We start from the raw sequence: 122,523 nt of genomic DNA on the forward strand, positions 1-122,523 counted from the left end.
TTTACTGTGTATGATGCTCTCTTGGTCCATCCACATCTCTACAAGATTTCATTTCTTTTTATGGCTGAGTAATATTCCATTATATATATATGTACCACATCTTCTTTATCCATTCATCTGCTGATGGACATTTAGGTTGCTTCCATGTCCTGGCTATTGTAAATAATGCTGCAGTGAACATAGGGGAGAAGGTATCTTTTCAAATTATAGTCTTGTCTGGATATATGCCTGGAAGTGGGATTGCTGGATCATATGGTAGCTCTGTTTTTAGTGTTTTGAGGAACCTCCATACTGTTTTCCACAGTGGCTGCACCAATTTACGTTCCCACCAACAGTGTAGGAGGGTTCCCTTTTCTCCACACCAACATTTGCTAGTTGTAGACTCTTTTCTTATTTATTTATTTTTGGCTGTGTTGGGGTCTTTGTTGCTGCACACGGGCTTTCTCTAGTTGCGGCATGCAGGGGCTACTCTTTGTTGCAGTGTGGGCTTCTCATTGTGGTGGCTTCTCTTGTTGTGGAGCACGGGCTCTAGGCGCACAGGCTTCAGTAGTTGTGGCACATGGGCTTAGTTACTCTGCGGCATGTGGGATCTTCCCAGACCAGGGCTCGAACCTGTGCCCCCTGCATTGGCAGGCAGATTCTTAACCATTGTGCCACCAGAGAATTCCCTGTAGAATTTTTAATGATGGCCATTCTGACCAGTATGAGGTGGTACCTCATTGTAGCTTTGATTTGCATTTCTCGAATAATTAGAGATGCTGAGCATCTTTTCATATGCCTATTGGCCATCTGTATGTTTTCTTTGGAGAAATGTCTATTTAGGTCTTCTGCCCATTTTTTCAATTGGGTTGTTGGGTTTTTTTGTTATTGAATTGTATGAGCTGTTTGTATATTTTGGAAATTAGCCCTTGTCGGTCGCATCATTTGCAAATATTTTTTCCCAGTCTGTACGTTGTCTTTTCATTTTTTTTATGGTTTCTTTTGCTGTGCAAAAGCTTATATGTTTGATTAGGTCCCATTTGTTTATTTTTGCTTTCATTTCTATTGCCTTGGGAGACTGACCTAAGAAAACATTGGTTTGATTTACATCAGAAAATGTTATGCCTATGTTCTCCTGTAGGAATTTTATCGTGTCATGTCTTATATTTAAGTCTTTAAACCATTTTGAGTTGATTTTTGTGTGTGGTGTGAGGGAGGTGTCTAACTTCATTGATTTGCATGCGGCTGTCCAACTTTCCCAAAACCACTTGTTGAAGAGACTGTCCTTTCCCCATTGTATGTTCTTGCCTCCTTTGCTGCAGATTAATTGACCATAGGTGTGTGGGTTTATTTCTGGACTCTCTGTTCTGTTCCATTGATCCATATGTCTGTTTTTGTGCCAATATCATGCTGTTTTGATTACTGTATCTTTTTAGTATTGTCTGAAGTCTGGAGCATTAGTCCTCCTGCTTTGTTCTTTTTCCTCAGGATTGTTTTGGCAATTCTGGTTCCTTTATGGTTCCATATAAATTTTAGGATTATTTGTTCTAGTTCTGTGAAATATGTCATGGTAATTTGAGAGGGATCACATTAAATCTGTAGATTGCTTTGGGTAGTATGGACATTTTAACAACATTAATTCTTCCAATCCATGAGCATGGGATATCTTTCCATTTCTTTGAATCATCTTCAGTTCCCTTTATTAATGTTTTTTAATTCTCAGTATATAAGCTTTTCACCTCCTTGGTGAGGTTTATTCCTAAGTAAATATTTTATTTTTTTGATGTAATTTTAAAGGGGATTATTTGTTTACATTCCCTTTCTGGTATTTTATTGTTAGTGTAAAGAAATGCAGCTGATTTTTGTATGTTAATCTTGTATCCTGCTACCTTACTGAATTTGTTTATCAGTTCTAGTAGTTTTTGTGTGGAGTCTTTAGGTTTTTCTTTATATAGTATCATGTCATCTGCATATAATGACAGTTGTACCTTTTGTAAGATCATTTGAAAATTGGGATTAAATCATTCTTAGTGTGGAATGTTGTTGGAAGAATATGATTTAGTAAGAGACATCCTACTACCCCACTGATGATTTTAAACACATGAAAGATTGAGACCTACCCTCCTAGAATGGTAGTGGGATCACACATGTGTTACTTGGGTTCACATTTATCTGGTGGCTTCAGAATGGCAAATGATACTGGTTATTTCCCATTCATGCTCTTTCCTGCAAGGCCAGAAATTTTAAAATCCCATTGAACATCGAACTTAGCAGTAAATAAAGGGTCAGAGAGAGGAAATTCTCTCCATGCAAGTGAGAAGGGGGCTCATATCAGAAAAAAAGGAAGTTGGTAACTTTTGTATCTTGTCTGGAAGTAAATGCCAATGGTCTGTTTGAAATAAAGGAGACATGGTGTTTTGTTCAGAGCGATGAGAAAATATTAGGAATAAGAATGGAAAAAGTAGAAGGAAGGGATGTTTATCCTAGGTTATTTTTTGTAGTGGAAGTGAGCTCTATCTTGGTAGTGTGTGACCTCTAATCCCGTGCTTAGTACTTCATGGCTGGGTCAACAGGATCTTGGTAGGAGTGGTAAAATTTTGTGGCAGAGAACATAGTAGACAAACATGCGTGGGTGGGTTCTCTGGAGTAAGACACACTGTGAATGTTCTAGATAAATTTTCCATGTGACATTGAACTTACTGATTAAACAGTTGCCAAAGGGACTGTTACCACTAATGTTTTGGGCCCCTCTGCTTGAGACTTGTCTAGAACACCATGTTCTTATCACTAGACAGACCAAGAAAGTCAGTGTGATGGTCACTGTTCAGCATTTCTTCTTTTCTGATTTAAAGCTAACCTAAAGAAATGATTAAGATTTAGCTTTTCAAATCTGCCACATATATGTGTTTAAATTTTACTGCTCCCGGGCTTCCCTGGTGGCGCAGTGGTTGGGCGTCCGCCTGCCGATGCAGGGAACACAGGTTTGTGCCCCGGTCCGGAAAGATCCCACATGCCGCGGAGCGGCTGGGCCCGTGAGCCATGGCCGCTGAGCCTGTGCGTCCGGAGCCTGTGCTCTGCAATGGGAGAGGCCACGACAGTGAGAGGCCCGCGTACTGAAAAAAAAAAATTTTTTTTTTACTGCTCTGGAGTACTGTTAATCCCCTTTCCAATATTCCTGCATTTAACTCTCCTATTCCACAAGATTCTACAGCATACTATCTACACAGGGGAGAAAATGCTAAAATTCAGCTGTCTGCACCTAACTATGATAAAGCTCTTTGAGGACCATATTTGGCTACACTCAGATACAAAGCAGATGGTTGTCCTACCCCACCTTCAAACCCATGAGCTTATTCAAACCCATGAGCTTAGTGCACTGTCTCTCCTTTATTCATGTAACATATGATTAAAAATCAGTAAGAAACAATGTTGTAGATCATATTAAAGAACTCTATCATTATGCAATTATGTTAATTTCTGCTCTGTGAGGGTCCCCTCATGTTTGCTCAGTAGATACTTTGTGAGGGAAACTTTTTTTAAACAGTTCCAAATGGCAAGCAGTACAAACTGCTTTTGGCTTACTCCTCAATGTATCTGAATTTACATCTTCTTATTTCTTACTTCTCTGTTACAGGTATCAGAGTGACATTAGCCATGAATTTCCCTTTTGCTTTTCCTATTCTTCCTCTGGAAAGACTCTCCATTTCATTCCTGGGTAGAATGGAATGTCCCTTATTCACATTCAGAGTTCTCTCTATCTAAAGCTTATAAAAGGGGGTGTGGGGGAAAGACAATGTAGATTGAAACCATACAAGTTTTGTTTTTAATATGTGGATAAACAAGCTTAAAGAGTAAATACTTTTCTCTGGAAAAATTTTCTCAAGATTATTGTGTCTCCTGAAAATCCCATAATGATAAGTGAATATTAACACTGCTTTTCTTTGTATTCCTGATATAACAGTTTTAATCCTCCTCAAGACATTAAATAGGGAGAAGACCATATACAAAGAAGCCAGAAAGAAAGTAATTTTTTAAATTGTCATTAAATATGTCTATATTTTCATGTCTATGTCTATTTATCTGCCTCTGCCTTCTTGCCTTTAGTAAATTGGCTTTATTTTTTAACATTTGCTTCAGAAATAATTGTATTCTCTCATTCTAAGGTTCTCCTCTCCTTGCCTGTAGGAGATCCTTGTGGATCACTACTGGTATCCAGCTGTTTATGGATATTACTTCTTTTACCTTCGTCTAGCTCACGCCCTCTCTAAGTTCACTATTTCCTCTTATCGACCCCTTTTATCCCTTTGGCATATTTGGATCTCCAATCTTTTAATCCTATTTCTTTTCTCTTCTATATACTTCCATCCCCTAATTGAAACCTGGCTCCCTAGTTCATTGACAAGCATTTACAGAACACCAGTTATGTACAATCTTCTTTTTTTGGCACCTTGTATTTCACCAATCCATTGAATTTTCACTGCCCTAAGAGAGCCTGAATTTTTCATCCCAAGTTGGTCGAGTGATTCAGATTCTGAGAGGCTCTCATTTCTAGGCTGAAGAGATGCTGCTTCTGTCGACTGAAAAAAAAAAGCACAACCTAAAAGTTGATAATTATGTTTTATTCAGTGTACATTCTTGAGCCTGGGAGACAGGCTCTCAGATAACTCTGAGGGACTGTTCTGAAGAGGTAAGGGAGGAACCAGGATATTTAGGAGTTTTTGCAACAAAAACCAGGTAGTCAGAACATCAAAAAAAATGCTGTTAATTAAAGAAAAACAGGACATTTGAAGTTAGCACTTTTCTATGTATGGAAAATGCAAAGTCTGGGCTCATTGAAATCATTCTTTTCATATGCACCTTAAATGTCTAGGGTCAGTATCCTGTTTTCTCCATCATGAATCCCCTCAGGGTGCACCTTTGGGATGGATTTGCAGCTGCATTGGCTGATGGCTTAATGACCACGACATCCTTTGTTTACTGATATTGCAGGTGACATTCTTTGTCCCCACTTCCCTTTGTGTACCAAGCACAGGGTCCAGCACAGTATTAGTTTGGATTTAATTTTTTCAGCAATAGAGAATCATTACAAATTTTTGAGTGAAAGGAGAGCAATGATTGCCCATGATATTCTAGGATGATATTTGTGGGAGTAACATGCAGGATTGCTTGTGGTTTGAAGTATGTGTGTCCATTAATACATTACTACAATAAAACTGAGAGAGGGAGTAAATAGAGAGACCAAAAAAGAAAGAACTAAATGACTTCTGACTGATTCAATAGAAGGTGAAGGAGCCCTTTGTTAGATGATAAAAGAAGAGTTGTAAGCAAATAAGAAAGAGAACAATTGGCTGAAGAAGAAGATGAGGAACTAAAATAATGTAATTTTATGGAAGTCAATGTGAAAGAGGGGAGTCAAGTGCCATTGACTGGGCCCTTTCATATGCATGAAACATGTAGCAAATATTTTTCTACTGAGGTTGAATACTGTACTAGAGAGGCAGTTCAGAGCAGTGGTGGAGGTAGAAAGTCTTTGGAGGAAACCGAAGAGGAAATGAGTAGTTTTCACACAGGAGTCATTATCAGGTAACTGTGCATGGGAGAACCATGACTATGACACACTTTTCTTTAGGTTGGATCTGACTACCAGATGTGCTGAAAATTCCTCTTAAGAACTGAGCTCTACATGTTAATTCATGTGACTTACAGGAGTGGGAGGCCTCAGGACTTCCATTTTTTAAAATCTTTCTGTTACCCACAGGGAGGCCTGCCTCTGCTACTATCCAGGCATCCTGTACTCCCAGGACTCCTTTGCCAGAGTAGGAATGAGGCTTGCAGAGCTCCAGGCTTCCTGACACTCCCTGATCTGCTTGACTATACTTATTTTTTTAAATTGGGGGAATTATAACATTTTAAATATTCCTAGATTTTAAAGCAATCATTTTCTCCTTAGTTGTTATGATAAAAAAAGATCTTCCTGAAGTTCTCTTTGCTCTAATGGAATACCAACCAGCTTAAAAGAGGGTTAGAAAATCAACTGTCAGCAAAGACCAGGCAGGTATAACACAAACATATGAATTAGGCTAGGTATAAGACTATTGGGAGTGATGTTCCTGTAGTAAACTAGATAAGGTGTGCTCCACCCAATGGCATACAAATTGAAATGCCTTTTAAAAGCTCTTTACTGCAGGATAAGCAACGTGAGTATATATCATTTGAACAACATGTTTTGAGAATGCTTCTGTTAGATTGAGGTATAGAGAGAAGGATCTCCCACTGAGTTTCTGCTCCTGTCACATTATGGGCTAGTCACACAACTTGCCCTATATCAAATGGATGCATAGGCTGAACTTCAGATTTCATATATTATCTTTGCTCATGATTGAGTTAAAAGTTTAGGAAATGAAAAGGCAATAAGAGTAGTTCACTGAATTGTCACTATGATTGGCCACAGTGTCATTGTAGGGCTTGGATTGGATGATTTTTGCATTGATAGTACTTGAACATATTCTAACCTCTACCAACTTCTAGCCTAGTCTGAAGCAGTAGAAAAATCTAGACAAAAAGCAAAAGCCAATGTGTTTAAAACCTCAATAAAAGAAAAATAAATGAATACTGTCAGAGTTTAACACAGCTGTTTATTTTCTGTTTGGTATTTTTATTCTGAGGTGTAGTAATTACATACCAATAATATTATTAATATTCTGAACATTTTTTTCACTGTTTGTGGGAAATTAATTTCATTTATTTAATTAAATAATTTAAACTTTCTTTGCTAAAGAATTAAATGTAGCTTTAGTTTACCATGGGGCTATACTTTTTCCTCTAAAAATATGCCTATGATATTTTCGTGAAACTCAACAGAAAAATAGAATTACACTACCAGCAATTTGCTTAGAAACACCTCTGTATTTGAATAAAGGATATTGTAAAGCAAAAAGAATGAAGTTTTATAATATCTATGATATAATAAGATCCTTTAAGGTTAAATTCAAACAGGTGTAACTCCAGATCATATAGGACCATTCTCTTGAAAAATAAAAAAGGAAGGCAAAGATTTTTTTCATATAGAGTGTAGGTAAGAGAAAAGATAGAAAATTTGAGTATTTTTGCAGCTTGGGGACTATTCCATTTGATTTGTACTATTCCATTCAATTCCTTACCAGGGCGATTTTCCATTTGTAAGGGACAACACTCATTAAACAGCATGTGTGTATGTCCAAGGGTTTGTTTAACTTAAAGAGATACAGTATCTTCAAGTTTTCCAAACAAAAATAGCCAGTTCAAAGTTCTATGACCAGCAGCATGTAAACTGAAGCAATCAGTGCAAGCCTGGTGATGCTCTGTTAAAATTTCAAAGGTTACCATGCGTGGGCTTTAGAATTTGTTTAGAGAGACGCAGTGATAACCTTGACTCTCTTTCAGTGGAAGCAAGAGTTTATTAATCTGAGACCCATCATCCACATTTTAATCATTAATGTTTATCTCAAGATTCAGGCAATCATATTCCACTATAGATTACTTGGTTCTACAGATGGGTGACTATATTTTATGTTTGCTTTTTCCCATGCCCCGCAATTTTAAATTGTTCTTTTTGGAGTTTAATTTTAATTCAGTTTATTCAACTCAATGTCAGGTGGCCTAACACAGTTATTAGGGGTCTTCAAAGGTCTCTGTGAAGGTCTCTCAAACAACAGAATTAGGCTTGCAACTTGATTGCTAAACTCAACTTTAGACTTTATCCTGTTTAGTGTCTTAGTTGCTGAAGTGGAAATATCTATAAATCAGATATCTTGCTTTTAATTGAAGAGATCTTTTATGCATTGGCTAACAATGACTGCTCTTTCAATGAGACCATATAAACAATCATTGGTTGAGATTGAACTTCATGAAAACTCATTTAATAGATGCTTAGTGTGCAAGCACATTAACTTAGTAAGTACCTCCTAAAGCTCATTCAGGTTCCCCTTTCCCAGTTTTATTGTGATAGATTCTCAGTTTTCTTTTAAAGTTTCTAAAAGAACAGACTTGCCTTTCTACTTTACAATGCATAACCAAACCATAGTTGTTATTGTTATTTTCTGATTTTATTCTTTCACCTGCCACAAAAATACAACAATAAAACATGTTTTTTTGTTTGTTTGTTTTCATTGTTTGTTTTCTTTGGGTAAATGTTTCTCTGAAAATATTTTTTTTGACATATGTATTTCTTAGATGTTTGGGTAGTAGTTGGTAAATCTTTCTATTCTTTCATTGATTATCTATTTTAGGTATTTTAAATGAGGACTAGGATAATGGAAAGCTACTAGACCTCAACTTAGAAGAACGAGGCTTTATGTCTTGCTACCACTTACTCGAATTTGAACCTTAGACATGTTTGTTCTTCTCTCTATACTATTTTCATTTCATTTCAATAGCTCTCCCAGAGCTATTGAAATAGTTATGTTTAACATTATACAAGAAATTATGTTGCATTGATATATAGCATTATTACAACTATTATAAAGTCCTGGAATAAAAGACTAGTGCCTGTTCAATTAAGTTGTGTGGATCATATTTCGAACTAAAAATAAATACTCATGGTCTAACAAGCAATTTTTTTAATTTGTGAGTTTAAATGGCAAGGCTTAAAGTATATAAAATTAAACCATATTCAGTTATGCTTCTAACTAAAGACAATATTGAATGGAATTAATAGCAAATGTCATTATAATGTTGAGTGGAACTTCAGGGTTATAATATGTTTTTTCAAGGATAGGTTACTTTTAACCACTGTTAAATTAAATTTGCAACATCAGGAATTTTGAGTCACATTTCCTTCCAGAGCTCCTACAACACACATGTGGTCAGCCCTGTCCCCTGACCTTAGTTAATGTATAGGGAATCTGGAAGAATTCTGTGAGTCTGAAATAATCAGTGTTAAGTATATGGATAAAGTCTGTGGGCTCTGTGAGTCTCAGGCATGCAGCAGAGTGAGTGGCAAAGAGCACTGATTCTGAAGTCAAAATGCCTGGGTTTGCGTCCCGACCCGACTACTTACTAGCTGTGCACTCTGGAACAAGATGAACTACTTAACCTGATGCTCCATGCTCCTTACCTGTTAACTGGGCATAAAAATAATACCTTCTTCAGTTGTGAGGATTAAATGAGCGCTTATATGTAAAATGATCGGAGCAAGGTCCATCATAAGTGCTATTTAAGTGTTTCTTTTTGGGAGTAAACACTCATTTCCCCTGCCTGATGCTACACAGACTTACTCTTAGGGACTTGTTCCTTTTTAGACATAGAGAGAAAAATCTGCACTTTATAGTGGTTTCAGAGGAATTGAAGTTGTAGAAGGAACTTTATAAATCATCCAGCCCCATCCCTCCATTTTATAGATGAGGAAACTGAGACCCAAAGAAGTTGAATTACTTGTCCAACATCACTTTAAATAAACTCCTATTAGGCAGGTAAACCCATTACAGCTTTGTTACTGATGGGTATACTCTCATCTAGCTGGGATCATGAAATATCCAGATTGCTTGTGTCCCTTGGATTACAAAGACCCACCCAGTTGAACTGAGATCTAAGAGCTTCAACTGAACCAAGGTGAACATCTTAATAGACATTTCTCCAAAGAAGACAAACAGATGGCCAGTAGGCACATGAAAAGATGCTCAACATCACTAATTATTAGAGAAACGCAAATCAAAACTACAATGAGGTATCACCTCACACCAGAGAGAATGGCCATCATTAAAAAGTCTATTATTTAAATAAATGCTGGAGAGGGGGTAGAGAAAAGGGAACCCTCTTACACTGTTGGTGGGAATGTAAGTTGGTACAGACACTATGGAAAACAGTATGGAGTTTCCTCAGAAAACTAAAAATAGAATTACCCTATGATCCAGCAATCCCACTCCTGGGAATACACTCAGACAAAACTATAATTCAAAAAGACACATGCACCCCTATGTTCATGTATAGCAGCACTATTCACAATAGCCAAAACATGGAAACAACCTAAATGTCCCTCGACAGATGAATGGATAAAGAAGATGTAGTACATACATGCAATGAAATACTACTCAACCATAAAAAATAATGAAATAATGCCATTTGCAGCAACATAGATGCAACTAGAGATTATCATACTAAGCAAAGTAAGTCAGAAAGAGAAAGACAAATACCATATCATATCGCTGTATGTGGACTCTAAAATATGGCACAAATGAACCTATCTACAAAACAGAAACAGACTCATAGACATAGAGAACAGACTTGTGGTTGCCAAAGTGGAGGGGGGAAGGGAGAGGGATAGAGTGGGAGTTTGGGGTTGGTAGATGCAAACTATTATATTTACAATGGATGAACAACAAGGTCCTAATGTATAGCACAGGGAACTATATTCAATACCCTGTGATAAACCATAATGGAAAAGAATATAAAAAAAGAATGTCTATATGTGTATAAATGAGTCACTTTACTGTATAGCAGAGATTGCCACAACATTGTAAATCAACTATACTTCAATTACAAAAAATAAAAATAAAGGAAAAAAAAAAAACCTAAGTAAACCTCGAGTTCCCTGATTTGCATTTGTTGTCTTTCTCTGATTCAAGGTGCTCTATTTTTATGCATTTAGATTTTTATGTATGCAGAAAATCTTATTAATGTGCAGTTTCAAAATTCCAGATTTCAAAGCCTCTAGCTTTGTGATGCTGCCTTAGGCTTACTTTGAATTTTGCTTTCTGGTATTGTATGTGGGTTGTCTGAGCGCCAAAATGAGAATTCTTGTTAAGAGGGAGAACAGTGTAAAGCTACAGATGCTTAAGATGGATCCAACTAAATGAAATATTTCTACCCTCTTTGACAAAAAGAAAAGAAAAAAAGATTGGTGGATTATGGAAAACACAGAATGCTGAGGATAGAACAGTAGCAGTCCAAGGCATTTTGCAACAGGAATACATGTTATCAAAGTCTCAATGTGTAGCAATATCTATAAAAGAGAATATTCTCACTCTGTTAGATAAAACACTAGAAAAAGTAATTTTATTGCAATGCTTGCTTCACCATGAAAACTTCTAAGTGTGTAAATTAACTAATTCAATATAATTCAATTTACCATGCAAAATCTTGTGTGCCACACTGGGGGATAGGCAGCAACGGTTGTGTTGTATTAAGGGAGAGCTATTACTTATAAGGAGCATTTCTATAAAAGTATTTTTTTCCCTGAGATTTTGATTTATGTTAGTTCTTTTTTGGAGCCAATTGAGTCTCTTGTTGACCCTCAGATAATGAATTTACTGTTATGTCGACTTAAAACATAATGCACAACTTAAAGTTTAGAGTTATATTTTATTTGGTGGACAAATCTGAGGTATTAAGCCTGGGACACAGCATCTCAGATAACTCTGAGAGACTGCTCCGAAGAGACAAGGGGGGAGCCAGGATAAATAGGAGCTTTTGCAACAAGGACCAGGTAGGTGGAACATCAAAATATTACTGTTAATAAAAGAAAACCAGGTATCTCGAGTTAAAGAATTTAGTGCTTTTCTATGTATGGGAAGATGCAAGAGACTCAGCTCATTGAAATAATTCCTTTGATAGGCACCTCAGCTATCTGGGCCAGTATCCTGAGTTTCCTCAGGTGCATCATTGGTGGTGGCTCTAGCAGCTGACTGCTAGATTGGCTTGGCAGTGGACAGCCCTGTTTGTCTCCATCCTGAGTTCCTTCAGGGCTCACCCCCAGGAGGCTGTAATATAGTGGCTTGATGGCTGCAACATCCTTTGTTTACTGATTTGGCAGGCAATATTTTAGTTCTCAGTTATGTCACTCCTAAATTTAATACATATCTGTAATGATAGATATTTAGAAATTGCAGATTTAACATTCACAGTTTTGATTACTTTCAAACAACTCTGAAGGTCCTTTGTATGTACAAGTTTATACTTGTGCTGAGACGTACATTTTAATTGAGGGTGTTGGGATGTTGAGTGAGTCACTCACTTATTCTCTTATTCACTGAATAAGTCAAATATTTGTTGTGCATTTACCATATGCCATCCTATCACCTAAAATGTCTAGCCAGCCCCATATTTATTTCAATATTGCTTTTTGGGTTTCTAGTTTCTTTGTCCAGTAACTCATTACTGTGATATTAGCAAATTCAGAGTTAAGACAGTTTTAAGGATCTACTGTATGTTCTCTCATATAATTTTGATCTTTAAAAAAGGATATTTAACATGGAAGGGTCATTGTGACTAGGTTTGATGAATCAGGTCTGATATACTTTTCTACTTTGATTGATTCTCTAATTATTTGACTGATATCACATACCTCTTGGTTTATTTTCCCCAGCACCCAGAATACCATCTTTTGTGTTAACTTGAATAAAATAAAATTAAATTCTGTTTAAACGTGTGAATTCATTAGCTCTGTAATTTCTCTGTTGGTGTAGCAAACTTGGTATCGTATGTGCTTATAAACATAAAATTTGCTACAATTTTTTATAAAAATTTCTTAAATTTTAGAAATCTGAGACCAGAACATCAAATACTACAATGATCTATGAATTTGATGTATATTCAGAATTGGTAAGAGTGTATGAGGAGGTATGTGTGACCTCTTAGGTATTAAAATCAGCTGACCAACTCTGATAGCAATTCATAGGTTCAAATGAAGCAGTGACACTTCCTGTATTGTTAGATATTTCCTTGACAAAATTTGTCTATTAATTTTCAAGGAACAGTCCATTTAAATTCGTATTCTGCACTCTGAGTAGTACAAAAAATCCTGTTGAATGGAAATAAGATTCTAACTTCAAAAATGGCCTTTAAGGGCTTCCCTCGTGGCGCAGTGGTTGAGAGTCCGCCTGCCGATGCAGGGGGCACGGGTTCGTGCCCCGGTCCGGGAAGATCCCACATGCCGCGGAGCAGCTAGGCCCGTGAGCCATGGCCGCTGAGCCTGCGTGTCCGGAGCCTGTGCTCCGCAAAGGGAGAGGCCACAGCACTGAGAGGCCCGGTACCGCAAAAAAAAAAAAAAAAAAAAAAAAAAAAAAAAAAAAAAAGAAAAGAAAGAAAAAAAAAGCCTTTAAAATACCTTAGTTTCCTAATCTAAGATGATTACTAGTTTTATTGTTGTAACATATCTAAAATTAGGGAGCATCTTTGAACTGATATATGTGTGTTTTTTTTTTAGCATCTTTATTGAAGTGTAATTGCTTTACTTAATTTGTGTGTGTTAATTTCTGCTTTATAACAAAGTGAATCAGCTATACATATACATATATCCCCATATCTCCTCCCTCTTGCGTCTCCCTCCCACCCTTCCTATCCCACCCCTCTAGGTTTTCACAAAGCACCGAGCTGATCTCCCTGTGCTATGTGGCTGCTTCCCACTAGCTATGTATTTTACATTTAGTAGCGTATGATATGTTTTTTAATGGTGCTTTCTTTTTTTCTTCTTTCCTCTCCTCTGAAAAGTTATTACTAAATTGTTGTCATGTCTATAAATAGTAGCGTATTAAAATGGATGAATAATGTAAATCAAATGGAATACGAGAGGATCAGTTTTTGTTTCAATTTCATGTAAGATATGTAATTGAAAAGGTAAATTAGGCAGCTATTCCTACAGATTCTTCAAATTAATGAAATTTCACTAACATTTCTAATTTCCCAAGATTTTTGTAAACTGCAGAATTCTAGTAGTGTAATAATGTCACTAGTCTCCACTCACACTGGATTTTATGGAAACGTGTTAAAAACTACATGTTGAAAATATTTATTACCGACTTTATTCAACAGTGGTGTATTGGGAACAAGAAGCTTTGTTTATACCTTAGCATAATTCCTGGTACTCTGCAGGCATGCAGTAAATATTTGTGGAATGACTGACTAAAACAACGAATGCTTAATATATTTCAAAATTAGCTAAAGATTTCTCTAAAAATCCCTACTAGGGTATATGACTAAATTCTATGAATATATTGATACTTAACAGTGACATAAAAACAGAAAGACATGTAGCAAATCCAGGTCATCAGATTGAATCAGAAATCTGACTCCCATTGTTTAAAGAAAATAACTAGTAGAAACTATTGAAAAATTGTATGTGTAGATATTGAATATGTGCAATTATATGCCATATTGTCACTATATATTGAAAAATGTGTATTTAGAGATATTGATAATTTAACCAAAATGAATGACCTTTTGAACGTGGCACTTACACCCAGTTTCTTCTGAAAATCTTTGTAATATAACTTATTGTCATAAAATTACATGATTTATAAATAATAGCAAAAATGAACCTGAATAATTAATCTATTTAAGTGATTTTTAAAATTATACATGTTACTTTAGGTTCTTAGGTGTATAATGCATTTGTGATACCCCTGACATTCACTAAAAATTTGGGGGGATATAGATCAATTTTCAAAGAAAAATTAGTCTTAATTTACTTAAATACAAGTGTGCATTTGTAAGTAAAGCAGCTGTGTAAGAATGTAACTTTCCTTAATTTTTTCGAAGTCAAATTTATTTCAATTTTGAACCTGCTCAAGTGGAGTACTTTTAATCTCCATCACTTCAGGGTTGCTTAAGACACTTCCCAGAGTTATGTCCTCTCTGGGGTCTTACTCCCTCCCAAACCCTTCCTGAATAAAATACAGGGTCTGTCTTTCTCTCAAGATATTAATTTTTCTATAACTTTCCTATACTCTTGGAGAAAAAGAGAGCCTTTAAGACAAGCCTTTCTCTCTGACTTTGAGGGACCATATTCTTTTTTTTCTTTTTTAATTGAAGTATAGCTGATTTACAATGTTGTGTTAGCTTCTGGTGTACAGCAAAGTGATTCCGTGATATATGTACATATATATGCATATATATATTCCTTTTCATATTCTTCTCCATTATGGTTTATTATAGGATATTGAATATAGTTTCCTGTGCTATACAGTAGGACCTTGCTGGTTATCTATTTTATACCTAGTAGTTTGTATCTGTTAATCCCAAACTCTTAATTTATCCCCTCTCCCCTTCCCCTTTGATAACCATAAATTTGTTTTCTATGTTTGTGAGCCTGTTTCTGTTTTGTGAATAACTTCATTTGTATCATATTTTAGGTTCCACATATAAGTGATATCATATGATATTTGCCAGGGACCATATTCTTATTACTTCCCTCCACGTCTGTCTCCTCTCCCCAGCCTGATAGATTATTTCTTGTCTCTTCTCATGTCCTTTGCTCTTTCCCAAGTAGTTCCCCCAAACATTTTGTCTACTTCAGTAATACTTTCAGCTCCTCTAAGAGCTTAAGTTTTAGAAGCCAACATTAAAGAGAACTCTTTGTCCATGCTTTTCATCCTTTTACATCCCTCTTCTAAAGCATTTAGCACAGAATATCCTAACTACTTATGACAAAAATGAACATTTTCTGAAAAAAGGAGGAGAATTTACTAGATCAAATGCTATCCCACCACATAGGTACTGACATTTTATGGGGACACGTCATCTTCAGTTTGTGAATATTTGGTAAATATCCAGTGATAGTAGTGTCGACCCCCCAAATTTTTGGAATTTTCATATAAAATAAGGTCATCCTGAGGCATTTTTTGTTTGTTTGTTTGTCAAATTAAGATAGAAGGTAAGGATCTTTAGAGAAATCTCTCCTGTGATGTTTTGGAGAATGATAAAGTAGGACTATTTAATAGTGAGTTAATTCATTAAAAATTTTTTTAAATGGGAAGTTTTTAAGTGCTGAAGACCAGAGGAAACTTATGAATAATACATAGTAACTATTATCTCTTGCATTTGTAGCTGAAAAATTGAGACAGGAAAGTAATTCATTTCACGGTCACAGCCTGTTAGTGGCAGAGTTCAGAACTGACTCTGACTCTGACTCTGACTCTGACTTTAACACTCATCTTACATCAGGATTCTGCTAGGTGCCTGGTACTATTCTAGGCATATAAGATGCATACCTAAAATGAAATAAAATAAACATTTTCTAGCGGCTTTTTATTTTTTTCCCCTTAGGGATTCCAGATTAATCTTGGCCGCTTTTAACTATATTAAGACTTTGAAACAGGGAAAATGTAAAGGTTATTTACAAGGATTGTGTAGGTTAGCCTTATTTCCAAATATTTCCTAGAATCACCTCGGCAGACATCAGTAATGAATAAGATATACGTGAGTAGCTGTGTGTATTCTTTCTCTCTCTCCACCTAAAGCATATCCTGTTTGCTAAATATCTTGGACTCTTCACTCCCATTTGTTTGCTTGTTTTTTTTTTTTGGACACCATAATTTCCACATATACATGTACTTGTGTATTTATAACATATAATAGCGATAATAAAAGCTATAGTAATAATAGCCAATATTTATTGAGCACTTGCTATGTGCCTGGTACTTTCTAGGCACTTTACATGTATTAAATCACTGAATCCTTTAAAACAAATTCGCATCCCCAATTTATAGTTGAGGAAATTGAGGCATAAAGAAGTAACTTGTCCAATGGCAAAAACTAGTAAATGGCAGAGGGATGATCACACCCAGGCAGTCTGTGGGCTTAGTCGCTTCTCTCTGAACATAGGAGTGTCATATAAGAGTCGTGTGTTCTCCTTGTACATCATGAGGTTTTGACAGCAGGTCAGAGGGAGAAAGAACTTCTACAAACTAAGTTTAATGTCTCTGGGATCATTTCACTAATTTGTGTGTAGTATGGCACCTACTGCCATATTTTTAAGACTTTTCATATTGGAAGAGGTAAAGTGATGTGAAGTATTGTAGAAAACTGATATTATAATCCCTAGTTTTACCTCATCATGTTGTCCCTTACATATGCCTCTCCATTGATGTGTTAAGGGGGCTTGGCAGAACATGTGAGACATAACAAATATTTTAAAATATTTCCCCAAATTAGATCACTGTCACATCTAAGTTAGTGATTGTTTTATTGTATTTACCATTGGAACTTTTCAGAGCTGTTAGCTGTCACCCACATTATAGAATGATGGGACATGTTTGTTGAATCTCTACCAGGTAAGATTTCCCTGATTGATAAGACAGATGCTGGACTCAGCATTTCTCCTTCTCCCCAAAGCTAGGCTACTCCCTGGAGGTCATTCCTTTGTGTGGACTTTCTGTAATTCATTTGCCCAGAGTATACTTTTCAATGGACATAGTTCACTCTTTGTTGATCAGAGTTGTAAAGTATTTGCTGTCTGCCTGGGTTTTGCAAATTATCTGTGGCAAAGGATTAAAGTATAAACATCAGGTCGTTGGCCTTCAACGTGATGAATGGCCTGATGTTAGAGATGATTCTAAAGTTTAAGGGGTCGGATAGTTCTATATATTAAAATTTTAAAGTACTATGAATGAAGAGAAGTGCTTTTTGTTTGTATCTTTATTTAGCACTCATGGCTGAATGCCTTATATTATAGTTTTTTTTGGCTTGCCTTGGCTTTTTAGTTTGTAAAATCCTTGGGAGAAATTACTGTGCATATTGATATTTTTGTGCATATCATAAAGCACCAATATTGTTTCTAATGCAATGTATATTCTCAAGAAAGATTTTGAATTAATTATTTGTCCAAATTAAATACAACGATAAATCTATCTCATTATTTGCACAAGAATATTCAAATTGTAGGGTCAAGATATATAGGTATGGTCACCAACGTAGATATTGCATAATTAAATCAGAGAGTGTATGTGACTCTCTCAACCAATAATTGTTCATGAGAATAACCAAGTGATATTGTGCAGAAATATCCATTTGCAACTCAGTGGGACTGCAGATAAGTAAAAGTAGAAATTTATTATCTTTTCTATCAAGGTAAACCTGGTTTTGATTGTCACATATATGTATAATCTATCAACAATTAATGAATTCTCACCATATATTTAGCTCTATTAAGTACTGTTGGTGACATTTCTACCAGGATGTCTAACAGATATTTCAAACCTAACAAGGCCAAACAGAACTAGCAATTACTTTCCTTAAACTTGTATGTCTTCTCCCACCTTCTTCTCCCCCATCTGTCCCCCAAACCCTCCCCATCCCCAAAAATGGCTCCAGCATTCTTCAGTTCTTGAGGTCAAAACCTACGAGTCATTGGGTCTTTTTTCCCTCTCACACCTCACATCCAATTTATCAGTAAGAACTGGTAGCTCTACTCCCCAAATGTATTCAGAATCTGACCACTGGTCACCATTTCCTTTGCTATAATCTTAACCTAAACCGCCATCATCTCTTGCTGGGCTACTGTCAAGCCTGCTGGTTTCCCTACCTCCACTCTTGCCCAGTGTGGTCTATTACATCTAGACAGCAATCTTTCTAAAGCTTAGATTAGATCTTGTCATGCTGCTGCTTAAGAATTGACCTATGACTTTGAACAACCACCAGAATAAAGTTCAGGCTCCTTACTGAGGTCTAGAGTGTCAACTTCTGCCTCTTTCTGGACCTCATCTCCTCCTACTCTCTCCTTGTTCACTGCACTATAGCTATCCTGGCCTACTTTTTGTCCCCTCTTAGAGCTTTTTCACTTACAGTGTCTTTTACTTTGAATGCCCCTTGCCCCCAGCCCTAATCTCACCATGCCCATCTCATTGTCATCATTCAGATCTCAACTGAAATGTCACCTCCTCAGACAGGTCTTCTCTGACATCCTTTGGAAAAATCATAGCCCTTCACTAATTACATTCTCTCTCAGTACCTGATTTTATTATCTTCAACTTATCAGTACATAAAATTAGCTATTTATTTATTTACTTGTTTACTTGCTGTCTTTTCTACTGGAATGTAAGCTCCTTGAGGTCAAGGAATATGTATGTTTTGCTCAATGGTGAATCACCAGCACCTAGAGTAGAGGCTGGCACATAGTAGGTCATCAACAAATTTGTTGATGAGCTGGCTAACTGGCCTTTATGTTCTTTTCTGTAAAACAAAAGACATGGAACCAATTATCTCTAAGGACTTTTCTAGTCCTAAGATTTTGCTTTAGTCTCTTAAAACTGTATTGGTCTGAATAATGAGGATAGCAAAATGTCCAGGTTGAACACATACTCTAAGACCTAGATTAAGTCACACCTCTGACCACCCTGCCCTACAGAACTTTCTGCGACCTTCCCTATGTGGACAATTTCAGTCTCTAAAGGCCAGTCTACAGTTAGCCATATGCTGTTTTGCCTTCTTAGCTAAAGTGCTCTTGCATGTATGTCTATAGGTGCAATTTCATTTGAACATGATCAAGGTAAGAGCCTGTGCTGGTTCCAACCTGCTTTTCCTAAAATTCACTGAGTGCCAATATGTGCCAGGAACTCTTTACACTTGACATGCATTAACTAATTTAATCCTCATAGTGACCCCATGAATTAACATTACCCCAATTTGGAGGAGAAAAAATCAAGGCACAGAGAGTTGGAGTAACTTGTCCAATTCCACATAGCCAGCAGTGGGGCTGGCATTTAAACTTGGGAAGTCTGTTCCCAAGTCTGCTCTTAATCAACACATGATAATGCCTCATACAGTACCTGGCATAGACACTAGAAATATGTGGGAAATATAGCAGACACTAGATATTCATTCGAATGAACTGAATAACAAAGAGAAAAAAATGTGCAATAACAGTTCTATGCAGTGGCTGTATTATCTCATCCAGAAAACTCCCAAATAATTATTATTGAAAGGATGTGCATTACCATGAATACCTTTTTTTTTCTCGTTGCCACCTTTACATGGCTTGCATTTGTATTTATCGTTCCAGTCCACCCTACCTCTGCTTAATCCAGCAGTTTTGTGTCTGAGCACCCATTTGTCTCCAAACAAATTCCACAGATGTCTTATCTAACCTACTGGGCTTGAAAGGCAATCGTTAGTACAACTAAACTGAAAACAACCTCAAATCTAATCTTCCTAGGATGAGCAAGACTTTGTGGCTTAGAAGGACTTTGCTTTCAGAGTTATGAAAGAGTATTCTTTCTACAGGTCTTCTAGAAGTGGAAAAGCAATGATTGAAAAGAATATGAATTAAAATATTTTAAGATAAAGATTTGTATGCCTGTTTTTAACATAGTAAAGTAAAATAATATGAAAGAGTAGATTCTAGCTTTAATTTATTGTCAGATTATCTGAAATTTGAAATATTCATGGATACTTTACTGTCTAATTTCTAATGTGGTTGCCAGTGTCTGTTTTCCTCTTTATCTTGCACTGCCACCTCTACCAACTGTATATCTTGCTGCTGCAGCCACTGGGATTGTTACAGGAAAGGTAAAAAACAAGGCCTCTGTGACAGAGACCTTATTTTAGGAGAACAAAGAATAAAGCATAAAACACAAAGGGTAGACCCTCATGTCAGCTTCTGCAGCTCAAACTCAAGGAAAAATATTTCTACTGCCAATGGCAATGGATGTAGTTTTGCATATATAATGAAAGCTTTTAGGGACTATCAGTGGAGAACAACTGCTCTAATTTTTTGAAAGGCATCATCGATTAGATCTATACATAGATTAGATCTATACCCTCCTGACCCCATGCTGCATGAGTTTATAATTCTTGCTCTGTTGCTCACTAACTGTTGACCTTGGGCAAGTTACTTAACCTCAGTTACTTTAACTCAATCTCAGTTTCTTCAGTTGTAAAATAGAGATAATAACAGTGTTGCCCTTACAGGGTTCTTCTGAGGAGGGAATGAGCTAATCTGAGCACTGCTGCAATGTTGGCACATTGTAGGCACTTTATAAATGTTTGTTAAATAAACTGCTGCATTTTTCTCCTGACACACTCAGCAGTGCTTTGCTACAGTTGATATACCTCTAATCTAATGTAAAGGCACTTGAGATTTTAGTTAGTATTTGCAGTCTCATCGTGAGTAAACACAAAATTTCTATTATTATTATTTGCAATATTGACAATAAGCCCATGGACTTTCATTATGCTTTCATGGATATCAACGAGTTTATGGACACTAGACTAGAAACTGTTTATCTGTTTTTTTACTCATTCATTCACTCAACAAACATTTGTGAATGAATACTCATAAATACTACATCCCAGGAATGTATGTGATTACTTGTGTGTCTCTTAAATTTGCTAGAGATGGATATTTAATAACATTCCTTAGTTTTTTTCCACAATACAATCATTTTGCACATTTTTACTAATTAAATGTAATTAATGGTTTTAACAACTCTCTACTAGGTGTCTAGTACTGGACCAAGATTTTGTGGAGAATACAATAAATAGGACAAATCTTTACTCTTATAAAATAATTACAATTTAGTAAAACCATAAAATTCAAGAGGTATGACTAAGAACTAATAAAAGTAATAGAAATTATCAGAAGAGAGTGAGAAGACTGTAAGACTGGGGGAGAGAAAGTTCTGAGGTGTGCTCTGAAGAGGAGGATTTATATAAACAGAAAGCAGAGGAAAGTCATCATGGTGGGAGACTGCCTGATAAACAGAGACCTGGTCTGGAAATAAGCTTGGTATGCTGGGTAAGATGAAGATGACCTTGCAGAACCTTGCACAGTCTTCTCACCCATTATGGTGTTATATATTTTATAGGGTTGCCAAAAATGTTACACTGAATATTACTGTCTTAATAGGGGAACTTATATGTGCAAGAGAAATAAAAGATTATGCTACAGAGATCCTTCTTTTATTTGTTCACTCACTTACTCATCCATTTAACAAATATTATTGAACACATGTTATATGCCAATCATGTGCTATCTACTAGGGATACTGCAGTGATGGAGAAAGATAAAGCCTTTGCTTTCATGGATGTTATAAACTAGTGGAATCAGATTCCTGAATATCTTGAATACCAGGGTTAGGAGCCTGGAATTAATTAAAATGTAATGTAATGCAAAAAGACTTTAAGGAGAGAAAAGTTTTAGGATTAATCAGAGCATATAAGGACTCCAGGTACGAACATTAATTAAGAGTTTATTATAGGGCCTCCCTGGTGGCGCAAGTGGTTGAGAGTCCGCCTGCCGATGCAGGGGATACGGGTTCGTGCCCCGGTCTGGGAGGATCCCATATGCCGCGGAGCGGCTGGGCCCGTGGGCCATGGCCGCTGAGCCTGCGCGTCCGGAGCCTGCGCGTCCGGAGCCTGTGCTCCGCAAGGGGGGAGGCCACAGCAGTGAGAGGCCCGCATATCGCAAAAAAAAAAAAAAAAAAAAAAAAAAGAGTTTATTATAATAACTCTGGCATGATTTGGTGAAAGCCTCAACCAGAGTTGTGTCAGTGTTTGGGGGGATAAGGATAAATGTGAGATTTTTTTATTTTTTTTTTGCGATACACGGGCCTCTCACTGTTGTGGCATCTCCCGTTGCAGAGCACAGGCTTCGGACGTGCAGGCTCAGAGGCCATGGCTCACAGGCCCAGCCGCTCTGCGGCATGTGGGATCTTCCCGGACCGGGGCACGAACCCATGTCCTCTGCATCGGCAGGCAGACTCTCAACCACTGCGCCACCAGAGAAGCCCTAAATGTGAGATTTTAAAGAATGGATCAGAACTATTTAGGGACAGATTGGATACTTGAGTTTAAGGAGAAGGAGGCATTAAAATTACTATAAGGTTATAAAAATGAGTGACATGGAGAATTAGGGAATAATAAGTCAAATGGGTAAATTTGGAAGAAAATTAAATGAGGGTTGTGGTGGGAAGATGACAGATTGATTTTGAACATACTCACATACTGAGCTTATGTCAAGTGGATTTTTTTTTTTTTTTTTTCTGTATGCGGGCCTCTCACTGTTGTGGCCTCTCCCGTTGCGGAGCACAGGCTCCGGACGCGCAGGCCCAGCGGCCATGGCCCACGGGCCCAGCCGCTCCGCGGCATGTGGGATCCTCCCGAACCGGGGCACGAACCCGTGTCCCCTGCATCGGCAGGCGGACTCTCAACCACTGCGCCACCAGGGAAGCCCTGTCAAGTGGATTTTAAGGGGAGGAATATATCTTCAAGTGTTTTTACAGTGACTGTAGTAAGAAATGCATTTTACATAATGAACTAATGACATATATCGCAAACATTTCACAAAATGATATTTATTCTACTATATATAATGCACTCTGATAATTTCTGTTCATTTTATTTTACTAAAAATATTGGTCATGGCACGAAATTTATTTTGTGACCCTGTTTGAAAAACTGTTCTAAAGATAGTTGAAAATAAGTATCTTATATTAGTTGATGGGTTGTAGAGACTTTTGGCAATAAGGAGCAAGCTACTATAGATTTTGGATTGTGCCATCAGGCATTAGGAAATAATTTCAAGTTCACAGGGTATAGAAATCCTTCTTAGATGATCATGACTACAGATGGAGAGACTCCAACGTATGCACAAGTTGGTTAGATGTACCCCAGTGTGTGGATAGCAGAAATAGCATGCAATCTAATCATTTTTTTGCTATAAAAACATTTTTTAATTAAAGAAAAGGAGATCTGTATTAATGTCTGACAACACCAGATTTTTCCTACTGAGTAAAGGAATATTACTCATACCTTCTTCTCCTCATCCTTGCAGACACAATCCATATTTGATATTTCCCAGAAATGTGGTCACAATTTTAAGGATAGTCAAAATGAACCAAAGAACAACCTCTGAATGGACTGATTTAGGTTATTGTAGCTATCAGTTTAATATGGCTAATGAAGAAGCAATAGCACCAGTGTAGTAAGTCACCTTGAGCAAGTTCTCTACAGATGGTCTTGCGTAACAGGGTGGTTGAATCATTGGAAAGAGTTTCATATTTGAACTTTTCTAGCACCCCTTTTGTTTACTCACCTAAACTGCATACAAAAGATTATAAATGGGAATTAGTATTGGCTTGGGACTTGGATTTGGGTGGGGAGTGCAAAGAAGTGTCAGTCATATGGCAACAGGTTAAAAATTGAGCAACACTCTGGACAGTGAATGTGGCTGCTGGACCAATGGGATATATCATCAGGCTATGTAAATACATCTCCATATGCCTAATGGCAAGAATGTGTTAGCTTTTTTAGTTGGCCAGGATTGAAGTAAGTCAACATCTGCTAACATGTTTGCCTCCATTTTATCCCTGTAACCAAACTAATTCCCAGATTGCATTCCAATGAGAAACACAAAATGTGGGAGGACATACGGTATCAATATCAAGTTGCTCATGGCCTCTTACCACAGGAGTGCAATTGACTCTTCCTCAGTCAAGTTAAACTGACAGTCAGTGAAAGTTTTGAATGGCTTCCATATCCAAAGTATGCACTGGATCAGGTGTTAGATATAGTGAACATAATAACACATGGGGTATCCCTTCAAAGGCCTTATTATATATTATACTGGGCATGTAGGATATAAATTGCAGCATTTCAATTGTAAGGAAACACTGATCTAACAAGCTTAATGATCCAAAAAAGAAAAAGAGAAAAATAAGTTTCTGAACAACCAAATAGATATTCCAAAGTTCAAGCACCAAAGTTCAGGCCTTACAGGTTATTTACAAGGGTCAATTAACCCCTGTCCTAGTGGGACAGGACCTACATGGTGAGAGCTGAAGAACCATGGAACCTCTGCCTCAGGTTCTGCTCTTGGTTTCCTATCTGAGATTCCACTCAGGAATTAACCAACAGAACAGCAGTACTTCTAAAATGCCTTTGTTTCAAAGAAGTTTAGGTGTGGTTTTGTGGAGGAAATAGAGTGCTGAGGAAATTGGGAGCATGGGGTTGAGATAAAGGAGAGACGTCTAGATTTTGTGGAATTATAGTTTACTAAGATTGTTGATCTTTAACACCCACCTGAATTTGCCTACAAATTCAGAAATGATAGTTTTGGCAAAGGGTGTCCATTAGAGAGAAGGCACACAGAGTAGAGGTAGGGTGCCAGTGGTGGGCTTAGTGAACCTAAGAGAACAGTAATGCTGGGGTGCATCTAAGACATGCATTTGAGGTGTGCAGAGGGCAGTGGAATGGGAGAGAGGGCTTGTCATGAGCCCTAGTGAGGGGTTGCAGAGGGAGATGAGTGCCACAAATACACTTTCTTACTTTTCAATTTAGCCCCAGGTAATACATCTCTCTGTTTAGTGCATGCCCTCTTTTTTTTATGAATACTTCAACTTTCTCAATTTCCTTCAAATATTCAATTCCAAGAGATTCTTTTTTTTTTTTTTTTTCGTTACGTGGGCCTCTCACTGTTTTGGCCTCTCCCGTTGCGGAGCACAGGCTCCGGACGCTCAGGCTCAGGGGCCATGGCTCACGGGCCCAGCTGCTCCACGGCATGTGGGATCCTCCAGGACCGGGGCACGAACCCATGTCCCCTGAATCGGCAGGCAGACTCTCAACCACTGCGCCACCAGGGAAGCCCTCCAAGCCATTCATTCTTAGCAATCCCTTCCTTACAGAGTAAATAAAAGCCACAATCAGTAAAACCCTTGTCATTGGCTTCTAAATGCTCATCAGTGAAAATTTTCTTTCACCCTCAACCTTCTCCAATTGGCCCCCTTCACATCCAGATTTCTTGGAAGAGTTATCTATACTGTAGTTATTTATTCCTCTCCTCCTATCTACTTTTCCAGCCACTCCAGTGTGGTTTCTGGGCTCATCATTCCATCAAACAGCTCTATTAAGGATGTTGGTAATGCTCTTGCAATAGATATTATTTCAATTCTTGTTTACTATCCCTGTCAGTAACATTTGTAACTCTTTAGTAAACATTCTCTTCCCTTACATTCCCTGGAATAACAATGCCTTGACTTGTTTCCTCTTCTCTGGCCACCTGTTATTTGATCTTTGATCTTTCCACTCCATAATGGGCCTCTCCTTGTCTCATGTTACTCTCTTCCCAGCCTATCTCAATCTTGTACTGCTTTGTGACTCACAAATAATATTCCAAGCTTAGGCCTTGCCTCTGCCCTCTAAACTCTATAACTATCTTGCTTGACATCTCTCTTTTTTTGCAGTGTTCTTTTAATTTTTAATATTTTTTATTTATTGAGGTATAGTTGATTTACAATATTATACAAGTTTCAGGTGTACAACATAGAGATTCACAGTTTTAAAAAGTTGTACTCCATTTATAGTTACTATAAAATATTGACTATATTCCCTGTGTTGTACAATATGTCCTTATAGCTTATTTATTTTATTACATAGTAGTTTGTACCTCTTAATTCCCTATCCCTATCTTGTCCCTCCTCTCTTCCCTTCTGCCACTGGTAACCATTAGTTTGCTCTCTATATCTGTCAGTTTCTTTTCTTGTTATATTCACTAGTTTGTTTTATTTTTTAGATTACACATATAAGTGATAGCATACAGTATTTGTCTTTCTCTGTCTGACTTATTTCACTAAGTATAATACCCTCCAGGTCTATTCATGTTGCTTCAAATGGCAAATTTTTTTTTTATGGCTGAGTAATATTACATTGTATATGTATACCATATCTTCTTTATTAATTCATCTGTTGATGGACTCTTAGGTTGCTTCCATATCTTGGCAATTGTAAATAATGCTGCTATGAACATTGGGGTGCATGTACCTTTTCACATTAGCTTTTTTTAAAAATTTTTTTATTGGATATACACACAGGAGTGGAATTGCTGGATCATGGTAGTTCTATTTTTAGTTTTTTGAAAAACTTCCATACTGTTTTCCAGGAGCTGCACCCAACGATGTGTAGCCAACAATGTACAAGTATTCCCTTTTCTCCACATTCTTGCCAACATTTGTTTTTTGTGGTCTTTTTGATGACAGCTATTCTGACAGGTGTGAGGTAATATCTCACTGTGGTTTTGATTTGCATTCCCCTGATGATTGGTGATGTTGAGCATCTTTTCATGTGCCTATTGCCAATCTGTATGTATTCTTTGGAAAAATGTCTATTCCGATATTCTGCCCATTTTTTAATTGGGTTTTTTTTTTGATATTGAGTTGTATGAGCTATTTATATACTTTGGATATTAATCCCTCATTGGTCATATCATTTGCAAGTATTTTCTCCCACTCAGTAGTTTGTTTTTCTATTTTGTTGATAGTTTCCTTTGCTGTGCAAAAGCTTTTAAGCTTAATTAGACCCCACTTCTTTATTTTTGCTTCTGTTTTCTTTGCCTTAGGAGACAGATTCAAAAAAATATTGCTAAAATTTATGTCAAAGGGTGTTCTGCCTATGTTTTCTTCTAAGAGTTTTATAGTATCTGGTCTTACATTTAGGTTTTAATCAATTTTGAGTTTATTTTTGTATATGATGTTAGATGATGTTCTTATTTCATTCTTTTACATGCAGCTGTTCAGTTTTCCCAGTACCACTTATTGAAGAGACTGTCTTTTCTCCACTGCATATTCTTGCCTCCTTTGTCATAGATTAATTGACCATGAGTGCATGGGTTTATTCCTGGGCTCTCTACTCTGTTTCATTGATCTGTGTGTCTGTTTTTGTGCCAGTACCATAGTGTAGCTTTGTAGTATAGTCTGAAGTCTAGGAGTGTGATTCCTCCAGCTCTGTTCTTCTTTCTCAAGATTGTTTTGGCTATTCGGGGTCTTTTGTGGTTCCATACGAATTTTAAAATTATTTGTTCTAGTTTTGTGAAAAATGTCATTGGTATTTTGGTAAGGATTGCATTGTCTGTAGATTGCGTTGAGTAATATGATCATTTTAACAATATTAAGTCTTCCAATCCATGAACATGGTATATCTTTCCATCTGTTTGTGTCATCTTCAATTTCTTTCATCAGTGTCTTATAGTTTTCCAAGCACAGGTCTTTCACCTCCTTAGGTAAGTTTATTCCTAGGTATTTTATTCTTTTTGATGCAATTGTAAATGTGATTGTTTCCTTAATTTCTCTTTCTGGTAGTTCATTGTTAGTGTCTAGAAATGCAACCAATTCCTGTATATTAATCTTGTATTCTGCAACTTTACCAAATTGATTGTTGAGCTCTAGTAGTTTTTTTGGTAGCATTTTAAGGATTTTCTATGTATAGTATGCTGTTGTCTGCAAACCATGACAGTTTTACTTCTTCTTTTCCAATTTGGATTCCTTATATTTCTTTTTCTTGTCTCTGAAATCTCTTCTTAGATGTCTCAAACATGCCTGAAATCAAACATGTCCAAATCATACTAATGATATTCCTACATAGCTCTGGTCTTTGTCCAGTGCTCCTTAGACCTGTGAGTCATGCCACAAACATTGAACTGTACAAGGCAGAAAGCTAGAAATCATCATGACACTTCTACTTTTCTTACCAACCGTTTTCAATCCAACCAGTCCTGCTGATTTTTTCTCCTTGGAGTTTTGTGCTGGAGAGAACCAACCCCCACCCCTGGCCCACCTCTCTTTTCTGCCTATCCCTGGTTTTATCCTGTACTATGAAGGGATGTCATTTATGTACATGTGGAAAGTCCACTTATTATATCCAAGCTTATTATATACCACCTTCAAAAGCTGCCTCTTGGCCACTTCTCAGACCTAGGAGTAAATATGTCAGTAATATGGTCTGCCCATTGAAAGATATACTCATGTAAGGGAACTCTCTGGCCCTAGAAGAGGTTCAGAGCTGTTTGGACTGGGAGTTCCAGGGTTAGGGTGCCTGAATCATGGTCTAGAAGAGGAGGAAGACATACCCTCGGTTTTGTGAGCAGAGCATAGCTGGAAGCAGAATATAGCTGGGGCAGAACATAGCTGGAAGAAGCTGGAGGAGGCCTTCTAAAGCATGGATTTTGTAGAAGGGGGTCTCTTTTTTGGGTCCAAGACCAGTACTGCTCCTAAATATCTCTTCAATCTGTCCATTTCTCCCCATTTCTATACCACTGATATAGGTCAAGATCTCACCATCTGTTGCTGGGACTATTGCATTAATCCCCTGACTAGTCTTCCTAGATATACTCTTGCCTTCTCTAGTCTCTTCCCTACACTGCAACCAGAGTAATTTTCTGAAGCATAAATCAGATTATATCATTGGGCTAATAAAATCATTCAACTTCTCATTGCTTTTAGAATGAAAACCAAATATACTACTGTAGATAAGATGACATACAAACCATCTACTCTCATATCTCATTTCACGTTGTGCTTCCCCTCAACTCTAGCCTTTCTCAGTTTCTTTCATGCTCTTTCTTTTCTCAAGCATTTCCATATTTTGTCCCCTGTGCCTGGAAGGCTATTTTCTTTCATCTTTCTTTATACCCATTTAAAAAATTCTCAGTTTAAAACTCACATCCCTGGGAAAGCCCTCTCAGACTTCCAGGCACATGGTATTATTAAATAAATATGGCTTGAATCAAGAGCACTGTTTTATCACTAAATATTTGGGTGGTCTACTGATTTTGTCAGTCACCTTAGATGAACTATTTCCCCATAGAAGTTTTGTAGCTTTCTACCAGAACAATACATTTCTTTGGGGTTTATAATATTAAAATGACCAATCTCATCCTTAGCTTTGCCTGCAAATCCAAATAATTGAAAATTCTGCTTTTCTTTTTTCTGATTGCCACCCTGCCTTTCTTTTCTTTCTTACTCCTACAGGAAATATCATTGTCTTTTAAATTCAGGTCTAACTCTTTGCCTTCTGCATTTTGGTATTTTATCAAACATTTAGAAATTACACATATTCTTACCCTCCTTACTTCCCTCAGCCCTCTACCTACTCATTCCATTTCTTCAGGCAAAGTTCCTTCATAGACGAAAATGAACCCAGAGAGTGCAAATTTGAAGCTTTACAGTCTGTTGAGTTGCATCATTACCTGAAGAGGTTAGAGCCCACATATCTTATTTATGGACAAGATTGCCCTTGAATTTAGAGCTTCTCCTCTGATACTTCTTTATCACCTCAGGAGTACCTTGTGTTCTACATGCACAACACTTTACAATGTTGCAGTGTAATTATCTTTCTATGGTTCTATCTTCCCTATTAAACTGTGGGCTTCAAGACCTAGGGAGATCTTCAAGAACTGTAAAGTCAGGGACTGTATTTTATTAATCTTTTGTATCCTCATAGCCTAGGAAATTCATGGCATTTAGTGAGCATTCAATACATTTTGAGCATATAGTGAGCATTTGATACATTTCTTTCACATGAATGAAAGACTAGGTGGTACTGCTTAAAATAATAAGTAATAAAATAAGTCTGAAACATTATTTTTAGAATTGTGCCCTGTCAGCAAGAACACTGATGTTCCTAAATAAATAATGGGTTTGTTGATGCTAGGACAATGTTTGCTTTTAGATACCATGCTTCTCGATGTGCAATTTTTGCCAATTTTCCATGTAATAACAAAGAGAAATTTGAACTCATCAATAACAGCGTTTGCCTTCAAGACACTAAATGCTGAGAGACCAATTTATATAATTTTAATGAATGAATGAATATCTAATGTAAATGTAAAAATTAAAATTGAAATAGTAACTTATATATTTCATCTAATAATTTAAACTACATGTAATAAATATACTGCATATCTCACAACTGTGAATCAAAAGTATTTTGGAAAGAAATTGCCATTGTCAACATCATACATTACTGAAATTACTTCTTTATGCTATTTGAATGCATATTTTTATAGCAACATATAATTATCAAATAGCTATTTTTGCAAACAGAAACTTCAAACCTATAAATACTATTTAATAAAAGAATTTTTTTCTTTCTAATGTTTACATCATGAAAAACTAATTTTGAACAATTCATTGCTTATATGTGCAATAATTATATTTAAAATCATTTAAAAATATTTACATTGTATAGTTTATTATAATTAGGTTAGAGATGAATTTCTGTTTAAAAAAGATTAGGCCAATTATTTATTTGATATGTTTCTTAAAAGTTACAAATTTTTTTGGATCAAATAATTCATTTCTTGATGTTAACCCATATATGGATGCTTAAAAAGGTGACGAGAATTTCAAGACTTAAATTTCATGGCTCAGTCGGGTGGCCAACCAGAGAAGTTTCAGCTAAAGTCCAGCACTGTAAGATTACAAAACATTTGATTACTTTTAAGCTTTAGAAGACATGAGGAGAAAACAATTTTTATCCTTTAATGAAAACTTCCTAAATTTGATCCACTAATGTTTTAACATAAGAATATTTTAGCTACACAACCTTTGTTGCTTTACAAGAGGTTAAAAATAGTTCCATTTTGTACCTTTAAACTAATCTCCTTTTTAGGTAGTAAGTCTCTTGAATTATATTTGAAAAAAAATATAGAATATGAAGAGACTAAGCACTATTAAACTCTCAGCAGTGTATTAATTTCTGTTTGATGTCCATCTGTAGCTACTATTATGAGATAGGAGTTACTAGTATTAATTTCAATTTCTATGTTTATAGACCATTTGTTGTTAACTTATACAAAGAATGGATAAACATGGATTTCAGGCATTAGCTATATTTTTCTTGGATTGGAAAAATGCTAGAAAGATATGAGAAAGTGTCATTTTATTTCCATAATTTAGACAAGTTAAATGATCTTTTCATTTCTTAAAAATGTTAACCTGAATTGGATAGAGAGTAATGCCTGATGAGCCACTGGGCAGCTTAGCAATGAACCAATTCTCAGATTTGTATCCCAATTTCCTAACTTGTTATATTCATTCTAACAGTCAGACCCTTTTCTCATGCTGTGACTGTTTCATTGGGAATATGAAATCACAGAATGTTCAAGGTAGAAGGGTGCTTAAAGATGATTTTTTTTTTTTTTTTTTTTTGCGGTATGCGGGCCTCTCACTGTTGTGGCCTCTCCCGTTGCGGAGCACAGGCTCCGGACGCGCAGGCTCAGCGGCCATGGCTCACAGGCCCAGCCACTCTGCGGCATGTGGGTTCTTCCCGGACCGGGGCACGAACCCGCGTCCCCTGCATCAGCAGGCGGACTCTCAACCACTGCGCCACCAGGGAAGCCCCCTTAAAGATGAGTTAATTCAACTTGACCCATAGAGCATAAAGATATAACTAGATCTGCGTGTTCAAGTTTGGAGCTAGAAATTGACACTGAGCTGAATTAAACTGCATAGTCAAGAGTTGAGAAGTTTGAAGTAAATGGTTAGGAAATCTGAGAGAAGGTACATGTAATTTCTAGAAGCCCAGAGTAATATGAGGAAAGGTGGAAAAGGGACCCTCCCGCCATGGGAGGTTTGGAGAGAGAAGGACTTAAGAGATAGGACAAGCCAACAATGGTGATCTAGTGTGGTTTTCATAATGTGAACTTTCTTTTCTTTGTTTCCTATGAAATTTTCAGCAAAGACTTTTCTCACTAATGCAACTGTTTATGGAGGAACATGAGGGGACAATTGATATTTGGATTACATTACAATTTTTTGTTTGCATTAGATGCCTATATAAGTTCATACAATTTGGACAATTTATTTTCTTATTTATTAATGGGAAATATATCTTCACAAGTGAACAAGAAATTTAATTGCTTGCCATGTTTCAATTAGTTAGTTTGATGCTTAATGGCCTTTTACTTTTCTACCCTTCATATTTTTTAGAAAGCAGTCCAGAGCCTTCATGATAGGTAGGATCTACCCTACCTGTCCACACATATGTCCATAGTATAGTAGGAAAAATGCTTAGAAGAGATTTTTTGTTCTTGAATTTCTCTCCAAAAAGACCCAAATTTCCCTTATTTTGGAATGACTTTGGGTTAAATATTTCTAGAAAGTCTCTATTAAAATACTGAGGCTATTATCCAACATTGTTGCCATATTTTAATGCATATGTTTCACTTTTTTCCTAAGAGAAGACAACCCAGATGTAATAATCTATCACAGAAGGAGATGGCATAAGTGCTGGACCAAGAAGATGGACAGTTGGAAGGAAAGCTGGTTTGGATGACTTGGTGAGAAACTTCAGGAATTCAGAGTGTGGTAGGAGGCTGTAGGTTTAAAGTTATGATTAGCAGGGCAAGGAAGTAGAGGGCTGGTCTCAAGAGAGATTTCATTTGCTTCAAAACTGTGCCTTTTCTATCCTGTCAAAATGAATGCAAAAATAAAGGACAAAAGGGATAAAGGCTCAGGTTTAATTCCCAGTTATATTTCAACTGAGGTATTTTTTTTCTCTTCTAAATGATCAGTACATTGTTAATCTTTGCATATGAAGTAATCATCTTAACCACTCTCTCTTTAAACTTTTTCCATAAAAAGAAACTAGAATCTGTAAGACATATTGTTAACTCTTGGTTTAAATATTTGCATTTACTCCCATGCCAGACTCCTTTGATGACTAACTAAATATGACTTTAAAAGCTTGAAGAACAGAATATTTAGAAATAACCAACAATTATGTAGTTTCATTTTTCTTTCAGTTTATAATGTACATGCAGAATTATTTGAAGAAAACTGTAGGTATCCTTACTTTGGGAACCCACAAAATGCAAATATTCAAGGGATACTTATTAATTAAGATAAATTTTAAACAAATAGTGTTAAGAATTAAATATTTTAATTTCTCAACCATCTGCTAGTCTTTAAAAAGGATACACATATGGAAAATGCATTACTGATACTCTTAGTAAGATTCTTTCAGGTGTTTCAGTTTTACATTTGAAAATTATGCAATCTTCATTAAATATAGGAATATCAATTTTAGGTTTCTAGAATCATAATGAATTTGATTTTCTTTTGGTTTTCTATATTACTATTATAGTACTGTATAATATTAGAGTGCAAAGTAGGTGGAAAAACTAATATTATTATTCTCTTCATTTGTTAAATAAAAAAATATGCACAAAGTATATGTGTGAATGCTAAAGGCCTGATTTTGTGAATTAGTCATACAATTAAGTCCAATGATAAGGATTGTGTGTTTGATCAAGCCCAGAAGACTCATTTTAAGGAAAAGGCCAGGGTTGAATACTGACTTCAAATAAAAGTGCCTACTTTTTCTTGGAGGCTAAAAGAAAAGTTGACTTCATTTACCCAAAAAGGAATTATTTTTTTATTTAGAAAATCAGCATAGTTTCCTTCTTTCTTTTACAGTATACAATTTCAGGCTTCAAAGAAATGGTTTTCTCCAATGGAAATAATTCCATAGGCAGATATTCATTTACTTCTGTTCAGCTATGGCTGGAAAGACAAGTCTGGCTCCCTTATTTGGACTCCCTTGAGCCATTAAAAAAACTCTTATCAGCTCTAGCTAGCTAGCTATCATCTGAATGTATATTACCCATCTCTGTCACCTATCTAAAAATCTATCACCTGTTTTTCTATTATCTCCTCTTCTGTGCTTGATTATTTAATTAGTACCCTGAAAATGAAATAAAATAAAATAAGATCATAGAAAGTGTATTTCTTTCACCATATGACTGAATAGGAAAAATAATTCTTCTCTTGAGTATTTACTAGTCTCTGAGTCTATATGTGCCATATGGCAAAATGACTGTCAGTTTTAATTGACTCGGTTATTTAATTGAATGAAATGACTGACTTGGTACTAATTATTGTTCTGTAGTATCAGAGAGGGTCAATTTTCCCACTGATTGAAATGCATAGTTCATCTTTTAGAGCAAAAGGGCAGAGAGAGAATAGTCATTCAGAGGTAGAGATCAGAATCTTGGGTGGGGAGATTAAGAAAGGAAGTTTGAAAAAACATTTTTAAAAAATTATCTTTGTTTTGCTTTGTTTTTAGACATGAAGTTAAATTTATTTTAAAACTTAAAATAACATTAAAAAAGAGCATGTGACTTCTCTTTTTATTAAAAGAGAGAAAGGAAAAAAGCGTGAAATAGGGATGGAAAGAATATGATGCCTGGTAAAGAAGATCTAGTATTCTTATAACCACTAAAGGTGTAATCAGGCTCAGCCTGTCCTGTGTATATTATGATGGCAAAGATCATCATTACTGCCATTGTGTCCATTTTCTTCCCCATGTCTACTTCATGAGAGATACCCACATTGCCTCTAAGTACTTTGCTCTAGGGCCTGAACCACATGTGGGCCAGAGCTGAGATGAAAATGTAGGACTTTTGAATATCCATTTCAGTCATTATTGTTGCTATGGCTTTTCCTTAGTTCTCAAATGTGTGTGTATGTGTACATTTTTCATTATTTATCAATAAAAGTACAGTTTGAATTAGTAATAGATACAATTCAGAGCTTAGCTCTTTCAGTATATGTTATTTCCAAGCTAAGTTATTGGTTTGGTTAAATTTTTGAAAATACTGAAAACTCAAATGTTCAAATGGTAAATCACAGAGAACATGGTAATTGTACAAATTGTTTAAACTCTTATGTAAAATTTGATAAGGTGTTTTACATAACTAATGAATTGACAAGGTCTCGTGGAGAAAACAGTTCCAGATCGCAAACATACGCAACAGATTTAGTCAAACAATTTTTTTTGGCAAGAATACTATGACTTTTGTAATCAGTTGTGAGCCAATGAAATACAAAGATGAGTCTAGTTAATAATCTACAATTATTGGCTAAAGAAGTATATTAGTGCTGATCTCCCTCTATTCATCCTACATTTTCTCTTCTATCAACCCCACAAGGCTTTGGCACAATGAAGTGGGTGACTTTTATTTCCCTTATCTTTCTCTTCAGCTCTGCTTATTCCAGGGGTGTGTTTCGTCGAGATACACGTAAGAATTCTATTTTTCTACTGTTCAACTTTTATTTTCCTAATAAAAGAAGGTTTCAGTAAACCTTGAATCTTTAATGAAGTAAGTTTTCCTTTAGCATTTATTTTCTAGACTGTTATGATATTTTGTATTTGTGAACCCTTAAGAAGTTATCTTATATTTCTAATATCCTAGGTGAAATAAGTAGTGAGAATTGTTTAGTAACTGTTATTTGCTATTGCACATGAGGGAACTTAGGCAGAGTGAATTAAACTTCACAGAATATAGTTGAAGATAGAATTCAAAACTCCAGATTCCCAAAGGTCTATCCACTGTACCTTAATTTATATAAAAAAATATAAAATCTGTGTTTTTAATCTTATAAATAGAACTTTTAATATATATATATATTTATATATTTTTTCATATATATATATATATATATTTTATGTATTTATATTTTTCACTTCAGACTGTCCTCTCAGTGGCTGTTAATAGACACTGCAAAGGCATTAGGTCTTATCCAGGTTTGAATATAAAGCTATAAATATTTAATGATTTTTCAAATAGTATCATTTGAGATTAAATAACTCTTCTCCTTAAATGCAGAAGAAATAGTTCACCATCATCCTAAGATTTTCTGTTGGGAGTCAGAGCTCATATCTTGGAGCAAATGAATACCTAAGTCAAATGGAGAGAAACATAAAAAATAATATCTTAACCAGTTGTTTCTTTAGAATTTAAAGCAAATCTTTTTTTTTTCCCTTTTTTTTCCCCCCAGACAAGAGTGAGATTGCTCATAGGTTTAATGATTTGGGAGAAGACAATTTCAAAGGCCTGTAAGTTAAAATATTTAAAAATGAAAATTTAACGTTTCTAATAGTATTGGTTATAATTTTGAAGTCCTTATATTCCACTGTCATCAAAGATTCTAGAACAGTACTGTCCAATAGGATTTTCTGCATTGATGCAAATATTCTGTATCAGTGTAGTCCAATATAGTTGCCATTGGCCACATGTGGCTATTGAGTACTTTAAATATGACAAGTGCAGCTGTGGGTCAAAAATTTAAACAGGGGCTTTCCTGGTGGCACAGTGGTTGAGAGTCTGCCTGCCGATGCAGGGGACACGGGTTCGTGCCCCGGTCCGGGAGGATCCCACATGTCGTGGAGCAGCTGGGCCCGTGAGCCATGGCCACTGAGCCTGAGCATCCGAAGCCTGTGCTCCGCAACGGGAGATGCCACAACAGTGAGAGGCCTGCGTACCACAAAAAAATAAAATAAAATAAAATAAACAGTATTTAATTTTAATTAATTTAAATATATAGTCACTTATGGCTAATGGCAACTGTTTGGACAGTGTAGCCCTGGAACTCTTATATAACCTGCATGGTGGAAAGTTCCTTTCACAACTAGCTTACTAAATTCTTTTACCTAGCAAATAGTTCTGTGGTTTCTTGAGATGATTTTAATATTTTTTAATCTAGTAAAAGTTGAGAAAATAGTTTATTTTTCAAAGTCTATCTCATTCTACAGCCTAATTAAATAAGATATGTGTGTGGTTTTTATTTTTTGTTTTAAATAGTCAAAAGGCCTATGTAATGCCCCAGTCTTAACAATTAGGTCTACTTAGAATACATTTTGCTTGCTTGCTCTATGTGTATGCATCTACTGACATGCACACACATATTTTTATACGTGGTGGAAATATAATCATCTTTGCTTAGAAAGCCACACATACCCGCTTAGGCCTCAGATAATAGCTGATGTGAACAGGCTTTCTGGATAATAGTAAGCAAGATGTGTAAAATATAGAACATATACAGACACACTATTTGTTTTCTAGCATAGCAACCTACTGTATATTAAAATTTTATTATGCTACATTTTTCTATGTCCTTCGTTTCAGGGTGCTGATTGCCTTTTCTCAGTATCTTCAGCAGAGCCCGTTTGATGAGCATGTAAAATTAGTGAATGAATTAACTGAGTTTGCAAAAACATGCGTTGCTGATGAGTCAGCTGCAAATTGTGACAAGTCACTTGTAAGTATATTCTGATTTTGAATAGTATTTCTTCTTCCTTTATGTAATCTTCAATGTTTAAAAAGGAAACAAATACCAGTTTAGTTTTCTCAATTATTACTAAATGACCGTATTTGTAAGCAACGCTCAAAAGTGGGTATAGCCACTGTTTCTTCAATGATAGATATATTCTAGTATACCCACAATTTTAAAAACATTTCTTTGTTGAAACCACACACAAGAGTCATAGTGTTTTTAAATGGAAATTTTTTATTTGTAGAAGTTTCTTTTTAAAATTTGAAGTTAGGTTTCTTTTCATAGAGGCTAATAATGATAATATAGTTTTTATCTTCAGAAAGTACTCACCTGATCTCTGTGCTAACTTTGTTACCCGGGTAAAATAATAGTACAGCTATGTATTCCTCATTTTAGGGATATTCATATTTTTACATACAATAAAAAAATCAGAACTTTGAACTTGTGATATTTTCAGATTGGTCTTTAATATAAGGATAGCATTATGTTTCTCTCACCACTTAATCTATATATACCTTTCTGGGGACAGGCAGTTTTTTATTTATCACTAAAGCCTTTCTTCCTCTTATTTTTCTCTATATGTACTTCTGCCTCAAGGCAGAATCAGTTCTTTAGCTACACACAATAATATTGCTCTAAATATGAATTTTAAAAATGTGTCTTTTTAAAAAAATTAATAAATTCTGTCTTGAACAGCATATTTTCCCTAAAGTTATAATTAATTTCATAATAAAAATTAATGGGGACAGAAAGGATTCATTTAATGGAATATGCATTGAGGCAAATATTTCTAGAACAAAAGAAATCTATATTTTAATACAATAACAACTAATGCATGGTAGATTATGTTACTCTTCAATTTTGAATGGTATCTACTAAAAAGTTGAACCTCTCAAAAAGGAGCAGATCAAATGAGAAACTATATGAACACTTCCTTCCCTAATGTGAATTCACTTGCTACTTAGAGGATATTTTTCCTTGAGTTTTTTTTTTTTTGCGGTATGCGGGCCTCTCACTGTTGTGGCCTCCCCCGTTGCGGAGCACAGGCTCCGGACGCGCAGGCTCCGGACGCGCAGGCTCCGGACGCGCAGGCTCAGCGGCCATGGCTCACGGGCCCAGCCGCTCCGCGGCATATGGGATCCTCCCAGACCGGGGCACGAACCCGTATCCCCTGCATCGGCAGGCGGACTCTCAACCACTTGCGCCACCAGGGAGGCCCTGAGTTTTTATTATAATGATTGTTCTCCTAGCCTTTAGCCTCAGGTGGAAATAGGAGTTATGCTCATTCATTAAAGTCATTGTCTTTTTGTCCTTCTGTTTTATCCACTATAAGTGATAGTGTGACAGTTAATTCTTATGGAAATCACACATAGATGGTCAAATCAAGGGAAGGTCTCTAAATCTGAGAAAAATGTGGATTTTTATATGATTTACTAACCAAGGCTTACCAAGATATTAATTCCTTATACTATTCTTTGGGTATAAGGAAAACAAAATTCTGCCCAGCAATTTGACACCTGCTCTCTTTCACTTAGCACACTCTCTTTGGAGATAAACTGTGTGCAGTTGCATCCCTTCGTGAAACCTATGGTGAAATGGCCGACTGCTGTGCGAAACAAGAGCCTGAGAGAAATGAATGCTTACTGAAACACAAAGATGATAATCCAGACCTCCCTAAGTTGAAACCAGACCCTGATACTTTGTGTGCCGAGTTTAAGGAAAACGAACAGAAGTTTTGGGGAAAGTAAGTAATCAGATTTTTAAGCTTCAAAATTAAAAATTATGGAATAGGTCAAGACTCATTATAACAATTACTTTTAGGAAAAATATTGTCAACATTAAGACTTGAAGCTTCTGTTCTAATGACAATTTTCAAAGAAATAATATATGATACTACAAAATTCTACACGATGAAAAAGTCGATCAAAGATCTTTTGGAGTTCATCAAAACAGGATATGATCTGTATGAAAATATTTGAAGTTGACATGTATTAAAATATCATAAAGATATATATATTTAGTATTCTCAGAATTTATTTCATTTTAATCAATAACATATCACTGATATTTAACTAATTTATGCATGTGTGTATATTTATATGTATATATATGTATGAGTTTAACATTTTCACTGACTCAAAGAGTGACAAAGACAAGTTCATTATGTGCAAATTGAGCTTAACTGGTCAATTAGATGTCTTTAGATTTTGGAGGTTCTGGGGAGAATGTAGATTACAAGTGTTCTTGCAATACTGTCTGCTATAGAAAAATGGCTGTCTGTTTTTTGTTTAAAAATTTAGATACCTATATGAAATTGCCAGAAGACACCCCTACTTTTATGCCCCAGAACTCCTTTACTATGCTCATCAATATAAAGGAGTTTTTGCAGAATGCTGCCAAGCTGCTGATAAAGGTGCCTGCCTGATACCAAAGGTATTCCCCAGAAGAAGAATAGAAGAACCAATTCATAACCAAATCTCAGTTTGGGGACATCTTATGGTTAGATTTAGGAAACCTAAGCCTCCAATAGAAACTTCTTTATGTGGTCAAAAACACCTTCCTCCGTCTTTTTTTTTTTAATTTTTTTTATTAGTTTCTGCTTTATAACAAAGTGAATCAGTCATACATATACATCTGTTCCCACATCCCTTCCCTCTTGCATCTCCCTCCCTCCCACCCTCCCTATCCCACCCCTCCAGGCGGTCACAAAGCACCCATCTGATCTCCCTGTGCTATGCGGCTGCTTCCCACTAGCTAGCTACCTTACATTTGGTAGTGTCTATATGTCCATGCCTCTCTTTTGCTTTGTCACAGCTTACCCTTCCCCCTCCCCATATCCTCAAGTCCATTCTCAAGTAGGTCTGTGTCTTTATTCCCGTTTTACCCCTAGGTTCTTCATGACATTTTTTCCCTTAAATTCCATATATATGTGTTAGCATACGGTATTTGTCTTTCTCTTTCTGACTTACTTCACTCTGTATGACAGACTCTAGGTCTATCCACCTCATTACAAATAGCCCAGTTTCATTTCTTTTTATGGCTGAGTAATATTCCATGGTATATATGTGCCACATCTTCTTTATCCATTCATCCGATGATGGACACTTAGGTTGTTTCCATCTCCGGGCTATTGTGAATAGAGCTGCAATGAACATTTTGGTACATGTCTCTTTTTGAATTATGGTTTTCTCAGGGTATATGCCTAGTAGTGGGATTGCTGGGTCATATGGTAGTTCTATTTTTAGTTTTTAAAGGAACCTCCATACTGTTCTCCATAGTGGCTGGACCAATTCACATTCCCACCATCAGTGCAAGAGTGTTCCCTTTTCTCCACACCCTCTCCAGCATTTATTGTTTCTAGATTTCTTGATGATGACCATTCTGACTGGTGTGAGATGATATCTCATTGTAGTTTTGATTTGCATTTCTCTAATGATTAATGATGTTGAGCATTCTTTCATGTGTTTGTTGGCAGTCTGTATATCTTCTTTGGAGAAATGCCTATTTAAGTCTTCTGCCCATTTTTGGATTGGGTTGTTTGTTTTTTTGCTATTGAGCTGCATGAGCTGCTTATAAATTTTGGAGATTAATCCTTTGTCAGTTGCTTCATTTGCAAATATTTTCTCCCATTCTGAGGGTTTCCTCCGTCTTTTCCCCCACAAAGATCTTTCACATTTTTTGAAGGCCTATGTCTTCCACCTTCCTCCTTCTAGGATTTGCCTAAGTGGATTTGGTAGAGGGAATCGCTGTGTATGTGTCTAAATATCCTGCCTCTTTTAATAGTGCAAGTTGCTATAGTGAAATACGGAAACTCATGTTTAAAATTACACAGCAACGCAACACAGTTTTTGTTTCTCTTTTCATGAGACTTTTTTAATCGGAAGGGAATTTAAAGTAGGGGAGAATTTAACTGCATCTAGAAGCCTGGGTTTATTCATTCATTCCATAAATATTTACACTGCATTCTCTTTTACAGGGAGTTTATTGATGTTATGAGAGTTGGTGGAGGAGGCATTGAAAGGGGTTATATGCAAAATTAAGAAGTCAACAAAGTTCTGTTACCTGGGATATTAGTGTACTCTGTCCTTCCACTTTTCCTTTCCGTTCCCTTTTCCCTAGCAATGCCTCCATGCTGGTTCTTAACTACCTGGAGGTTTCCACTAGGAGCAGACTGACTTTTCCTCTTCCTACAGAACAAAATAGTTATTTGCCAATAGTGATACTTGGGAATTTAGGGGTAAATTCTCTCTTTAAAATTCAATTTGCCATAGTCTCATCTGAGCTTATGAAGGGGTGGTCTGTGTAAAATTTTTCTTTTCTAATTTTTCCAAAATTGTTTCTTTTTACAGATTGAGACCATGAGAGAAGGAGTACTGGCTTCATCTGCCAGACAGAGACTCAGGTGTACCAGTATCCAAAAATTTGGAGAAAGAGCTCTAAAAGCATGGTATTTTAAACTTAGTTTGCATTTTTATAATGATGTAAATGATGATGGTTCAGTTGACAAAACTGTACACTTGCATGTCATTTTACGCAGTGCTTTCACATATATCTTTTTGGTTGTCTAAAAGGTAGAAATTTGACAGAGGTGAAAACCAGAGCATCAGTAACAATTTGTCATTATATTTTTATCATATCTTTTCTAAGTAGCCAAAGAATCTAGAGGACTTTTTAGTTCTTCTAGGACAGGTGTTTAAACTCCCATGTATTTATAATGATTGTGATCTTAGTATAATGGTCTACTGTTTTTATAAAGCTGTAGTCAGGGTCTTTTATTTAATTTTATCTCCCCTCCACCCAATTATCTGAAGTGTCTGCTTGTCTTTTTATGTTCTGATAATTAATTTCATCCATTAGGTTTTCTCCTCATTTTCTTGTAGCACCAGTTCTGCACTTAATGTCTTGTTTTTGCCTGGGCCTCTGTTTTTATATTATTAGCTAGCTCTAGAAGCACCATCCTTCAGTATCTGAGCCAAGGAACTCCCCTTCTCCATCTCCCACACCACCGCCACCAATCCCTCCCTTCTAGTCAACACGAACAGGAAATAAAATGAAAATAGATATTTTGCAAACTCTCTAGAAACTAGCACTTGAGCTATCTTTGCCTGTCATCCCTACCATCTATACCACCAAAAGCAACCAAATCAATAAACGAAACAACCTTGACACGAAATGATACATAGTTAAACAGGCTATGATTGGTTTGGGGGAAGAAGTGTCTTTTGTCAGATTTAGGCAACTCCGAAATGATTTGGGAAAGCTTGTGGATGTTAGCCTTTTACATCTTGTCAGTGAGCTGAGAGATTATGCTGAATCAATTTCATGGTAAAAATATGCTGAATCAAAACTCTCTAATTTTGTAGAAGCTATGAAATTTCTTTTCTCAGAGACCTTTGGAAGTCAGGAAGAATGTGTTTTAGTTAATAAAAAAAAGGATAACTGGAATTTGTATGGCACTTCCCAGTTCATAAAATGCTTTCATATGTATTATCTAATTTAATCCTCACAACAGTCCTTTGGCTTAGCATGTTGTTGTGACTCTGTAGAGACTGAAGCTCAGAGAGGCTAAGTAACTTGCCTAGGGTCACACTGTTAATAAGCTATAAAGCCAGATCTGGAAGTCAGCTCTGGGCTCCAAACCTGATGCCTCTCAGCCTGTTGCCTTTTTTAGAATCACTCTTTGATTTCTGCTTTCATGAATTGCTGGACTTCTAACAACAATACACACTCCTACAATGGATAATTAGGCCCTACGGAAACATTTTGCCCCAAGATAAAAATTTGGTTCAGAATTAGCATTAAAATAAGAACTAATAAATCTTACAAATTATTTCTCTATGTTATTTTATCCTAAATTTTCTTGTTATACGTAGTATTTTCCTAGTGCTTTCATATAAAATGTTGCCTGTTAATAATATTCTGATGGGAGAATTTTCTTCTTTAGGTCAGTAGCTCGCCTGAGCCAGAAATTTCCCAAGGCTGATTTTGCAGAGGTTTCCAAGATAGTGACAGATCTTACGAAAGTCCACAAGGAATGCTGCCACGGTGACCTGCTTGAATGTGCAGATGACAGGGTAAAGAATCCTCAGTATACTTTTTGGTAACTTACTTGCTTAAGTTGGTAGAATCAATTTGTTTAGCATCAGAACAACAGAGAATGGTTTGAGATAGTTTTCTATGCTCTAATCTGCTCAATACTTGCCTTGCCTTGCGGTTCTTTCCTTCTTTCTTTCTCTCTTCCTTCCTTCCTTTCTTTCTTTCTTTCTTTCTTTCTTTCTTTCTTTCTTTCTTTCTTCCTCCCTCCCTCCCTCCCTCCCTCGCTCGCTTTCTTTCTTTCTCCTACTCAGTAAGTGATCTGATAAGCTCATTCAGTAATTTGTAATCCCTTTCATTCATATTCTGAGAACAAAAGCTTAAAACTGAAGTAAGACAGTTACAAAGATAGATTTGTAAGAAGATTTTTTAATGAGGTGGGAGGAGTTGGAGAAAGGCTAGAATCTGAAGAGACCTTTGGAAATTATGTAATTTTTGCTCTATATTCTCTCAACTGTCTGTGTTAAAAATACAAATATTTAGCATATCTCTTTTTCTCAAACTGAAAATATGACCAAATACCAGAATCCTAATCTCTTAGGACACTTTCTAGAAAATTTAAGGCAGATATTTTACATGTGTAAGTAAGGTCTGTGACTATGATCTTGACTAATTTTTCAAAAATCTGTAACATTTATTTAGTTTTTTGGTTTCAAGATGCCTGCACTTAATTTGTGGGGAATATTTGGAAAAACAGTACTGAATTTTAGTTTAAAATTTAAATGCTTTAACAGTAGAAATATAAAATTAATAAATAACTGATATGAGACCTTATTACTGACTAGTTTTTTTCAAATCAAGTGGAAATGTTTTAGTAGTTCTATCAGTGTCTCTAGACTTAGCAGCACAGACTGAAAATATGCACAGACTGAAAATATTCACGGAAGGCAGGTTGGTATATGTATGGTCTTAGAATAAAATGAACTTGTTCTGCCAACATAGTAAAAGTCTAGGGAGGCAGCACAGCAATGTCAATTTACGTTGAAAACTTTCCATCAACTTGCTTGTAGGCGGATCTTGCCAAGTATATATGTGAAAATCAAGCTGCAATCTCCACTAAACTGACGAAGTGCTGTGATAAGTCTCTGTTGGAAAAATCCCACTGCATTGCTGAGGTGGAAAAAGATGAGTTGCCTGAAAACCTGTCCCCATTAGCTGCTGATTTTGCTGAAGATAAGGAAGTTTGCAAAAACTATAATGAAGCAAAAGATGTCTTCCTGGGCACGTAAGTGGATAAGGAATGATCTTTCATAGTTTTATGTGGTCTCAGGATTTAGGAAATTATTCTAGGCTCTCCTTTGGAATTGCTACAATCTTCATGTTGCCTACAATGTTTCTTTATTCTTTCCTCTCCCAGTCTTTAAACATTTTTGGAAAAAATTAATTTTAAAAATTGTCGTAAAATTATACATGCATATAGCAGATGCTCAATTAATAGAGAAGAGTACAAAGTAATAATAAAAGTTCATTTTTACACCCCCATTTCAGTCCTTACTCCTTAGGAATATTTCTGGAAATACCTATAGAAATATTTTGTGTATACATAAATTATATACATATTATTCATTCATGCATTCATTCAAAGAGTATTTCTTGAACTTACATATCTGTGAATATATGTGATACATCTTTATGTCTCTATATCTATCTATCTATCTATCTATCTATTGATATATCTGATGTCAGCAAAGAACTATAAAGAGAAGTAGAATGTTACCAGGTGCTTTATATTTGGTTAAAAAGACCAGAAGTCTGGTAGCATGGCAAGGCAGCATTAAATGACAGCAATTGAATGACAAAATTGATGATTATATAAAGTCAGTAAGTGTAGTGATAAACTTTGCATTTTTATTGCTCAATTATAATAGTATTCTGTGCACTAAATAATATTTCATAAAATTATGTACCCATCAAGAATTTACTCATACAGAGAGGAAAAAAATTAAGAATATATCTCTATTTATCTATCAGAACCTTTTTGAGGTGTAGTCAGAATCAAACAAATTATACCCAATAGTAACAGGTGTCATTCCTCAGACATTTAATATGTGCCAGAGCGCATGTGTTTCGCCTAGATTACATCATGTACTTCCCACAGTTCACCTTATGAGATAGGTACTATTATTATCCCCATTCCACAGAGGAGGAAACAAAGTCTTGATAGTTTTAATAAGTTGCCTAAGGTGATATAATAAAATAAGTGGCAGAGCCAGGATTTGATAGCTTTAACTCTGAACTTCCAAGTCCTTAGCCACTAAGCTTTACTGCATGGGGTTTAGTCAAATTCAGACCTTTAGGATATGAGTTATTTTTGTGGTTAATTATGGGTTTTTTTTTGATGTTTTATTTACTTATTTATTTGTCTGCACCGGCTCTTAGTTGCAGCATGCATGTGGGATCTAGTTCCCTGACCAGGGATTGAACCCGGGCCCCCTGCATTGGGAGTGCAGAGACTTAGCCACTGGGCCACCAAGGAAGTCCCAATTAAGTAGTTTTTCTTGCTCATTTGTCCAACTAAATCTATTTTATTGTCATCTTAATTAGGTTTTTGTATGAATATGCAAGAAGGCATCCTGAGTACTCTGTCTCATTGCTGTTGAGAATTGCCAAGGCATATGAAGCCACACTGGAGGATTGCTGTGCCAAAGATGATCCTCCTGCATGCTATGCCACAGTGGTAGGAAAAAAAATATAGCTCTTTAACTGATGATTCTAATAACAGGAAAGAAAAATAATGCAAGAATGTTACATAGTGCAATTTAGAATTTTTCTTAAGATGGTTTCAACTCTGTGCTTTTAAACATTATAGGAATAATAGCCTTAAATAGAAAGATCAAAGAGAGCAATCTCTAATTTCACAAAATCTTTTTTTTTTTTTTTCGGTACATGAGCCTCTCACTGTCGTGGCCTCTCCCGTTGCGGAGCACAGGCTCTGGATGCGCAGGCTCAGCGGCCATGGCTCACAGGCCCAGCTGCTCCATGGCATGTGGGATCTTCCCGGACTGGGGCACGAACCTGTGTCCCCTGCATCGGCAGGCAGACTCTCAACCACTGCACCACCAGGGAAGCCCTAATTTCACAAAATCTTGACCATGCTTTTTCTCCTTTTTACACTCCTGAGAACAAAATAAAGTAAATTTAAATGTTAAGAGATTTAACTTAGATATAAAGAAAGTTAACCTGATTCCAAGTTTTATTAAGTATCAAGAATTAGTATCATAAGAAAGATTGTGAAATCTAGTACTTTAGAATATTTTCAAATCCTTTTTTGAGACAGTTTAGGAATGGTTTTACAAGAAATTAAGTGTGGAGAGGAAATCTGTTTTGAGAATATTTAGCATATTTAGCTATGCTAAAATAGAATTTTATCATGTTTGAGATATTTAGTACTCCTAGCACATATAGTGGTGTGCAAACTTAAGAATCAGAGGAAAGTCATTTTTTCCTCTACCAAGAAACTGGTTATATGCCAAGTGCCACACAGGAACTGATGACCAAGGTAAAATCTCTTATCTCAGAAAGCTCAGGATCCAACTGGAGAGATGGCTTAATAATGATGATACTTACAATCATAGCCATCATTTATTGAGTTTTTACTATATTCCAGGCTATGTTTAAATTTCACTAGCTCAGGTAGTCTACAGAGCAGTTCTCTGAGGTGAGTACCATGTTCTTCATCTTAGAAATGAGGGTTCTAAAGCTTTGAGATGGGAAGTAAAGTTGCACAACTAGAACATAAGTCAGGTTGGCCTGGCTCAAACATCAGCAGTTGCACTCCAGAGTCTGAATGTTCTTAATCACTTATCTCATATGGTCTCATTAAATAAACAGTTTGGACATATTATAATAGATTTGACATTAAAAATCTATTTACATGGCTTTGGGCAGAAAGGAGGAAGGATCTCATTCTGCCTAGAAGGATGAAAAACAACCTGCATCTGGTCCTCAGGGAGAATGTTGTAAACACAATTCTTTTATTTTTCAGTTTGAGAAACTTCAGCCTCTTGTGGAGGAGCCTCAGAATTTAATTAAACAAAACTGTGAACTTTTTGAAAAACTTGGAGAATATCAATTCCAAAATGCGTAAGTATTTTTGCTTATTGACTAAATTTTTCATGTTCACTTAGTAAATATTTAAGCCAATTTATAGACCACCTATCAGAACTTTTTTTAAATAAATTTATTTATTTTATTTATTTATTTTTGGCTGCCTTGGGTCTTCCTTGCTGCACACGGGCTTTCTCTAGTTGTGGAGAGCAGGGGCTACTCTTCGTTGCGGTGCACGGGCTTCTCATTGTGGTGGCTTCTCTTGTTGCAGAGCACGGACTCTAGGCATGCGGGCTTCAGTAGTTGTGGCTTGCAGGCTCTAGAGCGCAGGCTCAGTAGCTGTGGTGCATGGGCTTAGTTGTTCCGCGGTGTGTGGGATCTCCCAGACCAGGGCTTGAACACATGTCCCCTGCATTGGCAGGCGGATTCTTAACCACTGCACCACCAGGAAAGCCCTATCATAGAACTTTTAATCTTGAAAATAAAGTATCATTTCTAATCACTCTCCATCAAAAAAACCCAGAGAAAATGAAATAAAATAGTTGATGGGATGAAGAGGCCTATATTTGAGTGCAGTTTAAAAAATTGGGCTCTTAAGTCTAGGAGGAAAAATATCAAATCTTGGGATATAGGAACTGAGGATGCCATTTGAAAGTTAAGAAATAGTTTATGAGCAAACAAAATATAGCAATACTTCACAGAGCAGAAAATAGTATGTCTTCAGTAGCAGTAGCTCAATAAGATGATGGATTAATGTCCCGATTAAATAGAGCCTTATCTGTGGAAGTTAAGACAGGAAGGGATACATCATTTAGTTATTTATTGTTCAGCTTACACATGTTAGCACTCTTCTACCTATAGGTGCTAGGAATAACAACAATAAACAAGACATAGTCTCTTCCCTTGAGTAGATTATGGTCATACATTGGCTTTCAATGGTGATTAGCATTTTTAGTAAATGATTATTACATGCTAGATACCACATCAGGTTGATTGCATACTTGGTTCCTTTTAATTTAATCCTTGCACCATCCCTTTTGAGTCAGGTATATTTCTTCCATTTCATGGGTTAGAAATTTCATCCATCTTTCAAATTAAGTACAGTGCTGATGTTTGTTAAGCTCTCAGTAGGTTTTATTGAAAGAAAGAAGCAATTAATAAATATTTTAATGTCACTGAATTACAATAAGGTAAGCCACTTAGATTATACAGCACAGGTGGATTCAAAGCTAGGCTTAATTAGTTGCTCAGGACAAGGTCTTCTCCCACATTACCCTGCCGACCTGGAAATGATAATTTTATGAATGGAAAACCATCTTAGTGGATTTGGCCAAGTGATCTCTGCTTGACCTGATGTGTTAGAAAAGACAGTTTCTTGCCTGGCTGAAAACACATGGATTATGTTGTTATAGGCTCATAGTTCGTTACACCAAGAAAGTACCCCAAGTGTCAACTCCAACTCTCGTGGAGGTCTCAAGAAACCTAGGAAGAGTGGGCTCTAAGTGTTGTAAGAATCCTGAATCAGAAAGAATGTCCTGTGCTGAAGACTATGTGAGTCTTTTAGAATATGATAAAGTTAATAATGATGAATTTTTGCTTTTAGATATTGACAAAGCTAACTTTCAGAAGCAAGGGTGGGCTAATGTGTGTGTGTTTGTGTGTGTGTGTGTGTGTGTGTGTTTTGTGTATATGGTAATGGCAGCCAGGATTTGGTCACCTGTATTATCCTGACCATCAGAAAGAGGTTTTAGATAAGATTCCAAAAATGATAAATTGTTTTGGAAAAATTCTGTGAATTTTTAATGTTCCATCCTGGGATTTTCTAAATTTTTACTTTCTTTGGATCTTTAATGTATCAGTATAAGACTATTTCTTCCTTACTCCAAGACATAGATCAGGATCCACCTCAAATTATTTAATCAATTATTTTCTCAATATATTATTCTTAAAATGTAGACATATTTAATTAAAAGAGAAGACTTCAAAGTCCCTTATTATTTGTAGTTCTAAAAATAAGCAAATCGTTGCCTCAAATCAACCTAGGATTCAATGTTGCTAGTTAAAATGTAACATTTGTTTTAGTCCTTTGGAAGGTAGGAGTTCATGCAAAACTTTTCATTATGCTTCCTTTGAACTTCTGCTCTCCTGCCTGATTTTAGCTGTCCTTGGTCCTGAACCGGTTGTGCGTGTTGCACGAGAAGACACCAGTGAGCGAAAGAGTTACCAAATGCTGCACGGAGTCCTTGGTGAACAGACGGCCATGCTTTTCTGCTCTGACAGTCGATGAAACATATGAACCCAAAGCCTTTGATGAGAAAACATTCACCTTCCATGCAGATTTATGTACACTTCCCGAGAATGAGAAACAAATCAAGAAACAAATGTGAGGAGTACTTCATTACTGCATGTGTTTGTAGTCTTGATAGGGAGAATTGTAAATTAAAATGAGCAACTTTTCCTTAAGTAGTGATTATATACCTTAAATACTTAAGTATTGACCTTATTAAGCAGATAAAAGTGTCAAGAATAAAATGGATAGCATTTTGTTTTCTTAGCAAAAGAAAAAAAAATAGTACCATTCAGAATAATCTTGTGGATAAAAGCTGCAGTAGAATAACAGCTTAGGCTAGGTCCAGTAGAAAAAACTGAACTGATGCATTTTTGCAGATAGCAAATTAGTTAGTAGAAATCATATGAAAATTTAATTCTAGGCATGAATGGTTATTTTCAGTTTGTTCTATGGCAACGCACAGACAAGGCAACCCCTCAAGATCTGACTTTTGAGAATGGAACTTGGATTAAAAATATCTGGGATTTCGAGTTCTGAGGCATGACTCCCTATTGCTGTCGCAAGGGGTTATAATTGCATGAAATTTAGCAACATAAATTTGCTATTATCTCTGGTGGATTCTGATCATGTACATAGACTTAAAAGTAATATTTCAAAACCTGTCATGCCCATATGACTCTTTCTCCAGCACTATTGTCTCTGTAGATGTAAATGAAAGAGAACCACCCACTCCCATGAATTGGATAGTTTTATTTCCTATGGCTGTTCCATTATTAACTTTGAATGGGGCAAATTACAAAAACCAAATATAAAGATTCTCAGATTAGAAACTTTTAAAATGGAGCCCAAGATAAGTAAGTTTTTCAGGATCATTTTTAACTCCTAAATTTTTAAACTTCCATATGGCATAACTTCCAAAATCTGAATAACATATAAATGCAATGACATCACCCTTTCCAGTGATTTACTGAAGAATGATTTGTTGAGATTTACTGACACTACAAATATTGAGCAATTTACATTGATTACCTAATTTGATCCTTCCACTGACCCTGCAAAGGTGGATTTTATTATCCTCATTATGCAGATGAGACTATTGAAGCTTATAATGGTAAGCCTGGGCCTCAGGTCCAGAGTTGTCTGGCTTTAAGAATTAGCATCTTAAGTAGCAGCGCTACCATTTTTACCATCTCCATTTTTCTGTAGTGAGTAAACTTTTTTTCTGTTTTTTTGTTTGTTTGTTTGTTTTTTGTTTTCATTCAAATGCAGTGCACTTGTTGAGCTGGTAAAACACAAACCCAAGGTAACAGAGGAACAACTGAAAACTGTTATGGGGAATTTTGCAGCTTTTGTAGAGAAGTGCTGTGCAGCTGATGAGAAAGAGGCCTGCTTTGCTGTGGAGGTACTGGAGTTGTTTGTCTTCATTTTCATATGTCTAATTTCCTTTGCTGTTGCATTTGATCAAGCTAGGGGTTAGTGGTTGAAGTATCTGAAAGACATTATGTACATGTAGAACAGGAATCTTATTCTTCATACAATTGTCTTACCAAATGACTGAAATAGCTCTTTTTTCTTTTAAATCTCCTGCTGCACTGTAGTTTATTACTAAGTGTTTGTAATGTTTGTTCCGTTTCTAAAGTTGTGATGTTTATGAATATAGATAGAAATATTTCTAAAGCCTGAGATATTTTGATAGAGACATCATCAAACCAAAACATTAATTTACTTAAACATTTTCTTGAAAATGCTGGTTTGTGATTTGGTTGAATCTGAATGTTTATTTTACAGGTTAGCGTGGAAATTTATATTTAGATGTCTGAATCATTTAATATTCCCCCTATGACTTGACAGTAATTTTTTATTCCTTTGGGGGCAATGTTGCTGGTGAGCTTCCTTCTAGAGATTCTAGTACTAAACTGTTATTAAGGGATGTGATGTACATAAAATTACTTTGTAATCACCAATGGCTGTATAAATGTTACTTTATGTATACTTTATGTATAATACATAATACTTTATGTATTATATATACTAATGTATATCCTAATAGTGGTGCTAATGTTTTCCCCACATCTGTCATTTCTTTGTATTTAGGGTCCAAAACTTGTTGTTTCAACTCGAGAAGCCATAGCCTAAAAAGAACACAACCACAAGCATCTCAGGTAACTACACTTTAGATTTTGTTAAAAAACTAATTTTAGTAGTATTGTTAAAATAGCAAAGATCAACTGACCAGTGCTAACCACTGTTCTAAACTGATTATATATATTAACTTCTTTACTTCTCAAAATAGTTGCCTGAGTTGAGTACCATTATTATTCCCATTTTGCAGATGAGAAAATGAAGGCATAGATCAAGAAATAGGTTAAATAATTTACCCAAGGACTACCCAACCAGTGAGAGGCAGAGCTAAAATTAAAAATTCAAACCAGGGCTTGAGAGTTAACCACTGGCCTGTTCTGACCCAATGTGACACAGAAGACAGAGTCATTCTACTACGTACTGGCTCAGGAGTGGGAAACTTTAGGCAATAGGCTGGCCCATATGAAAGTGAATTCTTGTATGTACGAAAACAGTTCAATATCAATGATTTCACATGGTTCAACCATATGGCTCAAGAACAAATTAATTGGAGAATATGATAAGTCTACCTTATGTGAACTTTTATTACAAGTAAATAATTTGCTACTAAGTTTCCAATGTGTCAACATGCTGAGCTTTAAGAGAATTTCTCTTCTTATGACAAAAAGGCCCACTTTAAAATTTAGATGTTTAAACATAAACATGTTTTACCCATTTTGGTATAGTATGTTGGGGGAAATTATAATAAAAAATAGAATGAACTTCCTTTTTGAAACAATTTGTCCAACTATTTTTTAGCATGAATTATTTTCATATTTTTTAAACTCTGATGTTTATTCCACTATTAGATTTTAACTTGCTCTTTGCCTATATGGTAATACCTTCATATTGTGCATTCAGGAAAGGAACCAACTTCATATCTTTGCAAATGTGGGCATTTCAATATGTGATTTGTTTTAGTCCTAAATGGCAAGATTTTCTTCCTAGAGGTCTAACGTTGAGAAGACAACTTTTTTGTTTGTAATTAACTTAGGCAAGAAGTAGGTGTTGGGAATTCCCTGGCAGTCCAGGGTTACGACTCCACGCTTCCACTGCAGGGGACACGAGTTTGATTCCTGGTCTGGGAACTAAGATCCCACAAGCTGCACTGCGTGTTGTGGCAAAAAAAAAAAAAAAAAAAAAAAAAAAAAAGTAGGAGTTAAGTAAATGACCCTGAGAGCTAATGATGAAAAGCCTGTGTGACGAAGAGAGGACTTTACAATCCTTATTGCTGTGCCCTCTCCCCTAGCCCAACAGAAGAATTCAGCTGACATGAGTCTAGGACAGGCTTGAAATGTTTTCATTGGTGGAAATTGCAGAAAGGCAATCTAAGCAATTTGGCATTCATTTGAAGAGATTTGAAAAAACACATGCCATTTTATAAACTGTAATTATATTTATCTTTTTGTTTTTCAGCCCACCCTGAGAGTAAGAGGAAAAAAAGAGAAATGAAAACTCAGAGCTTATTCATCTGTTCTTCTTTTCTGTTGGTGTTAACCAACACCCTGTCTTAAGAACACAAATTTCTTTATTTTGCCTCTTTTCTCTGTGCTACAATTAATAAAAAAATGAAAAGAATCTAACATAATTGTCCATGACTGTTATTTTTCAAAGATGTGTTGCCATCCTGAAAATTTTGTAGGTGCTATGAAAGTTCCACTGTTCTCTCCCCATTTCAGTGGAGGATTTCTAGTTCCTTATGGGTTAATTATGTAAAAGAAACATTAATACTGCTCTGAGTTATGGATTATAAGCATTCAATGTAATATTTTAACATTATGATAATTCTGGATAAAACAATAGAAAATGTGGTATAGGTAAGGCATACAAAACATGGCTTCTTTTTACAACTAAGACTCAATAATAAAGGTGGGGGACCAAAAAGATAGAGAGGATTGTAAGGATATAGTAGTCCTCCCTTATCTGCAGGATATAAGTCCCAAGACTCCCAGTGGATGCCTGAAACTGCAGAGAGTACCAAATCTTATATATACTATGTTTTTTTTTCCTGTACATACCTACCTATGATAAAGCTTAATTTATAAATTAGGCACAATAAGAGATTAACAACAGCTGATAATAAGATAGAACAATGATTACAATATACTGTAATAAAAGTTATGTGAATGTGGTGTCACTCTCTCAAAATACCTTATCGTACAATTTTAATGCTTTTTCCATCTTAACTAAGCACTTACCACGCACTGTGGCCATAACTTTTGCAGTTTGCAGTGTGAGAGCAAGACTAGCATGAATATCTTTTTCCTTCTTCACAATTTCACAGATAAAAGATATGTCCTTTACATAGGTCTTAACAACCTCGGTATACAATTCTTTTTCTTTCCATGTTAAGTTGAGAATTTTCACCTTTTCACTTAAAAGGAGCACTTTATGGCTTCTCTTTGGCAGATGTGAATTGCCAGCATCACTACCCTTGTACTTTGGGGCGATTATTAAGTAAAATAAGGGCGACTTGAACACAAGCACTGTGATCCCATGACAGTTGACCTGATAACTGAGAGGGTTACTAAGTGACTAACAGGTGGGATATGCTGGACAAAGAGATAATTCATGTCCAGGGCAGACAGCACGAGATCCCATCATGCTATTTGGAACAGTGTGCAATTTAAAACTTATGAATTAGTTATTTCTGGAATTTTCTATTTAATGTTTTTGGACCATGTTGACCTGAGTAACTGAAATGGCAGAAAGTGAAGCCATGGATAAGGAGGACTAGGGTAGTTAACTGAATTAGAAAACAAAATGATCCTAGAAGAAATTTAAGACAGTTTAGGATGACAATACAAGAAGAATGTAAGAAGTTTAACAAGTTTGGAGAAGCATTATTGGAAGAGAGAATTAAGAGGTCTGGACAAATGTACACTAATGAATAATTAAGATATCTTGAACTGAGGAAGTGCAACAGTTAGAAGGTGAAATTTTCTTATAAATAAAAAATTAAGATGTTATACTCAATACTGAGCCTATTTTCCCTGTTCCTAGAGGTTGCCACTGATATTAGATCATTGTCTATCAATTACATACTTAAAAATCATTTATAACCTTATTGGTTTGTGTATTTTTAAAATTTTTTAAAAAGTTGGTTTTATACTGTACATACTATTCACAACTTGCTTATTTTGTCCCTAATAATAATGCTTTACAATTTTAAGTATGATGCTTACAAAGATTTTTGTACCAAGTTAAAAAAGGCTCCACACTCCCTCCCTATTGACCCTCAACCCCTGTTTTGACCTGATGTTGACTGTATCAAATGCTTTTCCACATTTGTTGCTATCATCAAAAAGCTCAAAGAGAGCCTTTAAGGGGAGAAATGGAGATGGTGGGCTCATGGAAAGTCCTGGAGTCAGACCTAGAAAATTTTGATTAAGACATTTCCACAGAACTGGATCCACATGGGACCAGGATCTACATGCCCGGTGTGGATGGCATTGCAGCCCAGGCACTGAAAGGGGACTTGAAAATTTTGGAGAAAGACTCTCCAGAATGCAGAACTCCAAGAGCCTGGCTTCCCTGCTGCACACAGTGTCAATCAGATTCCTGAGGGGAATTCAGACACTTGAGTCTAAGAGTGATCCAGGAGCCCAAGGCCCTCTCTGGTTCTGAGAGGTTGACCTGGCAAGCACAATTTCCAGTCAAAATATCATTTGCCAACGTTACTTGGGTCAACTCCATTCCCCCTCTACCCACTTAAGTAAGGTTATGACTGATGAGATTTGTGTGACTCACATTGGACAAAAGAGGAGTTTGGGGTCTGGGCTGTTAACTGACCCTTAGGCTTGAGCTGCATGTGTGATCCCATCCAGCAGCTCTTTGTTGTTTGTGTCCCGATAGGGCAGCCTCTGTTTACAGTACACAAAGATGGCAGGGGTCTGGCAGGTGTCCTTTATTCAATGTGCTCCCTGATGCTGGCACCCAGGGTGGTCACTCCAATTCCTCCACAACCTCCACATAAAGCCTCTGATAGTCTTTAGGGGTGGATATATCTATCTCTTCCAAGGGCTTTGGAGATCATTCCTCCATAATGCCCCTGGACCCTGCCAGTCAACATCCTCTCCTGCCTTCATCACCGTGGTTACATTGTGCTCCCCTGGGTTGGTCTTGAGCCCTGCCAAACACCCCTTGCAAGAATAGGGTCACTCTTCTTGCTTCACCCCAGTTCTCTCACCCATCCTCCCAGTTGGTGGTTGTGTGTGGAATCCAGGAGTGCAGTTAACATGGAAAGAGATCACATTCTAAAAATGTAGTGATTATGATCTAAGAGTTCAGGAGAAAACATGGTTGGAAGATGTGTTGATCTATATGTATGCTAAGAAAGTTGTAATGGTGAGTTTAAGATAACCAGAGACTTGCATTTGTGGTTATCGTCAGTGAAGCACAATAATAACATTTAAGAGAGTCATTGGAAGCCAGAATTCATGGTGATATGCTGGATGCTAAATCATCATGAATAATGATGTAACCAGATTAAATTAAAGAAATGAACTGAGAACTATAGTGGCAAGAGGATTTATTTGTTTCAATGCAAATAAGCTCCAAGGAGCCATCACATCATGAGAAATAACAACATTTTTACCTTTTTTGTTGAGATGGTAGGTATAAAATTAGCCAGGAAGGAGATGCATTTGACAATACAGAAGATAGTACCAAAACAGAGGTGGTACCTGGACCTGAACAGGAAGATATGGTGCCAGGACATTAGGAAGAATCTTCATGTTCATTGAGCAGACAATGAGGAAGTATGTAAGTATCACTTCTCTACTCATTATTCTAAATCTTAATTGATAAATTAGTATACTTCACATAGGCCCATGCTGGTGCTGCATAAATCCAGAGGACATCATTACTGTAGAATAAAATGTGAAGGGTGCCTTCCAGAGTTGAACAACAGGAGCTCAGTTATTTTTATTACTATTGTTAACATTTTAGAGATTTGGTTTATGAAGGGGCAGCTGAGAGTGTGATAAGACTGCTGTTTTATAACTGATGTGTTGGATATATGGGAATTACACATGAATCACATCATTTCTACCTTACCGTCTCATCTAACAACTCTCTTTGTTCCTCTTAGTCACTATATTAAGTGACTCACTGTAGTTTCAATATTTTTTTCACCTTTCCTTTGATACTCTAATCAGTTTCCACTTCATACTATTCATGAACACACCATGCTTTTTCATGCATGCTTTTCCCTTCTACCTGGTATGTCTTTCTCTCTCTTGTTTATCCGCTTAATTCAACTCAAAGGTCACCTTCTTTGAGGAAATTTCACTGCATAGAGTTAGTTATTTCCTTCTCTGATGCCCCATTCATTCTTTGAACTTGACTTATTACAAGATTTATATTTTATTATAATTATGGTAGATCTTATATCCATTTTAAATATGTGAAATCTGAGTCCTAGAGCTGGAATTTAAACACACATGGTTCTGACTCCTGGGAGCAGGTCCATTTAATAGTATCAGTTCATTTATATATCTCTCTCTTCAACTAGATATTGTTTCTCACCAGAGGGGACCATGAATTAGAAGTCTGTGCATCTCCCTTGGCACTAAGCATAACCTGATATATAATGGATATTCAATAAAAATTACATGAATAAATTGACATGCTATGGGGTGTAAATATTCTAAACTACAAATCACAGAATCCTGACTTACAGCAATTTCCTGGGCTTCCAAAATAGTAGGTATAGTAAATTGAACTTTATGTTAATTTGAATCATGAAAGTTTATGTTTTAATATACTAATAGTGATACATTTTATTTGTAAAATGTTAAATAATGAAAATTCCCTCAAATTAAAATAATCAAGAACTGCATATTTAAAACTGATAGACCTAGTAATGTTCCATATGATGGTGTCACTTTTGCATCAGTCCAACTAATCCAAAAGTATCCAAATTTTCTCTCCTATGTGAGTAACTGATGAATAAATACATGAATATTTGCATGACACCAAAGAAAGTGCTTTAGCACTTTGAGATCTATCTTTTGGGAAGGGTAAGTTTCTGACTAATGAAAAATTTTATATCCATAAAATGTTACATATGATGGTTGATATATATGTGGATTAATAACCATTTTTTCCATTTTATTTAATTTGTGTGAAACATGTATAATTTCTTCAGCACTAGACTATAAGCAATTACTTGGACAATTTCTGAAAAATGCTGCATCAAATGAACAGATCACTTTTAGAATATTTATTCTTTTATCTCCTCTCAGGTTTTACTCAGTTCAGTTTGTTGCAAATTTCTTCATTCAGTCAGTTGATACCTGGATTATAGGAACTGGTTCCTTAAAAAAGCTGAACTTAAGAATCTCAAGAGAAGAATTGAATTAAGGAGCACTATGACTGGAGAATAAGGAGTAGGACCACTGAGGGTGTTGTAAGTGACAGAGAGAGGAAGCCCATCCTCTTTGGGTGGGCTGAATCCTCACCCACCTCAGATGGAATAATTCGGTTGGTGATTTGAGAAGCCACACAGTTGAGTATCAGGAGTCACAAACATCTTCCAGTGATGGAAGGGGCATCAACAAGGCAGATGAACACCCTAAAGTTTCAGATAAGTTTAGCCCATGTCATTGGGCTCAACTCTAGGGCACTGAAGCAGAAGTTGTAAGGGAGCAGAGTGCAGAGTTAGCTCCAGCAGCTGGTAAGAAGAATGTGTGCCCGAACTAAGAACGCCTCTGCACTGTGGGAAAGATGCTCCCTTGATTTCTTTTTTATTGTAAATTGCAACAAGGAAAAAAATGTAGAACTCCGCAGCCGTATTCAGATATTCACTCCACTGCTTCTTCCCAGTGCTGAAGGATCGGCTCTTCTACATTCAGAACCGTCTTGGATGAGAGAGCTGGCCTCCCTAACTTTGTGATGGGGTGAACAACAGATGCATTGCTTGAGGTAAAACTGATTCAGTGCAAGAACGATTATGAGGTATTGAGGATGGGAATGGAGATGTGCTCTGACCCATTTTATTACCTTTCTCATGACAGAAATTGTGAGGCCACAGCACAATCCACTCACAAGATTTCTTTCCTCCCACAGAATACTGGAGAGCACATATGTTCTCATTCTTTTTCAGGAACATCAAAAGTAAGCTACATTTTTCTAAATACACAGAACCTGTTTAGAATGAGGTAGTTTATGTTCTGGGGTGCAGTGTGATTGGCTTAAGGAACAATAGATAATAATTCTATTTTTTATTCTATATATTTCTCATGAAAATAATGCATGTTTACAGGTGTACGAGTGTGTGTGTGTGCTTTAGTCAGCTTGGGCTGCCATAAAAAAAATACCATAGACAAGGTGGCTTAAACAACAGAAATTTATTTTTCTCATAGCTCTGGATGCTGGAAAGTCCAAGATAAGTATCTAGTAGGGTTCAGTTTCAGGTGAGTGTTCACTAGGTGGCTTGCAGATGGCCACCTTCTCACTGTGTCCTCACAGGTGGAAGAGAGAGAGAGAGAACACAAACGCAAGAGTGCTCTCTGGTGTCTCTTCTTATAAGGACACTAATTCCATCCTGGGGCCTGTTGCTCATGACCTCATCTATGGCTAATTACTTGCCAAAGGCCCAGTCTCCAAATACCATCTCACTGGGGGTTAGGCCTTCAACAGATGAGTTTTGAAAGGACACAAACATTCAGTCCATAAGAGTATGTGAAACCTCTGGACCATGTAAGGGATTTTTCTGAATCTCCTATGAGGATCAGCCATCTCTCCACCTTGCTAAGGAAAGGGAGTGTCTGGCAGTTATGCTGATGATGGCATAAGGCCAGAGAACCCTTTTTGTTATTTCTCATATTCTGCCTTGGCTATAGCAGCTGGGAAGAGGGGAGTCGTGTTAAGTATTTCCTCATCAGAGAAAGTATATGTCATTACAACAAAGTATTTAGAAAGTGCTATTTTTTTCTGTGTAATTTATTGTTCTAGGACTTTTGGGAGATGCTCTCAAAGTATGTTTCACTGAAATAGTTTATAATCTATTTGGGTATATGGACCAGTTCTGCTGTTTTAAGGATAGCAGGAGCAGTCCACCCATATAAGGAGAGATGATGTAAACAGAACATAGATTTTTGTGACATTAATTTATGATTGGCCCCTGACTTACTTTGCTGTATCTCTGCTTGACTTATATTGATGTTTTACTTCACCTTGTCAACTTTGAGGCACTCTGTCCTTTCAAGTTTGGCAGGCAGATTGTTGTCTTCTCTGACTCTGATCCCTCTCTTTCTGTTCCTGGTGTGGATGAGAGGAAAAAATGCCTCCCCCCGCCCAAAGAGGCAAAATCCCTTTGATGAAGGAAAACTGTTCCCTTTCTCTTTCTCTCTCTTCCTCTTCCTTCCTCCCTGCCTCCCTCCCTTCCTTCCTTCTTTCCTTCTTTCCGTCCTTCCTTCCTTTGCAAAACACGACGATAACTTTTGGAGGCCAGCAAATGTGAAAAGTGGCTTCTGCCCTGGAGTATGATTTAGATAGGCTCACATTAAACAAAGGGAGAGATGGTTTTCTCTGCCTGAAGACAGTAATAGGAAGAGGAGTGGAGGGGCTGAGGCCAGCCGAGAAAAGATAAGAAAGGAGTAGGGAAGAGAAACCAGGAAAGGAAGAGGTTGTTCAGCACTCTACATGAGATGTCAGGTGGTGTTGCTACAACCTGAAAAGGACTTTTCATGTTTGATTTCAAATATCTTGATACACACTTGTGTTGGGGGGTTCTTTACAAAAGTGACTGAGGGGTACCCAACATAAGGTTCAGGATAAGAGATAGCATATGTAGGAGAGAAGATAAAGCACAGGTAAAGAGAACCCAGCAGGACAAGAAAGTAAGAGCTACAGGTGTCCAGGATAAATGCAAGTAGTCCTTCCCTACTCCTTGATTCTTAGAAATCTGGAGAGGGTGGTGGTGGTAATTCTGGTGGTTTTCTGTAAGTTGCATCAGTATTGGGCTAAATGTAATTAAATTTTAGGTGACAAGAAGACTCTATTGGACTGGAGGACTTTGGAAACATTCTTCCTGCTAGAATTTGGCTTATATGTGCTCTATGGAGTGTGTGGTGTTTTTTTTTTTTTTTTTTTTTGCGGTACTCGGGCCTCTCACTGTTGTGGCCTCTCCTGTTGCGGAGCACAGGCTCCAGATGCGCAGGCTCAGCGGCCATGGCTCACGGGCCCAGCCGCTCCGCAGCATGTGGGATCTTCCCGGACCAGGGCACGAACCCGTGTCTCCTGCATCGGCAGGCGGACTCTCAACCACTGCGCCACCAGGGAAGCCCAATGGAGTGTGTTTTTAAGCATTATGGCTTGCAAACAAACTCATCATCTTCCATGAGGATCACCTAACCATGATCCTAGGTACTGTCATCTTCTCATATCTATCTCAGGGCCTCTAGACCCTGACTATCAGAGAAAATATGAAAGTAAACATTTCAGTAGTGATCTCTGGTTAGAAGGGTATGAGAGATGTGTCATTCAAATATGTCAAATGAGTGAGTGAGGACAGTGAGTGCATAAATCCTGACTGCAAAAATCTGATTCAGTGCCACTCAATTTCTACATATAAAGGTTCTGCTTTGTGCCAAACATTGTGCTAGGCACTGCAGGAGTCATGAAGGTGAGTCCTTGAATCCAAGAAGTCAACTATTTAGGAAGAACTGCCTAAGCTTGCAAATGGCTGTGATGTAAGGTCAAATGAAAAGTACCAAGAGAAAAAAACCTAAAAGATGTTACAGGTCACCAAAAGTGAGAGCATTCTTCTCTAGTTAGGGAGTAATCAGAGATACAGTCATGGAAAATTATTTGATATCGACCTTAAAGGATGGATAAAATTTTTACAAGCATTGTTGAGAAAGGGGAAGAGAGATTAAGCACAGTCCTCCTCCCCGCCAAGCTTTCAAACACCCAACCACTCAACCCAAGAACAAAATAGAGCCCAGAAGGAATAAGTAGTCCAGTATTGTCTGAAGAGAAGGCATTTTCTAGCAACCACATGTATAGCTTAATTGCTTTGAAGAATGCTAACATGCTAATAAAAATTATTGTCTTTTAAAAATGTCTGTTAGGTATCAAACGTTTTAAATACATTATTCCATCTATACACAAAAAACTTCAGGTGAATATTATCATTTTCATTATATACATGAGAAAATTAAGAATCAAAGAGATTAAATTACTTGCCCAAAGTCATATGGTTAATAATTGTTACAGCCAAGATTAACATCTGCCTGATACAAAAGTCCAGTTTACCATGCTAAGCTGTTTCTGAGCAGTTTCATAGATTTATTAAAAAGTAAGCAATCAGAACTAGAGCAATGGAAACACATTTGATGTAAACTGTGCACTTTGGACAACACTTTGAGCAATGACACATATACATCATGGGTTGTTTGCAGTTAGTAGACAAACTCTGGTTCACAGCTCCTCTTTATTGCTTGTCTTTTAAAATTGGGTGTTTCTCAGGGTACCTCTTTTCACTACCATCTCTCTTTCTCATCCCATCACGTGGCTATAATAACTATCTAAAAGCTGATGATTCCTGAATCTCCATCTCCAGCTTTGATCTTGTTGCAGAGGTTAAGAAGTACTATTCAACTGCCCATCAGCTGCTCTAGTGGAGGTCTTACTTCAAACTTGCAAACCAGGGTGTTCTGCTTAATAATTACACTAAGTTAACAGGCATAAACCAGAGTGGACTGGTCACTCTGCCTTAAACTTTGATATATGCAAACCTGAACACACACTCAGTAAGTAAGTCCTTTTGATTTTAACTCATTCATATCACTTACATTCATCCAGAACTCTCATTCCTATTAGCACTACCCTCATCCAGGACACTTACTGGACCATATTATTATAAAAACTTCCTAACAGTTCTCTTTATCACAATCTTGTCTCCTTTTATAATAAAGAGGTGGTTTCAAAGCACAAATGTGATTTTTATTAGCTCCCTTTTGTAGTCTCTGTTATTTTAGGATGAAGCGTAAACTTGATTTAAAAGGTCTTTGAGATGTGGCCCCGCTCACTTTGCCAGAAATTCCCTTTATAGAGTAAGTTTCCTCATCTTTAAACTTTGTATCTCATTGCAGTTGCATTTCTTCCAGTTCCTTAAATATACTGTGCTGGCCCTCACTAGTGGGCCTTTCCACAGCTTTCTAATTTGCTTTGGACACTTCCCTCCGTCTTTGTTTGGCCCACCTTCAGTTTTTCTATTGGTCCCCACTAAGAGGTTGCTTCCTCCAGGAAGCCTACCCTGACTCCCTCCAAAGATGTCAGGTGTTCCTCTTCTTACTCTACTTATCACTGCATCTATCACACCGTGTTGTGATTGTTGATAATAACTGTCTGTCTCTCCTGTTATATGGTAAACTCAGTAAGAACAGGGGTGGTGCCTGTTTCTTGTTGTTGATTATTTCTATCAAAGAACAGTGCCTGGTATGCAGACTTCCTCTTTTTGTTGAGTGAATAAATAAAACTCCCATCGATTAAGTGCCATTCTGCAAAAGGCCCTATTCTTAGCCCTTTCCACTCATTAATTTATTTAATCATGAAAGAATTCTGTCACTCTCATTATTTTATAGATGATGAAAATTAAGCTCAGAAAAATTAAACAACTCATCCAAAGTTATGTAGCTGATAAGTGGTAGGGCAAAAATTCAACCCTGGTCCCCAAGCCCTCATGTTGCATCATGACACTGTACTGTCCTACTGATAATATGGCAGTAATGAGTTAGTGCATTTAGTTGAATTTCATACAAAGTCTGATGTCTTTTGTCTATGGCCCTGTTAACTTCTGTTGTGCAATTTAGGGAAAAGTCACCTCCTTGAATACTCTGTAGTTTGAGAAGAATATTTGTTATATTTGCAAAATGGAATGAATTTGCAAGTTTTCCCCCCTTTTTCCACCCAAAAGAGGTCTGTGTCCTTGAACATAAAACACAAATAATCCCTGTGCTGTTAATTATTAGCAAGTCGTCCCATTTGGAACATAAGGAAATAAAGTAACAGATATACCAACAGAAGATTACTAGTTAACAGGCATTGCTAGAGAAGACTATAAAAGAATTTCAGCATGATTTTCAATATTCTGCCCCCATCATCATCACCAACAACAAAATAACTAGCAACCATGAAGTGGGAAGTATCAATATTTTTAATTTTTCTACTAAATTTTACTGAATCCAGAACAATGCAGAAAAATGCATATGGAATAGGTAAGATGTTTTCTGCTTTTCTTTTGTCTTTTTCCTATAAGAAAATTCTTAAATTTGCTTTTATTCATTTGCCTTGATTTATTTATCGTACTTACTGTTCGACACAGAGGAAAAATATTTAATTGGTGAATATCATTAAATGAATGATAAACTTGTATATTTATAAGAGTACAAGAGTTTTACAAAATCATGGCAGTGCTTAACGTTACCTGTGAATGGTTCAATGGTTCCAAGAAATTGGAAGATATAAAATCTGAATTTTAGTGTTGTCTACTATAAATTATTCTCATTAACTTTATTCCTTAGTTTCTTAGTTTTCTCAAGTACAAAATTAAGATGCTTGGATACATGATTCCTAATGTCCTCTCAGTTCTAAAATTGTATAGTTTTAACTTAGACATAAACATTTACATCTAACAACGATTACTTTCCTGATTGCAGTTGAAAATATCATTTCTCATGAAGTTTATCTTGCTTTCCAGCTTCCATATTGGATTCTTCCCCATGCTCTGCAGAGATGAATTTAGTTGACCTGTAAGTTTTGCTTGTATAAATGCACTTTAAATATGCAAAGCAATGAAATTTTTAGTTAAGTAATTGAATAAAGTTGGATAGCCCTATGAGTTTTTAAAAGTGTGAAAGCAAACTAGACAATGCTAAGAAAAGTTATTTATGTTGATTATCAAATTGATATTGAAGAGATTGAACTGTTACCCCATGCCTTAGATATTAACCCCAAACTGTAGATTCCTTGTAAAGAGATGGGACAAACAAAATCAGATTTTAGAAACTGAAGAATAATGTCTGATTGATGGCAACTATGTATGAATTCAGGAATTTTTCTCATCAATACCAATAGGATGACATTACCATATTCTCTATTCTGAATACTATTTAATCCTAGCAGCACATAATGGGAGGTAAAATGTTCTATTTTTGGTTAGTTGTAGAAGGTATGTTGTTCCCTTGAATGCTGTCTTTCTTTCCCACACTTCTGAAGTTTCTAATAAGGAATTTAAAGTCGTGTGTTACAGATACTGGTTGCACACAGAATCCTGCAAAAGCATCGCTTTGGGTCAATCCATGATCAGACCTTGATCACGTTGGTAGTAGACACAGGTAGAGGTCTAATGACCAATTCTTTGCTTAAAAAAAACAAAAAACAAAAAATTACAAAAGCTATAAATACCTTCAATTATGGAGACATTGCAGTGGGTGGATGACCATAAAAGGAGGAACCACTCTTAGGGGAAATCCACTTATTTTCATTGTTAACAGATATATATATATATTTATGGGGGAAGGGGACAAGAAGAAGACAGACATTTCTTCCTGGATGGCTAAAATTTCACATACTTTTTTAGCAAAAGTGTTCTCCTAAACAGGTCACAACAAAACAGACAATAAAAACAAACAAAAACTAACCTTGAGAAAAAGATTGATAAGTCTGTTCCTTAAGCATTCATATGTATTTTTGTTTCAGAGCTACCATATTTTTTGCCCAGTTTGTTCAAGAAGCCACTTACAAGGAAGTAAATCAAATGGTGAAAGATGTATTGACTGTAATAGAGAAATCCACTGGCAGTGAGCAGCCTGCAGGGTGTTTAGAAAACCAGGTGAGTGAATAATAATATATTTTTTAAAAAGCACTGTGATATTTGACCAAAACTCAGCATGCAGAAGAGAAGATGCAGGGACTGCATAAGAAATAAATACATTTAAATATCTCAAGACCTGTTTTATGAAAGGAGGTTTAGGTTAATTCTGATTTGCTGGAGAGAGCAGAGGAGAAAACAATGGGTGTCTATTGTAAAGAGACAATATAAGCATGGTGACTAAGAGCTAAGGTTCTGAAATCAGAGTATCTGGATGACCATGGGCATATTACTTAACTTCATTGAGCTTTAGTTTCCTTATATATAAAATGAGGAAAAATAATAACTTCCATTTCTAGGTTGTCATGGAGATTGATATGATAATGGTAGCAGGGGTTAATTTTTATTAAGCACACAATGTGACAGGCATTATTCTCAGGAGTGTTACATATCCATTGATAATCAAAATACTTTGTGACATAGAACATAGCATTGATGAATCAGAATCAATGTCCAGTGAGCCAAGAGACCCTGGTTGGGGCTTATTGGTAGAATATCAGCTTTGCTTGCAAATATTAATTTATTAAATCTTTACCATAATCCTAGGAGATAGATGCTAATATTTCAGTTGGAGAAGGTGAGGCACAGAGAGGTTAAACAACTTTCTTAAGGGAGCCCAGAACCAGGATTTAAATTATGTCATCTGGCTCCAGAACTGACACCCTCAGTGACTTCATTATACTATACACTATAGTGAATGTGAGGTGCATAGCATAGATTAGGGTTGACAGATTTAACAAACGAACAACAACAAATTTGAATTTCAAATTCAATTCAACTTAAATTTAAATTTCAGATAAACAGTGACTACTTTTTTATTATAGGATATCCTAATGTAGCAGATTAATAAATAACAGTTATTAGTGTTTATTATTATCTCAATATAGAAAAGAATTAAGAACTTTAAAATGATTAGAGCTACCAGTTCTGGGACAAAATGCCCAGAGAATCCTCTGACATGATGGAGCTAGTGAAGTAGCCAAAAAATGATGTATCTGCAATACTGTAAAGGAGACGCCCTTTAAAGATATAAAGTACTTTACAACTCTGAAATTGATGACTTAAATAAAAATCCCTGATAGGCATCTCTATTTTTAGCTTGACATGTGAAATAAACAAAATACATTTTATATTGCAACTTAACATCCAATGAGACATCCAAGGTGCTGTTACAGATTGGTGATTTACCATTGTAAACTTAAAGGCGTGCTTTTTAGGTGGATTGGGAACTGGAAGTCTTAGTTAAGATTTCCAGGATTCTCTAAATATTAGCAGTTATAAAAGCTAAATTAAAAGTTTCCTGAGATGAATGAACCACACGTATTCCTCAGAGGCATTCATCAGACTAGTGGTATCATCACCTGATTTTGGTAAAGCTAAGGCAAACAAGAAGGATTTTAAACACTTACAATGTACATTTTAAAACTTTTTTTTTTTTGATCTTAGTTCCCTAACCAGGAATTGAACCCAGGCCACAGCAGTGAAAGCGCCAAGTCCTAACCACTGGACTGCCAGGGAATTCCCTAAAACATTTTAGCCAAATCTATAATTAGACCCATTAAGAGTATTTGAAACTATTTTTATTCAGTTTCAAAATATTTTGATTTTTATGTGAAAATAATATCCAATTTTATATCAGTGTCTCATAATAAGAATGCCAGATGGAGTATCTATGTCCCCCTTTTAAGATAAAATAATTTTGTCTAATAGGCATGTGTATTATTTAAGGTTGAAAACTAAATTCCATTTTCCAAACACATAAAAGAAAGCTATCCCATCAGGCTGAAACTAAATATATTGGAATTTGTAGGGGGAATTATTTTCCTAATCTACCATTCTGACTTTAAATATTAGAAAACTTTTCATGTGTTTTACAGCATTTTTAGGTAAAATTAGTTGTCTTTCATTAAAAATAAATCTTATAGGTATCTGCCTTTCTGGAAGAAATTTGCCATGAAAAGGAAATTCCTGAAAAGTATGGGCTTTCAGACTGCTGCAGCCAAAGTGGAGAGGAAAGGCATGACTGTTTCCTAGCACACAAAAAGGCTGTTCCAGCATCCATCCCACCTTTCCAAGTTCCAGAACCTGTCACAAGTTGTAAAGCATATGAAGAAGACAGGGAGCTATTTATGAACCGGTAAGGATCCAATTTTAAAGGTAGATAAGACCCCAGAAAGAGTGCAGTACCAAGCAGAATCTACAAATTCTGCAATTTGTGGCTGTATTCTAAAACATGGAGAAATAATGTTTGGTGTGGCATCTGCTGAGCTCCTGCCCTACGAGATTAGGTGAGAAACATTAAGTGTAACTTTGTCTCCACAGCACGTAGATAGATGGGTATAGACCACACAGGAGACCCACCAGTTTTTCCTTTAGTCTCTTAGATACACCTTGTTTTTTCTCTCTAATTTTAGCTTGCCCAAGAATATATTAGTGTGGCACAAAATGACTCCTTCCAGAGCCAAATATTTGGTGTTTTGTGTTCACCAAATTGTCTGAAAATAGGAAATGTTAGCGATCCAGGAATGTTTAAGGTATATAAGAGTGTCTAACATTTATTGAGCACTTAGGATGTTTTAGGAACACGTGTGCTTGGCATGTATGATCATATTAATGCTCACAAACAGCCTATCGTCACCTTGTCCTCTTCTTCTTCATTCCTTTTCTTCTTCCTATTTTGCAGATGAGGAAATTGAAGCTTAGACGGTTAAGACAATTGGATGAGGGCAGACCACTAGTACATTCCCAAGCTGGGATTTGAACCCAGGTTCCCTGTTGGGGAAGCCCGTGTTTAACTCTTAATCACTTCTACCTTCCACATTGCTGCCTAATCCAGAGAAATACAGAGCCTGACCTTAGAACATCTCTGCTATGTTGACTGCCAGCATGGATAATCTCGTCCTGAACTGATGAGAAAAAAGACTCCACCTTTCTCTTTTACTTAGTGGAGGTTTGGCCTTGTTGACCCTGAAACATAGCTGAGTAGGCTTATTGAAAAGGATACTTTTATAAGAATCATAATCAGGGTTTTTGCCTAGTTTGCTCTTATAACCTCATAATAGATTTTTCCTTTTCTTGGAGGATCTTTAGTGAGGAAAATTTTGACAGCACGTGGAAAAAAATATGACTATTTTCCAAATCTTTAAACAATTTCAGAGTCCAGTTCCAAGCAGTAGCAGTCCTATTTTAATGTGTTTGTAAATCTTACTGCTCCTTTTCATTTCACAGATACGTCTATGAGATAGCAAGAAGGCACCCCTTCCTATATGCACCTACAGTTCTTTCCTTGGCTGCTCAATATGACAAAATAATTCCACCTTGCTGCAAAGCCGAAAATGCAGTTGAATGCTTCCAGACAAAGGTATTGTATTTGTGTGGATATCTGAACCAATAACTTCAATCTGGCTATGACTTACTAAAACCAAACAAAGTTAAAAATGGAAATATGCTCTGTGGGCAGAGTATCATTTTCAGAATAGAGCCCTCAGCACTCTGCTCTTCTTTGGGCTAAAAACACTGGATTTGCTCTTTTTTTATTCATTCCTTTATCCATTCATTCAGCCAACAATCATTTTATTGTTAAGGAAGTGAGTTTGGTGAGATAAAGAAAGACAGAGGTAGAGGTGATAACATAAATGAAAGAGAGAAGAGTAAGAGGTGAAGGAAGCAAGTGAAAGAAGATGGAGCAGAAGGAAAAAGAGCAGAAGAAGAGAAAAAAAGGTGAACGAGAAGCATGATAAGTGCTTTATATTTATTATTTCTTTTAAACCTTAGAACAAATTCGAGGTGTAAATCTTGTTGTCATTTAACAAACAAGGAAACTTAGGTTTAGAGACGCAAATAGTTTTCTTAGGTTTTGGAGAGCTAGAACAACATCCACGATTAATTACTTGCTGCCTGAAGTCCTGTAACAAAATTCCTAAGAACTGTGACTATTCCCAGACTGTCAGGCTGTGATGCAATCTTACATTTTGTTACTGAGAAGACATTTAAGAAATTATCAGGCTTCAATTTGTTCAAAATTACAGTTGTTTATTCATTATCTCAAGTATGAAAGTTACAAGGGTTTCTGTTTCAAGATATTTTTAATAAATCTACCTGGCATAGATGTATATAAACCCATCTAAAAGAAAGAATGAATAAAGTTCTGCAAAGATATATTGCATTTATGTTTTAGCAAAAATTCTTATAGTTTCATGTTTTAGTTGTATCTGTTTTTCTAATTATTAGAGCCTATAAAGGGAAATACATCCTTTCTTGACACCTCATTTTTCTATCTAGGCAGCATCAATTACAAAAGAATTAAGAGAAAGCAGCTTGTTAAATCAACACATATGTGCAGTAATGAGAAAGTTTGGATCCCGAACCTTCCGAGCCATGTAAGTTTAAGCTCTATCTAGGGAAGAAGGTGAGATCTGCAAAACTCCCATTTTGCAGTTTGAGTCCATTTTTCACATTGTTACTGTTGTAGGGAATGAAGCTTCCTTTGATGAGAGCTAATGTGATTAGAATCATGAAATCCTAGGATTGGGAGGAACAGATCAGTCTGCTGTTTAACACTTATTAAAGTCTACATGAGATAACACTTGAGAAGACTTTGGAGATTTATGCTTTTTACCTATTCTTCTAGATACTCAAGTTCTGGACTGCAATCAATTTACACCTCATAATTATACTACACTTTTTTTTTTAGAGAAGTATTACCTTTTATTATTTTTTATGCATTAGTTCTTTGAGATATATGCTTTTTGATGTGTGTTATGGTCTAAAAGAAGTGCTCAAAAATTCCAGTTGTTTCTCTTTTCATTTGTGCTTGTTTGTATGCTTTATATCTGCAAGAAATTTTAAGGTTCTGTGGTAACAAGTTTGCCTTCTTCCCAGTACCCGACACAATGGTTTTGATCTATGATCTCCATGTTATTAAACTGTTTTTTTTTAAGTTGATGGAATGATCTTAAGCAGATATACCACATTTTCCTAGATTCTCTACAAGGTAGATTAGCCTTCTCTAAGTATCATTTAAAATTTCTGGCTTAACAAGAAATTCTTTACATTAACTCTGCTTCCTAATCTGCTATAAAAGTCCATTGTGTCAACTGTTGCTTTTTATGAAAATATTCACTTGAGGCAATAATATTAGAATCCATTGTCCAGAGGAAAACAAAATAGTCATTTCTGAAGAACTGGCATGTATTTTCCTAACTGATGAAAGCATGTAACTCACTGAAGTCTTTTCTTGTCCCAGCTGCTAAAAAGCTCAGAAGCAAATTTGGAGTTTTTCAACTGACTGCATTAACTCTTACACTTAGCATATTTGCCTTTTCTCTTTTCCCTTGATTCTATCTATCTATCTATATATCTATGTATCTAATCTATCATTTTTCTACCTTTCATCTATCTAATTTATCTCTATCTCATCTATCTTTGTTGTTAGGATGAGAGGAATATTAAACAACAACAACAACAACAAAAGCCCAAACAATTGAATCAGGTAGTTCAACCTCTTCATTTTTACACCTGAGTAACCCGAGGTCCAGACAGATTAAAGCAGTTTATCCAAGACCACACTACTTGTCATGAGAACAAAGTTTTTCTAGATCCTTTTCATGATTTTTCTTTCTTTTTTTTCCATTTTATTTTATTTATTTATTTTTATACAGCTGGTGATCCTTGTCATAATTTATTTCCATTACACCTACTTGTCTGCTATGTCAGTGATCTCTAATTGTTGGTGTCCTGACAACTGAGGATTTGAGGTCAAGTATAGGAATCAGAATTACCAGTAGTTTAGAGCTCCACTAGCCAGTACGGCAGCCACTAGCCACACGAAGCTCCTGAGCATTTGAAATGTGGCTACTGCAAATGAGGAACTGCGTTCTAAGTGTAAAACCTGATTTCAAAGACTTAGTATGAAAAAGAAAATATATAATATCTCATTAATAGGTTTTAATGTTATAAACAACAAGGACCTACTGTATAACACAGGAAACTATATTCAGTATCTTGTAATAACCTATAATGTAAAAGAATCTGAAAAAGAATATATATATATATATTCAGTTATATAATATATATATATATATATATATATAAAACTGAATCACTTTGCTGCACACCTGAAACTAACACAACACTGTAAATTAACTATACTTCAATAAAAAATGGTTAAAAAATAAGTTTTAATGTTGATTACATATTGAAATGATATTATTTTTGATATATTGGGTTAAAAAACATATTATTAAAGTAAATTTAACCTGTTTCTTTTTACATTTTAATATGGTTACTAGGAAATTTTAAATTACATAACTGGTTTAAAGTATTCTTCAACTTTTATGCTGAAACATTTCTAGCCTAGAAAAACATCTGACCTGCTAATTGAAGAGTATTAAGCTCATGCATTTAAAGTTTATTTATTTGTTTGCTTGTTAAATGACACATTTAAAAATATTGTACATAGTGAAGACAGATTAAAGTTTTTAGTCAGGATTTAGTTCCAAGACTGACTGATTCTTCTTGGAAGAGGTCAGATTATGCTTTAACCACCCTCCAACCCTATTAGAAACTTAAAGATTGATTCATAATCTGCTTTAGTTAAATTTATCTTAGTAATACAATGTAAGTTAAGATTTTATTATAATGACATTATTTATCATTTGCTATCCATAAGTAATTAAATTTAAATGCTCTCAATTTAAAAAGAAAATCCGTCTTTATCAGTAGCAGCAACAATACCAGTTGCTCTAGGCCACAGTGGTCTCACCAAGACATCTCTTAAAATTTACATGAACTATGCAGAAGAAGTAAGAATTTTTGTTTCTTACTTCCTTTTTGGGTCACACTACATGTCTTGGCATGATGACACATTTGAGTGCTTAGTCTGCTCCACTTTCTTGTCCCGTTGATATGCACATATGCATCCTTCCCTATATTCTAAGATGTATTTTTTTCTCCCAAGTAAAGGAATGATTATTGTTCTCATAGAATTTTCCATTTCTTAATTGTTTATCCTTTTTAATATTTTTCCCACCCTCTCACAGCAATGATCCCCAATACTCAGCATCAGGGTTGAACAGCAAAAAGATAGATATCATTAAAATTCACAGGAAAGGTTTTAGGAAAAGATAAATCACTTCTAAGCCTTCTGTAGGGCCAGATCACAGTTTATAGAGCCACTGTCTTGAAAGACTGGGCTAGAATTAAGAAGACATAACACTTTTCCTTTTCTTTTTAAACAAGAACATATTGGTCTTTTATCCTTGGAGCTGTGACTATACTAATACTCTATAAATGTTATTTAAGTTTTCTTAACATCTTTATTGTGGAGTATAATTGCTTTACAATGTTGTGTTAGTTTCTGCTGTATAACAAAGTGAATCAGCTATATGTATACATATATCCCTATATCTCTTGCCTCTTGCGTTTCCCTCCCACCCTCCCTATCGCACCCCTCTAGGTGGTCACAAAGCACCGAGCTGATCTCCCTGTGCTATGCGGCTGCTTCCCACTAGCTATCTATTGTACATTTGGTAGCGTATATATGTCCATGCCACTCTCTCACTTCGTCTCAGCTTACCCTTCCCCCTCCCATGTCCACAAGTCCATTCCCTGCGTCTGCGTCTTTATTCCTGTCGTTATTTAATTTTGATAGATAACCAAGATTGATTTCTTATTCTTTTTTTCCCCTTAGAACTGTTACTAAACTGAGTCAAAAGTTTCCCAAAGCTAATTTTACTGAAATTCAGAAACTGGTTGTGGATGTGGCCCACGTACACGAGGAATGCTGCAGAGGAAATGTGCTGGAGTGTCTGCAGGATGGGGTGAAGAGTCTTGCCTCCTATAAAAGAGATATTTCCACTCCCTTTTCTTTCTTTTGCTCTCATTCTAAATGGGAGAAGGGTGTCTGCCATGAGTTGTTCATAGAATGTGGAAACTAGCTGACTGAGTGAAGTTACAGACTTCTTAATAGTAAAACTTGAATCTCTTTTGTTGACTCTGCTTTTCACTTAAGGGATGCGCCCCTCTTCCTAGACCAGTGCCCATTCATTCTTACTTCTAAAGGAGATGATAACCTCTCTGGAGGTCTCCACACAGAATTTGGGGGGGAAAACTCTATTTTTAATATATTTGCTTTTTCACCCATTTGTGTTTTCATTTGATAAATAAATATTGAATACTTTCTATGTGCTAGCCACTGTGGGGCATACCTGTTAGGAAGGCATAAGCTGGTTTCAAGAAATGTATAGTTTGATAAGAGAGATAAGACATGTGACCTCATTGGGGTTACAGACTGTCTTTGGTTTACTGTTATTTCCATAGGCCATCAGCACCATGCCTGGCACATGGAAGGCACTCTATATTATATACATAGAGCTATTACATGAATACAACAAAATAATAAAAGAAACATAAAAAATAACACAAGATATTATTCTATACGGCAAAAAGCTAGCCATCATGGAGAGGTGTGAATAAGGGCTCTAGGAGAATTAAAAACCAAAAACAAATACCCCAAAAACAGAATCCTCAAGCATGCCATAGTCAGTTGTGATTTAAGCAGTGTGGCATTGGTCTATTTCGGGCCACCCTAGGCTTCCTAGATGTTGGAGGCCTGTCTATCCCCAAATTATTCCCTCTCTGGTCCCCTGTGATACACCTTCTTCTTCAAGGAGGCTTAGAATCATTGCTCCTAGATATTTCGGTGGCTTGAAACCAGGGCTGGAATATGGTTTCCAGAAGGTTGAATGTGAGGGTAGAATGCTCCTTTCAGCCAGTCCACGGCAATTTGGCTGAGATACACTTGAAAACCAGTAAGAAGCCAAGGCTGTAGGGGAGACCTGAGGGTGAGTCTTTGGGCCCAGGCAGAGAATCCTGGTGTCAGTGGTTGGGGCTGCCTCCAAGACAAATTTTCCTATATCATTTATTTTTCCTTTTAGAAGCATTTACCTTCATATTAGGATGGTAATAAGAATGATTTTATTTTTCTTTGATATAAGTTGCATCAGTTTTAATTGACTATTTTACTAATTTGTATACTCATTTTTTAAAGTTTAGTTTTTTCAATTTTTGGATTTCAAACCACCGTTCTCCATTAAAGTGAAAAAAATAATTTAAAAGTATGGTATATAAATTGGATTTTAATGGCTGAATAATGGGTTCTAATTGTTCCTGGTGAGAATGCATAGAATTTTCAGTCCTTTGACAAGTACGTTTTTTTTTTTTTTGCGGTATGCGGGCCTCTCACTGTTGTGGCCTCCCCCGTCGCGGAGCGCAGGCTCCGGACGCGCAGGCTCAGCGGCCATGGCTCACGGGCCCAGCCGCTCCGCGGCATATGGGATCCTCCCAGACCGGGGCACGAAGCCGTATCCCCTGCATCGGCAGGCGGACTCTCAACCACTTGCGCCACCAGGGAGGCCCGACAAGTACGTTTAAGCTCGGCTTCTTTCTGGCCACTTACGTGCATTTCATTATCTATAGACTGCCCTCTGGAGGTCATAATCGGTTACTGCAGGGTTATATAAACAGCAAATGTTTACTACCAAATTTCAATACTAATAGAAAGATATGCATCAACGTGCATGTCATTTGGTTTGAGGAGTACATTTTTCTTTTGTTTTTAAAAGCTTGCTATTAGAATAAAATAGTAGATTTTAGTTGACAACTATGAAAAGAAGAATTGAACAAACAAGGCTAGGTGGAAAAGAGTGAGGAAAGGTAGAGTAGGGAGAAAGCACTAAAATGGGAGACAAGGTAAATGTCTTCTTCCTTCCTTCTTTCCTTCCTAGGACTGGCCATGAGGTCCTGAATTAAAGAATAAATGTTTAAAACTTAGACTTTATTTTTCTATTACAGGAAAAAATTATGTCCTACATATGTTCTCAGCAAGATATTCTGTCAAGCAAAATAGCAGAATGCTGCAAATTACCCACCACACTTGAACTTGGTCATTGCATAATTCATGCAGAAAATGATGACAAACCTGAAGGCTTATCTCCAACTCTAAATAGGTTTTTAGGAGAGACAGATTTCAACCAACTTTCTTCAAGGGAAAAAGATCTCTACATGGCAAGGTAACACACTCTGTAAATGTATGTTCACACAAGTAAAAATTATGATGTGACTGACAGCTTTGTGTTGTTGAAAGGGTTTCTGAACTCAGTATATGAGGATAATGTTAGAATGTTCTAAGCCAAAATATAGTTGGAGGAAATAACTAGGAAATAAGGAATAGGGTCTATCTTCTACTGATGAGACTTTCACTGCTGCTGTTATTAACTGGCTTGCTTATGAGGATGCATTTTTTTGGTATCAGTTTCTCTGGAATCAGAAGCATTGTCATCCCTGTATGGATTACTCATGTAAAGACTACCATTGAACTTCCGAATAGGATATGGATATTTTTGTAATAAGAAGGGCTCATAATTAAGAATGTGCTTTTTCACTGTGCATGTTTTAAAAACTTTTCCCCCCAAATATAACTTAATAGATAATGCTAGATAGAAGGGCTTTCATTGTAGCAGTTTATTTGCTATTTATTGAATACATGTTTTATTTTTTTAAGGAAGTGAAAAGACATTTAGAGACATTTGCAGTATGGTAGTTGTAATTGACAAGACATGTTCTCATTCTATTTGCCTTTAAGGGGAGCAAGCAGTTAACACATTTTCCTTTATTGTACAGTGTATATCAGTGGGCACTATTAGAGGAGGGATTTGTGCAGCTCTTAGGACACTATACTTAGTGATCTCCAAAGGTCCTTCTAAATTTGAGTCTGCTTTTAATGTAGTAATGAAAAGAATGGTGCAATTTTCTTTTTAATATTCCTGGAGGATATTACTCTATTGTTGATTAAAATTAGACATGCACACATTGTTTGCACCGCTAAATTAAATTATGCAAACAAGAACAAAGTCCAGATTTCAGAAACCCATAATGACATTATTGGAGGAAGAACTAATATGACCTATTTCTACAACCTGGGAATACAATTAGTAAATTCAAGAATTCTCTTTAAATTTACCCATTCATACATTCTGAAGCTAATTGTTTATTTAATAGAAGCATTCTTCAATTGGAATGGTTCTTTGCAGTAGAAATTTTCTCAGCCAAGAATGATCTTCCCCCAGACACTTTGTGTGGCTTCCTTCACCCAGGTTTTTCTCCTGAAAGAGCTACTCAAAGAGACTTTTCTTGACCACACACTCTAAATTGTCACCCCTTTCCTTCTTGTCTTTCTTCCTTTATTTCTATTCATTGATTTATCACTGCCTAAGATTGGATGACCTATTTCTTATTGGTTTCTGTCTCCCTATAATGCCTGCTTTTGAGAGGTCAGACATTTTATCTTATACATTATTGAATCCTTACTGCTTAAAGAAATTGTTTGCACAGACTTGGCAGTGGAAAAATATTTGTTGTATGGATAGATTTCACATCCATAATTGAAAGTGAATAGTGCAAAAGAAAACAAAATACCATTTTAGAACAATTTGAGGGATTATAATTTTTATTAATAGCTTTGCCATGAATATAGTTGAAATAATATTTGATTTCTAGGTTTAGTTATTTGCATTTTAACTTCTGCATGCCATATAACACAGGTATAATTTGTCTCTTAATTCCAATAACATGATTTTTTTCACACATTTCAGATTTACTTATGAATATTCAAGAAGACATACTAAGCTTGCTGTCCCAATAATTCTAAGAGTTGCTAAAGGATATCAGGAGTTATTGGAGAAATGTTCCCAGTCTGAAAACCCTCCTGAATGCCAGGATAAAGGGGTAAAATGCTCTAGTTTTTTAAGGAAAATCTGGAAAACTAGATGGATATCATGCATTAAAAGTGCTGTTTGTTTGAAAGCATCTAACTACTAATGAGCAGTTAGTTAGTTATGTCTACTAACTAGCTATCTAGCTATTAAGTAGTGATTAACTAGTAGTCAACAAATATTGGCTTATTTTAGAAATAAGAATGTTTTAACCAAAAGTTCTTTGATGCACAGAATAAAAATAATATTCATTTTTGAATAGCTCCACTCCAGAAAGGCAAGAATCTTGTACAGAAAGAATTGTAACTTTTTACCCAAAGTTTGAGTTCTGCCATCAAATAACTTGGTGATTCACAAAGTTTTAAACTTAATCTCCCTAAAGGTCATTTGCCTTAATTCTCACAATTCATCTTTAATATTAAAAAACCCTCTAAAAGTGGTTTCTCTAAGATTGGTATCATAATAGAATAAACTATTACTGGCCAATTTTTACATACAAAGTTATGTGTGCAGAAAGAGAAAAAAATGTATGTAATAATGCTTGTATTTTCAGGAAGAAGAGTTAGAGAAATATATCCAGGAGAGCCAAGCGCTGGCAAAGCGAAGCTGCGGCCTCTTCCAGAAATTAGGAGAATATTACTTACAAAATGCGTATGCTTTTTTAAACAGTATTTTGAGTGATTTAAGATAATTAACTAGTGAGGGAAAGACCCATCTAAATTAATCACCCATGGCTACCCTAATTCCAGCCCCTATGTTGGACTGGAGGTCTTTTAATCTGATCACCCAGTTTCCAGTTCCAGAAGGTGGCCTTCCCCAGTTCTCTCTCTTTAGGAGCAACAGATGGCCTGTGAAGCCTGATCTGTGGTACTGGCTTTGGGTTCCCCAAAGCATGCAGATTTTTGCAGTAAAGATACCCATTCTATCATAGCCTGTCATAGTTAAAGCACCAAAAGATCAAAGTGCATATCGAGGAAACTTCTGAGGTTGGGAATAGGAGTCAGCCTGCTGCCCAGCCATTATTTTCCCATTGTGATCTGTTGGTGTAAGAAGAGGGGAGGGAATGCTTATCAGAGTAAATGCACCTCCAGCATCAGTCCAGGTACCATGTGGGTGAAACAAATGAGCTGATTTCATGTCCCCTGATGCCAAAAGAAGGTCTTTGAGAAGGAATGAGGGTCCAGAGACTCCTGAAGGACTCAGCAAGATTTGGTGAAAAATGCTTCTTTCAGGTTTCTTGTTGCTTACACAAAGAAGGCCCCTCAGCTGACCCCAGCTGAGCTGATGACCTTGACCAGGAAAATGGCGACCGCGGGAGCCACTTGTTGCCATCTCAGTGAGGACAAACAATTGGCCTGTGGTGAGGGAGCGGTGAGTGTTTTGTTTAGTCCCATCCTGTTTCTGCCCTGTTGGGCTTGAAAGAGTCTTATAATTCCCATTTAGGGGAAATGGGAAAAACCAGTGTGGAGATGGCTTTCCTGGACTTGTTGGATTAGTTGCAGTTGAAGGGGTGTAAGAACTCGGCTCTGAATGGTTGGCATGTGGGCAAGCTTCCTGTCCTTCTAGAATGGCTGGTAGAAGTGCAGTGAGTCTATTCAACAAACAAGCAAGCGTTATATACAGGGGAGACAGAAAGACTGACACGTCACTCAGTTCATGATTTCACCAAATACCTACTTTAATGTTAAAACAGAAAAAGCTTCAACTTTGACAGATTAAAATATGCTATTTTGTTTTTAGCCATACCTATGTTTTTGTCTTTTATAGTTTAATTTTTTATGATGATATTAGGGACAATTTATTCCCTTTGACAGGGTGCAGGGTACAGAACAGGTAGGTCCCACGTTCTGAATAGTAAAATGACTTTCCAGTTGGTAATGCCAAAAATCTTTACTTCTTTTTTTTTTTTTTTTTTTTTTTTTTGTGGTATGCGGGCCTCTCACTGTTGTGGCCTCCCCCGTTGCGGAGCACAGGCTCCGGATGCGCAGGCCCAGCGGCCATGGCTCACGGGCCCAGCCGCTCCGCGGCATATGGGATCCTCCCAGACCGGGGCACGAACCCGTATCCCCTGCATCGGCAGGCGGACTCTCAACCACTGCGCCACCAGGGAGGCCCTAATCTTTACTTCTTAATGTCACTAGTGTCATACATATGATTACAGGTTGAATTTTTTTTTTATTATTTTTTCCCTTGAAGTCACAAATGTGAATTAAATTGTGTATCTTTTTTTTTTTTTTCACTTTTCCTCTTTTTGATGATGGGGAGTCATTTGCTAGTCAGTCTTCATGTCCTGGAATTTTTTGTCAAAGGTTAGAAGTGAAAAGAAACTTTCCTGTGATTAAGCATCATCTTTGTCATTTATTGAATCCCACATGTTGGGAGGATGCAGGGGCACAGGATGGCGTAATGGTTCAGGAGTATAGGTTCTGGGGGCCTCCTGCCTACATTCCCATCCCACTGTCACCACTTGTGAGTCTTGTCACTCTGGGAAAGCTAGTTATCTCACTAAGCTTGAGAATTTTCATCTGACATTTGAGAATAAAGTTAGGATGGCTGTCTTAAATGAGGTAATCGTGTGACTCACTCAGTACTAGCCTGATACATAGTATGCCCACAAAATATGTTGGCCCTTGTTACAAGTTATTATTAGGTGTTTAAGAAATATCTCTGAAGTGTGGAAGGTAGGCGAATTCTACATTAGGAAAGCCTTAAGGACACACAGACTCACACACAGACACATACACACACATCTTATTTCTTTACAATTAGGACTACATATTAGCTGTACATATGTATGTATGTATGTACATATGTGAAAGGGTTAGGTTTGTGTTATTCTTACCTCAGAAAGTGATTCTCTGAATCCCAAAAATAAAATGGAAAGCTCAACTAAATATACATGGAAAATGTAGGCTATGTATTGATTTCAGAGACTTTTCCCCTTCAGAAGTATGTATGTAACTGAAAATGTGTTTCAAATCGCTGGCACAAATAGCTGAAGTGGCTCTCTTCAACATCACTTGTGGAACATTGGTCACTAAATGCTGAAGTTTATCCCAAACAAATGGGTAAATAAGAATCTACAATATAGCAGCACATGATCCCTACACAGACAGCAAATTTTCCTGTAAATTAATTATAAGTTACTGGACATTAAACACTATTGCAACAATTTTGCTGAATCAATTCTATGGCTGATGCTCCATCTCCTTGCTTTCTTCTTTCTCATTCTCCTAATTAGGCTGACCTTATTATTGGACTGTTATGCATCAGACATGAAGAGACTCCTGTAAACCCTGGGGTTGGCCAGTGCTGCACCTCTTCATACGCCAACAGGAGGCCATGTTTCAGCAGCTTGGTGGTGGATGAGACATATATTTCTCCGCCATTCTCTGATGACAAGTTCATCTTCCATAAGGATCTGTGCCAAGCTCAGGGTGTAGCACTGCAAACAATGAAGCAACAGTAAGAAATGGGTATTTGCTAGCATGGAGAAGACTGACAACACTAAATAGTGGTTGAGATTTCTACTTCATACACCCAACACCCTTGGGCTCACCAGGAGAAAATTATTACTCCAAAGCACTTAAAGTGACCTTCAGAATAGTCTTGTCTCAGAGTCTTCATAGCCTCTAGTCTGGAAAAATTCACTGGGGCAGATAATTTCCTGTTTGTAAAAATAGTCTCCTTTTAAACTATTGTTGTGGTGCATCTTGGGATCGAGGGAAAAAGGGCAATCTATTTCAGGTAATTAGGATATATCTTTGCCATAAGTCTTGGGTACTTCCATTCCAAGCACTGAATAAACACCTTTGAATTTTTTTCCATACTGTTTACTCTTTGAAGAGAATAATCATAACATTTGATTCAACCATGCAATATGGGTGTTATGAAGTGGAATACATATTTCAATTCATTGTGGGAGGCATTCTGTAATGATGATAGTAATGCAAGTCAATGTAACTCATGTTCTCCAAATTCCCATGCATTTTCATACTCACATACTTTGTAAAAGGTCTTCCTTCTTTTTGGAAAACTTGTTCATCCCTTTTTTCTCTGTCACAATCTGAGGCATGTTTCTAGGTACAGTAAGAATGCCGCCTGGCAAGCCTCCCCTATTCCCTGGGTCAACATTAATTCCATCCTGAATGTATTACCAGATGAGTATTACAGGCAATTAGGACAGATGGTGCTCAGGTTAGGGGTGTGATAATGTGAATGACAAGGGTTTGGAAGTTGGAGCCTTTGAGTAAGGATAAGACATATTTTAGAAGAGAGAACTGGAAAGAATATTTTAGGCAAATAAGAAAAAGACCATTTCACTACATATAAGTAAGGTGGAACTGTGAAATAGTGTTTCATCTATAACCTGCACAAGTCCAGACCAATGGAACATTTAGCATGTTTCTCGCCTCAGTCTTTCTAATAAAGTATTAGCCAAGATATATGTGGCGAGTCTGGTGATGGGTTAATGGAATGAGGGTTTAGGGTAAGGGTTGCCAGAGCTCTGAAAGTTCTCTCCTAGGAAGGCTTTAGAAAAATACCATTGCATAGCAGACTTCTCTTTTATATTGTTTTGTTTTAAATCATAGGTTTCTCATTAACCTTGTGAAGCAAAAGCCACAAATCACAGAGGAACAACTTGAGGCCGTCATTGCAGATTTCTCTGGCCTCCTGGAAAAGTGTTGCCAAGGCCAAGGGCAGGAAGTCTGCTTTGAGGAAGAGGTATGTGCAGCTCACGTTTACACTCAGAATACTTGGTATGGAATTTTTTGTAACGAATAATGAAAAGAGTATCCCACTAATTTATAATTTTAAAATAATGCCAGAAATATTAATTTAGAAATAGATTGAAGGACTTTATAATATTTAAAAATAATCACAGTTTTCTCACTAAATATTAAGAGAAGTGTAATTTTAGAGTATATTATGAGAATTAGTAATTTTGATTTATTTTCTAGTGGAGAAAACTGTAAAGTGAATATATAATTAAATGATGATAATTTAGACAGCTTCTGGCTTACAATTTATCATTTGAGCTAAATGGATTAAAAGGATTTAATAGCAAATTAATTGTGCACATGGGATATTGGGGGAATATTTATAGAAAGTATATTCAACTCAGGAGCAAGCCTTTGAATATTAACAGAGTAGTAATTAGGTATTATCTTAATATAATTATTTAGCAATTTTAGCTGGATTTGTAAATTGACTACATTTTGCAAGCCTCTAGTTTGTATTACTAAATATATTTGAATACAGCGTCACTATATTTTAAAAAGATATTCTATAATTCAGCCTTTTTGCCAATTTTATTTGACTATATCATGATGTAGAAATTTAGATGTTTTGTTATTTGATAATATTTAGAAATGTTGAGTTTTTCAATAGATAATATAATTACATGGGTTTGAGTGCGTGTACTTATTAGTATGTGTATGTTTTTGGTAGGAGAGGGTGGGACACAGATAATGAAATGAGATAAAACAAAACTGATAAAAGAGATTTTATGTAAACCATTTCTGATAAATATGATACAAAAAGATTAATGTCCTCTGTTTTGAGAACATGCTCATTTACATGCAGAGAACATTAACAAATAGTAGCATAGCAGTATTTTCTCTGCAAACCTTTTAATTTCTGTGACTGATTTGTAGAGAAAGGGGAGAGATGGGATGAGGCTTTGTAAGAGTTTGGAGATTGGTATAGGAAAAACAATACCTCCTGTTGATAAGAGTGGAGTTGTTTTCCTTCTGCCTTCTATTGTCCTAGCTTGTTGACATCAGAGTTGTATATCTTTATTTTTAACTTGGTTAATCTATAAAGCAATGAATTCACCCCTAGCTAGTGGAGAGTTAACTGTACAACTGGCACAGTGGTCTACTTTTTTATCTGATGATTCTTATTGACTGATTTATTTTATTTTTATTTATTTCTTTTTTTAATTGAAGTAGAGTGGATATACAATATTATATGTTACAGGTCTATAATATAGTGATTCACAATTTTTTAAAGATTATACCCCATTTATAGTTATTATAAAATATGGCCTGCATTCTCTGTTGTACAATATATCCTTGTAGCTTATTTTATACCTAATATTTGTACCTCTTGCTCCCTTACCTCTATATTACCCCTCCCCCTTCCCTCTCCCCACTGGTAGCCACTAGTTTGTTCTCTATATCTGTGAGTCTGCTTCTTTTTTTTTTTTTATATTCACTAATTTGTTGATGATTCTTTTTAATTTGCAGGGTCCAGCACTGATTTCAAAAACTCGTGCTGCTTTGGGAGTTTAAATTACTTCAGGTAACAAAAAATTCAGATAAGGTTAACTATAATGTTGATTCTCCCCAAATATTGATCCATTGTTAAATACATCCTAAGAGCTAACATTAAATACTTTTCTTAAAAATAAATGCAATTCAGTAAAAAAAAAAAAAACTTATTTAAAAACCCTGGAACAAAATAATGCCCACAATGTTAAATTAGTGATTCAACTAACTCAAAATTCTTTAAGGTTATTTCAAAGGCTTCAGAGAATGTCATTAGAAGACCTTCTTATCAGTTTATCTGATATAGATCTGATATATGTATATATATGATATAAAATAATAAAACCAGTTACATCCTGCATCTATTAATTTAATTAGTACTTATATTTTTGTTCTTGTTACAGGGGGAAGAGAAAGGAGCAAAAGTCTTTATTGTTTGGTGTGAACTTTTCCCTTTAATTCTAACTGATTTGTGCTTTTTGTGAATTAAAGAAATGATGAAGACTTTTATGTGAAATTTCCCTATCATAAAAATAAAATATCTCCAAATGTTTCTTTTTTCCTAGCCTGCTTATTTATGAACACTTATAAATAATTTCTTTAAATAGTTTTGTATACCATTGTCTGAAGCAGACTCTGGTCACAAAGCACTGAATATTGGTTATTGTAGGAGATTAAAGCCCCTCAAGGATAGATTTATGACACTGAAGGCTATATTACGTGGTGAACTAAAAACATGTTCCCAAGTGAAGCACTTTTTGGTGCTTCTAGGGCACACTGTTCATTAAATGATCATTTAAGTATTCTAACAGCTAAGTTGAAGATGAGAAAAGAAATTATTGTTTTTATAGGATCCATCAAGAATGATGTTACTCAAAATTTAACAACTACTTTTTTCTCAGTCTTGTTCATAAACCTTTTAAAACATAAATGTTAACTGTACTATAGTTATTTTGATTGAATATAATTAACATTTTCAGAAATTATTATTATTTTTTGTTCTACAAGTACTTATTGAGCATTCATTGTGTCCCAGGTCCTGTTCTGGGTGCAGTCACTGTCCTCTAGTTGCTTCAGTAAAGAAGGAAGCAACTAAGAGCAATGTAACAAGATTATGGCCATTACAGAGGCAACAACATGTTAAGAGAATCAAAGGGTGGGTGAGACCAATTGTGACTGGGGAAAGTCACATTGGCAGAGACAAACATTTAAGAAGCATCTTAGAAGATGAGTGGGCATTCATCCGTTCAAGTAAAGGAGAGGGCAAACACATGAAAGAGGAAAGCATGGCCTATGACAAATGATGATGAATGATTTTAGGGGAGTATAGGGTGGGGAAGAAGGCTATAGACATGGAAGATCAAGCAAGACATTCAAGCTATATAGGATTGAGTGGATTCTCATGGGTTTTATTCCAAAGGGTTTGGATGATGTCTTATAGGTAACAGGGGACCAGAGTAATATCTAAGCAGAGTGATTAGCTTTTAAGGAGATAACTCATGAGATATGGAGGATGGGAAGTAGGGGCAGGGGAAAGTGTAGAGAGGGGCAAGGTCAGTAAGTGGTGACAAAAAGATCAGTCCACCAGTAGGGAGGCTGTTTATTGTATTAGCTTTGAACAGAAATCTAAAAATCACATTCATGCTTTGGTGTCTGCTGCAGGAGAAAACATTTGCTCAGAGCAATAAAATGGGCTTTCTGTTCTAACTCAGTTACTTTGTCCTTTATATTTTTCTTTCAATTTTGATGGAACATCTGTGGACTTTGCCTGATTGTGGTGTAACTCTAAAAAGTATTAACTTAGAGATCACAGTAAGATAAAGTAGAATTCAACATAAAGTATTTAACAGGAAAAATAATCTTTTACTGTTAAGAGGAGAGTTCAAGTAAGATAAAACTGTTTGGAAAATTTATGAGCTAAATGATATTTCATTGACATATATAAAATGATTGGAAACACTAGGACAAATTGACACAAATACAATAGTAAATTGGAGATTTTAGAACATTTCTACTTCTCAGAAAAAATAAGTTAAGCAAACAATAAATAAAAACTCAAGGTAGAAACGTCTCTAGTGAAAGTTACCAGTGGCTTCTTCTTCTTTTTTTTTTTTTTTTGTGGTATGCGGGCCTCTCACTGTTGTGGCCTCTCCCGTTGCGGAGCACAGGCTCCGGACGCGCAGGCTCCAGACGCGCAGGCTCAGCGGCCATGGCTCACGGGCCCAGCCGCTCCGCGGCATATGGGATCCTCCCAGACCGGGGCACGAACCCGTATCCCCTGCATCGGCAGGCGGACTCTCAACCACTGCGCCACCAGGGAGGCCCACCAGTGGCTTCTATGCTGCAAAATCCAGTAGTTAATTCTCAATGTTTAGTTTACCTGATTTCTCTCAGGAGAACTTGACACAATTGATCACTCCCTTTTCCTTGAAGTATTTTTCTACTTGGCTTCTGGATTTTCCTCCAACCTTATTGGCTGAATCTCCTCAATCTTCTTCACTGCATTTTCTGCAATTCTTTGACCACTAAATGTTGCAGTGTCCCAGAGCTGCTCTTCCTGAATCTAAACTTACCTCTAGGTGATCTCATATAGACTTGATGCAGTAATACCATCTAGATGTTGAAAACATGTATTTATATCTCCAGCCTGGATTTTTTTCCCCTTAATTTCCAGGCTCTCGGGTCAGCCTCCTCCCTGACATCTCCATGTTGATAATGCAGAGACAATCCAAACCTAGCACATTTTAAACTGAACTCCGCCCCATCCCAAATTTGTGTCTCCCTCTGTCTTGTTCTTCCTTCTGCTTACTCAAGGCAGAAACCTTAGAGTCATCTATGGTTCCTCTCTTCCATATCACCCCTACATGCAATCTATGAGCAAAACCTGTTGGCTCTACCTTCAGTGTACATCCAGGATTTGACTCTTTCCCAATACCACTAGTACAAGCCACAGTCATATAACATAGAGATTATTGCAATAGCTTAATTGGTCTCCTTACAGGTACCCTTGCCTCACCCCCTGCTCTAGACTCAACACAGTAATTGGGCGCTCCTTTACATCTAAGTACATTATACTACTTTTTCCACATTTCACTCAGAGTAAAGTCTCTACACTGACTCTACATGATGATAGCTTTCCGCACTTTTCTCTTTCTTCTTTTCCACTGGGTCTCCTTGCTCAGGCACAGCAGCCTCCTTGATGTTCTTCAAGTTACCAATTAATTTCCTGCTCAGAGTTTTGCCTTTGCAATTCTTCTTGCTTGGAAATTGTGCCCTCAGATATGTGTGGGGCTCACTCCATCACCTCCTCAGGCTTCTACTTGTTATCACTTGCTAGATGAAAAGTCTTCCTTGACTGTCCTATTTTATTTTATTTTATTTTTTATTTTTAAAATTTATTTATTTATTTATGGCTGTGTTGGGTCTTCATTTCTGTGCAAGGGCTTTCTCTAGTTGCGGCGAGCGGGGGCCACTCTTCATCACGGTGCGCGGGCCTCTCACTGTCGCGGCCTCTCTTGTTGCGGAGCACAGGCTCCAGACGCGCAGGCTCAGTAGTTGTGGCTCACGGGCCCAGTTGCTCCACGGCATGTGGGATCCTCCCAGACCAGGGCTCGAACCCGCGTCCCCTGCACCGGCAGGCAGACTCTCAACCACTGCGCCACCAGGGAAGCCCCGACTGTCCTATTTTAAATTGTACACCTATTCTTATCCCCCCACCAGTTATCACCATCTCATATACAGTAGATTTTGTTTATTTTCTCTCTACCTCCACTACTGTAAACCCCATGAAGAGAGGGATTTTTTTTCTGTTTTGTTCACTTCTGTTATCCTCAACATAAGAACAGTGTCTGGAACATAATAGGCATTATATGAATATTTGACAGATATGTAAAGGAATACACATGCCACAGGTTGTATTTTATTATAAGGTGGTGATCTAGAGGGGTTGTTAGCTTCATCTTCTAAAAGTCACACTGGGGAGAAGAAGCATGGGTCTGAGAAATTAACATCAAAAACATAAGAAACCACTGAGGAGGTTCAAGACTTCAGGTTTGGGGTGTGTGTGTGTGTAATGAATATGTGTTGGGGTCTTGTGGTCTTGTGGCTACTGTAACAAACTACTGCAAACTTGGTTGCTTAAAACAACAGTTTTTTCTCTCTTTCACAGTTCTGGAGGCCAGCGGTCTGAAATTTACCAGGGTATTGCTCCCCTTGGGGCTCTAGCAGAGAGTCCATTCCCTGCCTCTTCCAGCTTCTGGTGGCTGTCCCAGCATTCCTGGGCCTGGAGCTGCTTTACTCTGGTCTCTGCTTCCATATTCACATCATCTTCTCTCTGTGTGTCTGCATCTTCTCCTTCCTCTTCTCTGTCTCAAATCTCCCCCTGCCCTTCTCTTAAATCCATTTGTCATTGGATTAAGGGCCTGCCTGGATAATCCTCATCTCAAGATCCTTAATTACATCTGCAAAACCCAAAAAGCCTGGTGTCTACAGGATAGTATTAGGATAGGACTAAACTCCTGCTGAGGTAACAAACTGTTGAAAGCAGGTGAATATAGACCAGCCACTCTTAAAAATTTCTCTTCCAACCTCTCCCTTGCCATGCCCTACTGCCCCCAGACTGGTAGATTACCATATAAAGAATTTGTCTTCTCCCAATGATGCCACTTTCGAAGAGTTAAGGGAGATTCCAGAGAATTGCTTGATGGTATAATATTAAATTGGTAATACATAATAGTAAGATATCTGGAAATACTCAAGTGTTCATGAACTAAATAACACACTTCTAAAGAACTCATGAATCAAAGGAGAAATTAAAAGGACACTTAAAATATTTTAAATTGAATTAAAATGAAAACACAGCATATCAGAATTTGTGGGATACCATTAAAAGAGTACTTAAAGAAAATTTATAGCACCAAAATCACTCTGTTTTATAATTTATAACACTCTGCTATCTTTACTTAACATAGATTAGAAAAGAAGGAAGATCTCAAAACAATGAACTCAGCTTTCAACTTAAGGGAAAAAGAGCAAATTAAAACAAAGCAAGCCAAAGCAAGGAACTAATAGAAATTAATAAAATAGAAAAGAGAAAAAACACAGATAAAAGTCAATGAAACCAAATTCTGGCTCTTTGAGAAGATCAATACTATTGATAAATCTCTAGCTGGATTTTAGGGAAAAAAAAGAGAAAAAAACCAAATTACTAGTATCAGGAATGAGAGAGGTGACATCACCCCAGATATCAAAATGATAAGAGAATATTTTGAAAAATATTTTGCTAATAAATTTGACAACTTAGATGAAATGGGCAAATGCCTTGAAAGACACAAACTACCAAAGCTCATTCAAGAAAAAAATAGATAATCTGATTATTTCTATATCCATTAAAGAAATGGAAAATTTAGTTAAATTTATTACCATAAAGAAAACTCCAGAAAACTGGTGAATTCTACTAAATAAACATTTAAGGAAGAAATTATACTAATTCTACACAAACTCTTCCAAAAAATTGAAGAGAAGGGAATAGTGTCCAGTTCATTCTGTGAGGCCAGCATTACCCCGATACCCTCTTTCTGCCATGTGAGGACACGACCAGAAATTGGCAGTCTGCAACCCAGAGGAGGGCTCTCACCAGAACCTGACCAGGCTGGCACCCTGATCTCAGACCCTTGGCCTCCAGAACTGTGAGCAATGAATTTCTGTTGTTGATAAACTCCCCACTTAATGACATTTTGTTATAACAGCCTGAACTGACTTAGACACTATTCCTTCTGTTCTGTTCTCCCTTTCTTCTATAGATAACAGCTTATCTCAATTCTTGGTTACCCATTCTCCCCTTTATTCTTAACAGCTAAGCAAATATATATATATATTTCTATTGCACCATTCTACCTATATTACACAAGGGGTTACATACTTACATATATTGTTCTATACCTTTTTACACTTAAAAATGCAATCTTGGTGATTACTCCATATTATGCATAAGTTTTTTCCTCAATTTTTTAACAGCTTCACAGAATTTCTTTGTGTGATTATGTTATAACTTATTAATTGAACTTTTATTGACATTTGGATCATTTCTAATCCTTTGCTATTGCAAATAATGCCACAATGAATAACCTAGAGCTTTAGTCATTTAGTAATATTGGTAGTGTATTTTTAGCATAGGTACCTATTAGAAATTTGTTGGCTTGAAAGACAAATACATAATTTTTTTAGATATTGCCAAATTCTCCTCAGTAGGTATTACATCACCATTTTGCATTCCCACCAGCAGTGGATGAGAGGATGTATTTCCCACAGTTTTATCCTCAAAGTATGTTGTCAAACTTAGATTTTTGCCAGTCAGATAGGTGAGGAATGGTGCTGTGGTGTTGCATAGATGTTTGTTTTTCTTGTTATGAGCATCTTTTTTAGGTTTAAGGCCCTTTTTTATGTTTTTTCTTTTTGTGTAATATCTGTTTATATCATTTTACTATTTTTCTATCAGATTGTTGGTCTTTTTTTCTGCTTCAGATTTCCAGGAGCTCTTTGTATATTCTGGTATAGATTGCAGCTATCTTTTCTCATTTTTTTCTCTGCATTTTTTCCTTTGCCTATAGTAATTTTCTATGTAAAGCCTTAAAGTTTCTTTGTGTGTAGTTGAATTTATTACTACCTCTGAATTTTGCATCATAGGAAAACCTTCCCCACTTCACTTGGGTTTCATCCAATACATTTGCCGTTTTTTCCCCCTTTTTACATTGGGACCTCTGATCTATTTGGAATTTTCCTTGTGCATGGATAGGCACTTGGATCTAATTTTAGATTTTTAGTTGTATGTGTCTTTCTCTTGATTGCCATTACCACACTGTTTTAATTACTATGCTGTTTTAGAATGTGTTTTATTATCTGGTAGTGCTGCTTTGCACAACCCCTCACCTCAGTAGTTTTTTTTTCTCCTTAGGGTTTTCATGATTATTCTTCTTGGTCATATATATACCTCAGTCAGTGCATAAATGCCCCAGCTTCCCAGTCTCTGGCAGGACAATTCTAGGAAATCATTTTCCACTTCTCAGATAGGATTACATCCAGTTGCCTACACTGTTACTCTCCTCATTAACACCTCCTTTATTAGTTTTTTCTCTTCTTGGTCTTACTTCCTCACTTGTGCCTCCTCGAATCATCTTCCAAATAAATTAAAAGTCTTTGCCTGGAGTTCTGCATTTGAGGAACTCAAACTAAGAAAGAGTCATTTTTAGATTTTGACCTAGATGTAAAAGATACCGACCACTGAGACCTGAGTATGCTATATAGGTGTGAGTGGTGGTACAGAAGGGGAGGGAGAAGTGGTGCCTTCTAATTTAACTGTTCAGAATGTTGCTTTTTAGATTGTTCTCTGGATTATTGCCCTATAGCCTATATCTGATCTTTAGACTTAGAGCTTCTCTGAAATGCCCTTGGGAAGCGTTGGTCTCATCTTCCATATTTTGAACTCAAGTTCCTTTTTTTTTTTTTTTAACATCTTTATTGGAGTATCATTGCTTTACAATGGTGTGTTAGTTTCTGCTGTAGCACAAAGTGAATCAGCTATAAGTATACATATATCTCCATATCCCATCCCTCTTGTGTCTCCCTCCCACCCTCCCTATCCCACCCCTCTAGGTGGTCACAAAGCACCGAGCTGATCTCCCTGTGCTATGCGGCTGCTTCCCACTTATTTATTTTCTCCGTCAGCTTGATCCCTTCTGTGTTAGTTTCTAGGATTTTCTCAAGATTTTGAATGTTCTGCTGGCTATCTCCCTCTTTTTTCCCCCAAGTGTTCTTATATATATGTATGTGTCTGTATTGTTGAAGCAAAACTTCTTAGGCATATTTATCTGAGTAAGTTTCAAAGTTTATTACTCATTAATGAGGGATTAGCAGTTAGATAATTCCAGGCAAATTCAAAATGATAGGAAGAAAACTGGTTTAAATACATTAAGTTTTTAACTAGGCACAGACTGCTATTTTATTTCATATAATCACAAAAAATCACATTCTTATCAGTGATATGGGATTAGATTTGTGAAATGGATGAATTGGAGCTGTCCTCTCACAATTGCCAGGCATGAAATGGATATCAGAAGTACTAAGTAACATATCTGAGAAGAAAATTAAAAGCAAGTTGATCTAATAGTTGAAATATACCCAGAAACAGGTTTTATACCCTGACAAAAGGCCAATTAGAGGTCAGCAAGATCAGTAACATTCACTGGCTGCGACCAAAGATGCTGACCAAACCCATTGCATAAATCTCAGTCTCTATCTCTCTTCCCCTCTCTCCACTTTTATCTCTATCTGTGTCTCTCTCTTTCTCTCCTCAACTCTTCTCTTTCTCTATACCGCTGTTTACTTATCCATCTGTAAAGATGTCTTTTCCCCTTGGTAATTAATAAGTAATCTATGGAGTTATACTTTGAAACTGTAAATATGTCATTGCCTGATAATTTCTCACCAGTGACTTTAGCATCCATTTATGATACTGGCTTAAATCAGTTATTACTATGAGAGTTACAAATGATTATTGACATTTATCACTTGGCATTCTTATATAGAGAAGAGCTTTTCCTTCCTCGACTTTTATTTTAATTTAGTATTGGTATAGATTCATGAATTCTTTTTTCCCCTAAATTTAATGAGTTATAATGCATTCTTGTCATTATTTACTTTACTGTCAAATTGTCCCATTGGTTTCTATCTTCTTTTGATATGTTTTTGAAAATTTCCTTAGTTTCTGGCATGGTGCTCTCAGCTTATTTTATAATTTTTATGGATCAGCCCTGGAATTATTCATTTCTTTAAGAAGCTCAGGATTCTTATAGTAGAGAAGAGTGTTTAAAACCTAAGGTGTGGACATAAAATGTGCTCCAAGGACACCAAATAGATACTTGGTTGCTACTGCTTTCAGGTCCTTTTAGTAGACATAATTAAGAAATAGATTTCTTCTTTTATATAATGTACTAAAAAATATTTCCATATTTAGAATCATGTTCTTAATATAGATTCCCATAATTTGAGTGTTGGTTGAAATAACATGAACATTTTAGTGTATTGATTCTTATTATAAACTTGTTTCTCAGAAGTTTTGATTTTGTGTGTACTTGTTTTGCTATATGTTTACCAGAATTAGATCTTAATTTTTTTCTTTTTTCTAATTCTATCAAATATATAAAAATTATATATTTTAAATTTAACTTCCTTTGATTCCCAGCAAAATTTAGCAGCTTTCTAGTTATGTTTATCTTTGGTGAATTATTTATTCTTGCCCTTTCTCTTTTAGCATTTGCAATATTTCAAGATTTTTTTCTTTTTTTGGTTGTCTATTTGGCTAGGCATTGTGCATACTTAACCTGTGGACTTTTTTTCTAACTCAATAGATTTTTCCAGTGAAACACTGAGATAATTTTTTCCTAGTTAATAATTAGCAAAAAATTCTGCAGAGTGATCAAATAAAAATCAAATATGAGGTATATGAGAAATAGGTTAAACAAGTTACTTTTTTACTAATAGTGTCAAAGAATAATATAAAAACTTGATTTTCCTCAGTCACATTAGTTTCTTTTGTGAATGTGATTTCTTAAAAAATGAAACAGTTAAAACTTACAGGTTTTCTTTTCTTTTTCTTTTTGACTGAATCCTTAACCCTGCCCACAAAGCCTCAAGATGTAGGTAAGAAATTTACTTGTATATCACCTAAGGAATGACTAAGTTGGGATAATTTCTATTTTTTAACTTTGTTTTCTTTCAATTTAATTTTTCACTTGCTTTTTTCTCCCTCTCCCTAGTTTACATATACTGATCAGATATCGTGAACTAACCTTCCCAGATATTGTACTTTGGTGATCATATTACACTATCTATAGACAGAGACAGTTATCACACCCAGCAAATGGTCACTGGCCTTATGGTAGTATAGGAAATGTTGCTGAGAGATATAATTTGGATTTGAAAATATTAGTATTTCTTGCAGATGTGTATAGTGTATGGTAACAGTGGAACATTAGATATGAGTTAAGATTTTTCTGGAACCTTTGGTTGTTCAATGTATATCCCAACTAGGTGGTAAACACCATAAAAGTATGCAGGACCTTTCTTCTTCCAACTGTACAGTTTGTAAATCTCCCCAAGCCTGTACATTCCCCATGCCTGGCTGATGCAGTGTCAGCCTGGAGAAAAAGGTGACTTTTATATTTCTTCTGCTCAAAGGTGGAACATTTTGAATTTCATCTGTTCAGAGGTGTCTTTTTGTAATCCCTCTTGTCTGAAAGGAGCATACTTTTGTACCTTGCACCAAGGTGCTGTAAGTGTTGCCATGGCCCTGAAGACGTGGATTGTGTCTTAATTTGGTACCCCCTACAGTGTCTGCTAGTGAGCCCAGTCACCGGGCTTGAAGAAGGGTAGTCATTCCTGAGTTTTCCTTATCCTTTGCCCCTGTAACAACTTATTAAAAAATCCTGTTGATTTTTGTCTCCAATATCTTTTGCATTCATGTTTTCCTTTGCACTTCCACTACTCCTACCAAAATGTCTTGCTGATTTCTCAGTAGGATAATTGTAAAAGTCTCCTAATGGGCTTCTTGCCTTTTTCCACCCCATCCATTCATTCTTCCATCCATCTATTTGACAAATAGTCCTCGTCACTTTCTATTTGTCAGGCACTGTGGGAGATCCCAGCATATCAGACATACCACTACCTGCCTGGTATTTCTTAGTATATAGAAATGATGATATTATTATTCTATATAAACATTTTCAGTGGCTCTTCATGGCTTCCAGTTGGAGCCCAAACTCCTCAGCTTTATATGAAAGATCTACATAATCTGGAATCAGTTTCTTTCTATCTTAAGTTCCATTATTCTTCTTTATGACCCCCTTTTTCATCAGAGTGGATTAATTGACTTTCCCCAAAGACATCCCAGGATTTCTTACCTTTGTGCTTTTACTCACATCATTCTCTCCACATAGAAATATGAGTTTCCTTATTTCTCAGCTAGCTGAAATCTTGTACATTTTTTTTCAGACTCAACTCATATGCACCTCCTCCTATAATCCTTTTCTGGTTCCTCACCCAGAGATCATAAAACATTCCTGTCATATACTTACCCACATTACTTTAGAATGTCATACAGATTCTACATTGTATTATAGTCATGTTCATGAGTCACCTGCACTATGAAAGTATTTAAGAACCCAAGGTCCAGGGGGAGATTTAGTCATCATTGATTGCCTCATAGTATCCAGCACAATACTTTGCAAAAGTAAGGACTCCATGAAAATAGTCTATGTGAACAAATATAAATGTGCTCTGAGAAGTATATGCTCACTGGGAGGGAATCAGTGATTTTAGACTAGTTCAGAGATCACTTAAATACCTGTGTCTGACTAGCACTACAATCTGTACTACTACCAGCAAGCTCTGGTATTTCTTGTTGGGCAGAGTTGTAGCATTATATCACTTAACAATGAACCCACATAGTACTTTTCTAGTCATACATGACACTTAGTGGGGAAATGGTGCTTGTATTTGACATTTGTGGCTGGGGAGCCATCAATAGTAAATCTAAAGTCTGGTCAGTGTGAGATTAATTCAAGTCAATTCAACTTAATGAATATTTTTTGAGCACATAATCAACTGTGATTAAGATCTAATATTTGGTTCATATGATGTCTCTTCTTCATGTTAAATATGCCAAAATTATTATCTACCATCAGTTATCTACTTTATACTTTATAAATTTATCACATATAGTTATTTACTGGGAAAATGTTAAAATACCAGGATATATAATAACCTAAATATCTTTGCTTTTCAGATGATGTCAATATCACCCAGAAATTTATAGAGGATAATATTGGATATATGTGAGTTTCTCTAAACTCATTTTGATGATGATGGTGTTTACTATAAGCTTATCTGGTAATATTAATGCTTCTCAAAAGTAATGTAAATAAATATAAACCATATCAAAAAATAAATACAGTGTTAATCATAAAATTCAGATGAGGCAATTTTATTGTCAAGAAGTTGTAAAACTTATAGCCTTCACACTTTGATAATTTCCTGAGGTTAGTCTGCAAGTGGGTGTTCCTATGAGTTTTTGGTTGGACATAAATCGAAATTCTGCAGGTCATCATTGTGTACTCTGTGTGGACTGTTGCAGCACCACCATTGCATTTGCTCAATATATTCAGGAGGCATCCTTTGAAGAAGTAGAAATGTTGGTAAAAGCCATGACAGAATACAGAGATAAATGCTTGGCTGACATGACACTCCCAGAGTGTTCAAAATTAGCTGTAAGTAAATTGTTTGCATTTCCTAAACAAACAAGCTTATTTGTCAACACTGAGAGAATTTTTGCCTTGGAAATATAAAAAGAGAGATGCTATATGGCCCTCATTTTTATTTTTTAATTAAAAAAACTTTTTTTAAAAAAACAACAGAAATTTATTCTCTTACAATTCTGGAGGCCAGATGCCTAAAATAAAGGTGTTGTAGGGTGCGCTCCCTGCAGAGGCTCTAGGGAAGAATCTGTTGAGTGCTTTTCTCTTAACTTCTTGTGGTAACCAGCAATCCTTGGCATTCTTTGACTTATAATTACCTCGCTCCAATCTCTGCCTCTGTCATCACATAGCCATCTTCTCTCTGAGTCTCTTCTCCTCACCTTATAAGGACAGCAGTCGCATTGGATAAGACCCTCTCAATAACTTGGTTCCATCTGCTGAGACCCTATTTCCAAATAAGGTCCCATACACAGGTATGGGGATTAGGAATTGAACATAACTTTTTGGGGGACATTTTTCAACCCACAACAATGAGTATCTGGCTAGTCTCATTACAAAATTCCAATAACGAATTCTTCCTCCGCCTGAATGAATTTGGACCTTGAAGCCAACTTGGGAATAAGGAAGAGTTAGTTCCATGTACCAACATAGTGGCCAAAAGCTTATGTCTCCAGAAGGACACTAAAAAAGCTGAAATGTACAGGGGCCTGAGGAGTGCTATTTTCTGCCATCTCTACTAAATCGCCACTCAAATGTGGTTTTGGGGCAGGATGAGAGTCTCTGTTCAAAATATGTACTTTAATTTTATCTATAACCCAGAGAAACAATTAATATAGGAACTGCTCATAGCAGAAATCATGGTGACGGAGGTGAGTGCAGATCTTAGATTTCTAAAAGCATCATCTCTCAGTGTCAGGAAGGAGAAATATGGGCCCCTCATTTTTTTTTTAATTTTAATTTAAAAAATTAATTAATTAATTAATTAATTTGGCTGTGTTGGGTCTTCGTTGCTGCCCGTGGCCTTTCTCTAGTTGCTGTGAGTGGGGGTTACTCTTCATTGCGGTGCTCAGGTTTCTCATTGCGGTGGCTTCTCTTGTTGCAGAGCATGGGCTCTAGGCACGTGGGCTTCAGTAGTTGTGGCACACGGACTTAGTTGCTCCGTGGCATGTGGGATCTTCCCAGACCAGGGATGGAACCTGTGTCCCCTGTATTGGCAGGCAGATTCTTAACCACTCTGCCACCAGGGAAGTCCCTGGGCCCCTCATTTTTATTTTGCCTGACTTTAGTATTTAGGGTAAGGCACTTTCCTGGGAGATGCAATTCTGTGTAATGATGCACAGGAGGACTTGGTTATGAGCTTGCAGTCCACGCCGTAAGTATACAGGCAGGAAGACAGGCAATAGCCTGGCAAAGTGCATGGAAGTAGAGGTACCTTCCTTACCTGCCTCTCTCAATATGTACTCTGCTGTCACACCCCCTTTTCTTGGCCTCCTTCCAATAGAGTCACCATCTGAATCTCTAGAAAACTATTACTAAATATTACCACTAAATACTTCACCAACACATTACACTCTGACCATGTCACCTTGGAAGAGAAGGAAAAAAGCCATTATGTAAGAGAAATGTAGGCAGTAGAGAAATAGGAAGAGGTTGAAGAGCCTCAGGATAGGATAGAGAAAACTTCCCAAAGTGTGGGATGGTTGTCAAGGGTGTGGGTAAAGATGCTCTGCTGGTAATATTGGGAAAATTTGGGAATCTCTTTCACAAAGGGTGACACTCACCACTCATTGTCTCCATTGTGTCATCTCAGATGGTTGAAAAATGTCACAATGAATAAAAAATGTCTTTTACTTTTCTGTTGTCCAGAATGATGTTTTATTGGAAAATATATGTACTATGGAGGGACTGCCACAAAAGCATAATTTTTCACACTGCTGCCATAAGGCTGACTTTGAAAGAAAACATTGTTTCCTCCATAATAAGAAAGCTGATGTAGGATTTTTGCCTCCTCTCCCTACTCTGGATCCTGAAGAGAAATGCCAGACTTATAAAAATAACAGAGAATCTTTTCTAAACAAGTAAGTTTAATTTTAGTAGAAAAATGATTTAATTTAAGAATTATTCTTAGGCTAAATCCAATATCTCTTCCAAAGGAACATAGCTGGGTTTCTTGATCATTTAGTTCATTCAACATGCATTTGTGTGTCAGATTCTGTGGTCATTGCTGAGGAGATGAACAAGATATGAAACCTGATTTCAAGATCCTTTCATTGTGATGTGTATTTTCTAATGGGATGAGCCCCAGAACTGAAGGGTGTGCATGGCACCAAAGTTCTACTGGAGGAAATAATATAGTCTCTCAATGGAGAGTTATAGCTTTTACTAAGGGTAAACATTACATCAATGGATGTTTAGCAAAAATCTGTTTTCAGTAGTGTAGTAGTTGTAGAAGCAGAGACTTTTTCTGGAAAGCTTAAACCACAAAGCTTGTTTGAACATAATTGATTATGATCTCCGAATCTTGGATGGAGTGTGTATAGGTAGCTGTTCTTTGAACCTGAAAAGAAGAGATGTTGACCATCTGGCATGATAGGGGAAGAAAAAGAATAGCCAGAGCCCCGTGTTCATGATTAGAATGGAAATCATCATTCTTCTTTGGGAGTTGGCAACTTCAGTGATACAACTTTTATTGGAGACTTGATAACGCTGCCTTCCATTGAAGATTTCAGTAATGGGAAATCCTTCTTCCTCTCACCTTTACTTTCACAACTTGTTCTTCTTGTCCTTTTAAATCTTCTCTTTTCCTTCCCTTGTCTACCATTCCTTCATTACCTTCCTGGTTTTTCCTTTCCCTCCTTCCATCCGTTTTTCTTTTATAGTTATATCTACGAAGTTTCCAGGAGGAACCCCTTTGTTTTTGCCCCTACACTTCTTACTGCTGCCGCTCGTTTTGAGGAGATGACTAAAACATGTTGTGAAGAACAAGAAAAAGCTAACTGCTTTAGAACAAAGGTGGGTATTACATTTGTTTTCTTAAAAGGACAAGGATTCATCCCAAACTGTAGATCTTTACTTAAAATTAAATTATAGCAAAAGAGTTGTTTACCATTTAAAAACCATTCTCCTGCCACTTTCACTGGTTTTTCAACCCATTGGCCACCTGCTACTGATCTAAATTTCTTATTACTTGAGACCCTTGAAAGACAATTGCCCATTTCTGCGGTCTCTCTTCTGGCTTTGACTTTCTTGTGAATTGGAAGGAAATGCTAGTGAGTAAATAACCAGGGTAAAAATGACATTTTATCTTCTATCTTGGACAAGTCCTCTTTTGACTACCTATAAAACTGAATCACCCTGATAGAGATGGACAAGCTCACAGCACTCTTCACCACTCATCTTCCCATCAAGTATAATTCAGTCATTGGGAAGACTAGCCCTACCTTTATAATAAGCCACAAATTTATATTTTGATATGTACATTTCCTGAGATTAAAAACCCCATAATTTTCTGTTTCTGAGCAAAGTTTGGAATTGTTTGGTTGACATGTGGTTAAGAAATAAGAGAATAGTGGGATTTTGCTCTTGCTTCAACAGAATTTCTCTTTATCCTTCAGGCAGAAACTTTCATACAATATTTAAAAGCATTATCTTCTTATCAAAAAAATGTCTGTGGGGCACTTATGAAATTTGGACCGCAAATCTTAAAATCGATGTGAGTTTTATAATGAGTATTTTGTTTCTACTTGTATTTTCTTGTCTAAGTCCCATTTTTCTTAAATCATTGATGAATTTTTATTTATACTCTTCCTAGTTCCTCAAGGGTTTTGAGGTGGGCCTCAGTCTGGGTGGATTACTCAGACCAGGACATTAGGTCCGGATGAGAGAAGACCTGCAAGGTGGGGAGACCCCAGAGAGAAAAAGGACTACTTCTGAGTTAGTTTTTGGTTAGTTGGGAATCTGAGTGGGTCTAGGAGTTCTGAACCTGAGTTTTAAAACCTTCACGTGCTTTAGACATGACTTATCCATCCATCTTTGACTTTAATGACTAGGAGACTACCCTCTAGGGATAAATTTTATTTTACATGCTTACCCTAACCAACTAGCAATGATGCTAGTGCAATGTTTTGTGAAAAATTCTGAGATTTCAAATAGATCAGCAGGAAAGGATTCTGTGATGAATACCGTATGCCAGCCATGGGCTCACAATAAGAAATGGTGGTCCTTAAAAGAAGTGTTTTGCTATAACAGTTATGGAAGAGGGCACATCTCTCAGGCCCTTTTTTTCCCAGTCCTGATCTAGGACTCAAAATATCAACCTAGGATTTTCAAAATGATCATGTGGGCCATGCAATGTATAAACATTAGTAAAACCATCAGTGAAAAAAACAAGGGTACCACATGCTTACTGCAGCTATTTGTACTGTATTAGCAAAGAGCTCCCTCTTGCCTTACTTGCTGTTCAAGTTGTTTTAGTGGTTTATCAATTCTATTTCCAGAAACATTGCTGTACTTAGTCAAAAATTCCCCAAGATTGAATTTAAGGAACTTATCTCCCTCCTAGAAGATGTTTCTTCCAAATATGATGGATGCTGTGAAGGGGATGTTGTGCAGTGCATCCATGGCAGGGTAAATATTCTATAAAACCAAGTAAAAATGGTGATTTTGGGGGGTGGCTATTTTTAATTTTGAAGTTGCCTTAATGTGTGGCTACTCACCACAATAAAATCAGAATGTTGATAAATTGGTTGGGATTAACAGATAACACTACTATATATAGACTAGATAAACAACAAGGACCTCCTGTATAGCACAGGGAACTATATTCAATATCTTGTAATAGCCTATAATGGAAAAGAATCTGAAAAAAGAATATATATATATTCTTTTATATACATATATATTCAGTTATATATATAACTGAATCACTTTGCTGTACACCTGAAACTAATACAACATTGTAAATCACCTATACTTCAACAAAAAATAAATTGTTAAATAATAACATAAAATAAATAAAATAAAAAATAAAATGTTAACAAATAAGACCAAAAAATCTTTGGAGCTTTTTATACATGGGATTGTTTTTAGATTACTCAGCAGATTCTATTTTATATGACTAAATGCACATGACATAAACTCCAGGAATTTAGAATTTGTGGACATTAATTTAGACCAGACTAAAGTTTTCTTTAATATTGCAAATACTCTTTAGCTATATTAGAAATTAACAGTAAGGCTCAGAAAATGATTCATCTTTATGTTTTTAAGAGCTGCTTTCTCTGAGTTTCTTCAGGCTACTTAGGAACAGTCTTTCCAGATAAGTAAATATGTTAATTTAAAATAACTCTTACTCTAGTCTTTAAAGTGATTCTCTAATGACATATACTGGTAAATATATTGTTGACCTAGTTGAAGTTGTTCATGCATACGAAGGTAACAAAATTTCATTAAAAATATTCCAACTTCTTAGTTGAAATTAGGCTTTTCTTAGTGACTGTTAATTAGTCTTACTGTTTTAAATTCACAAGGAAACATCATGTTAGACAACTTGAATTTTAGAATATGAAGATATGTACATTTTATTTCAAGTAGTGGACAGTAGATATCACCAAGAATTATTTTGTCCTTAACTGTATTTCAATGAAAAGCAATCTCACTTGCTATTTACTTTTGTTTGTTTGTTTATGGAGATGTTGGTTTTATAATATTAAATTTAATGTACTGAAAGGATATAATTGAAGATTTTCCCCTGAAGTTTGGAGCTGAGACTAAGGGATCATATTATATTCTTAATATCCTTTTCTTTGATGGTTTTATGTAGAAATAAGAGGAATAGAATTGTAATTTCTTCAAAATAGAAATTAATTCTCAGACAATAAGAGATGCGTTGCCTAGAACAATGATAGCCTTAGGGGAAATGTATATATGTTTGCAAAGACGGGCTCCCTTGTTCTAGGCGGTTTGCTGGAAACATGGTGCCAGCCTCCTTTCCATTTCTCACCTCAGCCTAGAGCTTCATCTCATTCTTTATCCTCAGTGTTCCCCAGAAGAAGATTCCAGGCTGGGGAACAGCTTGAGCAAAGTCAGAGAGTCTGGAATAGCCTGGTGCTTTGACAGAACTCAATGTAGTTCATGGGATGCTAGGACAGAGAGTAGGAGGAATGTACAGTCTAATTCTGGAGCGTCTGGAGAGAGGACTAGAGGCTAGACTAGCTTTTAAAAAATTATCCAACTAATGTGTAACCAAGATAACTTCACCTTCTCCCTTATTCCCATAACTTTATATGGAGGTCAGAATTGGGTAAGGAGAGTAGGGAGAGGGGAGAGAGTAGGGTTTACTATTTTGTACATTATTTGATAATTTGAACAGCTTCAAATTAATAATGTCTATAGGAAAATGACAACAATGAGCAGAATATCTCCTTATGTTTGTGAAGCCTTCATCTGGTAGTTGCTGTAGTGGTTCATTTGTTTACCATTCTTTCATTCACTTATCAAATATTTCTTGAGTTTCTACTATATACCTGGCGATGTGGTTTCAGGCCATAAGAAAGAAGAAAAAAAAAATATAGGATTATAGATATTAAGTAACATGTCTTGGTGGCCATCATTAGAAGTAAGTGAACTATATGGGAAAGAAACAGAATAGAATTTAAATGCTAGTCTAACACCAAGTGGACGTAAGCCCGGTACAGCTCACCTTCCCTACCAACAAGATCCCTACCAACCTGCCTACACCTATGACGCCTCAAAACTTATCATCCCTATCTTATCCTACTGCAATTCAATCTCAGCAGTCATGAGACAATATCACCATTGCCCTCTCCCTCTGACCATCAATTCTACTCAAACAATTTCATTCTCTCTATCAACCATAGGCTGATGCACACCAGTCAGATGTTATGCACATGGTTGATTTTGCATTGATTTTTGAAGGAAAATCCAGCCCTGAAGATATTGTGAAAATAAAGTCATTTCCCATTCTTATTTGATACAGAGCAAGGTTATGAGCCATATTTGTTCAAAACAAGATTCCATCTCCAGCAAAATCAAAGAGTGCTGTGAAAAGAAAATACCAGAGCGCGGCGAGTGCATAATTTACTCAAATAAAGATGATAGACCAAACAACTTACCCCTAAGAGAAGCAAAGTTTACTGAAAGCGAAAATGTGTGTGAGGAACGAGATGCTGACCAAGAGAACTTCATGGCTGAGTAACATAACTCTATATTGACATTTATCAGGAAAACAGAAACTTTGGATTTGACCTATTTTGGCTAACTTGGGTGGAAGGAATAGGGATCATTTAAATCACATAAGTATTGGGTCTCACCTAATTTTAAGAGTCATGGCTATCGATTATAGTCTTTTTACATGATTTTAAGAAAATGCAACTGTGTTATGATGTGATGGCTAACATTTATTGAGTACTTGATATGTGCCAGACAATGGGCTAAGTACTTTATATGGATTATTTATTTTAATTCTCATACAGTCATGCAAAATAAGTGTGATTTCTCCCAATTTTCAAATGAGCAAACTGAGGTACAGAGAAGTGAAGTAACTTGTTCAAGTTTCACAGCTAAAATATGGCAGAGTAGGGATTAGATCCCAGGAGGTCTGGCCTGAGAAGTTGCAGGTTTACCTTCCATGCTCTGCCCTACCCTACCATCCCTCCCCCTACAGAGCTGCCCAGCTGTTCAGGGGAAGACTAGTTGACTTGGAGCCAAAAGGACTAGATGTGAGTCCTGGTTGAGCCAGTGGGACAAAAGTTAACCTCTCTGTATTTTAGGTAATCATATATAAAATTCATATAAGAATATTTGTTCATTCCAAATATTTTGGTAATAAAATATAATCCAGGGACTTTACTAGGTTAGACAGGGTTCTTATGCCCAGTAAGCTTTCATCAATAAGAAGTGTGATGTGAGAAGAGATAGCCTCATAAATAAATGAGTGCAAGAAATGCTCTTTAATTTCTGATAGCACTAGATGATAGGTAATGTGGAGACAGGGGAGGAAGTCCCTGGGGACCCTGGAAAGTCTTGATGGGAAGGAGGTACTGGAAGAAATTTTAGTAATCTGGACAGAAGGAGTAGAGCATGGATAGAAGTGTAAAACTTCTTGGTGTATATGTGGTTGTGAATAGGGTTTCTGCAGTGAGAAAGGAGGGTAGTGAGAGGTAGATGGGTCAGATCATACAGGCATGCTAAATAACGAGATGCCACTGAAGGGTTTTCACTGAAGAATAAGGAAGGACAAAATCACTTTTGTTTTTTAGAAACTTCATCTGGAATGAATCCCAGTTTGGGGCTTAGGTGGTTGGTAAGTAGTTTTCAGACTCAATGAGATGGGAAGTATGGGGGAATGTTTTGTGGGAAAGAGAATATGTTTGAATCTGACCACCTTGACTTTGAGGTGCCTGTGAGGTAATTAATTGGGAATGTCATGAGATAATTTAATATATGAACCTGGAATTCTGGAAGGAGGTCTGGATTGAAGATACATGTTATTGAATACTTACCAAATTTTCAGTGCTTCTTATCTATTAACCAATTTAATTTTCAGAATGACCTTTTGAGGTTAGAACACTTTTATTATCCTCATTTTACAGGCCAGGAAACTGAGGCACAGAGGTTAAGTAACTTGCTACAAAATCACACAACTAATATGTGGTGGAGCCAGGATTCAAATGTAACCAGTGTGGTTTCAAACTCCTGCTCTTATAACCACTGTGCTCTATTGCTTCTCATGAGTCATGGATGCTAAGTCAAATTAATCTAAATGATAGATGCAATGCGTTTCACTTGTACCTGGCATATGCTTGCTAAATGGAAGCAATTTTCATCCTCGTCCTCATTATCTCCATCAACATCACTATGACAACTAAAATAAGGTTTGAAGCCTGGGGAGAAATGATACAGCAGCAATGAACATGCTGAGCCAGAAATGTTTCAGGTGCAGTTTTTCTGGATGCAAACATTTGATGCAAGACCTCAGTGGATCTGTCAGGCTAGGGTCGGCTCCCAGAGGTTTTTTTTGCAATATTTTGGTGGTGTGTTTTTAGGTGTAACTTTATTCCTGGAGAAAGGTCCACGGCTTACATGAGATATTAAGGGGAACACTTGATTCTCTGAAGGTTAAGCACCACTGCTTTAGGATATGGGAATGTATCCCACAAATGGGATTGAGAAGGCAGGTGGGGAAGCAGGAGAGATGATGTCAGAAAAACCAAGATTAAGCAAGAGGAAAAGGTTGCAAAACAAAAAGAGATTAAAAAAACGTCCCTTGGACTTGGAGAACCCTTGTGAGGTATTGCTCTCTCAAAACATAGATCATTTTTACTTAATTTGAATGAATAGAGAAGGTACTTTTATGAAGAATATGGTAAACAGCACAGTCGAGGTAGTTGAAGAAAACACCTCTCTTTTGAGCAGAGAGTCAGCTTGGTTTAAACAAGAATGAAGTAGGCATCCTATGGGACCTAGGTTCAAATTTATACTTCCATTAACAGCCAGGTGCTTAACTGGTCTGAGACTTAGTTTCCTCAGCTATAAAATAGTACTTATCTTGAGGGTTAAGTGAAGTTAAATGAGAAAGTGTTTTATAAAGGGTAAGAAGCCTATCTTGGTCTCCTATGCACAAAGCTTGATCCAGTGCCTCGCACCTACTAAGGGCTTAATAAGTGTTAGCCTCTTCTCTCTCCCTTTCTTCCTTTCTCCCCAAATCACACCCACATATACTTCACCGAGGCCATGGAAACCTTCACCAATGACTTAGGGTGGCAGGAGTGATTATTCCCATATTTGACAAGTGACAGGATGAAGGAATGAGCAAAGGCTGCTCCACAATCTCTCCCCAAGTTGGCACCGGGAATGGGGAGAAATCCATATTCCCACCACCTCAAGATGGAGGTCTGAATGCATTTTCCAACAGAATTATGCTCGATATGTATTTTCTAAAGTATTGGTGGCATGATCTACTATTTCTGATGCTTGATGGGTTAAATCATTCTAACAATGAATGCTAAATACCTTTAATCATTCTATCCCTCCAAGTAAAAGGATCGTTAGTTTAAAACATAATATGGAAGAGAACCTTTGTAAAATGATCTCCTGTTGTCAAAATGTCCTCTTAAATCATTCCCTGACCAAACCAGAGGAGGAAATTAGCATTTGAAGACAGACTCAGTGTTAGAAGATCTCTCTAGAGTAAAAGATAGCAGGATTTGGTGTTTTGCTCTTTCTCGAAGTTCTAATATACAAAATATTTTACACATCACAGGTTTCTTTATCAATACTCAAGGAGACATCCAGAACTGTCCACACCAGAGTTGTTAAGAATTGCTGGAGTGTATGAGGATCTCCTGAGAGAATGCTGCAACACGAAAAACCCTCCAGACTGTTACAGACATGCGGTAAGTTCCATCCTAGTAGGCTCAGAGAATTAAATAAACAAAATAAAACAACAAACATTTAAAAACTATCAAAGTTTCACTCTGGTTCAGAGGGTAGAAAATGTGATTGACAAATCTGAGTCTACCTTAAATTCAGTGTAAGTTGATCATGGGGAAGACCAACATCATCGGTTTGGGTTACTCATAATGTTTTGAACTACAAATCCTGTGTGTTGATGCAAAAAATTCTTCCCGTTAAACATTTATATTTTTATTTATGTACTCTGTAGTTTCTTGGGCCAATTCAATTTTTTGTTATAGTAAAAATAATAAATGATTATTAAAGATGATTAGGAAAGTATCAAAATTTACAAAGAAAATAAGAAAAATTTTCTGATTCTGTCACCAAGAAATAGCTATAATTAACATTTTTTCATCTTTTCTAGGCATATATGATATATTTATATGTGTGTTTAAAAATAAGATTGGAATAATACTTTCTTAAGAAATTTTTGGATCTGTTTTTATTTATTGGCATAAAAACATTTCATGTTATTAAACAGACTTTAAAAAATGTATTTTACATGATGGTATTCCATCATAATAATTGATTTAAATGCTCTCATACTGTATGTTTGACATTTTGGACATTTATTTAGCTTTTTAAAAATTTTATTTATAAGTGACCTTAAGTATCTCATTCCATTCATCTTTATTAATATTTATGGTTATTTTTTTAGACAGATTATCAGAAGGAAAATTATTAGGTCAAATTATATAGACTTTAAAATAAAAAATATTTGATACAAATGGCCAGGTTACTATCTAGAAAGTTATTACCAGCATACAATCCTATAACAGTGCTTGAAAATGCTCATTTTACTTCCACCTTCACCAACATTGCACATAGAAATTAACTTTGCTAAATAGTGAGCATGTTTTAAAATTTTAATTAATGTTTTAATAAAGTTAAATTTTTCCCATATGATTTTAGCTACTGTAGCTATAAATTTCCTGTGAACAATTTGTTCACGTCTTTTACCCATTTTCCTGTTGAAATTAGCATTTTAAAATATCAGTTCATATGCACTTTTTGTGTATTATAGAAATTAATTATTTGTCACTTTTGATTTGTTTCTCATTCATTTGATAAGTGTTGCTTTTGGCTTTACTTAAAAAATTACCTCCACTTGCCCAAAATGCCAGTTTACACCCATTCATATTTGAGCAAGAAGTAAGAAGACTTAAGTTTTATCCAGCTCTACCGCTGTCCCAAACAAGGAGGTCTGTTCCTGATCCCTAAATGAATCATAGTGCTAGAAAATTCTCTTTATTATATGGAGACACAATTCGTCCCACAGCATTCATCCACTGGTGTGTAGTTTTCTCTCTAGTGGTCACTTAGTAGATAGCCAATTTTATGCCACGTGAGACAGAGTTTGTCAAATATTTGAAGACAGTTATTGGAGGTTTTAAGTTCCAATTCTAAGTGATGAAAAAGAAGATATAAAAAAGATACACGTGATTAAAAATGTTCTGTAGCAATACTTACTCACTGGGTGATTCTAGGCAAGCCACTTGACTTCATAGGGCCAGATAACTTCTCTGGCCACTTCAAAGTGAGAATCAATATGATCATTGTCTGGGAATTCCCTGGCGGTCCAGTGGTTAGGACTCGGGTTTCCACTGCAGGGAACACAGGTTCGATCCCTGATCGGGGGACTAAGATCCCACATGCCGTGATGCAGCCAAAATAAATAACTAAATAAATATATATATACATAAAAAAATAAACAGCTTGTCACCTTTTTCTAAAAAAAAATATGATCATTGTCAACATCAGATATGAATTTCACTTTGCAGACTGGAAAGCTCTATAAGGTAATTATACCTCTACAAGGTAATGATAATGAAAATTTTGAGCTTTCAAATTTAGCAAAAGCCTTATCTATAACTATAACTTAAAAAATTCAAATTCTTACATATATAAAAACTACCCTCAATTTAATGAGTAGTGTATGATAATTAGAGTTTGAAAATGCTATATAAATTAAAAAAGCAATTAGACAAGTTGACTTGAAGCTTATGATTAAATTTTAGATAAAATGTTCATAAACATGATTGTTCGTATTTTCAGGAAAAAAAATTCAATGAGACAACTGAGAAAAGCCTCAAGATAGTACAGCGAGAATGTGCACATTTTCAGATTTTGGGGAAGGATGACTTGAAATACCAGTAAGTTGTTTGCACAAGTAGGTTAACAATGGTGACCAGGATAAAATAAAGAGTGCCACAAAGTGTCAAAATCTTAGTTCAGTCTTTTAGTTATGACAAGTTCATAAACTCTGGGAAAGAATAAAAACACAAAAGTCAAGATGGCACATTGAGCTGTCATATTAAGCCATCACCAGAAATGAGGCTAGAAATGGATTTTACCCCATTTCAGGGGTGTGGTGTGGGATGGAGAAAACTTCAGGTTGTTATAATTTCCCAAGGAAGAATTATTTAAGGAAATAATTCTTATTGAGTAAAAAAAATAATTCTGGATTTACTTAACACTTTAATATTCATTTTTAAGTATTCTTGTGAGCATTCATGAATAATATGAAGTTTGTTCTGAATTTTCTTAATTAATTACCATGCTAATGTATTGTGTGTTGAAACCAAACATCTTCAAGTCACAACAAAACACAATTTAAAAAATATATTTTCACTATTTCTGCAATTGGGCTGTTATCTGAGAACTCAGCCCATTAAATATCTTTGTTTCCTCCATCTCAGATTATCCTTTTCCAACATGTATCTATTAAATTTTCCCTTTGAAATATTTATTAACTGCTCAAGGGATTTCAGGCAGGATTTTACATACTAGCTAAGATATTTTCTACCAAGGAGGTCCTATACTCACAGGCGAAGAAGGATGGGCAAATCTGAGAGTTTCTGAATTATCTTGAAGTTAGAAGGAAACCGAAATACAGTGATCTAGGAGGCACGTGCAGGAAAACAGGGAGTGAAGAGACTATTCTCTACCACTTTATGAGAGAGCTGAGGTTCATGTTGCCCTTATGTTGGTTGTCCCTAGCCTGGCAGGGTTGGGACTTCAGGGGGCTAGACAAGGGAAAATGGGTACCTGCTTTTGTTCAGAACAAACAGACAAATGTTCTTTCAGCTACCTCATCAATCTCACAAAGCTAGTCCCCCAGCTCTCCACTGAAGAACTGACCTTTCTTGGCAAGGAAATGGTGACAGCTTTGACCACCTGCTGTACACTGAGTGAAGAGTTTGCCTGCGTTGATAATTTGGTGAGCCTGGCCCATGTGCCTGACTATTCCTAAAAGAAAAAAAAAAAAAAAAGGATGTTTTTGCACCCATTGATTTATAGTGATTATCTGTCTTCCTCTCTTCATTGTTTTCAAGATTGTTAAGCAAGGAAGGTCAAGTTTTATTTTTGGCTTACTGTGTCAAAATCCTGAGAAGCAAAAGAGAAGTCTTAAATATTTGCTTGGGGTTCTCCAAATCATCTTTATTACTTCTTATTTATATTAGAAGCAATTTGTTAGAGCAAACCACTTGGAATCATAGAATTATTTCAGAATGATAGAGAAAACTTCATAATCTTAAGTAACGGGATAAATTCTCTCTCTTGTCCCACCAGGTCAGTAAGAGAATTGCTATTTCTAGCCCAGTTCGGGTTGGGTGCACCTTTTTAGGTCTGGGTGGACAGTACGTGGGGGACATCCCAGAAGGGGACTAAATCTAAGGGCCACAGTGTCCTGATGCTATTTTCAGTTGGCTGTTTGCAGCTCTCTGCTCAAAATCACAAATTTGTATATATGTTAACAAGGATTAATCTCTAGACATTTAAATTGCTATGGCTTGCATTTTTGTTATAATGCCATTTAGGACCCCAGCCTCTACTTTTCTTTGCACGTTGTTGCATGTTACAAATGCATGGGTTTTTCTAAGTTGACAGTGATACTAGCACAAACTAACAATTCATCTAGCTGTATTTCAAAACTCCATTGCAACTTTCATTGGTATAGGTGGACTTAGTTCTTGGAGAGTTATGTGGAATAAATGAAAATCGAAGTATCAACCCTGCTGTGGACCAATGTTGTAAAACAAGCTTTGCCTTCAGAAGGTCCTGCTTTGAGGACTTGGAAGCCGATAAGACATATGTGCCTCCATCTACCTCTCAAGGTTTATTTACCTTTCACATAGACTTGTGTCAGGCTCATAATGAGGAGCTCCAGAGAAAGAAAGACAGGTACAGACATTCTCTACTGTTCACCTTTTTCTACAGCCAGAAGACATAGCATATATTAATGAGAAGGTTTATTGTAATGGATATGTGATTTTTGGTGTTATAATCCTGTTCTTTCTGTCAAACTGTCCAGTCTTTCCAATTGTAGGTTAAAACCTAGCTAGTCTTTTCCTTTGCTAGAGCCTTGGAGTGTCCAAAAGACTGTGATTTGAAAAGGTGGGTAACAGTAGCCATAAAAAAGTTCCTAGAAGGGTCATAATGAATCAGATTTTCTTGAGAGAATGTCATAGATGTTTGCTCTGAGAATTTCTCTTAATGTTTGAAGATAAGAGAGGCCCAAAAGGAACAGGAATTTTGCTTTTGCTTTCTCAGGCAATGCTATAAATGCCAAGGAATCAGATTTTTTTTTTTTTTTTTTTTTTGGATTAAGCAGTGTCTGTATCAAGTGGAGTGGAAACAGAATTCAGTTATTGAGGAAGGGAGAATAGGTGTTGTTTTGGACATGAATTTTCTAGAGACATCAAACGTAGTCACATATTCTACAATATTGTGCATGTTGAAGACTTACTACATGTTCCCATATTTTATACAATTTTGTCCATGATTATGTAACTCTCCAAAGATTGTTATAACGGAATCCATCCCATGTGTTTAACAGGAAAGTTTCAGGACATCCTTTCAAAAGTGGAATATTTTAACTTTTTACATTCACCCAAATGGAGATTCCTAAGACATATGATTCTATAACTAGCTTTTTGGAGAAGAGGGCTGCAGAAAGAAATCGTTAACTTAATTCTGTTTGACATCACTGGGTCACAGGTTTCTTGTCAACTTAGTGAAACTGAAGCCTGAACTTACAGGGGCGGAGCTGCGGTCATTGCTGGTGGATTTCACGAATGTGGTGAAGAAGTGCTGCCAGGCCCAGGGGCCTGAAGCCTGCTTCAAGGAAGAGGTACTTCCAGCTCTTTTCCCCCTGAAATCCAACTGGTATTCCTGGTCAAACAAAAGAAACCAGAACTCCCCTTAGGACCCCCCTTCCTCCCTGCAATGTCTCCCAGGCTGAGGCCCAAGAGCACAATCGCTACACAATTAAATATGCAGACGTCTCTCTGACAGGGTTTTGGCACCATCTCCTTGGTGACGACATGCTGTAAGAAAAGGTGTCAGGAAATCATAGGTTCTATGCTAGCAGTCTTGGTCATGTCACTTAAACTGAACCGCGGTTCATCTTCTTTAAATGAGGACTCACAGGCACACACACACAACACACACACACAGAGCTTTCATTCTGGTTGAGAGCCCTCTGTTTTTCTGAGTGAGTTCTTAATCTGGGAATTATTTTTGGCACAAACTACTAGTTTTTTGAAAAACATGCTTGATTTCATTAGAGGGTATTAGTAACATTTAGCATTTATCCAGGTGAGTGTATGCATTGAGACCACATAAAAGAAGAGATGAATTCCCTGGCAGTTTGTAAAAGGCTGGGGTGTCTGTTTCCAAGATCACCAGAAGAAATTGTTCATTGTCTCCTGTACAACACTGGAGTGGTTTAACTTTTCTTTACAAAACTTTACAATATGCTTCTCTAAATTCAAATAATAATGTCTTAAATTCTTCTTTCCATTTTTTTATTGGAGTAGAACTGCTGCACAATATTATATGTTACAGGTCTGTAATATAGTAGGTCACAATTTTTAAAGGTTATGCTCCATTTATAGTTATTATAGAATACTGATGATATTCCCCATGTTGTATAATATATCCTTATAGATTATTTTATACTTAATAGTTTGTACTTCTTAATCCCCTACCCCTATATTACCCCTCCCCCCTTCCCTCTCCCCACAGGTAACCACTAGTTTGTTCTCTATATCTGTGAGTCTGCTTCTTTTCTGTTATATTCACCAGTTTGTTGTTTTTTTAGATTTCACATATGCGTATATCATACAGTAATTGTCTTTGTCTGACTTATTTCACTAAGCATAATGCCTTCCAAGTCCATTCTTATTGTTGCAAATGGCAAAATTTCATTCTTTTTTTTAATCTCTGAGTAGTATTTTATTGTATATACAGGCCACATCTTCTTTATCCATTCATCTGTTGATGGACACTTAGGTTGCTTCCATATCTTGGCAATTGTAAACAATGCTGATATGAATGAACATTGGGGTGCATGTATCTTTTCAAATTAGTGGGGTTTTTTTTGGACACATATCCAGGAATAGCATCACTGGGTTGTATGGTAGTTCTATTTTCAGTTTTTGGAAACCCTCATACACTGTTGGCAGGAATGTAAATTGGTGCAGCCACAGTGGAAAACAGTATGGAGGTTTCTCAAAAGTCTTCCTATGTGTTTTTATTTCTTTTTTTTTTTCTCTCTCAGGGTCCAAAATTGTCAGCCAAAAGTCAGGTTGCTTGAAAAACATCAAGTAAAATTCACCAAAGGTAATAACTTGTATCTCAATCAAAGGCTAAATGTATTGGTAACTTATTTGGTCATTTTGGCTTTTCCCTTCTCATGCTTCAATGTCAATTTCTGGCTCATCCCCCATGCCTTACACCTAACAGACCCCAGTACTGGTCCTGTAATGTTTCTCTGAGTATCATTCACTCCTTATGGGATGGCACAGCTGCATTTGTGCTAGCACACTCTTACTGTCCCAGCAGTTTTCTTAATACCTAAAGGTACCCACTCTTCTACACTTCTGCTACTACAGTCAGATGTCTGGACCAGGAAGGAAAGGCAACCAAATCTATGAATGTTGACAGGGAGAGCAGGGGGTTGGGATGGGCAGACAGGCCTCAGTAAAGCTGTTCTAAGAGTCTCTTGCTTCAGTATTTACATAAAAGAAAAGTGATATGTTAGGGATTTCAAAAATGTGTATAAAGGATCTCTTCTTCCCTGCAGTTTGTGTAAGATGAATTCACAAACTTTAGGAGCAAAATGTTGAGTAGATATAGCAAGGATGTTCAGTGTCCAGGAAGAGAGACCTGGACCTCCACAGGGAGTAGGTTTGGATCTATGAAAAGCAAAACATAGTTACCACTAACAGTTTTTTTTGATATACATGACTTTCCATCACTCAGGTTATAACATTTCATATTCTTTTGCTGCACAAGATACTATTTTTCTTTCCAGGTTTCAGAGAAAAAAGAGGAAGACCAACATACCTGCTTCCTATCTGTCCTGTGGTGAATTTCATTTTCTGAGAAGAACACAGTAAAAAGATTCTTCTGTAATCATTATCTGAGATCATGTTATTGCAGCAAGCAATAAACAACAACAATATAAAGTTATTTCTCAAAGAGTAATTGTCATGTGTCAACTTGTTAACAAAATTAAACAATCAAGAGTCATTCATTCCATCAGGATCTTTGGCTCATTGGCTAAATCTACTGCTTTATGGAAGACAGGACTCTGAAATAGCAATTGTGAGGGCAGAATCCTCACAGATTCTGTTCTTGATGTTACTGGGAAGAAAATGGGGAGTTGTGGGCATGCACCATGACCTCTACTACTACTACTACTACTATTACTACTACTACTGTTATTACTAGCTGGGATTGAATGTTTTCAACGTAAAAACATTGTCGTAGATACTTCTAATGCATTACCTCATTTAACTGCAACAACTCTATGAACTAAACCTTTTTTTATTCCCATTTTACAGATAGGGAACCTGAGGCTTGGGGATATAAACAAATCTGTTCAATGTCATATGGCTAGTAATTGCCAGAACCAAGGTTTGAATTTGAGCCCTCTAATTTCAGAAGAATATTCTTAGCCACTGTACACACTGCCTGTGTATGGCCGTGTTGTGGGTGTCTTATAAAATCTGTTATTTGGAGAAGGGGAAAAGTGCCCAAGGCATCTGTGACAGTGATTCTTTTCTCCCCACATCCCCACTCCACACCAAAATTGCTATTATGCTGGAGCTGTAAGCTTGGCAGTGACGTCTAAGGAGAGAGAGTGGTAGGAACTGGGAAGCCAGGAAATGAAGATTGGTCATGGGATCATGGCTTGATGATCCTGGCTGTTCTCTGAACTTTCAAGGTTTTTAGTATTTCAGTGTCTGAAATGAAAGATTATGACCATCAAAGAGATAATACATGAAAATATTCAGAGTTCTTTTGGTTTAACATTTAGAGCATAGTGTTTAGGATTCTTATTCATTTATCAACAAATATTTATTAGATCCTACTGTGTGTCAGACATTGTGGATGCAAATATGAGGCAATTAGACATGGTTCTTAAGTCCTGCTGGGCAGGGGAGAAGGATACTAAGCAATCGCATACAGTGTCATAGGTGCAGGATGGAAAGAGCCGCTGCTGTGGGAGCACATAGCACCCGCACTCAATCTAAGCTGAAGATGCAGGTGGGCGGGGAGCGTGGGGATTATATTCCTTCTGCCAGTAACTTGCTGTATGGCCTCAGACACAAGAACCCTATGATCTAAGACTCCCATTTCTTGGTGTAGGGTGAAAGAATAATCCCCATGTCACAAAGGCTTTAGAGAAATGTATTAAATTACTATATAAAGTATCCAATACAATGGCCAGCAGATAACAGGTGTTTAATTCATGAAGCTATTTTGTCCTTTTACCATTTTTCCAAGCACTCTTTTTTATTAACAAGGATAATAAGGAAGAAAATTTTACTTAAATAATGAATAATAAGTTCACCAGACAGAAGCGAAACAGAGAATAGTTTGCTAATTCAATTTTGTACCTAGTAGTGGATTCTGCTATGTGTCTAGTGCTATGTTAAGGGCAGCAGATATGAAACCAGAGACCCAGGAAACTCTGCCATCACAAGACTCTATTATCACAGAGGAAATTGCCGTACAACTCTCTCCACTGATGTGCCAGAGAACACACTGATAGAAGGCGGGTAACCAGTGTGATGTGAAAAAAGGAAAGAGAGGAATATTTTATACAGAAGTCGTGTTTTTCCTGGAGAATAGAGGATTTGGAACAAGGGCAAGTCACACTTACTCTATATTGCTCAGATAGAATCCGTGCCAATGAATAGAACATACCTAGACTCACTTGATGCAGGAAGACTTTGCTAGTACTAGAGATTTTTGGAAATGTGATCAGCCTCGGGTGCTATAATGAGGGCCAAGGCTGAACGTGTATGAGCCATCACCACCCAGGTTTTTGGCGGGATCCAGGGATCCAGCCTTGCTCTTTCTAACTCTGTTTCTATGACTTGGACTAGAATTAGGTTTGCTGTAAAAATAATATTTATTAAAAATCATCATTGTGTTTTGTACTTGGACACCTTCAATTTTTGATCTTAAAGGTCAGCATGGAGATCTTCCTCTCTTAGAGAACAAATTCTGTGCTGTCTTTTGAATTCTATCACAAAACCCATTCCCTTGCCTTTGCTTAAATAATTCCCACAGCTTGTTTTTCTTCTGGTCTAAAATTCTGTTACTAATTACTAATAAAGAACTTAATTCTTTTTATGTCTTCAAGAATCTCTTACTGTGAAAGAAGGATTACCATGAGAAATTAATTTTTCCAAAATTTTTAAAAAGAGGAATTAGTTTAGCACACATAAAACAGTTTTTTTTCTTTAAGTGACAGTTACAATTAATTAATAGTGGCTATAATGAGGCATTGTGCTGTGAATGATTCTAAGGCTAGTCTAGGTTCAGAGAGAAAGAGTACAGTGATCAATTAGTAATGTCTGCAATGGGTGAAAGTCTGGCAGCACTCTTCTGAAGGATTTGCTATCCCTAGAGCAATAGGTCCATTTCTGATAGTCCCAGGAGGCTTAGAGTAAGATCTCAAGGGAACAGCTCTAAAGATGCAAGACAGAAAGAGATGCTGAGCATTAGGACTGTTTAGAGGACTCCGAAGATCTACCACACAGGGCCATCCATATTCTTTACCATAAGCCAGTGTGTCCCAAATCTAAATAACAGATTTGTTGTTGTTGTTGTTTTGCAGGCAAATATATGTCTCACTTGTGATATTTCTTCGCCTAGGAAACCAGAAATGAGAATATGTGGGTAGAAGAATCAATCAATGGACTGCCAGCTGTAAAGATTATCCGGTCAAAACCCTCCATCTATAAATGAGGAAACTGAGGACAGGCATGGTTAAAGTATTAACCAGTGATCTTCCATTTCCAAAACTTCTAGTCTTTACATTTAGCTTAAACTTTTTCTTTTAACATCTTTTTTGGAGTATAATTACTTTACAATTGTGTGTTAGTTTCTGCTGTATAACAAAGTAAAACAGCTATACGTACACATATATCCCCATATCTCTTCCCTCTTGCCTCTCCCTCTCACCCTCCCTATCCCACCCCTCTAGGTGCTCACAAAGCACCGAGCTGATCTCCCTGTGCTATGCGGCTGCTTCCCACTAGCTATCTATTTTACACTTGGTAGTGTATATATGTCCATGCCACTCTCTCACTTTGCCCCTAGCTTAAACATTTTATTTAACTAGTAATCACCTGTGTCCTGCCCTAGACCCAAGAACTGGATGATTGGCAAAACAGAAAATAGCTAAGGGATGTTGGGACCTCAGCTGTTAATACTAGCTCTTGGGTGGTGTGGGCTCTGACATCAGACAGACCTGAAGTTCTACCTGTGAGTCCATAAGCAAATTATATGACCCCGAGTCTTAATTTATTATTCAAGAAATAAGAATATGGCTATCTAAATATAATCATACAAAGTGCCACACTCACAGCAAGCACTCAGTAAATTAGGTCACATTCCCTTGGGTTTGCTCCCAAGATCTATGCTCCCCACTCTCTCCAGTGACCTAAAAATGTGCCCAGCACTGGAACCCAGGCCTTCACCATTTATTTGAATCTGGGAGAGTACCTGTTTACCTGATCTCCTGGCATTTTGGAACTTTGCACATGTCAACAAACATTTCTAGGAAATGAGATATTTACCAAAAGTGTTTATTGATTACTTTATTCCAAGGTCTATGTGGTGTAATCTTGAAAAAACAGGTAGATTGACATGACTCATTTTATTTTATTTTGTTTATTTAATTTTTAATATCTTTATTGGAGTATAATTGCTTTACAGTGGTGTGTTAGTTTCTGCTTTATAACAAAGTGAATCAGTTATACACATACATATGTCCCCATATCTCTTCCCTCTTGCATCTCCCTCCCTCCCATCCTCCCTACCCCACCCCTCTAGGTGGTCACAAAGCACCGAGCTGATCTCCCTGTGCTATGCAGCTGCTTCCCACTAGCTATCTATTTAATGTTTGGTAGTGTATATATGTCCATGTCACTCTCACACTTGGTCACAGCTTACCCTTCCCCCTCCCCCTATCCTCAAGTCCATTTTCTAGTAGGTCTGCGCCTTTATTCCTGTCTTGCCCCTAGGTTCTTCATGACCATTTAAAAAAATTTTTTTTTTAGATTCCATATATATGTGTTAGCATACAGTATTTGTTTTTCTCTTTCTGACTTACTTCTCTCTGTAGGACAGACTACTATAGGCTCATCCACCTCACTACAAATAACTCAATTTCGTTTCTTTTTATGGCTGAGTAATACTCCATTGTATATATGTGCCACATCTTCTTTATCCATTCATCTGTTGATGGACACTTAGGTTGCTTCCATGTCCTGGCTATTGTAAATAGAGCTGCAATGAACATTTTGGTACATGATTCTTTTTGAATTATGGTTTTCTCAGGGTCTATGCCCAGTAGTGGGATTGCTGGGTCATATGGTAGTTCTATTTTTAGTTTTTTAAGGAACCACCATACTGTTCTTCATAGTGGCTGTATCAATTTACATTCCCACCAACAGTGCAAGAGAGTTCCCTTTTCTCCGCACCTTCTCCAGCATTCCTTATTTATAGATTTTTTGATGATGGCCATTTTGACTGGTGTGAGATGATATCTCATTGTAGTTTTGATTTGCATTTCTCTAATGATTAATGATGTTGAGCATTCTTTCATGTGTTTGTTGGCAGTCTGTATATCTTCTTTGGAGAAATGTTTATTTAGGTCTTCTGTCCATTTTTGGATTGGGTTGTTTGTTTTTTGATATTCAGTTGCATGAACTGCTTGTAAATTTTGGAGAATAATCCTTTGTCAGTTGCTTCATTTGCAAATATTTTGTCCGATTCTGAGGGTTGTCTTTTCATCTTGTTTATGGTTTCCTTTGCTGTGCGAAAGCTTTTAAGTTTCATTAGATCCCATTTGTTTATTTTTGTTTTTATTTCCATTTCTCTAGGAGGTTGGTCAAAAAGGATCTTGCTGTGATTTATGTCATAGTGTTCTGCCTCTGTTTTCCCCTAAGAATTTGATAGTGTCTGGCCTTACATTTAGGTCTTTAATCCATTTTGAGTTTATTTTTATTTTATTTTATTTTATTTTTTTTTTGTGGTATGCAGGCCTCTCACTGTTGTGGCCTCTCCTGTTGCAGAGCATAGGCTCCGGACGCGCAGGCTCAGCGGCCATGGCTCACCGGCCCAGCCGCTCCGTGGCATGTGGGATCTTCCTGGACCGGGGTACGAACTGGTGTCCCCTGCATCGGCAGGTGGACTCTCAACCACTGCGCCACCAGGGAAGCCCTTGAGTTTATTTTTGTGTATGGTGTTAGGGAATGCTCTAATTTCATTGTTTTACATGTACTTGTCCAGTTTTCCCAGCACCACTTATTGAAGAGGCTGTCTTTTTTCCACTGTATATTCTTGCCTCCTTTATCAAAGATAAGGTGGCCATATGTGCGTGGATTTATCTCTGGGCTTTCTATCCTGTTCCATTGATCTATATTTCTGTTTTTGTGCCAGTACCATACTGTCTTGATTACTGTAGCTTTGTAGTATAGTCTGAAGTCAGGGAGCCTGATTCCTCCAGCTCCGTTTTTGTTTCTCAAGATTGCTTTGGCTATTCAGGGTCTTTTGTGTTTCCATACAAATTGTGAAAAATTTTTTCTAGTTCTGTGAAAAATGCCAGTGGTAGTTTGATAGGGATTGCATTGAATCTGTAGATTGCTTTGGGTAGTAGAGTCATTTTCCCAATATTGATTCTTCCAACCCAAGAACACGGTATATCTCTCCATCTATTTTCTTTCATCAGTATCATAATTTTCTGCATACAGGTCTTTTGTCTCCTTAGGTAGGTTTATTCCTAGATATTTTACTCTTTTTGTTGCAGTGGTAAATGGGAGTGTTTTCTTAATTTCACTTTCAGATTTTTCATCATTAGTGTATAGGAATGCCAGAGATTTCTGTGCATTAATTTTGTATCCTGCTACTTTAAGAAATTCATTGATTAGCTCTAGTAGTTTTCTGGTAGCATCTTTAGGATTTTCTATGTATAGTATCATGTCATGTGCAAACAGTGACAGCTTTATTTCTTCTTTTCTGATTTGGATTCCTTTTATTTCTTTTTCTTCTCTGATTGCTGTGGGTAAAACTTCCAAAACTATGTTGAATAAGAGTGGTGAGAGTGGGCAACCTTGTCTTGCTCCTGACTTAGTGGAAATGATTTCAGTTTTTCAGCATTGAGGATGATGTTGGCTGTGGGTTTGTCATATATGGCCTTTATTATGTTGAGGAAAGTTCCCTTTATGCCTACTTTCTGCAGGGTTTTTATAAGAAATGGGTGTTGAATTTTGTCGAAAGATTTCCCTGCATCTATTGAGATGATCAAATGGTTTTTCTCCTTCAACTTGTTAATATGGTGCATCACGTTGATTGATTTGCATACATTGAAGAATCCTTGCATTCCTGGGATAAAACCCAATTGATCATGGTGTATGATCCTTTTAATGTGCTGTTGGATTCTGTTTGCTAGTATTTTGTTGAGGATTTTTGCATCTATGTTCATCAGTGATATTGGCCTGTAGTTTTCTTTCTTTGTGACATCTTTGTCTGGTTTTGGTATTGGGGTGATGGTGGCCTTGTAGAATGAGTTTGGGAGTGTTCCTCCCTTGGCTATATTTTGGAAGAGTTTGAGAAGGACAGGTGTTATCTCTTTTCTAAATGTTTGATAGAATTCGCCTGTGAAGTCATCTGGTCCTCGGCTTTTGTTTGTTGGAAGATTTTTAATCACAGTTTCAATTTCAGTGCTTGTGATTGGTCCGTTCATATTTTCTATTTCTTCCTGGTTCAGTATTGCAATGTTGTGCATTTCTAAGAATTTGTCCATTTCTTCCAGCTTGTCCATTTTATTGGCATAGAGTTGCTTGTAGTAATCTCTCATGATCCTTTGTATTTCTTCAGTGTCAGTTGTTACTTCTCCTTTTTCATTTCTAATTGTATTGATTTGAGTTCTCTCCCTTTTTTTCTTAATAACTCTGGCTAATGATTTGTCAACTTTATCTTCTCAAAGAAGTAGCTTTTAGTTTTATTGATCTTTGCTATCGTTTGCTTCATTTCTTTTTCATTTATTTCTGATCTGATCTTTAGGATTTCCTTCCTTCTGCTAACTTTGGGGAGTTTTTGTTCTTCTTTCTCTAATTGCTTTAGGTGTAAGGTTAGGTTGTTTATTTGAGCTGTTTCTTGTTTCTTAAGGTAGGATTGTATTGCTATAAACTTCCCTCTTAGAACTGCTTTTGCTGCATCCCGTAGGTTTTGGCTTGTCATGTTTTCATTGGCATTTGTTTCTAGGTATTTTTTGATTTCCTCTTTGATTTCTTCAGTCATCTCTTGGTTATTAAGTAGTGTGTTGTTTAGCCTCCATGTGTTTGTATTTTTTTACAGATCTTTTCCTGTAATTGATATCTAGTCTCATAGCGTTGTGGTTGGAAAAGATACTTGATACCATTTCAATTTTCTTAAATTTACCAAGGCTTGATTTGTGACCTAAGATATGATCTATCCTGGAGAATGTTCCATGAGCACCTGAGAAGAATGTATATTCTGTTTTTTGGATGGAATATCCTATAAATATCAATTAAGTCCATCTTATTTAATGTATCATTTAAAGCTTGTGTTTCCTCATTTATTTTCATTTTGGATGATCTGTCCATTGGTGAAAGTGGGTGTTATAGTCCCCTACTATGATTGTGTTACTGTCGATTTCCCCTCTTATGGCTGTTAGTATTTGCCTTAGGTATTGAGGTGCTCCTATGTTGGGTGCATAAATATTTACAATTGTTATATCTTCTTCTAGGATTGATCCCTTGATCATCATGTAGTGTCCTTCCTTGCCTCTTGTAATAGTCTTTGTTTTAAAGTCCATTTTGTCTGATATGAGAATTGCTACTCCAGCTTTCTTTCGATTTCCATTTGCGTGGAATATCTTTTTCCATCCCCTCACTTTCAGTCTGTATGTGTCCCTAGGTCTGAAGTGGGTCTCTTGTAGACAGCATATACACGGGTTTTGTTTTTGTATCCATTCAGCCAATCTATGTCTTTTGCTGGGAGCATTTAATCCATTTACATTTAAGGTAATTATTGATATGTATTTTCCTATTACCATTTTCTTAATTGTTTTGGGTTTGTTATTGTAGGTCTTTCCTTCTTTTGAGTTTCCTTTCTAGAGAAGTTCCTTTAGCATTTGTTGTAAAGCTGGTTTGATG

The 122,523-nt window shown here is 36.5% G+C and overlaps 3 protein-coding genes across 3 annotated transcripts; all 3 read left to right on the top strand.

Annotated features, from left to right (window-relative positions):
* The first annotated feature begins 35,439 nt into the window (after window positions 1-35,439).
* On the top strand, window positions 35,440-52,119 carry ALB (albumin). Its single transcript, XM_060092602.1, has 14 exons — window positions 35,440-35,518; window positions 36,279-36,336; window positions 37,406-37,538; window positions 39,089-39,297; window positions 39,854-39,986; window positions 41,903-42,000; window positions 43,498-43,627; window positions 44,657-44,871; window positions 46,191-46,323; window positions 47,632-47,729; window positions 49,106-49,244; window positions 49,853-50,076; window positions 51,253-51,385; window positions 52,078-52,119. Exons 1-14 carry the CDS (start codon window positions 35,440-35,442, stop codon window positions 52,117-52,119), a joined length of 1,824 nt encoding a protein of 607 aa, XP_059948585.1.
* A 12,127-nt stretch (window positions 52,120-64,246) lies between these two features.
* AFP (alpha fetoprotein) lies at window positions 64,247-84,053 on the top strand. The gene is made up of 14 exons (XM_060092613.1): window positions 64,247-64,331; window positions 64,814-64,865; window positions 65,815-65,947; window positions 67,912-68,123; window positions 69,215-69,347; window positions 70,268-70,365; window positions 73,677-73,806; window positions 75,839-76,056; window positions 77,638-77,770; window positions 78,311-78,408; window positions 78,990-79,128; window positions 80,999-81,222; window positions 82,350-82,482; window positions 84,009-84,053. The coding sequence occupies exons 1-14, from the start codon at window positions 64,247-64,249 to the stop codon at window positions 84,051-84,053; spliced, it is 1,833 nt and encodes a 610-aa protein (XP_059948596.1).
* A 9,587-nt stretch (window positions 84,054-93,640) lies between these two features.
* On the top strand, window positions 93,641-113,414 carry AFM (afamin). The gene is made up of 14 exons (XM_060092623.1): window positions 93,641-93,725; window positions 95,869-95,917; window positions 96,217-96,349; window positions 98,204-98,415; window positions 99,217-99,349; window positions 99,952-100,049; window positions 100,834-100,963; window positions 103,335-103,549; window positions 106,620-106,752; window positions 108,869-108,966; window positions 109,901-110,033; window positions 110,775-110,998; window positions 111,815-111,947; window positions 113,379-113,414. Exons 1-14 carry the CDS (start codon window positions 93,641-93,643, stop codon window positions 113,412-113,414), a joined length of 1,812 nt encoding a protein of 603 aa, XP_059948606.1.
* The last annotated feature ends 9,109 nt before the right edge of the window (window positions 113,415-122,523 follow it).

The sequence above is a fragment of the Mesoplodon densirostris genome, chromosome 1 (genome assembly GCF_025265405.1).
Source record: "Mesoplodon densirostris isolate mMesDen1 chromosome 1, mMesDen1 primary haplotype, whole genome shotgun sequence".
Lineage (NCBI taxonomy): Eukaryota > Metazoa > Chordata > Mammalia > Artiodactyla > Ziphiidae > Mesoplodon > Mesoplodon densirostris.

Coding starts and splice junctions, on each gene's coding strand:
- ALB (XM_060092602.1), top strand. CDS start 35,440: ATGAAGTGGGTGACTTTTATTTCCCTTATCTTTCTCTTCAGCTCTGCT. Junction 35,519..36,278: donor TGTGTTTCGTCGAGATACAC/GTAAGAATTCTA, acceptor TTTTCCCCCCAG/ACAAGAGTGAGATTGCTCAT. Junction 47,730..49,105: donor GAATATCAATTCCAAAATGC/GTAAGTATTTTT, acceptor ATGTTGTTATAG/GCTCATAGTTCGTTACACCA.
- AFP (XM_060092613.1), top strand. CDS start 64,247: ATGAAGTGGGAAGTATCAATATTTTTAATTTTTCTACTAAATTTTACT. Junction 73,807..75,838: donor TGGAGTGTCTGCAGGATGGG/GTGAAGAGTCTT, acceptor TTTCTATTACAG/GAAAAAATTATGTCCTACAT. Junction 82,483..84,008: donor AAGTCTGCTTTGAGGAAGAG/GTATGTGCAGCT, acceptor TTTAATTTGCAG/GGTCCAGCACTGATTTCAAA.
- AFM (XM_060092623.1), top strand. CDS start 93,641: ATGAAACAGTTAAAACTTACAGGTTTTCTTTTCTTTTTCTTTTTGACT. Junction 106,753..108,868: donor CAGACTGTTACAGACATGCG/GTAAGTTCCATC, acceptor TCGTATTTTCAG/GAAAAAAAATTCAATGAGAC. Junction 110,034..110,774: donor TTGCCTGCGTTGATAATTTG/GTGAGCCTGGCC, acceptor TCATTGGTATAG/GTGGACTTAGTTCTTGGAGA.